This window comes from Schistocerca gregaria, chromosome 2 (assembly GCF_023897955.1).
Source record: "Schistocerca gregaria isolate iqSchGreg1 chromosome 2, iqSchGreg1.2, whole genome shotgun sequence".
Lineage (NCBI taxonomy): Eukaryota > Metazoa > Arthropoda > Insecta > Orthoptera > Acrididae > Schistocerca > Schistocerca gregaria.
This window is the reverse complement of record NC_064921.1, coordinates 481215580-481359758: the sequence shown is the minus strand read 5'-3', so window position 1 is coordinate 481359758 and position 144179 is coordinate 481215580. Positions and strand designations below refer to the sequence as shown.

The 144179-nt window shown below is 41.7% G+C and overlaps 1 protein-coding gene across 1 annotated transcript; it reads left to right on the top strand.

Annotated features, from left to right (window-relative positions):
- Nucleotides 1–25063: 25063 nt before the first annotated feature.
- Nucleotides 25064–97329, top strand: LOC126335850 (odorant receptor 43a-like). Its single transcript, XM_049999321.1, has 7 exons — nucleotides 25064–25271; nucleotides 48170–48465; nucleotides 66597–67198; nucleotides 74878–74977; nucleotides 91023–91124; nucleotides 95382–95537; nucleotides 97270–97329. The coding sequence occupies exons 1-7, from the start codon at nucleotides 25064–25066 to the stop codon at nucleotides 97327–97329; spliced, it is 1524 nt and encodes a 507-aa protein (XP_049855278.1).
- Nucleotides 97330–144179: the final 46850 nt, after the last annotated feature.

Sequence of the window (144179 nt, the reverse complement as noted above, 5' to 3'; positions counted from 1 at the left end):
GCCATACCGGGAATCGAACCTGGGGCGCCTGAGTGAGCATCTGTCGAGTTGACTACACGGCTATGAAGGTGGACAATAATAATAACACATATGAGTGGGTATTCCACTAGTGATATCGTCTTCCCCCTGCTCTTCCTCCTCCTCCATTGTAATATCGCTAACTCTAATGAAAGTGTACAAGCATGAGATATCAGTAATGGAAAGTCCATCCACAAAAAAAAAGGTTGAAATGGCTCTGAGCTCTATGGGACTTAACATCTATGGTCACCAGTCACCTAGAACTTAGAAATTACTTAAACCTAACTAACCTAAGGACATCACACAGGACCCAGTCATCATGAGGCAGAGAAAATCTCTGACCCCGCCGGGAATCGAACTCGGAAACCCGTGCGTGGCAAGGGAGAACGCTACCGCACGACCACGAGCTGCGGACTGTCCATCCACGATTTTAATTATAACAAACTGTGGTCTCTTACAAATATCAATAAAAACTTACTTACGTGGAGTATTTGGAAATTTCTTCTTCTTCACATTGTCATATATGTGTTGCTATCAAGTTCGTAAGGGATAGTAAGGTCGGCAACTGTCAAAAGAACAGAACAATGATGAGATATTGTAAAAAGGAAGATCTTATGTCGATTGTGATGTGGATTATAGCAGCGTACGTTAGTGATATGTGGAGGATAAGCAGTTCAAGAAAAGAAGAGAATACTAAAAATTATCTGGCTAGACTGCACAATAAATAGGAAAAGGAGATTCTTGTGCAAACGTGCTTAATATCAAGGACTCATCAGTTTGTTACTGAAGGTGCAAACTGAGATACGAATGCAGTAAGCAGGTTCAAATGGTGGTAAGTCGAAGTATTTATTCAGCGACTTCACAGAATGGGGTAGTGAGGAAATCTGGACCAAAATGGTCATCGAACTGACAATAAGAACAACAAAAATTATAACACACAGCGAAATTTTTATAAGTAGAATAACGGAAAAACTTGTAAGAAATGTCGATCATCCTCTACCTGTCCTCATTCAACTCGCAGCCGCATCCAACAGAAGCAGCAGCAAACGGACTCCATGCTGATGCATATACGAGTATACTAACATCAGAAAATCACCGCTTGTAAGTAGTAGCAATTTACGTTACATCATTCATTACCGGCACGACAACCGACGACCACATCAGCGAACTTCACCTGGAGAGCATCTGTGTACAGTAAAGAGATATCATGTAGATTTCATTCCATCAACAGCTGTTTAACTGACTGAAAATTGGGTTTCCTCGGGCGGAAATGATGGAAAGAGTGACTAGTGCTTGGGGCATAAGCAAACAATTTCCCATTTTTCCAGAGCAAAGGCTTGCGAAACTCCAACCGAGTTAGTGTGCACGAGCCTTTTGGCATATGCATGAACTAGGATCCAGACAGGTAGATCGGTCTCCAATCAGCTCAATACTAAATTAAAAACCGTTCCGTAACGAATTCAACGACGCCATAGGGATGACCATGATAAATCAGATTTGGTCGTTGGTCATGATAAAAATTGTTAGCCGTACACTGCATGGAAAAAGGATTCACTAACTACTGAATTAGAATTATTGCCCAAGTGAATCGAAGTTTATCATTCTCAGATAGGTAATAGAGTTAACATGGCTCTTAATGAAGAACACGGCAAAAGCAACGCCCAGTAAGCAAAAAGACGATTGTCATTGATTAACTTGGCAGAGAGAATCACAAGCTGTGTACACTGTGCGGCCACTATTACTCGTCAGACAACGTACAGGCTGCCTCTCGGAACATTCCATTTGTAGCACCATCCTGTCTTGGAACTGTGATATCTCCTGACTAAACACCAAACGTGCGTATCGCTTCCGATCTCTACTCAGAGTCCTCCCCTTCGCTTCCCCTCGTGATGCTGCTCTGAGCAAAGTCCACATCACAAAACATAACCCTCCAATGAAAAGGGCTTGCCAGACTCTTGTCAAGGATGTACTGTTCAGTGTTGTCTGTTTTCCCACCAAAGAATCTGAGTAAACTGATCTCCGATTAGATGGTTTTCCACTGACGCCGTTTATACAGCATTCTATGACTCGTTCCTATCTCATCGATTTATTTTTAGACTGTTAACGTGCGATCATCCTACGTGCAAAATTTCAGGAATGTCAGCTCCTAGCCCCCATATTCTAGTATTTTTTAAATCGTCAAATGAGCTATTCTCCCACATTTGGTGGAAGAAGACCCCATCCACCGGGGCTGACCTCTGGTTTGTGCAAATCGCTAGTTTGGAATATGTTCAAACTGCTCACTCCACCTACCTCCTGAGAAGTTACTGGGCTGAGTACAACACTCTCGGCAAAGTGTGGTCTGACCGACCTGGGTGTGGTTCTAAGTCAGCTATTTACTTGCTACCGGCCATTATTCTAGCTTTTTAGCTAGATACATGCTGCGTGCACTGGCCACCTACAGTTCAAGGAAAGAACTTTGCGTAGATGACCGAAAAGGCGCTTCGCTGGTCTGGGTCGGCTGTTTACCTGTGCCACAGCTGACCAAAACTACGGCCACTCCTCATGTCAGCGGTACTTAAGAAATCAGTCTTTATCCCTCAGGGAATTCAAACCGAGCTAAAGAACAGAAGTCTTCCAGCTTCTGTGAGGTTGTGTGTCGTATGGGATACTGAGGGGCAAATCACTCCGAAGCGATATCGGCCCACATCACCCACTGCGGATTACCGCTGGCTCCCGAGGGCACTGCTCAGAATCGGTGTCTACTATTCCACATGAAAAAATTCTCAAACAGAACAGAGAAGGTTAATGGATAGGAGAAGATGGCATGACCTTTACAGTAATTAGAATCAAGCACAAAATTATTTTTAGAAATGTGATTTTAATTTGGTTACTGAAATTTCCTAATACAATGGGGAATGGAAGTTCGGCAACAGTTTGATACCTCTAAATCGTGGTCAGTGACACTCGATAAGAGATGTTTCTGTCCCACTACCCGTTCCTGATACCTGTGCTGTTGTTCCAGAGAGAGAAGAGAGGGAAGACAGGCATCAGCATCACAGTGTCGGAAAAAGCGTTCTGTGATGACCTACCATTTTCATTACGGATTCTTATCTGGCATGAAAAAATACCTTCACAAACACACTTTTATGCTCTTGCAAGGAAGACTGTCGATTCGCAAGGTTACCACCATTACTCCAGGAATACTATTGGGTGGGGCATTGCTAGTTAATTTAGATGGAGAGCATGATTGCCCCCCCCCCCCCCCAGGAGGACAATGTTGGTCAGTATACTGTGTGAGTAACTCTATCCCATGTGGGAAGGGAGAGGGAAAAGATTGTCAGTTTACAGGGTGGCCACATCAACCCTCTCGAGAAGGTAATTATGATCACTTTACAGGATGACAACTGCCGTCAGAGAACCAATGATGGTCACTTTACAGAGTAACCACGATTATCCACTGGAGGGGGCAACGATGGTCAATATTAAACGGGGGAGGGTGGGGGTGGGGAGGAATAACGATCGATTTACAGTGTAACCACCATCACCACCTGGAGGGCAATGACGACCATTTAACAGGACGGGTGGCAATGATAGCCCATGCTGTTGTGTAAAGGGAAGATGCAAAAACGGTGCTGACTGTTGTCATGGTTTGGCAATTCACACACGACATAAATAAATCTGATGCACTGATCACAAATCGACACAAACACGGGTCATACATTGCAATATTGGCAATAAATCATTGCAAATAATAGCAACTGTAAAAATTCCTTAGGAGCAACTGCTTGGAATGACGTAAAGTAATTGTGGTTGTAGTAGGAGAAGCGGAGGCAAATATGCGAGTCCTCAGCTAATGCTTTTAAATCACGAAACAAGTGAATTACATTTATTGCATATATTTATCAGTATTACTACTCGTTCCGAAACGAGATGAGTCAATAAGTATGCACGACTGCATCACGTTTATGACCATCAAATTCCAAAGATAAACAACAAGAAACAGGCGCGTCTAACAGATACTAACTTCCAAAATTTTGAAAGTGTATATCGCATATAACTCTCACATCACAGTTAATCGAAGAACTCAGGGCAACTAGCTATTTAAACTGCAGTAGTTTACAAGGCCTTTTACATGCTGCACATGAACTTTCTACACTCCCAGACACGATTCACATTTTAACAAGGCGTTTTCAGTGGATGTCGCACGATCTTTTGTTTTCAGATTAAAAATGAAGAGGCATTTCCAGTAAAGCTTCTAATTCATTATTTGAAAACTTTGCAGCTTTCCCGAATGTGGAAAACTTTATCGTGTGGAACGCATGGTTTTCGGTACTTCGTTGCATGTAATCTGAATTTTTACACTGAAATATCTGCATATGTCGGAGATATGCACTTTGTATGTTTGTGTATGTGTGTGTGTATGTGTGTGTGTGTGTGTGTGTGTGTGTGTGTTAATCATTTTAACCATGCTATAACGTTTAATGTGTTCATCGAAATCTGCCCGGTTCGATATAATTCAATGTCGGCAGTTTGTTGGCGCAGCAAAGCTAAAAAACTAGACGAAATGCCATCATTTATATGAATATAAAAATAATTAAACGCCCATACCAATTTCGCGTACATAAATTTAATGTTATATTGGATCTAAATTTCGCTTTAAAAATTTATGAATTGCTGGTTGTACCGGGGCTATTGCTTAGAAGAGAATAAAGTAATTGATATGAAAGTATGTTTTCCTCATGGATAGGAATTCATAACGAAAACGGTTTGTTATCACGGAATTTTTCAGTACCATTTTTCAATACAGTCTGATGGTTCTCTCTCTGGAGGACACGTGGCAGAAGCACCAACAACAGCTAGTCAGAGAGACCTTCTTTATAGTGCGTCACTCTCCAATCTGTGTCCATGAAAACGAGCCTAGATTATTTACTTCTGTATAGAGTTATCGAATATTATAGAGACCCCGAGGCTCAGCCTTTCTTCCCGATGTCTCAGCTCCCTTAGACACAGAGACATTGACATAATATCTTTTTTGGAAAACATTTTTTACAATCAAATAAGCAGCTGAAAATGGTATTAAGAGTATATCTGGATGAGATAGTTCTCTTTACTGTACGGATGGGCTCTCTGAGTGGATTTTGTTGCTGTAGTCCTGTGTGGTGGTCAGATAAACTACTACTTGTAGGTGACACCTTCTGCTAATGTATACGCACTGGCACTGAATGTGTTTGCTGCAGCTTCCTATGCAAGTTCATTGAGGAGAAGTAGACGACGATGGAGATTGAATTTTATGTTTCATGTACTGAAACTGACAAAAAGTACGCAGTTAATTATGATTATTTTTGCTCTCTTCAGTCCGAGTTCTTGTTCGATGCAGCTTTCCACGCTATCCTGTGCAAGTCTCTTCATCTGCGAATAATTACTGCAACCTACATCTATTTGGAGAAGCTTAACGCATTCGTCTCTTAGTCTCCCTCTACAACACTAAATCAGCGCTAGTCAAATTGAGCCATAAATTTCTTTTCTGAGTTACTGTACCATTTCTTGGTCTGTTTCAACAATACTAAGCTATTGAATCTTTGGTATCGGACAAGCAAAGCAACAATTTTATTTTCTCATTAGTTACACGATCTACTCATCTAATCTTTAGCGTTGTCTTTGAGTCTTGATTCAACTACCATCCACGTTTACTTTCTGCCCAAGGCTAGACTCCAGATTACTTTCGACTTAAGGTTCGTGTTTTCTATTACACCTCATAATTTCTTCTGTTCTTTTGCCAGTTATTAACGTCACTGGGGATAATTAAATTGATGGTAGCACATCCTATGGGAATAAAGAGAGGTTCCAAACATTCCAGTAAATTTAATTTTTATTGCATTTACAAGAGCTCACTGTTTTTACTAATTACGATCTCCTTCCTTGTGTCTTGGCCCGACATCGGCATGGTTTTTAATGGATTTGGCATGCTTAATTTTAAGGGTTGTCGGATCTCTTCCTGTCGATGTCACATTGTCCCCAACTGGACAGAATATGCGTATTGTTAGTGTTCTAAATGTTTGCGAACAGTGTAACTGAGTCTGGAACTTCGGTAGCTGGCGGTATTAACCTAGTGGGATGCGGAAAACTCATAAAAACGACATATGGGCTAGGCGATACTCCGACCCTCGTCGTTAATATGGAGGACAGTTTCTATTCTGGGCCGGCTCATCTCCCCGACCTCATCTTACAGCGAAGGAGGAGAAAGAGGAGGAATAATACGGTGAAATAACCCGTTATCTACGTTGTTGTTATGAGACTAAAAAGAAGAAGATTGTTAAATTGATCTAATTAAGAACTTGACCGGAAAGTGAAATATGTAAGGATTTCTACTATCTCATACAGTTATTGATCTTATAAAAGAAGATTACTGTGGAGATGATCGTGGTGTAGGTGATGATCATGAATTTATTGATGAAATTATAAGAAGAGGGATCGAACGAAGAAGGAGCATTTATGAGACTTTGCCTCTGTACACATTTACACTCTATACGTGTTGTGGAGTTAACATGCCTTTGCCGTAATTGAAAACCATAACGAACAAAACGCTTCACAATTAGAAATGTAATGGTCTTTTAGAGTAAAATTTATATTTATGGACGCATTTTTACATCGTGGATACGTATAAAATAATATGATCGGTCATCATAGAACGCTGTTTTCCGATACCCTAAAGTTAACGCATGTCTCTGCAGGAGAGCAGCATTGCCTAGCAGAAAAGACGCGTCGCATCATACATTGCTGTTGGCAGGGCATATTATGAAATATCTAATCGTTGACGTGAGGAGGTCACTATTCCACTATCCCCAGATCTCTCTCTCTCTCTCTCTCTCTCTCTCTCTCTCTCTGTCCATCTTTCTCTTTTCTGGCCTCTACATCTACATCTACGTAGATATTCCGCAAGCCATCGTATGGTGCGTGGCGTGGGTTATCCTTTCCTGTTGCACTCGCAAATAGAGATGGGGAAAAGCGACTGTCTGTATGTCTCCGTATGAGCTGTAATTTCTCGAATCTTACCTTCGTAGTCTTTACGAGCAGCTGCAGAATAGTTCTGCAGTTAAGTTCAAATACCGGTTGTCTAAATTTTCTCAAGAGCGTTCCACGAAAAGAACGTCGCTTTCATTCCAGGAATTCCCATCTGAGTTCCCGAAGCATGTCCACGACACGCATCTCCGTAACACTTGCGCGTTAAACAACCTCCTGGTAACAAATCTAGCATTCCGCCTCTGAATTGCTTCTACATCTACATCTACATCCATACTCCGCAAGCCACCTGACGGTGTGTGGCGGAGGGTACCTTGAGTACCTCTATCGGCTCTCCCTTCTATTCCAGTCTCGTATTGTTGGTGGAAAGGACTGTCGGTATGCCTCTGTGTTGGCTCTAATCTCTCTGATCTTATCCTCATGGTCTCTTCGCGAGATATACATAGGAGGGAGCAATATACTGCATGACTCCTCGGTGAAGATATGTTCTGGAAACTTGAACAAAAGCCCGTACCGAGCTACTGAGCGTCTCTCCTGCAGAGTCTTCCACTGGAGTTTATCTATCATCTCCGTAACGCTTTCGTGATTATTAAATGATCCTGTAACGAAGCGCGCTGCTCTCCGTTGGATCTTCTCTATCTCTTCTATCAACCCTATCTGGTACGGATCCCACACTGCTGAGCAGTGTTCAAGCAGTGGGCGAACAAACGTACTGTAACCTACTCCCTTTGTTTTCGGATTGCATTTCCTTACGATTCTTCCAATGAATCTCAGTCTGGCATCTGCTTTACCGACGATCAACTTTATATGATCATTCCATTTTAAATCATTCCTAATGCCTACTCCCAGACAATTTATGGAATTAACTGCTTCCAGTTACTGACCTGCTATATTGTAGCTAAATGATAAGGGATCTATCTTTCTATGTATTCGCAGCACACTACGCTTGTCTACATTGGGATTCAATTGCCATTCCGTGCACCATGCGTCAATTCGCTGCAGATCCTCCTGCACTTCAGTACAATTTTCCATTGTTGCAACCTCTCGATATACCACAGCATCGTCCGCAAAAAGCCTCAGTGAACTTCCGATGTCATCCACAAGGTCACTTATGTGTAATGTGAATAGCAACTGTCCTACGACACTCCCCTGCGGCACACCTGAAATCCCTTTTACTTCGGAAGAAATCTCTCCATTGAGAATGACATGCTGCGTTGTGTTATCTACGAACTCTTCAATCCAATCACACAATTGGTCTAATAGTTCATATCCATGCTGATTCTTACAGAGTAGATTTCTTGTCTCCAGAAAAGTCATTATACTCGAACATAATACGTGTCCCAAAATTCTACAACTGACAGACGTTAGAGATATAGGTCTATAGTTCTTCACATCTTTTCGAAGTCCCTTCAGTGTTTTTCTTCTGTCCGACCTTATAAGGATCTCAGACACTTGGGCGGTACTCAAGAATAGGTGGCACCAGCGTCTTATATGAGATCTCTCTTAAAGGTGAACCACTCTTTCCTAAAATTCTGCCAATAAACCGATGTCAGCCATTCGTCTTTCCCACAACAATCCTAACACGCTCGTTCCATTTCATATGGCTTTGAAACGTTACGCCCAGATACGTAAAGACTTGACTGTGTCGAGCAGGAAGCTAGTAGTACTGTAACCGAACACAGGCTTGTTCTTCCTATTAAACCACATTAACTTACATTTTTCCACATTTAGATCTAGATACCATTCATTAGTCCAACTATTAATATTGTCTAAGTCATTTTGTATCTTACTATCACTCAACTTCGACACCTTACTGTGTACCACAGCATCATCAACAAACAACCGCATATTGCTGCACAACCTGTTCGTTAAACCATTCATGTGTATAGAGAACAACAGCGGTCCTATCACACCTCCCTGTCTCTGATGAACGTTCGCCGTAGAAGCCAACACACTGGGCTCTATTATGTAAGACGTCATCCATTTACTCACTTACCTTTGAACTTATCCCTTATGTTCATGCCTGCAATGGGCCACGTGTCAAATGCTTTCGTAAATCTAGGTGTATGGAATCTTCATGTTGTCACTCATCCATACTTCGCAGTGTATCATGTGAGGAAAGGGCAAGCTGAGTTTCGCACGAGCGATGCTTTCAGAAACCACGCTGATTCGTGGACATAAGCTTCTCAGTCCCAAGAAAATTTATGATATTCGAACTGAGAACACGGTCAAGGATTCTGCAGGAACCGAAGTTAGAGATATTAATCTGTAATTCTGAGGGTCCATCCTTTTACTTCATACATACTAGAATCACTTGCTCTTTTTTCAGTCGCTTGAGAACCTGTTTGACAAATTCACGATAAATGCAAACTAGGTAAGGGGTCAATGCCGTAGTGCCTGTAGCCAATACTGCGATAGGAGCTTAATATATTTTCAAATCTCAGTTTGGAATGATAGTATTTACTTTATTTGTGCCGCAGATATTTGTGAAAATGCTAAAAGTTTCTTAGGAACAGTAAGGTTTTTCCAGATTCGAAAATCTGCGCCAAGGTATAAGATGGGCATACGCAATCGACAAACTCGTGTCAAATACTGTTTGTAATAGTCTATGTGTAGCGTTATTACTCTACACTACTCAACTCTGATCTACTCCACTCTATTCTATTACCCAATTACGTTAATACTCTCGTATAATAATCAATAAGCGATATAAAATTATGAAGAATCATTAGCAAGAATAAGTTACAAGTGGAAAAGGTTCTTAAATGGAATTAGTTTTCAACAAACATAAACTGCCATTTTCGAGGCAGGGAAAATTATGAAACATAAGGAAACTGAATTCACTTGGAAATATTACATGTTTCGTAGTAATACCTTAACTTTCATGGTACGTGATAATGTATGACTAATGAGATGTGGCTTGTCTGTCTACACGTTATGTGATTATTTCCAAAATAAACAGAGATTTACTCGCAATGAAAAATGTAACTGAAAACTTGACAATATCCTCAAAATAGATTTAACATGTTATACAGAACTTAAATATGCAGAACTCGTAACATTTACAAATGCTAATCAAAACGCAACTACATGTCTGACAAGAACAAAAACAGTAGGAATTGGAGGAAACTACTGATGACCGTATTTAAAGTGCATTTTTTTTATGTTGTTCGACAATTAGTCACTAGCCTGAATCACCGACCAAGAAAGAAGATGTGTTGCTAGGTGGAGTATTCTCCAAGTACAGCACTCTAATATCACAAGTTCGTTTTTGAACACGACATCATTTATATGCAACTCAGCTGAGAAGGTTGCGTATCTTTAGACATGACGCTACTACAGTATTGGCAGTATCTTTGAACATGTCACCATTTTACGCAATTCAATTGATGATTACGCAATTTTTAGAAATATTATACTTTTTGCAAATAATCTTTGAACGTGACACTGCGTTATACAATTTAGGTCAAGGTAACGTATTTTTGGACACAGCAATTAGTATTGGCAAAATGTTTTCAACATGTTACCATTTTATGCAGTTAAGGTGAACCTTATGTAATTTTTTGTAAATATTGTAGCAACGGCAAATTTGTTATACGGTGGCATCATTGTCTGCAATTTTCAGAAATAACAGTTCTATAGTACTAGCAATATTTTGTTGCATATGATACCAACCTACATAATTAGCTTACGAATTTTCGATGCTATGTGTGCATACGTACAATACCAAGCTTTGACTGGTTGTTTCATTATAATGACAGGTAAAATACAGGCTGTAGAAGAAGAAGAAGAAGAAGAACGGGAGCGAGAGTGGAGAGAGAAGAAAGTGACACGATAACATCATTGAAAGGGCGTGTGGCATGTCACGTGATGTGATATTGTAGATAAGGGGGTATGGTCTGAGGTTCGGTATGGTTAGAGGGTCACACTTGGCGACGTTTTCGCAACTGTATGTGGTCTGCAGTTCATACAGCAATACTCCTCAGTGTCACTTCGCATAGTGATTGATAATATCACAAGCTTATATCTACGATGCTTTTAATGTGGCCATTGACCTACTCACGGGAATGTCCTCTGCACTGTTTCCAAAATATTCAAAGAGGCAGTTCACCTGTGATAGATGTTTTCGTCGTCTGTAAGTCCTAGGTGTTAGTTCGACATTTGTTTGTGTATTGCTAATTGTCTTTGGTTTCATTGTAAAGTTATTGTGCATTTTATCTACTTAACTTGTTAATTCAAACTCAAAATATTAATAAGTACATCGGAATGTATGAAATGATATCTGTAAAAGTTTTTCTACTATTGTACCTTTGTAGAACGTTTATACATTTAGTTCATGTAATACCGATTTTATGATGTATGTAACCAAATACGAGCACCGTCAGGTGAAGATTAATATCTGCGTTTAGTAATGGAAGCAGGAGGAGGACATTGGGAGACGGAGTGAGAGGTTTGTGGTATTAAAGTTGCTGGAGGAACATTTCATGTAATGGAATGGAAGAAATATTTTGAAGCAATGTTGAGATTCTGTGTGTTGAGAAGAGTGCGGAGGAAAGTATTGTAATGAGGAGACAGCAGGCTATTTTGAGAAAGTAACAATGTAGTGAAGAGGTTTGTAGCGGGCGGTAATGGCGTTGTGTTAGTAAGGGGCGACGAACTGCAAACTGAAACATTGCATATGTAGAAATTATTAAGAGGCTGTGGATCCGGGCCAAGAAGAAGAGAAGGCGATTCGAAGACGGAAGAAGATGTTTAATTCACTTTCTAATAAAAATTCACAAGGGAAAAGACAAGAACATAACAAATCAAAATCTGTTTAACGGTGGACGTTGTCTATGTCAAGTTTTAAGAATTTTAAGTAACAGTTGGAACTCTTTGTAGGAGACGTGTGGGTGGAAGGCATGACTAAAGAGTGTAATAGGTAGAGAAGTTAGGATTTCTTTTATTCGTCAGCCAAGAGAATGATGTAAGTGGAAATGAACAAACTGTTTATTGCATTAGTGACTAGTAAGTTGACTCTCGTAGCCAACAGCTATTTAGTACTATTTAAGAACACGATTAGCGAAAAAGTAAGTAAATACTGTACAAATAATAGTGCGGGTATTAATTATTGCGATTAGCATTTTTATTTTGTACAAAATACCTCACTGAAATCAACTGCCATCGTAAATTACGTGCAGAGTGCACAATTCATCAGTAAAAATAATAGTTATCATCATAACATGGTTCTCTGATCCCGTCAGCTACCAAGCCAAGTGCACAAAAGCCTCAACAGTGTCATATTCATCTGTTTGTTCAAAGCAATGACTACATCGTCACTCATACTTGGCAGACTCTGCTTTTGTTCAAATTAGTACCAGAGAAAACGAAGTAAAAGAGAGTCAAATGCTATTTACCAGCAAAACAATATGCGTTTCAGTACCTCCTTCTTAAGCAACAAGCAGAAATACGTGCGCTATTCCGCAGGTTTCATTTTCAGCTGGCTTCCAGTAAAACTGAAAAAAGAGAAGATTGATAAGAATTTAAATCAACACAGAACGTCTTACACGTATAACACTTCCATTCTGAACAGGAGTTTCTGACTAGTTGAGAACATTTATCTCTAATCTTTTTTCATTCGCATTATTCCATACAACTTATCTCGTATTTCACTAGTCACTTACTTGCTTTTGTTTATAATCAGCACCGGGTAAAGTATATAAATGCTCGTTGCATGCCCAGCTGCTTTAGTTCGCATGGCGTCACGGAATCTAACAAATGAAGAAACCAAAATACATATAACTTGAGGATTTGGATGTCCATCAGTAGTAATATGAAATTTTAATATAGTACACTACTGGCCATTAAAATTGCTACACCACGAAGATGACGTGCTACTGACGCGAAATTTAACCGACAGGAAGGAGATTCTGGAATATGCAAATGATTATCTTTTCAGAGCATTCACACAAGGTTGGCGCCGGTGGCGACACCTACAACTTGCTGACACGAGAAAAGTTTCCAACCGATTTCTCATAAACAAACAGCAGTTGCCAGCCGTTTCCTGGTGAAACGTTGTTGTGATGCCTCGTGTAAGGGGGGATAAATGCGTACCATCACGTTTCTGATTTTGATAAAGGTCGGATTGAAGCCTATCGCGATTGCGGTTTATCGTATCCCGACATTGCTGCTCGCGTTGGTCGAGATCCAATAACTGTTAGCAGAATGTGGAATGGGTGGGTTCAGGAAGGTAGTACGGAACGCCGTGCTGGATCCCAACGACCTCGTATCACTAGCAGTCCAGATGACAGGCATCTTATCCGCATGGCTGTAACGGATCGTGCAGCCACGTTTCGATCCCTGAGTCAACAGATGGGGACGTTGGCAATACAACAACCATCTACACGAACAGTTCGACGACGTTTGCAGCAGCGTGGACTATCAGCTAGGAGACCATGGCTGCGGTTACCCTTGACGCTGCATCAGAGACAGGAGCGCCTGCGATGGTGTACTCAATGACGAACCTGAGCGCCCGAATGGCAAACATTTTTTTGGATGAATTCAGGTTCTGTTTACAGCATCATGATGGTCGCATCCGTGATTGGCAACATCGTGGTGAACGCAAATTGGAAGCGTGTATTCGTCATTGCCATACTGGCGTATCACCTGGCGTGATTGTATGGGGTGCCATTGGTTACACGTCTCGGTCACCTCTTGCTCGCATTGACGGCACTTTGAACAATGTACGTTACATTTCAGATGTGTTACGCCCCGTGGCTCTACCCTTCATTCTATCCCTGCGAAACCCTACATTTCAGCAGGATAATGCACGACCGCATGTTGCAGGTCCTGTACGGGCCTTTCTGGATACAGAAAATGTTCGACTGCTGCCCTGGCCAGCACATTCTCCAGATCTCTCACCAATTGAAAAAGTTTGCTCAATGGCGACCCAGCAACTGGTTCATCACAATACGCCAGTCGCTACTCATGATCTACTGTGGTATCGCGTTGAAGCTGCATGGGCAGCTGTTCCTGTACACACCATCGAAGTTCAGTTTGACTCAATGCCCAGGCGTATCAAGGCCGTTATTACGGCCAGAGATGATTTCTCAGGATCTATGCACCCAAATTGGATGAAAATTTAATCAATGTCAGTTCTAGTATAATATATTTGTCCAATGAATACCCGTTTATCATCTGCATTACTTCTTAATGGCCGATAGTGTGTACGTACACAATTCAAATAGAAGACTGTTGTTGTTGTTGTCTTCAGTCCTGAGACTGGTTTGATGCAGCTCTCCATGCTACTCTATCCTGTGCAAGCTGCTTCATCTCCCAGTACCTACTGCAACCTACATCCTTCTGAATCTGCTTAGTGTACTCATCTCTCGGTCTCCCTCTACGATTTTTACCCTCCACGCTGCCCTCCAATGCTAAATTTGTGATCCCTTGATGCCTCAAAACATGTCCTACCAACCGATCCCTTCTTCTAGTCAAGTTGTGCCACAAACTTCTCTTCTCCCCAATCCTATTCAATACCTCCTCATTAGTTACGTGATCTATCCACCTTATCTTCAGTATTCTTCTGTAGCACCACATTTCGAAAGCTTCTATTCTCTTCTTGTCCAAACTAGTTATCGTCCATGTTTCACTTCCATACATGGCTACACTCCAAACAAATACTTTCAGAAACGACTTCCTGATACATAAATCTATATTCGATGTTAACAAATTTCTCTTCTTCAGAAACGCTTTCCTTGCCATTGCCAGTCTACATTTTATATCCTCTCTACTTCGACCATCATCAGTTATTTTACTTCCTAAATAGCAAAACTCCTTTACTACTTTAAGTGTCTCATTTCCTAATCTAATTCCCTCAGCATCACCCGATTTAATTTGACTACATTCCATTATTCTCGTTTTGCTTTTGTTAATGCTCATCTTATATCCTCCTTTCAAGACACTGTCCATTCCGTTCAACTGCTCTTCCAAGTCCTTTGCCGTCTCTGACAGAATTACAATGTCATCGGCGAACCTCAAAGTTTTTACTTCGTCTCCATGAATTTTAATACCTACTCCAAATTTTTCTTTTGTTTCCTTTACTGCTTGCTCCATATACAGATTGAATAACATCGGGGAGAGGCTACAACCCTGTCTCTCTCCTTTCCCAACCACTGCTTCCCTTTCATGCCCCTCGACTCTTATTACTGCCATCTGGTTTCTGTACAAATTATAAATAGCCTTTCGCTCCCTGTATTTTACCCCTGCCACCTTTAGAATTTGAAAAATAGTATTCCAGTCAACATTGTCAAAAGCTTTCTCTAAGTCTACAAATGCTAGAAACGTAGGTTTGCCTTTTCTTAATCTTTCTTCTAAGATAAGTCGTAAGGTCAGTATTGCTTCACGTGTTCCAACATTTCGACGGAATCCAAACTGATCTTCCCCAAGGTCTGCATCTACCAGTTTTTCCATTCGTCTGTAAAGAAATCGCGTTAGTATTTTGCAGCCGTGGCTTATTAAACTGATAGTTCGGTAATTTTCACATCTGTCAGCACCTGCTTTCTTTGGGATTGGAATTATTATATTCTTCTTGAAGTCTGAGGGTATTTCGCCTGTCTCATACATCTTGCTCACCAGCTGGTAGAGTTTTGTCATGACTGGCTCTCCCAAGGCCGTCAGTAGTTCTAATGGAATGTTGTCTACTCCGGGGGCCTTGTTTCGACTCAGGTCTTTCAGTGCTCTGTCAAACTCTTCACGCAGTATCGTATCTCCCATTTCGTCTTCATCTACATCCTCTTCTATTTCCATAATGTTGTCCTCAAGTACATCGCCCTTGTATAAACCTTCTATATACTCCTTCCACCTTTCTGCCTTCCCTTCTTTGCTTAGAACTGGGCTGCCATCTGAGCTCTTGATATTCATACACGTGGTTCTCTTCTCTCCAAAGGTCTCTTTAATTTTCCTGTAGGCAGTATCTATCTTACCCCTAGTGAGATAAGCTTCTACATCCTTACATTTGTCCTCTAGCCATCCCTGTTTAGCCATTTTGCACTTCCTGTCGATCTCATTTTTGAGACGTTTGTATTCCTTTTTGCCTGCTTCATTTACTGCATTTTCATATTTTCTCCTTTCATCAATTAAATTCAATATTTCTTCTGTTACCCAAGGATTTCTAGCAGCCCTCGTCTTTGTACCTACTTTATCCTCTGCTGCCTTCACTACTACATCCCTCAGAGCTACCCATTCTTCTTCTACTGTATTTCTTTCCCCTATTCCTGTCAATTGTTCCCTTATGCTCTCTCTGAAACTCTGTACAACCTCTGGTTCTTTCAGTTTATCCAGGTCCCATCTCCTTAATTTCCCACATTTTTGCAGTTTCTTCAGTTTTAATCTACAGGTCATAACCAATAGATTGTGGTCAGAGTCCACATCTGCCCCTGGAAATGTCTTACAACTTAAAACCTGGTTCCTAAATCTCTGTCTTACCATTATATAATCTATCTGATACCTTTTAGTATCTCCAGGGTTCTTCCACGTATACAACCTTCTTTCATGATTCTTAAACCAAGTGTTAGCTATGATTAAGTTGTGCTCTGTGCAAAATTCTACTAGGCGGCTTCCTCTTTCATTTCTTAGCCCCAATCCATATTCACCTACTATGTTTCCTTCTCTCCCTTTTCCTACACTCGAATTCCAGTCACCCATTACTATTAAATTTTCGTCTCCCTTCACTATCTGAATAATTTCTTTTATTTCATCGTACATTTCTTCAATTTCTTCATCATCTGCAGAGCTAGTTGGCATATAGACTTGTACTACTGTAGTAGGTGTGGGCTTCGTATCTATCTTGGCCACAATAATGCGTTCACTATGCTGTTTGTAGTAGCTTACCCGCATTCCTATTTTTCTATTCTTGATTAAACCTACTCCTGCATTACCCCTATTTGATTTTGTGTTTATAACCCTGTAGTCACCTGACCAGAAGTCTTGTTCCTCCTGCCACCGAACTTCACTAATTCCCACTATATCTAACTTTAACCTATCCATTTCCCTTTTTAAATTTTCTAACCTACCTGCCCGATTAAGCGATCTGACATTCCATGCTCCGATCCGTAGAACAGCAAAGGAAAATTCTACATACACTGAGGTGATAACAGTCATTGGACAGCAATGTGCACGTATGCTGGTGGCGGTAGTATCACTTACACAAGGTATAAAAGGCAGTGAACTGGCGGAGACCTCATTTGTACTCACGTGATTCATGTGAAAGGTCTCCGACGTCATTATGGCCGCATGACGAGAATAACAGACTTTGGTCGCTAAGTCGTAGTTGGAGCTAGACTCTCGGGACATTTCATTTCGGAAACCATTAGGGAATTCAATATTCCGAGATCCAAAGTGTCAAGAGTATGCCGAGAATACCAGATTTGATGCATTACCTCTTACCACGGACAACGCAGTGTGCGACGGCCTTCACTAAACAGCTGGGAGCATCGGCGTTTGTGTAGAGTTGTCAGTGCTACCAAACATGCAACAATACGTGAGACAACCACAGAAATCAATGTGGGACGTACGACAAACGTGTCCGTGAGGACAGTGGGGCGAAATTTGGTGTTAATGGGCTATGGTAGCAGACGATAGACGTAAGTGCCTTTGGTAACAGCACAACATCGCCGCAGCGACTCTCCTGGGCTCCTGACTCGACGGCTGGAGAATCGTGGCCTTGTTAGATGAGACCTAATGTCAGTATGTAAGAGCGGATGGTAGATTTCGAGTATGGCGCAGAACCCGTGAAGCCATTGACCCACGTTGTGAACAAGGCACTACGCAGGCTGGTGATGGCTCATAATTACGTGGAATGTGTTTACGTGGAATAGACTGGGTCCTTTGATTCAACTGAACCGATCATCGACTGTATATGGTTACGTTCGAGCACGTGGACATGGAGAGCATGTTCCCGAACATCGATGAAATCTTTATAGATGACAATGTGCCATGTCACTGGACAACAGTTGTTGGAGACTAGTTTGAAAAAGATTCTGAACAGTTCGAGCGAATGATTAGGCCTCTCAGATCGCCGGAGACGGATCCCATCCAGTATATATGGTACATAATCGAGACCGTGCACAAAATCCTCAACAGGCAACACTTTTGCAATTACGGACATTTGTAGACTCAGCATGGCTCCATATTTCTGCAGACTACTTCCAACGACTTGTTGAGTCCACGGCACGTCGAGCTGCTGCATTACGTCGGGGAAAAGGAGGTTCGACACGATAAATGGAGATGCCCCATGACAATTGTCACCTTAGTGTGTATGTGTATATGCTTTCTTCCTTGCACTTCTCGTATTTTATTATTGATTTACTTTCTTTTGTTCATAATCAGCATTATCTAAAGTGTGTAGATATTTGTTATCCTCTAGTTGCTCCAGCTCGCAAGGCACTACGGAAATTGGTAAATAAAGAAACAAAAATAAATCTAACTTGAGAACTCGAACATCCATCAACAGTAAAATGACATTTAAAATTTCGCTGAAGCACATCGGCACATCGTTCATATATATTATTAATTAAGAACTACTGATATTTTAAATTCTCTTTTATATTCTCTCTTATATATATATATATATATATATATATATATATATATATATATATATATATATATATATACTAAGAGATATATATATATATATACTAAGAGAGAATTTAAAATATCAGTATGTGGGGCATATGTAGGCAGACGACTCACCTACCTTAAACTACTAGCGCCAACACACAACTGAATATGACCAACGTCAGAATTTATCAATAGTATGATGTGTATGGTACAACGAAACCAGTTACAACAAGATTTTACCTTAACCTGGATTCCACACGGGCTATGTGTGTCTTCATCTGAAAAGCTAGACAATAACGTAAGAAGATTAAAAAACCATTAACATAGAGAAAACCAATAATAGATGGCTTTTATACCGAACAGATTAATGACAGGACAAATCTTAACAATCATTTATTTTACCTAGTTCTTAATTAATGTTCAGAAAATGCATGAGATAAATTAATTATTGAAAAAACATCAAATAATGCAGGGACAAATGAACAGATTTCAGAGCAAAATGCTCTCGTCATATAAAATACTTCATTATGAGATAATACTTAAATCATATACAATTGCACACGTTGCTTGGTAGCCTAATTATCAGTAAAATTATAGTGGCAACAGCTATTATTAATTACGAGCTGGTCATCAAGTAGCATTAAGTCTATCCCTGTGTTCTTTGACCAGGCAGAGAGCAGGGTTACATTCAGGATTTAAGCAAGAACTTCAGTATGCGTGGCGTATGCAGACAGACAACACACCCACCTTAAACTGCTAGCGGCGGCACACAACTGAATGTGACCAACGTCAGAGTTTATCAATGGTATGATGTGTATAATACAGCGAACCAGAGCACTTCATAATTTAATCCCAACTGCTTCCTTAGTAACACTGTCCAAAAGGCTGAAAATGAGCTACAAAATCTCTGTGTTGTTATATATCGTAGGAAGAACGGTGCCAAGACAGTGTTCTGCAACATCCGATTTGCTCGGCTTGTAAGTCGGTGTGCGCACATGCTCTACACACCGGTTCTCCACGGTTCTGATGGACTGAGCAATGTATGGGATGCCACAATGCAAGAGATACGGTAACACCCGTCTTACGTAAACCAAGATCATCATTTAAGGACCCAAAAAAGGCCCTAATCTTAGACGGTGGTATAAAAAGAAAACACTACTTTCACAAGGCAAAACGGCCGTAGCCGTAGGTAATTAAATTTGTACTTACAAATATTGTGGTAGGATATGTTGTTGCGTAATCTCATAACAGGAATCGTTACTCCGAGTTTTAACCTGTTCAGTGCAGGACGAGTGCTGAAATGAACTGTGTCACTGTTGTCGGGCATACGGTACGTTCTAATTAAAAGCATCGATGGACAGAAGGTCGCCTTTCTTGACTCGGAATGCATATCACAAGACGTCCGCTTTTTTTACTGTCGCTGCTCATTACGAGAGATTTACTGAAAGGCGATAAAAAGGACTTAATTATTCCCTCGTGACTCCTGTGTTCAGGTAGTCGGTAGCGCTCATGGAGAGTCTGTAGTTACGCTTCTGGTAACACGAGTTTCCCCCGATTTCCTCCTTTGCATCATTTTTAATTCATCTGCAGTGGACTACAATCTCGTAATTCCAGCAGAGAGTTAAATAACAGGAGAGGGAATTGTTTACCTGTTCTTTGATCAACTCCTAATCAAAAGGTGATAAGACTGGTAGCTAATTATTAAGGTGAAACCGTAAGTAAGCTTCTCGATGACAGGAGCGGCGAATTAGCCCTAGATGACAGCACAGATTTTAAGCAGACGTTTCAGATCGATATTTTATTTAAATTAGCTTTCTGCTAGGGAGGAGTATAACATTTGATTCAGCACTTTGTAACTATGATGCGTCCAATCGGCCTCTGACCTTTTGACAAAGCACTGTTGCACTTTTGGCGATATTCATATCATGTGAAAGCATAGGAGGCATTCACCTGGCGGGTGCGTTTACGAAACAACGTTCCTGCTGCAGCATACATCTACAACTTGGTTTGAAATCGTGCTGCGTAAGTTTTTATGAACGTTAGAGCAAAAAATTCTTTTCATTCCATCAGTATTATGAAATAAAATTTTAGGTGTTTATAAACAAAGAATGTGGAGGAACTAAGCTATATATATATAATCCCGAAGTAAGCACTATTCAAGAAACTACCACATATTTTTGATATATGAACTTTTAAAATATTTTTTACATTTTTTTCAAATATTTTAATTGTCTTGACCTCAAAAATAAAATACTTCGTTTTGTTACTACATTAATACATGCTCTCACTGCATCAAGAATTGAATATGAGGCTCGTTATATCAAGGAAGTTTTTGAGTGCGATACTAAACTATTTTTAATAAGAAGTGTATATGAGTCCGAAGTTCACAAAGCCTCGTTACGAAATGTAACTCTTCAGTACCCAGAAAGTGAAATTTAAAAGTATGCACAAATGGTCGAGCATATTCAACAACACCTAAAGCCATTATAACGCTTACTCTGTAACGTCACTAATACAAACACCTGTGCAATCTGTTTTTGACTAGTTACGAACATGCATCAAGAAAGAATATCAGACGAAGGCGTTCCACACTGCGCTGTACGTAGTCACAATGACTTTACTATGATTGATCTCAAGATGGTTGTTTAGCATATGGAACTAGTAATCGAATGATACGTGTTTTATTGTAATGTATTTTATTTCTGCGATAAAGACAGTTCAAATAACTGAAAGACTTCCTTCAAAAGTTTCAAAAATACATAGGATCGATTTCTCAGTCACTGATAATGTCAGGTCTTTCTCAGGTATATGTTTACAAGCTACGTAGGCTCCCATGCATGAGATTACGAGCACAATCGACTTTTCATAGCCGCACGGGGTTAGCCGAGCGGTCTTGAACGCTGCAGTCATGGACTGTGCGGCTTGTCCCGGTGGAGGTTCGAGTCCTCCCTCGGGCATGGGTGTGGGTGTTTGTCCTTAGGTTAATTTAGGTTATGTAGTGTGTAAGCTTAGGGACTGATGACCTTAGCAGTTAAGACCCATATGATTTCATACACATTTGAACATTTTTTTGACTTTTCATAGATCTAGCTTGAAGCGAACTTTCAGGTGACGGTACTTCAGTGTCTATTCCTTTACAGTTCTGAAGTGAGACTGTCCGGCATTAAAAACGACGAGCACGTGCTCCACCATAGCCAACAGTGAAATACAGCTCAGTCTCGTGTTCATGCATGTGCTGTCCTACCGCCCTGAAGGACACATCAGTCTGTAGCACTACGACCTTGCTGAAATTATTTCAATTTTACAAATTTTGTTCACTGACTTTGACAAACATGAAACACTCGTGGCAAATACGTATAGGCGAAATGTGTAGGTGTCTCATTTTTACGAAATTATCTTTGTGGCCGTAACAGCTTACCGACTTCTGTACTCTGTGGATAAAGCCGCCCTAAGCCTGTAGAAGAACGTCTATAGCTTCACATGCAACTTCCCCCTTCCGTGGCGATTAGGCTCTGATAGCTTGAACAACTGTTCAGTAGTATATCGTAGTCTTTCATTAGATTATATCGACATACAGATCGTACTACAATTAAAATAAACTAAAAACAACTCCTTCCAATAACAACCACCTATTAAGAAACGCACGTCGTCCTAATTTTAGGAGGCTCATTAGATTTATATTCGAAACAAAGACCAATATTTGTAGTTATCTTTCCGGTTATAATTTAGATGAATATGGTATAGCTATTTCGCTCCGACACGACACCCATACTTTTCTGTTTTTATCGTTGAGTATGTGACAGATTTCTTTCTTTGACGCCTAAACAGATGTCCTGTCGTAAGACAGGCGTAAACTGGGCGCTCTCAATTTTCCTCTCTCCTGAACGTCTATCGCAATCTCAAAGAAGCGGCTCAACAATTTAGTGCAAAAGGAATGAAGAAAATAGATAACTTCTACACAAATCGAAACCTCAGCTTTGTTGGCTACTTGCGTGAAGTGAAAAGCGATCTTTGTCCAGAAGGAAGATGTCTTTTCTAATCAGCTACCTTTGTAGAAATTTCCACTGCTATCTCCCATTGTACTAGGCAAATAGTGAGTGGCCCACCTGCGGAAGAAGATGAAACATATGTGCCATGCTACATGTGAACCCATTACGTACTTTTGTCTTCTACAAAGGTACTTTACCATCATAAGTCTTAGTTGTTTACGGATGTAATTATTAGCGGTGTTATAGTAAATTATTGTTTCTGTTTCACGCACTTGATAGAGTACGTAAGAGAGTGGGATACACCACTTTACATGTAACAAGGAAATGGTACTTCATAGAACTTTCAAAATGACACTTACTCAATCCCTGTAAGAAACCTCAAAATGTGTTACGGGAATTTAGGAGTTTCTGTACACACTCAGAGGACTACATATGGCGTTCACATATGTTTACTCTATGATTTTAATAATTCTTATCACGCATCTGCTATGCCGTTAAGTTTCATACCGTGTAAATGCTTTTGTCATGCTTTCACAAGGCAGGCAAATGTGTTACAGACCAAATAACATTCATATCTATTCTCAGATTTTGCAGTCCTAAACTGTTGCAACATTTGACAAAATTTTATAATCTATACTTTATGTATTTGTAATTTCATGTGCCTAAGTTTAGATACATTCGATGTTGTGATACTTCAGTTTCTCAAGGCGTATTTGTTTATCAAAGAGTCCACGGGTATACTTCTAGTTCAAATGGTTCTGAACACTATGGGACTCAACATCTAAGGTCAGCAGTCCCGTAGAACTTAGAACTACGTAAACCTAATCAACCTAACGACATCACACATATCCATGCCCGAGGCAGGATTCGAACCTGCGACCGAAACAGTCGCGCGGTTCCAGACTGAAGCGCCTAGAACCGCTCGGCAACAGCGGACCGCTATACTGCTAGTTCATACTGTCCAACGTGCACAACATTTCCATTTCGGCGACCAAACTTGTAGCCATAGTCAGTTGCGCTGTCGAACTGAGCTCAGTTACTCACTTTGACTTTAGATCTCTCGATCTCGTGAGGGCGCGCGGCCGGCTAATATCCCCTGCCTTGGCGAGCCGCTGCGTCCGCGGTACGACCCGCTCCCCCCCCCCCCCCCCCCACTCGCCCCCCGCCCCCCTACCCACAGCCCACGCGTCGATGTCAGCGATTTCACAGAAGCTGGAGTCGGTTTCTATGATGGTGTCGAGGTAAGTTCTCTGTCCGCCCTTGTCGCCAGATCATTTTCTTTGCGGTAAGTCTTCTTAATTAAACTCAGTGCTGTTTCCCAAGCCTTGTTAAGATTATAGCCGCAATCTCGTTTGATGAGATCGTTCCTGGTACGAATTTCTATGGCTTCTCTAACGACACTATCCCAGTATTTGGAAGTTTGTCCCAAGACACAGTATGTTCGTACTCATTCGAGGGATTCTAGGACTGCTGACGTATTGGGATACATCAGTCGAGTGTGCCTCTGGTGTCCTCGGCAACGATCTTCGACGGTGCTCATTGTCTACCCCATATATGTATTCCCATATTGAAATGGAATCTGTTATACGCCTGCCTTCGACAATCCGAGATCATCTCTGACACTTCCCAATAACGCTCGTGTTTCATTGGACAGACAGAAGACAGTTACTACTCGGTACTTCTTCGATATACGTTCGATTTTTCCCCTAAATGCCCCAGTGTGCGGTATAAAAATAGTGACTGCCTCTTCCTCCGTGGCTTCTTCTGTCTCCACAGGATGTACTGTTGTGGTGGCGCTGAGAGCGCGCCTAATCACACACTTTGGAATACAGTTCTGAGGTTTTCCTGCTACAGGGGTAGCCTCTCTGCACCCGAAATGGTGCGCGGAGTGTCTGCTTCTGATTTCAGCACCCCATTCGTCTGCCAAGGGTGGTGGGAGCATTCTGTATCCTAATATATGTCAGCGTGCGCTTTCTTCCGATACACACCATAGTCCAGAGTGCCATGAGCTCTTTTCCTTACTATGACATTCAGGTACTGTAAACATCATCCATTCGATGATGTTTCTCCCTTATGTAGTAACCCATGTGACTTAAAATATTTTACAGTACGTCTCGAACAATACCTTTTATGATCAGTAGTATGTAAAATATGTCAGTTTTACACTTACTGTAGAGTCCTCGTGACGTATCTGATCAGACCTTCGAGCCTTGCCACGCTTATCGAGCTGTCCAGGTACGACATACGACCTGCCATCACAACCAGTGCCTACTTCTGTCCCATCGCGAAGATGGCCGTATTTTCTACGTCTTACTTGCGACTGATCTCCGTACTTCGGTCTTGAATGGCTTCCAAGGTGCTGTATTTCTCAGACTTCTGCAGTGGCGTAACAAGACGGACGGTTGCATGTACGCCCCATGCTGGGCTCCAAAATTTAGCGGGGCGGGGTTAGAATGACCGCTGCGAAAGTCCTGAAGTTGTCAGGCTGGCAGGGGCTGTCCCACGCCGGACGTTGTTTGTTTGATGGGTTGGCAAGGTTACGGGAGTCCCTCGGGCGTGGAGTTGGCTGCAGCAAGACAGACGGCATGTATGTAAACAGCAGTTACAGGTGCGCGCTCACCTCCCACGAAGCCGCCTCGGCGTCCACGTGCCACGGGCGTGGTTAGTCGTCGAGCGACACACGCTGACTAGAAGTGGCGACACGAGGACAGCGGCAGTTCCTGCACCAGTAATGTTAAGGCCTTGCATTGCCCACGTACCTCCGTAGTGTTGCATCAGATGTGGCGGTTTCACGTTGCTGCTAAGGCGCTGGCGAGGCGGCTGTGACGTTTCCAGTTGAGACGTTGGTAGGAGCCCCGCGGCTGTGTACTAGGAGGGCATCGGTTCGACCCTCGCCCTAGCCGGTTACGGCCTGTAGCAGGAAGAGTGTTGGCGGTCTCACGGCAGAAACCAACACACAGCGGTCGCCGTTTCGAAGCCGAGCTGTGGAAACGTTCCACTTTGGCCGAACGCCCTGGTGTTATACTCGGTCCAGCCACATTAATGTGACCACTGCCTACGTTCGGCGTCAACGAACGATAACCAGTCACAGACGGCAGGTGGCAGCACTAGACGTGGAGACTATATCAAGTGTGTCGGGGCAACGAAGAAAACAGTTCTACGGAAATGGACCGATTTATCTCGCTCCCAGTACGGCATGTTTATTGGCTTTCGGACCAATGGCAGAAGCATAAGCAAAACGGCCAAGTCTGTGAAACTATTCATGTGATCGCAAAGCAAAATGGCGCTTTCACAAGCCGACGCTGACGCAACTGTGATGCACCACAGGTGTGAACAGTGCGTTTGAAAATGTGTACAGGCAAACAGATGTCCAATTCATGAATAACTGACGAACCTGACGAAACAAGGGTCTTTGTTGTGCGACTAGATTCGTGATTTCCTGCCAGGAAGGACGCAGTTCGTAGTAATAGACAGCAAATCATCGAGTAAAACTGAAGTGATATCAGGTGTTCCCCAGGGAAGCGTCCTGGGATCTCTGCTGTTCCTGATCTATATAAATGACCTGGGTGATAATCTGAGCAGTTCTCTTAGGTTGTTCGCAGATGATGCTGTAATTTACCGTCTAGTAAGGTCATCCGAAGACCAGTATCAGTTGCAAAGTGATTTAGAGAAGATTGCTGTATGGTGTGTCAGGTGTCAGTTGACGCTAAATAACGAAAAGTGTGAGGTGATCCACAAGAGTTCCAAAAGAAATCCGTTGGAATTCGATTACTCGATAAATAGCACAATTATTAAGGCTGTCAGTTCAACTAAGTGCCTGGGTGTTGAAATCACGAGCAACTTCAGCTGGAAAGACCACATAGATAATATTGTGGAAAAGGCCAGCCAAAGGTTGCGTTTCATTGGCAGGACACTTAGAAGATGCAACAAGTCCACTAAAGAAACAGCTTACACTACACTCGTTCGTCCTCTGTTAGAATATTGCTGCGCTGTGTGGGATCCTTACCAGGTGGGATTGACGGAGGACATCGAAAGGGTGCAAAAAAAGAGCAGCTCGTTTTGTATTATCACGTAGTAGGGGAGAGAGTGTGGCAGATATGATACACGAGTTGGGATGGAAGTCATTAAAGCATAGACGTTTTTCGTCGCGGCGAGACCTTTTTACGAAATTTCAGTCACCAACTTTCTCTTCCGAATGCGAAAATATTTTGTTGAGCCCAACCTACATAGGTAGGAATGATCATCAAAATAAAATCAGAGAAATGAGAGCTCGAACAGAAAGGTTTAGGTGTTCGTTTTTCTCGCGCGCTGTTCGGGAGTGGAATGGTAGGGAGATTGTATGATTGTGGTTCGATGAACCCTCTGCCAAGCACTTAAATGTGAATTGCAGAGTAATCATGTAGATGGAGATTTACCTACAACGTCTCCCCAACGACCGTTCAGCGAACGACGAAGCCTCCAATTTACTCGCAAGTACCGAACTGGACGTCCACTGAGTGACGAAAGGTAGCTTTTTCAGACGATTCACATTTAATGCTCCACCGGAAAATGAACCATAGAAGTGTGCTGCGTGAAATGTCTGAAAGCAAAGGGTCCAGGCCGGAACGGGGGCCCGTTATAGTGTGGAGAATGTTCTTGTGGCACTCCCCAGGGGATATCGTTATTCTGGATGGCGCAGTGGATCAGCACAAGTATGTATCTATTCCTGGGGACTATACCCGTCTAAATGCGGTTTACTTTTACTTCGCATGATGCAATCTACCAACAGGACAATGCATTGTGTCACACAGCTCGCATTGGACTTCCTTGGTCTGAAGAGCACCAGGGTGGGTTATCGTATTCCCGTGGTCACAAACCTCTCCGTGCTTAAACCTTCGAACGGGCTGTTCGCGCCCTGGCTCTGGAGGCGACACGGCTCCACATCGCTATTTGTACCTTCCAGTGCCTCGTTGACTCCCTTCCCGCACGTCCACTCTGCGAAAGGTGGTCATTCACGCTTTTGACAGGGGGTCTCAATATGACAGAACCATGTATAAGACAAGGCACGCCTTATTGCTGTTGAGGTCACGTCAAGCAACGTCGACATGTCTCTAAACACAGGTTAGTATCCCAACATCTGGGAACTGATTGCGGAGCTTCTGGCATGTTGTAAATGGTGAGAGCCGCGCGGGATTAGCCGAGCGGTCTAGGCGCTGCAGTCACAGGCTGTGCGGCTGGTCCCGGTGGAGGTTCGAGTCCTCCCTAGGGCATGGGTGTGTGTGTTTGTCATTAGGATGATTTAGGTTAAGTAGTGTGTAAGCTTAGGGACTGATGACCTTAGCAGTTAAGTCCCATAAGATTTCACACACATTCGTAAATGGTGAGCCTGTGTCGTTGGAAAAGATTCCGATTTTAGCACACGGTCCCGGCTTGTGCCTGGGAACCTAAACATCAGTTAAGATGTGTATCTTTTCTTCCGGCTGCCGTACAACAACTTTACCTGCTACTGCCTTGTCTCGGCACACAATACAGAATTAGACACAACTGCTGCTACAGCAATGCTCGTGTGGCCCTGTCTGTATTTGGTAGATCGGTATTTCTGTCAGAGATATTTTCAGCTTCTTCATTCGTTTATTGACAAGTTGAGACAGCGTAATGTTATGTGCTCAGTGATTTTGTACTAACTCCTAGAAAAAGGTTCTCTGCCATTCTCGATCATTTTAGTCATTTCTGCTGAGTCGTGGATGCTTTAATTTTGGTGGGCATGCTACTCCACTGATGCCACTAACTACTTCTACAGTCGATATCGATCCTGGTTATAGGGCAGGGCTCGGGTGCCTTAAACATTACGGCACCTGTAGATCATCTGCATGGATTGGAGGCAATAACACCACTGCTTGGAATCCTGGAAATGGTGTCTCCTTCGCACTTGAGTAGAGTTAGGTGTTGATCTTTTATTGGTACTTGTTATCGTAAGCACATGACTGTGTTAATCTTGAATTAGACTCGTCATGTCCTTTATGCCTCCGAGTGATCTTGTGGATGGCCACCGGTCAGTGTAAACAATTTTAATCTGTTTCTTTTTATCAGATTCATTGCAAATCTGTGAATACTCTCTGTTGTAAACTGAATTGATGAAATAGGGACTGCAATATAGTATGTGTCGAAGACAAAGCACTGTTAAAAGAGGGTGTGCCCTGGTATTTGGATTTGCAGGTGGTTGTAGTTCACGCCGTCAGTTTTCATGTAATATTAAGGATGTCAAGCTCGTGACTTGTATGTTTAGCCACTGCTGCAATAAGTTAATATTTCCTACATCTTAGATATTGTCATTTGTAACCTTATTTGGTCAGATTACTGTTTCTTTTTCAGCGCATGTCAGCAAAGTAGTTCTGGCAGCGGAAGTCGCATTCCTGTTTTATTAATATTTCAGGGAGCAATGACATGTACCTTGACTGTGTGAGCACGTCCATGATTCCAATCTAAATTTTCATGTTCATCACTTGTTAACTTTGTTTTCATATTGTTCGTAACGAAGTATGAAAGGATGAATCGAAACAAGTTTTACAGTCACATTAAAGATTCATGAAACTTGCGATGCTAATAGTGCAACCCAATCAGTTACGTCAATTACTGGATTGATCATAAATCTGCAATTACTCTTTTTTATTGCCTAGTTGTGTGTTCCAGGCGCTAGCGAAAACGATGGCGAAGCATGGCTGCATCGACCCTCGAAGGTAAATAGAATATTGCACACAATACTGGCGGACACCAGCGATGCTCCAGGAATCATTGTGCGAGTAAACAAAGAACTCGCCATTCTGTTTATTATAAACAAAGACCTTATTTTCTGCGTGTTACTTCCTACTGATCTCCGTACTTCTATCTAAAAATTTGTTCTTGAGGGTCTCTATTTTTCAGACTTCTGCAATGGTACAAGACGGACGGTCGCATGTACACCCTACGTTGGGCGCCAAAATGTAGTGGGTTAGGATTACAATGAGCGCTGCCGAAGGGCGGAAGTTGTGGCAGGGACTCTCCCACTAAGGATGTCGTTTGATGGGTTGGTAGGGTTGAGGGAGTCCGTCGAGCACGAAGGTCGCTACAGCAAGGCAGACGCCATGCATCTAAACACTAACAAGATAAAGCATTTACAGGTGCGTTCTCACTTCCGATGACTCTGCCTCGGCGTCCATATACCACGGGCGTGGTCAGGCGTCGATCTAGCGGAGGACGGTGGCGATAGGCGGCGTCACGGGGACGGCTGTAGTTGCTGCACTAGTAATGTTAAGGCCCTGCATGGTCGACTTAATGAAGATGAACTTAACAATAACGTGACGACTTCCTATCATTATATCTATCAGTGAATGCTGTGTGGTAACAAGTGAAAAGTTGCAGATTTTTCCATCGACTAGTTGAAACATGTTGTGGTTTAATGTTGCGTACTTTTCATTTGAGAGGTAGGTTACAACTGCGCCATAGAAAGCAGAGAGAAGGAGAACAGAGAAAGAGATAGAAAAAAGAAATAGGTAATCACAGGAACACGCGTATCCTATTCTTTTAAAACAGAATCAAATGGAACTTTAATAATAACGATTGCGATTACTGCACCATTAAAAACCGTGAAGTATATCTCAGATATGCTTTTTCAGCTGCAACGATCCGTACAGAAAAAAATATTATGACAGTATAATTATTTTCGGTGGCATTTAACCACGGGATTAAGTATAATGTAGTTTATAGGACACGGCAATTAAATCTGAAAATACTGCATTGAGATAAAATCATTGTTAAATACTTTACGTAGAATCCATCGTCCGTTACCATGAAAAGTGTGGGTTTTAGAGTTGTTCTCAACATTCAACTAATACCAGATGCTACGAGTAAGAAATCGGAAAGGGACGGATGTGGTCATTGATGGAATAATAGTAAATCACTGTTCTCCTGTAACTCATGATAAAAAAAGATAAAGTTGTACAGTAGTGTTGCGATGCCAGGATTTGTCTGCACGTTGAACACTTCTACTAAATCTCTCCAATGATGCCGGCGAGTTTAACTAATCCTCAGAACAGGTGAGTGACCTTCAACATTTATCACAGGACCTCATACTATTAGGCACTTCGGAGAGGACGGGTACTTTATTTGGTCACCAGGAGCTGCACGAAACCGCCTTTCCTATCGTTGATGGCCAAATTCTGTTGGAGAAAATTTTTCCAATACCGAATTTCAACGGAATTGCTCTGATCAAACACCACCACCTTAGCACATATCCTTTCGGTACACAGCAGATATCAACATGTCTGACATATCACACTACATGGAAAGCATTATGTTAGGCAAATGACCATGGGTGCGTGCGAACATATAGTGCCACCACAAAACAATCTGTGTATGGGAAAGGAAGTCATGGCTTACTATAGCTAAGTAGGACATATAATGGCAGCTTTCACAGGGCGCTCACAATGGCATTGCGTTATGGAACACTTTCGTTGTGAATGGGAGTGAGTAATTTATTACAGGAGATTAGCAGCACTATTTGACATTTTACTGATGACGTTGTAGCCTATAAAGCAAAGTATCGCAGTGGGACGAAATGCAGAAAGAATTGTACACATTTTGCACTTAATATAACGAATGATACCATTCATTAAATGTAAGCAAATGTCAGATAACACCGACAACAAAGTATCGTCGTGGGGCGAAATTCAGAAACAATTGGAGAAATTTTGCACTTAATATAATGAATGATACTTCTGTAAATGTAGATAAATGTGAGATAACACCTAAAACAAAAGAAAAAAATGTCATCAAATTACAAAATTATTGTTTAAAAGCTTAACCACTCGTATCATACTGGTATTTTGAGGTAACACCAAGAAAATACATGCAAAAGAACGACCACGTAAAATCGTTTATTGGGAGGACGAATGGAAGATTAGTTGAAAGTGTCCTAGGGAAGAACAAAGCATCTGTAAAGGGTATAGGATTGAAACCGAAGGTGTGGCCAGTTGTAGAACACTGTTATAGCGTTGGAAGTGTTTATCAGGTAGGAATGACAACAGACATCACGTATTTCAGAGGTGCTCCAATAGGATTGGAACAGAAGAGTATAGGCTGTATAAAGATGTAGTAACGGTGACACGGTCGCTCTTACCACCGATGCGAGTGGGTTCTAGTGGCTACTTCAGTCTTCTGTAACTACTACTCCAGGTTAATTAGTCCAGATACTACAACTCTTTTTTATTGTAAATCACAAATACCTTAGCATCCAACGATGGATACACATTTAATCTATACAGCAGACTGAGATCTGAGTTCCGTATCTGATAGTTTCTTCCAGTAGTAAACCGCTTCCCTGAGACTAAGACAGTAGCCGTGTCGCTGAACGGTGGGCTGTGGCGGTTCCCACGAATCTTGACTGTTTATGGTATTGGTGTATTCTAGTAAGGTAGTTACTACCACCAGACGATCTCTACTGAAATACTTTGTCGAAGGGAGTGCATTACCGTATTTCTGTTTAATTTTGCATTTCTCGGTATGTATTAAACAGTACGTGATTCCGAAACGTTGTACTGTTGTGGTCTTCAGTTCAGAGTCTGGTTTGTTGTAGCTCACCACACTATATAATATAATAAAATGATAATATAATAGGATAGGGAATGAATGATAATAAAATGTTGGAATGTGTGGCTTTTTTAAAATGGATGAATTAAAGAGATTAATTCTTTGGCATGAAGGACAAGCACAATAAGCTAGGCATTGCCTGTAACGGGAAAGGAATCATTTTAGTTTATATTTGTATAAATAAATCGTCTTCATAGTATTTTATGCATACCAATTATTAATATTATGTCCGATCGCCGTCTCCTTGTCTGTGGCCGTGTTGTTATATTCGATCTTCGTAAATTTTCCGAAGTACACAGGTGGGCTTCCGTTCTTTTTATTGCATTACTACTTGAAATAATAATAACTCTCAGAAATATTCTGTTAATAAAACACTACTATATTTCTGTTCGATGCACATAGAAAATACACACAATGGCGATCTGCAATTACTCGCTAAAAATGGCGGTTCTCACTCGTTCACTCACTGAGCGAAACCTTGGTTCCAACAACTCGTACAAGAACAAAAACTGCTCTGTCTTTTAACATCTGAAAGTCAAAAATACCTGACGGTAGGCACAGGCTCTACGCTGGGCTACTACCATCTCATCTTTTCTCTTTGCTTTTAAAGAGGATGAAAACATAAAAGTAAGAAATGCTAAAGGTATATCACAACTACCCTATCCTGTGCAAGCCTCTTCATCTCCGAATGATTATTGCAACCTACATTCTTCTCAATCGGCTTAGTGTAATCATCTATTGGTCTCCCTCTACTTCTTTTACCCATCACGCTTCCCTCCAATACTAAATTGGTGATCCATTGATCCCTCAGAACATGTCCTATCAACCGATACCTTCTTCTAGTCAAGCTGTACCACAAATTCCTCTTCTCCCCAATTCTATTTAGTACCTTCTCATTAGTTACGTGATCTACTCATCTAATCTTCAGCATTCTTCTGTGCCACCACATTTCGAAAGCTTCTATTCTCTTCTCTGTCTACACTGTTTATCGTGCATTATTCACTTCCATACATCGCTACATGCCTTACTAATACTTTCACAAAAGACTTCCTGACATTTAAATCTATACTCGACGTTAACAAATTTCTCTTCTTCCTAAACGCATTCGTTGCCAAAGCCAGCCTACATTTTATATCCTCTCTGCTTCGACCATCATCAGTTATTTTGCTCCCCAAATAGCAAAACTCATGTACTTCTTTAAGTGTCTCATTTCCATTTCTTTGTTGATGCTTTCCTGTTCTGACAGACTAATATGTTTCTACACGGCTCAACACATATCTCTCAGAACTATACTGAATGCGATGTTTTACAGTTTCGTGCAAAACCATATCACATTATTTGTATTAAAAAAAACATGTAAGCACACAGAATCAGAGAAATGAAAATAGCAACTACATTCTTAAGAACTGCCTGACGTAAACAGAAATAAGGTTGTATAAAGGAATAAATACACAAAATTTCTTAATACAACTCTTTCGATGTATCATGAACATAAAACTGCTTCGACTGTCTTCTGTTCCTCTTTTCCCACTGTCCATGTTTCACTACTATACCACGCAGTGCTCCAACTGTACATTCTCAGAAATTTCTTCCTCAAATTGAGGCCTAGGTTTTATATTCGTAGACTTCTCTTGGCCAGGACTTATCTTTTTTCCAGTGCCAGTCTGCTTTTTATGTCATCTTTTTTCCAGTGCCAGTCTGCTTTTTATGTCTTTCTTGCTACTTCCGTCATGGGTTATTTTGCTACCTAGGTAGCAGAACTCCTTACTTTCATCTCGTTCGTGGTCACCCATGGTGGTGTTAAGTCTCTCTCTGTTTTCATTAGACTGTTCATCCCTTCCAGCAGTTTCTGTAATTCTTCCTCGTTTTTACTGAGGATAGCAGTGTCATCAGCGAATCTTATCATTTATAATCCTTTCACATTCAATTTAAATCCCATTCTTGAACCTTTCTTTAATTTCCATCATTACTTCTTTTATACATAGAATGAGCAGTAGAGACGAAACTCCACATTCCTATCATACACAATTTTTAATCAGAGCACTTTGTTTTTGCTCTTCTAGTCTTACTGTTTCCTATTGGTTCTTGTACACATTATCCTTATTTTTCTCAGAATGTCGAAAATTTTGCACCATTTTACAGTGTCTAACGCTTTTCCAGGACAGCAAATCCCATGACCGTGCACTGACTTTTCTTTAGCCTTGCTTCACATTATCAACCAAAGCGTCGAAACTGCCTCTCTGGTTCCTTTACGTTTCATAAATCCAAACTGATCGTCATCCGACAGATCTTCAATTTTTTCCATTCTTCTGTATTCTTGTCAGCAACTTTCATGCGTGACCAGTTAATGTCATTGTGCGATATTTCTCGCACTTGCCTGCTCTTGCTATTTTCGTAATTTTTTGGATTATGTTTTCCGGAATACCAGATGGTATATCGCTCGTCTCATACTTATTACACGTGAATATTCGTTATGTTGTCACTTCCCCATATCGTTTAAGAAATTATGAAAGAATGTTATCTGTCCTTTCTGCCTTATTTGATCATAAGTCTTCCATAGGTCTTTTATATTCTTATTCTAATACTGGATCCAAAATCTGTTCGCTATCGCCGTTGTTTTTAATTTCGCTTAAGGTTGTTTCGACTTTTATACACTCCTGGAAATGGAAAAAAGAACACATTGACACTGGTGTTTCAGACCCACCATACTTGCCCCGGACACTGCGAGAGGGCTCTACAAGCAATGATCACATGCACGGCACAGCGGACACACCAGGAACCGCGGTGTTGGCCGTCGAATGGCGCTAGCTGCGCAGCATTTGTGCACCGCCGCCGTCAGTGTCAGCCAGTTTGCCGTGGCATACGGAGCTCCATCGCAGTCTTTAACACTGGTAGCATGCCGCGACAGCGTGGACGTGAACCGTATGTGCAGCTGACGGACTTTGAGTGAGGGCGTATAGTGGGAATGCGGGAGGCCGGGTGGACGTACCGCCGAATTGCTCAACACGTGGAGCGTGAGGTCTCCACAGTACATCGATGTTGTCGCCAGTGGTCGGCGGAAGGTGCACGTGCCCGTCTACCTGGGACCGAACCGCAGCGACGCACGGATGCACGCCAAGACCGTAGGATCCTACGCAGTGCCCTAGGGGCCCGCACCGCCACTTCCCAGTAAATTAGGGACACTGGGGTATCGGCGAGGACCATTCGCAACCGTCTCCATGAAGCTGGGCTACGGTCCCGCACACCGTTAGGCCGTCTTCCGCTCACGCCCCAACAACGTGCAGCCCGCCTCCAGTGGTGTCGCGACAGGCGTGAATGGAGGGACGAATGGAGACGTGTCGTCTTCAGCGATGAGAGTCGCTTCTGCCTTGGTGCCAATGATGGTCGTATGCGTGTTTGGCGCCGTGCAGATGAGCGCCACAATCAGGACTGCATACGACCGAGGCACACAGGGCCAACACCCGGCATCACGGTGTGGGGAGCGATCTCCTACACTGGCCGTACACCTCTGGTGGTCGTCGAGGGGACACTGAATAGTGCACGGTACATCCAAACCGTCATCGAACCCATCGTTCTACCATTCCTAGACCGGAAAGGGAACTTGCTGTTCCAACAGGACAATGCACGTCCGCATGTATCCTGTGCCACCAAACGTGCTCTAGAAGGTGTAAGTCAACTACCCTGGCCAGCAAGATCTCCGGATCTGTCCCCCATTGAGCATGTTTGGGACTGGATGAAGCGTCGTCTCACGTGGTCTGCACGTCCAGCACGAACGCTGGTCCAACTGAGGCGCCAGGTGGAAATGGCATGGCAAGCCGTTCCACAGGACTACATTCAGCATCTCTACGATTGTCTCCGTGGGAGAATAGCAGCCTGCATTGCTGTGAAAGGTGGATGTACACTGTACTAGTGCCGACATTGTGCATGCTCTGTTGCCTGTGTCTATGTGCCTGTGGTTCTGTCAGTGTGATCATGTGATGTATCTAACCCCAGGAATGTGTCAATAAAGTTTCCCTTCCTGGGACAATGAATTCACGGTGTTCTTATTTCAATTGCCAGGAGTGTATGTACTGAATCAGTCCCTCCCTTCGAACATTTATTTTTCCATATATTCAAATTTTCCATGCAGCCACTTCGCCTTTGCTTTCCTGCAAACATTATTTCTTTCATTTGTGAGTGACTTGTACTTCTGTATCGCTGAACTTCCATGCACACTTTTGTACTTCCTTCATTCGTCAAGCAACAGAAGTCTTTCCCCTGTTACAATGGTTTCCTCCAAGTCATCTTCGTTGTACCTATATTTGTCTTTCCAACTTTTGTGATATTCAGTTTTAGAGATGACCAACCCTCTTCAGCTGAAATGACTACTGAGCTACTCATTATTGCAGTGACTACACCTTCAGTGAGAAACGAACGTTAATATTTCCGTATCCCACTTCTTTGCTCATTGATTCTTCATGACTAGTCCCTTAAACTTCAGTTCATCTTCATTGTTATATTGTGACCACAGTCTATATCTGCTTAACGGTGTGCCTTAATATCCAACAAACTGATTTCCGAAGCTCTGCCTGAGCGTGATTTAACTGATATTTTTACGTGTCTCTAGACCTGTTCCATGTATACCTCCTCCACTTCTGTTTACTGAACGGAGTATCCACTAGTTTTGAAATTTATCACGTAATTGATTTAGTCTTTCTCCTCTCTCACTCCTACTATCAAGACCATATTGTTCCATAATCCTACTCCTTCCACTACAACGGCATTCTAATCTCCAATGACTATTAGATTCTCATTTCCCTTTTCGTATTGAATTACCTTCTCTATATCATATACTTTATCTCTTGACGTTCTGCTTACGACATCGGCATTATAACTAAACTATTGTTGTCGGCATTGGTTTTCTGTCGATTCTGATACGAACAAATTGCTGACCTGTTCAAAACAGCTCACTCTCTGTCCTACAATACTATTCATAACGCATCCTATTCCCTTTATGCCATAGTTTGCTGCTGTTGATATTCCGCTATACTCATCTAATAAAAAATTCTTATCTTTTTTCTATTTAACTTCACTGACCCACATTGTATATAGATTGAGTCTTGGCATTCCTCGTTTGAGATTATATATCTTCCCTACCATGTTCAAACTTGTAGCATAGCACGCTCCGATTCGTACAACGTATTATTTTAGTTATTTATTCAGTCTTTTTGCCACCGTTACCTCCCCGTTGGCAGTTCCCTACGGTGCGCGTCATGTTGAAGGCGGGTCAGTTTTCAGCCAATCTTCGCATTCCTCTCCACTAGCCACTGTAGTCAATAATATTCATTGTCTTTTCTAGCGTCTATCAGCGAATTACAGCTAGACAGCGAGAATCTCGCTCCTCCATGACGCACTGTTGCCATGCTTCGCAAGAACCGAATTTTTCATTCAACTGTAATTTTTTTTTCCTTTTTTTTCTTGTAGCAGTACAGGTGTGAGTGTGTATTTGTAGATGTTTAAGTGCAATTAAAAAAAGATAGCCAGGTGATGGCAATAAATGTGAAGTGCTTCACAAGCAGGCGAGGGGGACTATGTGCCACATTTATAACTTTTTCAAATGTGAACTTGAAAGCTGGTCTCCTACTGTTGACATTTGGAGACACAAAAACTGACTCCAGAACCGTGTGGAGCCACCAAGAGAACTATAAAGAGAGTTGTAAATGAAAGTGTCAGAGCAGTAGGTACCAAAGAAAAAGTCGGTTTCATGTGGCTTGGAAAGATTCGACATCGCAAGGAACCTGTGACATAAATAGATGGTTTTAACAACGACGTTTTAAAGTGCTCTATGAGAATGGTGAATGCCTGACATCACGAAAACGTGTCACAGTTACGCAGCATAAATTTAGATTAAATGGTAAGTGCTTGTTCAATATGAAGAATTTTAAAAGAATTTGGTTCCTGATATGATAAGAAGAGAGTTTTTAGTTCAAAGAAGTGACATAGGTGCCAATCGAACTACGTCTCATATGAAGATTCATGATACAAGAGAAGAAGGTAGTTCAACAGTGTATTACGTTGATGAAACATGGGCCAATTAGAATCATTCGAGGAAGATCTGCTAGAAAATGTTCGACGGCACTGGCGGTTTTAAACTTTTCATAGGAATAGATTCTCGGATAATTATGCTGCATGCTGCCTCTTCTTCTGGTTTTGCTTCTGAGAGTAAATTTGTATTTACGTGTAAGAGAAATGGCAGTGACTACCATTCGGAAATTAACGCTGCCAGTTTCGTGACGTGATTCACAATTCTTATCACGCCTTCCTTCGAAGTGGGTCACTGACAGTTACAATTCAACTGTTACAGAGAAAACACAAAGTATAAACACAAGAAAAGCGGATGTTTTTCCGTGGCTTACAAATGAACATATTAAGCACAATATAAACGATACTCAGGCCGATCTTCTGCAGCTCGTTAATTTATACAAGTCACGTGAATGGGGTTACGCTGTTTTGCATTTACCACGTGTCATTGTCAGTTTAGCCCTATTGAATTAATTTGGGCAAAGGATAAGGCTATATGGTAGGAAAAAATTCAAGATGACATTCACTGAATTGCTTGTGCATGAGGCAACAGACAACATCCCACCTGTAGCACAGTCTGTGTGGCATACTGAAAAGCTTCAGAAAGAATAATTTGACAGGAAAGTGTTGATGGATGTGAGCCTTGAATATATCATCGTAAATTTACAATCAGATTGTTGGGAAACAGACTCAAACAGAAGTGACAGTGGTATTACGATGTAAACTTAGGAACAAATTAATAATATTTCTTAGTTTTAAAGACTCATGGTTGAAAAATGTGTATGTCAGCATATTAGTTACTCCATACTAATGAGAACGTCCTAGCCTTTTTGATTAGGACTTTATATTCTTTGAATTATGCAGACTATAATGTTCAACATATTGCCAAAGGAGAAGTTAAGTTTCTCCCATTATGTTGTATGTCCTAATAACATGCGAGAAAGCAGCTGGATAAATTCGTCAAAAGTCCAGTATTTCCAAATGTAAACCCCTATCATTTTCAAGTCACGAACTGGATAAGCATGACAGCATGTGTTACTGGTCGAGATATCGATGGTTTTCGATGTTATCGGTCATAATCCCCTGGAGTTATTCGCAGGTGATGGTTAATTCACTGTAATGTCGAACGAGTTAGTTTACACTCATAATGCCCGTTCACAGCGAAAGATATGACAACTTACTGACCATTTTTACGACAGTCTTTTCGTTAGTCTTCTCCACCACTACTTCTTTTCTACATGCATTGATTACACTTAATTACAGTTAAACACATCAACACACACACCTTATACACATTTTCAAAATTTATATTGAGTAGCAGCAGTCGTCCAGCAAATATAATGATTACGGTTTGTGCTTGAACTTAGTTTTGCTGTGTATTAAAATTTTACTTATAATACAGTTCAAATGGCAATAAATGTTAATTATTGCAAGAATTTTCGTTTATCTTGTCGTTGGAAAATTGTCATTTTGAGAAATTTTGAATTTCACGTCTTCTCAAAGCTGTGTCAGCTATTCCTGCCTCCTGATGCCAAGCAGAGTAAGTCTGTGGAGCAGTGGACGCAAAAGTCATCAAGACGAGAATTAATATTTCTCTCAAGACGACTGATCGAAATTGATTGTAATATTTATTGTTTCCTCAGAGCTTTGAAGTATAATACGATGTATCATAGGCAAATGAGACTGACTGTTATCTGCAGCAACGCCGTTCGGCAACGTGGACTTTGTTTGCCCACTCTCTGCTGCCGCGCATGCGCAGTTCTCATCCCTCCACTGCTCCGCCTCTATGTGCGGAAGTGCCTTCGTATGTGACGCGAGCTATATTCCACAATCTTTTGGCAATAGAGGACTCATAATAACACTTCAAACTATAGCCACATATTCTGTGCATACACATTATGTGTCTTTAATGCAGTTGTTTCCATTACCTTGTGCATCCTCATGTCGTTGATCATTGCTGATTCTTCTACCTTTAGGGGCAGATTCTCATCCCAAGGGCAAGAGAGCGGCCTGAACCTCTGTCCGCTCCCCAGCCATCTTTGAAAAGGCCGTTGGCAGAATGAAGGCGACTTATTACCCAAGAACACATCGACCACCATTGCTGATGATTTTTGCTATAAATTTAAGCGGTGGTGGGGTTCTAAACTGAAACCGAGGACGTCTCGATTACTAATCTAAGACGCTAGCCCTAGACCACAGATATCAGCCGTAGAAGTCCGAAAAGTGGACTGGTCATTTAATACACCAGGGATATTTCAGCCCTTCTAAACATGCCCAAGTCGACTGTTACTAATGTGTTTCTGAAATGGAAACGCGAAGGAACAACCACAACTTAATCAAGACCAGACATATCGTATATTCTGACGGACACTGACCGTCGAGCATTGCGAATGGCGGTTGAAAAAAATCGGAAGAAATCAACAGAAGGAATCCTTCTGTTTCCCTGAGCGATACCAATTGTGCACCTAGCATAAGTAATGCGAGCAAGCAGTTAAACAAATTGGAAAAAAATGTTTAAGCAGCTCCTCATTAGCCACACTGCTCTGTAGTCAATGGTAAGCGAAGCCTAAGGGGAGTAAAGAGAGACGCCGCTGGACAGTGTGTGGATAGAAATGAGTTATTTGGAGTGAACTGACACCCTGTAACCTGGATCAGTCCGACGGAAGGGTTTGAGTTTGGCGGATTCCTGGAGGACATTATCTGCAATCACAACAAATGCCAGCAATGAAGTAAGGAGGTATTAGGGTTACGGTATGGCTGTGTTTCTCGTGGCGACATGAGTGGTCATATCACTGTGGTTAACAAAACACTAAATTCTAAAGGGTATAAACACATTATACAGCACTTTGTATTACGTTTATTAGAGGAACAGGTAGGAGATGATGGATGTTTTATCAAAATGAGAATGCACTCTCTCATAAAGCAGCATCTGTGAGGCAATGGTTTGTGAACAAAACCAAACCCCAGGAAATGGACTGGCCTGTTGACAGACCGGTCATGAATCTAATGGAACACCTTTTGATTGTGTTAGAAAGTCGACTTCGCTCCAAACCCAACGCTCAACATTCTTCTCTAGTATCGGCTCCTGAGGAAGAACATGTTTCTATTCCTCTGCAGACATTCATAAACCTCACTTAAAATGTCCCTTGCAGAGTTCAGGCCCTCATAAAGAGTTAGGGTACAGCACACAATGTCAATTAATAGGTGATCATACACTATACATTGTAGCAATGCGTGCCTTCAGTTCGGCTTCGTTTGTAATCGTAGCATTGAATAAAAAACCCAGCCAGAAGTCACGCGGATTATCATTTGACGATCTGCACGCCAGGCTGTAGGAAAATAACTGCTGACAATTATAGCATTTCGAAAATGCCTCTAAGCACATACTTCATTGGCTGGGCAATGTGCGGAGAAACCCCGTCTTGCATAAAAACGATCCTACACACACATACATGCTACTGACACGTTGGAACATAATTAGTGGACAGAAGACTCTCATGACGTTTACCCGTGACCGTACAGGTACCAGGACGCATCTCCTCGAAAAAAATATAACCCCTACGATAAACGATGCTGTCAACCTTCACCACACAGTTACGTTTGCAGAGCGAAGCGATACCGGTTGATATGCGAACGGATTTTCAGTTGCTGATATTCTGCAGTCTATATACCGACATGTTCTTGGAGATGGAAATGGGCTTCGTCTGTCCACAGAATGCTCCATGACCATTCACTGCCCACTTCCACGCGAGGAATAAATATTAGAGCTAACGTTTGTCTTACTGGCAGGTCAGCACGAAGCAACTCCTGAAATCATCGGCCATTTTGTACGGACAGCAATGCAGGATATTTCGTAGAATTTTATGGTGTATGCTCACATGCACGTACAAGATTCCGGAAGTTCCCCGTGCACTGGGTGGTACAACACCACCGCTCAGCCCCTCCTGCAACCCTGTGGCCGCAGTTTCTACTGACGTCGGATCACTTGTTTTCCTCCCTTTCCCACAATGCAGTCAAAAAGAACCTGTGTTCTCGTAATCATTTCTCCAGACTTTTCTGAGACATCTGAGCAACGCCTTTTTTCATGCCCTTGAGTGTGTGCAACTTCTGCAGAAACACTGGCGCTCAACCACCATTCATGCAAAAGAGCAGCGTGCTATCCTGCATTGAAACACTCATGCCGAGCCTCTCAGATGCAAACACAGGGAAAGACGTGCACCCGGCGTCTTTTATTTTTCGTCTTCTGCCGTAATGTAATAAAATGTTTTTTTTGTTTGTTTCCGTACGTTCCATACGTTTTCCCCTTCGTCGATAATATTTCGTCGAAATTTTTCGTCATTCTGAACATTGGTTAATTCTGTACAGCAGTTTGAAATTGGAACTTTAATTACAATCAGACTTCATTACTGAAGCCGAATTCTAGCGTGGTTTGTCAGAGACACTTGGGCGTATTTCCTTCCCCATACATTCTATGACAATGAATTGGTGTAACAGGGAAGTTTTGTTCACTGAACATCTCCGTGTTTTCGTAAACTTACGAAACTTAGGCGCTATACTGAACCATAATGCAACATCCGTGGCCTCGGGATAGCTTCATCCTCCGTAAAATAGTGCGATCACTTATTTGTAGATTTTCTCTTTTCAGGAATGTTAAGTAACCACACATGGCCAAGTCTCATTCAGCATGGCTTTTGCAATAACCAGATCGAATCAAAATCAAGATCCAGGGTCTCTGAAAGATTACGAAAGAAGAGAAAGTCTTTTCCCTAGGTTTTGTTCATCTTAACGAAGTTTGTAAGGATCCTAGAAACAAACAAATCAAGAAGATCATAAATGTTCTTCCCACAGCCACTGGTCACGGACATTCAACCCCATAAAAACTCTTCTACTCGTATATTCGTGTAGCAAAAATAATATTTCGCCAGGCATTGCTGTTTGCCCATTACCAAACGGAAGACTTACCGTTAAATATCTATATAATTACTGGAGCGTTTTTCTGTACTATCGGTTTTTTTTACGCACTTCTATTAGATAAGTACCTGTCCACCTTGGGACATGACAAATTTGTGGTATGTGAAGAACTGGCGTCACTATTTTCTGTCTGTTTGGTGTATGCTCTGTCTCAGACCAGAAGAAACAGCATATTTGTAATCATAATCACATTTTAGTGTAGTCCTCGACTAGATCAATTTGTTATGAGGCTTATTCGGAAAGTAAGGTCAGATTAGGCGCGAAATGGAAACCACTGTGAAAATCCGATGGAAGTTTGCACAGATGTGTTGGCCAGTGTCGTTAGTGCGCACGTAGATCTTTTCAGTTGAAATCACAAAGTAATCGCGTAGAAATCCCTAAAACAACTGTATCTCGCGGCAAGTATTTGGATCTCGTGAGAGATCCTACATAACATACTTGTCATGCCTTTCTTTCTTCACGATAATTCTCAGCCGCATCCTGCAAGCGCAGTGAAGAAGCTCCTGCAGCGTTTTCGATGGGAAGTGTTTGATTACGCACAGTATAGCCCTTAATTAGCTCCCTCCGTTGTTCATTTCTGCTCACATGAACCGCTGGCTACGACGACAACATTTTGGCACAAACAACGAAAGGGAGACCAGTATAGAGAATTGGCGGAAAGCACAGGCGGCTGCTTTCTGTGACGAGGGTACTGGTACGTATTTGCAACGCCACGACAAATGGCGGCGACTATTTAGAGAGGTAGCTGCAAGGTGTGGCTAACTGTTGCGAATAAAAAATTTTTGATTTTCACTGTGGTTTTCATTTCGCGACCGATCGGACCTTAATTTACGAACAGCCCTCGTAGCTCTTTCGAGGCCACAGCACACAGTAATTGGTTATGAGAAGAGCTCCGCTAATTACTATAAACGTTCACAGTATTGGTTTAGAAGTAATAAGTGCCGTTGTTGGATGTGACAAGAATGACAAGAATTCAAATGGAGCGTGTAAGGTCCAAGCAAGGACACCGACAGACGTAATATGACTCATCTGCACGACTGATTTGCACTAATCCACTTAATTAATATACTGACAGAAATTAATATTCATTGGTCCTGTAAAAGAGACTCGTTTCCATGTGAAGAGAAGACGTAGGTTGATGTGTTTTGTGTAATTTTTCCTGATGTCTGGTGTGCGTGTAACTAATGTTTACAGATTACTATGAAACTGTATATTGATTACTGTCATATCCGTAGATGAGACTTAATATGCCGAAACCGATAATCTGAATTATTTTAGTAATTATTGGCGCCCTTGATATAATAAGTGATTGTGTCAACATTTAAAAGTCATACACTTCCATTTTAGAGTATGAAAATTCACAAAAGAAGTCAAGACAGAAGAAGTCTTGCAAATATTCAAGATATAAATGACTGAACCTAAAACGGTAGTTTTCACCAATCTCTCAAACAGGCACGATGAAATATAAACTGACAGATATTAGATATATTCAATAGATGAGATGACCTTCTCCATTCTCGAATCTTAAGTATTCAAAAACTGAGAGGCCCCAGCCGTTTGTGAAACACCGCTTGCATACTACTGAGACCTATCACAATGTCATAATGCTTTAAATAACATATTGATAAACTAAACGGTGAAAGTGAAGTCCATTGTAGTAATTATAACTAAGCCTCTTCTACTAAAATATAAAGATGACTCCTAACGTCCCGTTCCTTTTTCTGGACTGGCTACATAAAGAAAATATTATCTTTGTTGTCGGTTCCAGACGTCGCTTAAACTAACTGAAACTATCAGTCATCGACTTATGCGCAAAGACGAGTATTTAGAGCGTTCATTAAATCTGGTCTCCCTAATCAGTTAAAAAATGGATCAAAAGGTTTACTTAGTGATTCACTTTAACTACCAGGATTAGAGGCTGTTGTTTAAAACGCCAAAGACTTTGAGTATAAGCCTTAATGCTTTTACTGGTAACAAACAACTGAACTAGGGTTCGGTGTCTAGTCACTCCGCATTCTCAGTCAAGGTAACACAATAAGCTGTTTGTGGCACGGTTTTTGAGTCAGATAAAATGTGTTGTACTTGCGTTGAAGGAAATACTCAAGAGCATGAAATTACTACAAGGAGTTTTGTTACTGTGTGTACTTTCATACGTGAAATATAATTTCTCTTGAAGAAAAGCAATTACCCACTGTCTTTGTGAAAATTTCAAGTAAACGAAACTTTTCACACAGCTGAAAATGCAGAAGTGGCCGGAACTCCTTTAGACAGGTGGGCTAAGGTCTGCGAAAATTTGAAAAACCTATGAAGAGAGAACCAAATCTTTCAAAACTTGGATTAGGTCTAATATAGAGTACTAGCAACAAGTGAGATGGACTGCAGGGCGATGGCGATGGCGAACGTAAAGGCTTGTGTGACCGGAAAGGTCAGAGCCATGCCAACATCTCACAGTGAAGAATCATGAAGTAGCGCCGGAATCACCTGATACCTCACCCCTTGCGAATGTCTCTCGTATAACGTCAGAAACCTGTTTTGACAGTCCTTCAGCAACCACTGTTCATACTAAGTTGTGACTCATAAACCTGCTGGAGGTAAGTTACTCAGAAACTTGCCCACACCCCCTTTGCTTACGTGCTGCAGCGTTAAGTTTTTCTGGTAGGTTGCAACTCGTAGACTTTATTTTCAAAGTCAAAGAAGTTGCGTCGTAATACAAGGTATTTAAGTGTTCAAGCATGTGCTTCTTCAGTTGCGTTTAGCCACTTTCATCCTTCCACCGATTCTGTTTCTAAAATTGTAGTATTAGTTCTCGTAAAAGATGAAGTGGGATCTGGTCGCTTAGCTGGTTGGAGGTTCCTAGGTCTCAGCACAATCTCGTTTCTCTCTCTCTCTCTCTCTCTCTCTCTCGTAGACAAAACATACTGCTGTGCGATGAATCATTTGGGAGTATAAACAGTTAACACATCATTTATATCACTCTAACCGCTTTGTAATGCATCGCCGATTGGTAACTGCTACGGAACAATCACATTTTCTCCCATAGTTTGGATCTGTAACATGCCGGCAAAATACAAAAGTTACACGTTTGAAATACCCGTACACAATATGAAGGGACTGACTCATAATTAAAAAAGCAGCGAGATCACTTAGAGATTTATCGCGGAAACGAATCTTACACACATAGATGCAGAGTTCCGCCACTGAGAAAAATGTGAGGGGTGATCAAAACGTTTTCCTTTCAGGGTATTGCTGTGGCGTATTTGATAATTAGAGCTACTCCGATGCAGGCAGATAAGAACCGACGTATGACGTATGCGCAAAAGATTGGCGTAGTATTCGCGTCTTTACGGCGCGTGTAGTAAACGCTAAAACGTCAGCTATTGCGATTTTATCACCAAATGCGTCCAAATGGGACCAATGTGGTGTTATTATTTTCTTGGCTATCCAAGGACAAGCATCGGTAGACATACATTTAAGAATAAAGAGTGTCAGTATGTCTGACGAAAACTGCGACAGGGTAGGCTGTTGCCCAATGACAAGTGACCTAGCGATGGCTGCTGGAATATTCTCGGTCCCACTCTGAGTTCTACGATTACCCTTGATGATCCAACAGCAGTGCACCATGCGTCAGTAGTTTTATTTCGATCTCCTCCCTTTTACCTTGGTCGGTTTCAACACCTAGAGGCACTTGGATTTAGAACAGGAATGTTGATACTGGAGACCCTGATCTGGCTTCCATGTTGAAGGTCAGGGCTGGAAAAGCCGTGGGATATGTAGTGTTCAAATGGCTCTCAGCACTATGTGATTTAACATCTGAGGTCTTCTGTCCCCTATAACTTAGAACTACTTGAACCTAACCAACCTAAGGACATCACGCACATCCATGCCCGAGGCAGGATTCGAACCTGCGACCGTAGTGGTCGCGCGATTCCAGACTGTAGCGCCTAGAACCGCTCGGCCACTCCGGCCGGCGACCGCATTTTTCCTCCCTATTCTGCTACACTAATTTAGTAGGCTGGTAACTGTTGTGTCTCGCGTAAGATGTAGAGTTTCTTGCACCATTTCTTACGGGCTAACGGATATGCATTCCCCACTTCTTTTGGTGTTTTTTCGCAGTTGTATTTCTCCTGAATGCGTATTCTCACTCAGTAAATGATACCGTAATACGTTGAGGGACTGATCCACTTGCGACATACTGGCTCACTTCCTGCCTCCTCCTCTCCTTCTGGCAAGACTTGATTTTGCCTGTGGCAGTGGTAACGATCTTTAGTAAAAAAATTCTAATTTACCTCTACTTTCTATTTTCTGCTATAACACTTAGGTTTACAGGTCCACATGTGTTTGAGACGAGGGTAATGGCCGTCATGTTCTTCCGTCGAGAGTGATTAGGTGATGCAGAACCAGTTAATAAGAACACCACACCATTTATTGTGGCTGAGCAATTGCCACTGTTTGTAGAGTGTTGTCACCCCCTTACGTGTCAGTTAATATTCTGAAACTGATAATGTAGCAATTTTAGGAAATCTTGTGATAATAAATTCTCGTTTGGAAGCATGACAGATGTCATAATAAGTCAAGAAATATTCTTCAGGAGACACACACTGATCCTACAACTTTAGTTCTTAAAACATGCATGGATAAATAGAAACTAGTAAATATTAGATATCGTCAATAGCCTTGAAGATTTCCTGTTTTCACGAATGTTATTTGGGAAGGGCCAATGCATTTGGGGAGCATCACTTTTACGCCACTCATATAGCTCTAGGGTTACTGAATAACGTCAGCGCACAATATCTTTCCACGATGCCGGTATTGTCCGGTAACTTGCCGTTATGATATTTGTTAGTGCCAATAAAACCTAAAATAGTAAACGCGGGCTCTCTTAAGACATTTTTAGAAACTGGATGTACTGGTGCCCCACTTTTCAGCTAAACTGGTACACGCTGCAAGGAAGCCTGCAAGAACAAGGTTGGATTTATGTGCTGTCAGGATGAAGAGCGGCAAGCAGCCAGACAACTCGGCCGACGGCAGCCCCTTAACCTGGCGCTACACGCAGCGGTCGCTGCTTAAGACGAACATCCGCCTACTGTGGGCGCTGGGCGTGTGGCCGCTGCCCGGCTCCTGGCGGTTCTCGCTCCTCAAGGTGTGGCTGGCTGCGCTGGCCGTTGGCAACGCCATCGAGAACGTGCTGGGCGTCTGGAAGAACTGGGGAGACCTCACCGAGGTTCTGGCCATTCCCTCTGTATTCATCACACGTATCGATAGTGAATTATGTCTTTATCTGAGGACATAGTCTATGCTGTAGTTAAGGGTAACAGCGAGAGCAGCAGCAGTCCGGCACAGGCAATTGCACTCTCACTAAATTTGTGTTTATAATGACCAAACTAAGAACATATGACAGTTGTAATTACTCTACAGTAAATATTATTGCACTTTAATTAGAGCCAGAGCACGTTTTAAACATAAATCTGACATATGTCATTTATATTGACAAAACAGTTTGACTGAGTAACAAGCAGAAAGATACAGAGAAATCAAACATTCTTTCACCGCTTTGGAAGAAGTGCTCAGTTTTGTAATTGCAGCATTATTTTTATGCTAAACATTCCAGTAAGTTCAATGCCATCTCACAGTAATCTATACTGCTTCCATTTGTCTTCAACATATTTTTATACACAAGACACTAAGCAGTGTATATCCATTCAGTAGTAATGAACCAAACTTTCATAAAGAAAAAAACACCGCCGATACATACATTTACCAATATTTAAAACACTATGTAAATATATGACACTGCTAATTTGGTAGTAATGCAATATTTCAACTGAAGATTCAGTTAAAGTGTACAAAAACAATGGTCACTGTTACCAAAATTACTGAAATATCTACATTTCATCATAAGAAATAAAATGGTAGATTTTCATTTGAACTAATCACCAGATAATATCGTTCTGGTGAAGAAGATTTTATCAAATCTAGTAATTAATATATTGGACCAAATTGCAATCCGCTAGTCCTGTGCTTTCACAAAAATTAAGAAGCCACACCACTATTGGCTGCAATGATGTGCGGACAACCGTCACCGACTTTGACGGTCATTTGTTGCTGTGTGTCGTCTGACGCTGGCAAGAAGTCGTCTTGCCGAAGTATCGCGCCTTTTGCACGACGCTACCAGGCTGAATACCCGAGAAATTTTCAAATCATTTTGTTTCATTTGCACCTCACTCAGATACAGATGCATTTGGCAACAGCGTGGAAATCTATAGGGATATCAACTTCACAACTATTACGCACCTGTGGAGGTTATGTACTGACTCACTTAATATCGACTTCATCATGTCGCCTATGGAACAAAGGGCCCCGCCATAGACGTCTCTCCAGTTCAAGCTACCCTACCTCCCCCTTTCTGGGCATACTGCCTACTTGTCGCATATTGCCAGTTTTCCCTGACGTTCATGCCTCCACTTTCATGTTGACCTGTCTAACGTGAGCAAGGCACCATTTGCAAAAACATCACGTTGACAGTCAGAAGAAGAAAAGGGTCCACAACAGATGTGCAAATATCTTTCAAAAAGACTGACAGATGAATAAACAGAAATGTGGTTTCATCTAGTATGACATCGGAGAGAGGCAAAAGCAACATGACGTCAATTTTAAAAGCCACCATCTTGTCTGCATCTCGTTATTTTCAAGTGGAGGGCGCGCCACACGACCTATAATACAGATAGAGAATTACACTAGAAAAACTATTGTGCCTTTCAGCTGAAATCAAATGAAATATGGCGAGGGCATCATGTCGGGTAGGTCGGTCGCCTGCTGAAAGTTAAGCTTACCTTAATTCACTCTCCAGTTACAGCTGAGTAATCATATTGACAGCTGATTGAAACATGATATCGTAACACAGGTCAAAAGCATTGAAATTGTCCTTGTATCAGAAATGTGGAGTACGCATGTAATTGCAAAAGGTTTCAAACAACATAACCCATACCTACCGCCCATTAACTAAAGTGTGTTGGTGAAACTTGAGAAATCGAAAGTTGGATGATCGAAACGTCTACGAATGAAGCAACATCCACTCCTAATCTGGCATTGTTTAGTGGGAGCCACATCTCTTAGGTACAATCAGTAATGAAAATTTTGACCACACTCACAAAATGCAAATACTACATCTTACTCAGGCTGATCAAAATCTTCAGGTTTAGTTGCAGAATTGGCGAAACACAAGCAGGTCGAAAACAGTGCAAGGCTCCTGTCTTTACTAATTAAAGTGTTCTCTAGTTTATTTTGCAGCAATCGCAACATCGGATTCAAGTGTGGGAGTTTCAGATAGATATCACGGTTTGTTACGGAAATGACCTGACCATGTACCTAATATAAACACGTGTGCCTTACATGTTGCTGACATTGAAGTTATTTAATTAAAGAACAAAAGATGTCACTTTCAATAAATAACGGTACAATTCCAATTACTTTTCATTTACGTTTACTTTTTCACATAATACACTTCCCTAACAACGGGTACGCTCTTTCACCTCTCATTCATCACTAATATTTGTTCCACATTAACAATGAAGTAACTATTGGTGCGTTGCAATGCCACGTTAATTAAACGAGCAATCACTGATCACGGAAGCCCTTTCATTTACTTTGTGCAATTAGCATGTTTCTCCACGAGAACGATTTTTAAACGTAACTCTTTTAATTAATTCCGAGTATATTTCCGCGAAATAGCTGAAATACTTTTCTCCGCCAAACCAGTGTAACACTTTTTAACTATTACTTTCACTTTACACTATATTCTGCACGTTATTCATCATCGGAGTGGCAGGGGGTGACCTTTCCCTACAAAAGCTCAACACAGACTCCCTCCCCACGCCAAAATGCAGTGTTGCCAACACATGATTATTTTTTTCCGTGAAAACAATACCCATAATTCCGTCATAATGAAATATCTCCATATTTCCTTGCAAAACTGAAGAAAAAAATAAAACTGATTTTAAAACATTCCCTTGATTACCTTGTTTACGCATCGAGAAAAGATTAAAACTCCGACAAAATCCGTAAAAATCTGATCTATTCATAAATTCTTGCAAATTAAAGAGACAAAATTAAAATTTATATTAAACATTATGCGCATACCTAGTTCAAGAGACGGACAAACATTTAAAAGTCCTCCGAACTCGGCCAAAATATAAAATATATATTATTATATAACTACATCACATTTTAGTGAGACAGTAACAAGCAAAGTTAAATACGTTCCAATAAATTTCGGGCGTGTAGTCGCACACAGTCAGCGTCTACTTCTAATATTTCGGCTGCATAGCATCCAGTCATCTTCAGAATGAAACGACAGACAGATGAATGGACAGTATGCAGCCAAAATATTAGAAGGAGAAGCCGACATTGTGCTCAGCACGCCCAGAATTTAACGTAGAAGTCATTGCGCCACGAAAACGAGAAGATGCACAAATTTAAAGATATATACTCACCTATGTCGATTGAAATAATAACAGTTCATCCATATCGTCCTCTGCCTCTTCTTCATTTGACGTTCTGGATTGTTGGCCTCCTCGGTACGCTGCTATTGTGCCAATTTGCTTCAAAGCATGCTCTCATACGACGTAATTATGACAACATTTGTTCACACGCTTAATTCCGGTCCACACAGTGAGAATCGCGCTTAGCGTATTGGTTTTAAGTCTATTCCTGAGGGAGGTTTTCACATTGTTGAGCGTGCTAAATGCTCTTTCGACCTCAGTATTTGAGCAAGATAATACGAAAAGCATCACTGTAAAATCCGAGAGCTCCTGAAATGGATTTTGGGAAATAGCCTCTGTATATGATGTAAACTCTTGCCAAAGTTCTACTGTATTGTCGACATTTTTCCATTGAACAGTAGTTAATTTTGAGCACTGAAAGTCAATTTTTGTTATTTCTGTGTCAGGTAATTGAAATTCCTGAGCTAGCGGGATTATACTTTCTTTCACCACCCTCAAACATTGTTCTGGAACAATTAGGCACACTTTTTGCAAAACCTTGACATCATTCGAAAGTCGCCTCTGGAGCTCCTCTGCTAAGCAAAGCAGAAAATTTTCGCACCTACTGCGAAAAACAGTTTCCCTTTCTGCGTTAATTTTGCTTTCTCTTATCATATTTACCAATGAAACCTCTACTTCATGGCCAACATAAATATTAGGGGATTTGTATTTTCTAATGTATACAGTTAGAAAATCCCTTTCATAACCGAGCACAACAATCTGCCTCGTAAATCCCACAATATGATGAAGTAGGTCGGGCAGTAGCTTTGAACGGTCTGCTGTTCTTGACTGGAATGATTTGTTGACCTGTTGACCTTCTTCTAGATTTGATCTAAGAAACAGAAGGTAAAGCGTATTCACGACATCCTAGTACATGCTATATAATAATTCAGCCGTGTAGTACATACTCTGATGTCTGGATATTTCAAAATGTGCCTGTAGTTCAAACCACTGACTTAAAATGCGATTAACAGCAACTTCGATCGATAGCTACCTTATGTGTGATTTATGTATAATTTTAAGGCGTTCGGCTTCATCATTTATTGCTTTAAGCTCCCTATACATAGCCTGTTGAGAAGAATATTTAGAAAGCCAAGAGAAAGTTTCACAAGAACTGAAGGTTCCTTGGCAGCATTTAGGCAGCAGTGGAAACTGCTAATGAAATGAATGGCAAACATAGGGGATCAGTTCAAGACGAGGGACATCTCATTTCAGTTTATGGTAAACCCCATGCTTAATACCACCATTACTGAAGCATTATCCGTACCAACTCCTCTCATTTGTTTAATGTCTAGACCACTATCTGAAAGTAATGACTTTACTGCAATAACAATGCATCCAGCGTTCGCCTGTTCTAGTTCAACAGGTGGAAATATATTTGCTTTGTTGTTTTGAAAAATATACAACGCACACTGTAAACAATTTGGTGAGGAGAGATGGTATTTTAAATTTCCTGGTCGCCAGTTTTTGCGCCAATCTCCTGCATTAAATTCAAAAACTCTCCACAATCTCTCATGAAGAGAAGACATGTGACACTGTTAGTGGTAATGCGTCCGTCGGATGAGATTGTTAAGCTAGGCGGCCGCCCTTGGTGCTTTTAAAGAGAATTACGCTATGTGCCAGCACCGTTTCAAGCTCTCCCTCCTCATCCGTAAAGACACAAACAAGACACCACACAGTACTAGCACTCCACACAATCATCCCCTATGTACAAAAACACTCTCAACACTTCTTAACAGGCCAGAGAGTAGCAATGGCGAACCACGTCCACTCAGACCCTTCCCTGGATGGCGTTTCAGGATATCTGCTTCTGATCCTACACACAGTTCATGAGTATGGGACACTTACTTACTACTGTATCTTTGCTTACAAGAGAAATTAGATCCATTTGCCATTGCATTATGTTTGCTTTGCTGAGTTTGACAGTCATCAGAGATGTTTGATACTGTTAGCTAAAAAACAGCGACGCACTTTTGCTCGATAGGAAGGAAATCTAAGGAGTTAATTCCAGTTCAGTTTTCGGCTACAATACATGTATTTAATTTGAATGAACAAATCAAAATGGCTCTGAGCACTATGGGACTTAACATCTGTGGTCATCAGTCCCCTAGAACTTAGAACTACTTAAACCTAACTAATCTAAGGACACCACAAACATCCATGCGCGAGGCAGAATTCGAACCTGCGACCGCAGCAGTCGCGCGGTTCCGGACTGAGCGCCTAGAATTGAACAAATCAGAAAAACAGCCTGTTTTTACGACACTCTGAGTGAAACGTAGAGTTTTAGTACAATACGTCTATTGTACTGTGTTGTAGGTGCACAAAAATTTGTATTAGTAATTGTTTTATCAAAGAAAATATTGTTTTTCTTTTTTATCATTAAATGAAACCAGAAAAACTCGTCGAAAAAGGCCCAGTTTTAATAATATCCGTAAAAAATCCGTCAACCGTCAAAACTAAATTTTACCCGTCACACAACATGAATGCCCCCTTGCGCTGGAGCGTTGTTGTCATTGTACAGCGACACAATACTTCCTTATATAAAAGGCACGCTAGGCTCCGAAACTTCCAGAAGCTAACAATCAAGTAAGGATTATCTGTATTCCTTAGAACTGTCATTTCCACTGTGACTTACTGTTAACAAATGAAGCTAATTTCTGTGTAAAGGGAAAACTAAACAAACAAAACTGGAGATACTGGTCAGATGTCAACCCTGACTGGATGGATCCATTGCAGGTATCTGCGCAGTGAAGGTTATGCTTGTTGTAAGATATGGGGTTTTCATTCAGCAGAACGTTATTTGCAGTTGGTACACGGAGATTTGCTGCCATTGATGCTGTGTGAAGATGTGACATTTCCAACTTTCCTTCAGGACGGTGGTGCCCTGTCTCACAACGAGGTAACATAGGGGCATACCTGGGTATCCGGTTTCCCCATAGACAGATTTTAACCTACGCGACACAGTACACGTTAAAACCTGTGCTATGGTAAATGAGCGGGATTCACCTTATGAGAAAGGATTTTGACATAGATATCGTCCGTGTGTACCTGAATGGTGGCAAATCAGACTTACATCCACCCTGTAATAACAATGATCCGTCATTTAATTTCGAAATGCAATCACACGTCAGGATGGATCGAAAGCAAACAAGAAGATGCTACCAACGTGACAATAATACGGTCGCCAGCCTAATTAGGCAATAACTGAGGTTTTTCCCTGTACAAGTTGGTATATATTCATGCAAAACAAGTTGTAACACTGTATAATATAGTAGAATTTTAGAACCAGAAAATCTATTGAACTGATAGTTCCACGTTCTGTACTGATTTGGAAAATCATGAATACGTAACACTAAACCATAATGTTTACTACAAGAAACTGTTATGATCGCTGTATTTAAAAAAATGATTCCTGAATTTATTATTAGTTCCAGATTTCCAATATACACTCCTGGAAATTGAAATAAGAACACCGTGAATTCATTGTCCCAGGAAGGGGAAACTTTATTGACACATTCCTGGGGTCAGATACATCACATGATCACACTGACAGAACCACAGGCACATAGACACAGGCAACAGAGCATGCACAATGTCGGCACTAGTACAGTGTTTATCCACCTTTCGCAGCAATGCAGGCTGCTATTCTCCCATGGAGACGATCGTAGAGATGCTGGATGTAGTCCTGTGGAACGGCTTGCCACGCCATTTCCACCTGGCGCCTCAGTTGGACCAGCATTCGTGCTGGACGTGCAGACCGAGTGAGACGACGCTTCATCCAGTCCCAAACATGCTCAATGGGGGACAGATCCGGAGATCTTGCTGGCCAGGGTAGTTGACTTACACCTTCTAGAGCACGTTGGGTGGCACGGGATACATGCGGACGTGCATTGTCCTGTTGGAACAGTAAGTTCCCTTGCCGGTCTAGGAATGGTAGAACGATGGGTTCGATGACGGTTTGGATGTACCGTGCACTATTCAGTGTCCCCTCGACGATCACCAGAGGTGTACGGCCAGTGTAGGAGATCGCTCCCCACACCATGATGCCAGGTGTTGGCCCTGTGGGCCTCGGTCGTATGCAGTTCTGATTGTGGCGCTCACCTGCGCGGCGCCAAACACGCATACGACCATCATTGGCACCAAGGCAGAAGCGACTCTCATCGCTGAAGACGACACGTCTCCATTCGTCCCTCCATTCACGCCTGTCGCGACACCACTGGAGGCGGGCTGCACGATGTTGGGGCGTGAGCGGAAGACGGCCTAACGGTGTGCGTGACCGTAGCCCAGCTTCATGGAGACGGTTGAGAATGGTCCTCGCCGATACCCCAGGAGTAACAGTGTCCCTAATTTGCAGGGAAGTGGCGGTGCGGTCCCCTACGGCACTGCGTAGGATCCTACGGTCTTGGCGTGCATCCGTGCGTCGCTGCGGTCCGGTCCCAGGTCGACGGGCACGTTCACCTTCCGCCTACCACTGGCGACAACATCGATGTACTGTGGAGACCTCACGCCCCACGTGTTGAGCAAATCGGCGGTACGTCCACCCGGCCTCCCGCATTCCCACTATACGCCCTCGCCCAAAGTCCGTCAACTGCACATACGGTTCACGTCCACGCTGTCGCGGCATGCTACCAGTGTTAAAGACTGCGATGGAGCTCCGTATGCGACGGCAAACTGGCTGACACTGACGGCGGCGGTGCACAAATGCTGCGCAGCTAGCGCCATTCGACGGCCAACACCGCGGTACCTGGTGTGTCCGCTGTGCCGTGCGTGGGACCATTGCTTGTACAGCCCTCTCGCAGTGTCCGGAGCAAGTATGGTGGGTCTGACACACCAGTGTCAATGTGTTCTTTTTTCCATTTCCAGGAGTGTATAAGTTACTACTCTTTTCATCTTATTTACTGCTCATTTAAATGCCGTTAGATCTATTCGAAATAATTAACTTAATTAGTATATCAATACTTAAGTTATCTTTCGATTTCTTTAAACCTTCGCTATTCATTTACTGGTTCATTAACAAAACATTTCTTTAAACACCATTCTAATATAGCTAATTCTGAAAATAATTGTTATTAAGACAATTTTTAATTTTCATTTCGGGACACTCGGATTGCACAACGTTTGGAAAGGACCCTGTCTAGGTTAGGTGTGAGGATAATTGAATGATGGAAAAGTTCTGGTAAAATTTATGTTATTATTGCACCAAAAAAACACAGCTCACTCTCTGATCCATACGCATACAGTACTAAAAGTTTCAACCTGCGGCTCGTTGGCGGGTGGCAAGATGGCGAGGCACAGAGCACACATTCAACCACAGCTATGGCTCTTGACGTATCGGCACTGTAATTCCTCTTAGTGTCGCAATACTTTTCCATTTAGTTAGTGCCCATGGAATTTTGCCATGCTGTGTGGACGTTGGAACGGCATACCCGAGGCTCAGTGAAGCTATGTCGTCCAGGAGAGCCTCGTCGCTCCAGAAGGTGTTGCTCAAACCAGTGCTAAACTCCAACCACTACTGTGCACGTTGTGTCGTGCAGTGCCCTCGTCATTTTCCCGCGCTCGCCTGCCATCCTCCTTTTACCGCTCCCTGACAGACCGGGTATTCACCCGAGGTTTTGCATTCTACATATCCTAACACATTGCCTACGTATGGACCAGACGCACAGTTACAATTTTAAACATCTTACAACAGTTTCAACGTTTGTTACATTTCAATTCTATTACAATTGACATTTGACATAAACATTAATATTCACATTGAAACTTATTTACAGTTTTCGTAACATAATGGCATGATACAAAAAGAAAACAAAAAGAAATGAAATCAGAACATCAATTACACAAGTTTATCGTAAAATCAGATGAAAAGAATTACTGATATGTACAATAGTACAGAATCGTTGTTGTTACGAGGTTGAGGTCTGGTGGAGTAACAACTGCGTTCTCCAGATTTAAATCCTTCAGGTTTCCGTTTGTGACCTCATTTCGTTACATACGTTGATTGATGTCAGTGAGGAATCGGGTAAACAACCTCACAAACCGCTGAGTAATGGGTCAAGCACATCCTTTAGCCTTTATGTGTTATCGCCAACATTTTCATTGTTTTCGAGAATGAAACAAGCTATTTTCAAATGAAAGACATCATTATATTTCTCGTGTAATTTTCGATCTACTTCATATGTCACGCAACACTGCTTATATTTAAAACTTACGATGTGATGGGACCTCCCAGGTAACCGCCATGTTAGCAATATAGCTTCACAGGCATTTCTCTCTCCCATCTCATACCTTGGCTTTACGTTTCTGTTTACCTACTTGATTTTGCTAAGAATCGTGATTACATTCCTATGGAACGTTGTGTAAATAGAAGGAGATGTGCTCACATTGACGTGAATTGTGAAAGGAGTGACACCCCGACGGAAGAAGATAAAGTTGGTGGGGAGTTAATAGAAACTGAGCTCAGGAGCGTGGGATTTGTTGCAAGAATAGCTCCCATACGCATAGTTCAGGGAAGCTCATGGTCGTTGTGTGGATCTAGACGGCCCAGGTTGTGAAGCAGCATTTTGTGCCACAGGCTGCTCGGCTTTGTTCTTGCCAACAGTTTGTCGGTGGCCATTCGCGCTAGTAAGCAGCTAGTTGGTTGTCATACTGACATAAAAATCTGTACAGTGTTTGCATCAGAGTTGGTAAATAACATGGCTGTCTTCAGAGATTGTCCAGCCTCTGTTGAGGTAGGTTAAGCCTGTGACTGGACTGGAGTAGGAAGTGCTGGGTGGGTGGATTGGGGAGGTCTTACATCCTAATCCTCTTAATATAGTGGCGTAGGGATGGACTTGGATCTTATGTCGGTTGGGTGGGTGACAGTACACCACACATTCAGATTCAGCATACAGGAAATGGAATTTGACTTCACTGCGGATACATCGGCCGCAGGTTGTCATGCTGTATTGGATGGATTTTCTCGGGTGGAAGGGATGGGAGCTGCAAAAATATAGTTACTGTTGGCGACTAGTGGGTTTAATGTGGAGAGGTGACAAGTCGGTTTGAGGAGACTGAGGAGGACCAAGTGAAGCGGATGGAAGAGAAGGCATTGAAGTTGTGAAGGAATTATAGGTTATCTTGGTCCTTTGTCTTTATCACGCAAATATCATCAACTAACCCGAACCATAAGATTATTGGGAGTTTTGCGAGCCTAAGAGGTTAGGAAGGTGGGACAGAGAGTGAGGTATTGTGGAAAGGTCACTGATAGAATGATACTCATCAGAATCTACAGCAAACCAACACCGACAATAACAGTTCAGTAATACATACCGACGTCGCAAGCAGAAGAGATAGAGAAAGTATTTGAGGATATTGAACGGTTAACTCAGTATGTAAAGGGAGATGAAAATCTAATACTATAGGTTGAAAATACAGCTACAGTTTTGAGGTCTTTTTATTTAAAACATCACTGGTTTCGGTCTCTTCAGGTGTATTTAGTTCGTGCTGTAACCCCGAGCTCCGCTGTGGACTAGTAGAGGACGCCAGCGAGTGCAGAGCACGATAACATGAATGGAATGTGTTTGTGGGGGAAGGATAAGAAGAAAGTTTACTGGACAACATGGGCTTGGTAGTTGTAATGGGAGAGGAGGAAGACTAACTGAAATCTGCAATAACTTTCAGATGGTGGTAGCAATTGCTCCGTTCAAGAAAACACAGGAGGAGGAAGTATACACCGAAAAGGCCCGCAGATACGGAGGTATTTAACTTAGATTCAATGATGGCCAGGCAGAGATTCCGAAATCGGATGTTGGATTATAAACCGTACCGAGGGGCTAATATATACACATATCACAATTTGGTAATAATGAAGAGTAGACTGGAATTTCAGCACCTGTTTAGGAAGGGTCAATGCGGAAAGAAGTGGAATACGGAGGTACTAAGGAAAGAAGAGATACGCTTGAAGCTACCTGACGCTGTAGATAACATGATTAGGAATAGCTCAGTAGGCAGTTCTGTTGAAGAGAAATGGACATCTCTAAACAAGGCAGTTAGAGATGGTGGACAAAGAAACGGTACAAGGAAGTTAACCGGGAAGAAAACTTGGGTAACAGAAGAAATACTTCTGTTGGTTGATGAAAGAAGAAACTAAAAAGTGTTCGGAAAATGTAGGAATACAGAAATACAAGTGATTCAGGAATAAGATAAATCGGAAGTCCAGCGAAGCTAAGACGAAATGGCTACATGAAAAATGTGAAGAAATCGGTAAAGAAATAACTGTCGGAAGGACTGATTTAGCATGTAGAAAAGTCAAAACAAACTCCGGTAAAATTAAAAGCAAGGGTAGTAACATCAAGAGTGTAAGAGGAATTCTACTGTAGAGAGCAAAGCTTAGTGCGGATAGGTGTAAAGAGTACATTGAGGGACTCTGTGAAGGGGAGAAATTAAACTGATAATGTGATAGAACAAGAAACAGACGTCGACAGGGGAGGCAGAGAGAATCCAGTATTGGCGTCAGGACTCATAACAGCTTTGAAAGACTTAAAATCAAATAAGGCAGAAGCAGTATATAACATTCCATCTAAATTTATAAAATTATTGGGGGAAGTGGCAACAAAACGATTATCCATGTTGGTGTGTAGATCATATGAGAGCCGACATTTGCGAGAACTATCGCACAATCAGTTGAACAGCTCACATACAAGTTTCTGATAATAATGTACAGAAACACAGAAAAGAAAATTGAAGATATGTTAGATGACGCTCCGTTTGGCTTTAGGAAAGGTAAACGCACCAGAAAGTCAGTTCTGACGTAGCGTTTGATAAGGGAAGGAACTCTTAAGAAAAATCAGGACATGCTCACAGGATTTGTCGACCTGGAGAAAGCGTTCAGCATTATCAAAGGGTGCACGATGTTGGAAATTTTGAGGAATTATAGCAGTAAGCTGAAGGGAGAGAAGGGCAATATGCAACGTGAACAAGAGACAAGAGGAACGATAAGAGTGAAATACCATGAACGATTTGCTCTCTTTAAAAGGGATGTAAAACAGGGTGTAGTCTTTCACCCTTGATGTTCAATTTATACATCGAAGAAGCAATGAGGTAAATAAAACAAGGTTTCAGGAGTGAGATTAAAATTCAGGGAGAAAGCATATTAGTGATAAAATCTGCTGGTGATATTGCTATCCTAAGTGAAAGTGAAGAAGAATTACACGATTTGCTGAATGAATTGGATGGTCTAATGAGTGCAGAACATGGTTTGAGAGTAGAACGAAGAAAGACGAAAGTTATGCGAAGTAGTGGAAATGAGAACAGAGACCAACTTAACATCAGGTTTGGTGGTCACGAAGCAGCTGAAGTTAGGGATTTCTGCTACCTAGACACAAAATAACCTGTGACGGACGAAGCAAGGAGGACATAAATAACGGACTACCAGCGGCAGGAACGCCATTCCTGACCAAGACAAGTCTGCTAGTATCAAACACGTATCTTAATTTGTGGATGAAATTTCTGAGAATGAAAGTTTGGAGCACAGAATTGTATGGTAGTGGAACATGGACTGTGGGAAAACTGGATCAGAAGAGAATCGCCGCATTTGAGATCTGGCGCTACAGAATAATGTTGAAAGTTAGATGGAGTCATAAGGCAAGAAATGAGGTGGTCCTCTGCAGATTCGGCGAAGAAAGGAATATATTGAAACACTGACAAGCAGAAGGGACATGGTGATAATATTTAACTTCCATGGTATTAGAGGATGGTGTAGAAGGCAATAACTGTAGAGGAAGACAAAGATTGGAATAGATCCAGCAAATAAATGTGGACTTTGGGTGCAAGTGCTACTTTGAGGTAAAAAGGTTGGCACAGGGGAAGGATTCATGGCGAGCATCAAACCAGTCAAAGACTGACGAGAGAAAAAAAATTACTAGATGGTCCACAAACAATTTGGTACTGTAAGGTGCATTGCAGGTGTCTACGGTTGTGCCGTGTATTTCTTTGTAAGCTCTCCTTGCAAAGGAAAAATAGTTGTCTGTCAGGTGTTTTGGTAAGGTGACTAAGTAACGAGGTAGTGGGTTTAGAGTCTGAAGGATGCTAGGAGAGGTATCTTTCGATAGCGGAAATACTATGGACATGAGGGATATTGTGGCATGGAGAGGTTGCGTCAACGATGGTGAGTAGGAATCCAGGAGATAAGGGACTGGCGATGGCAGAGAGTCAGTTAGGTTTCAGCCAATTGGTTGGTGGAGTTACTCTACAGGTGCGGGTATTCTTTCAGTGGGACTGCAATAGCTGACTGAATAGGGCGTCAGGACTGATGGATTTGATACAATACATTAATCCTCACAACATTACAACACCAGAACTAACAAAACGATCAGCTCGACAATGATGGACATACCCTCATACAGCGAGAGATAGGAAGACGTAATGGATCCAGTAATATTGTCGGACGTGACCGTTTTGTTGTTCCATGTGTAACAGTGTGTGTAGACATAATGTTACTTGGACTTACTGACCTACAAATCTTTGAACACGGTACACTCATCGGCCAAAGTTATTGTGATACTGTACTCCATCCCCACATGCTTCTTTTCTGGATTTAACTCGGCCCTGACTTCATTTTGTAAAGCAAAGATTTTTCTGTTTCTTGCCATATGGTGTGCGGTAGGAACGACTTCCGTCCTCTCCAGTTTTCTGACAGACTGGGTGTCGTAATACCTTTTACTTTCCTGTCAGTAAATTTCAGTTACATGCAAATTTACAAACCATCTGATACATCACAAAGGGAGATCCGATTAGCATTCAAAAAGACGTCCCTAAAACCGTGTCAAGCTAATTTTCACCGGCAGTCAGGGGACTGTTGTCACTTCGGAGCGGAACGGTATTCTGGCTACAATATGGCGAACACTCAAAAAGCCTATTCAAGGCGTTATTTTGAATTCCAGACCACGGATTCTTCTTGTCGGAGGGTCACTAGTCTGTCCATCCCCTTTCGGCGAGTTGCCGCCACTCCAGGCAACCGAACTTCAGCACCGTGAGACCAGGCCTTGTAGGCCAGAAGAAAACTTAACCGTCACTCTGGTTAAGTTGGCCGCGGACCCCCCTTTCTCCTGGTGGACCATTCTGCTGCGATACACTCTGTAACAATGACAGGGGAGAAAAAGGAAATTTGTGGTGTGGTTTTATGGGACCAAACTGCTGAGGTCGCCGGTCCCTAAGCTTACGCACTACTTAATCTAACTTAAACTAACTTACACTAAGGACAACACACACACCAATGCCCGAAGGACGACTCGAAACTCCGACGGGGGGAGTTTTGCCGACCTGGATAAGACGCCTCAGACCGTGCGGCTACCCAGCGTAGTGACGTGAGAGGGCCTCCCATCCTCAGCTGCTTCCAGTAGTTAGTTGGAGCAGTTCGTGGAATTTAGTAGCACAGAAACTGCCACCATTTGTATTTGTATGACCTTGTCTGCTGTTCCTATTAAACCATCATAATTTGTACTCCATTCCGTAGATACGAGAAAGCTAGCCACGTTTGCTCTATAGTACTATGTACTAAGTACTGACCCTGATTGGCCTTCATTTTACGCTGTGTCCAGGCTGTTCTAGGCGCTTCAGTCATGAACTGCGCTGTTGCTCCGGTCTCAGGTTCGAATCCTGCCTCGCGTATGGCTGTGTGTGATGTCCTTAGGTTAGTTAGGTTTAAGTAGTTCTACGTCTAGGGGACTGATGACCTCAGATGTTAAGTCCCATAGTGCTTAGAGCCATTTGAACCATTTCGAGCTTCAGTTTATTCTTTTTTTGTGAATAATAATAATCATTACAATTTGTCTTCCAGGGCACACACACTCTCTCTCTGATCAAAGGCTAGGGAGTTAACAGGACGCTTGCTTATGTTGCAAGTTATTCCCTTTGTCTTGCCGTGGAGCAAGACGCTTTCTGTATCAGGTTCGCGCTATTCCTGTATGTGTAGTATGCGATATGTCAGTTGATACTATTTCACATTTCCATGTGGGTGTTTTTGGTAATATCTGCAAGATTTCTAACGTATCTGTCCGACTTCTGTCCGCCTCAATAGCTGAATAGTCAGCATGACGGACTGATGTCCTAAGGTGCCCGGGTTCAATTCCCGGCTGGGTCGGGGATTTTCTCCGCTCAGGACTGTATGTTGTGTTGTCTTCATCATCATTTCATACCCATCCGCTGCGCAGGTCACCCAATGTGGCGTCGAATGTAATAAGACCTGCACAAAGGCCGCCGGACCTGCCCCGTAAGGGGCCTCCCGGCCAATAACGTCAAACGCTCATTTCCATTTTTTGTCCGACTTCTGGTCTGTAGAATTCCCCTGTTGTCTCCCTTCACTTAATATTCATAATAAACCTGCTAGAAGAGGTTAGGTCCAATTCTGGCGGTGGTCAAGACAGCAGAAGGATCGCAGTTAAGGTTAAATGTCAGAGGTGTTTTAAAACACGGGTGGTGGAAGTCTCAACACCTAAAATTTTTATGGACGACGATGCGCGACCGCATCGCGTAGCGCAGGTGGAGGAGCTCCTGCAACGAGACGATATTCGGTGAAGGATCTTGCCTGCCCGTTCCCCCTTGTTAATTTCCACTGATCGTACGTGAGTTGCATTGGGGTGATGACTCTGAGCTTGTCCACACGCACAGACGACCATCTAGCAGTTGTCAACAGCACTGACAGAGGACAGGACCGCCCCACCTCCCTACTTTAACAATTCCTTAAGAACCTTTTGGCTAACATGAGAGCACGTTATAGAGCAAGCATTGCCCTTTCTTGGGATCACACATCCTATTACGAAACATTTCTGCCATTTGTAATGTCCAGGGGACCACTGCACATTTCGGTGATTTCAGTATAACTATTACCTTTCAATAAAAGTGATCTTTAAAGTGAAGTAAGCAGTCTCGACCGTAAGAAAGATTTATTTTTGTGATTACCGGTTTCACTCTGCTGACCAGTTGGTGTTCGTAGAGTTCATAACACCTGCTCCAATCACCACCTTCATTGTATGACATCTGAAGATGGTCAGTAATTCACCGAAACCGGTAACCCCTTGTATAAATGTTTCTTGCGGTCGAGACTACTTACGTGCATTTCAAACTACTAAGAAAAACTGCTGTACTCCACGAGAAATGTTCTCAAAAATTACTCATTTTTGTTCTCCTCATTGCGAATTTCTTTCAGTTATCTTTCACGGCCTTGGGAGAGCCAGTCATGGCAAAACTCTACCATCTGATGAGCAAGATGTATGAGACAGGCGACATACCATCAGACTTCAAGAAGAATATAATAATTACAATCCGAAGGAAAGCAGGTGCTCACACATGTGAAAATTACCGAACTATCGGTTTAATAAGTCACAGCTGCAAAATACTAACGCGAATTGTTTACAGACGAATGGAAAAACCGGTAGAAGCCGATCTCGGGGAAGATCAGTTTGGATTCCATAGAAATGTTGGAACAGGTGGGGCAATACAGACCTTACGACTTATCTTAGAAGGAAGATTAAGGAAAGGCAAACCTGCGTTTCTACGATTTGCAGACTTAGAGAAAGCTTTTGACAATGTTAACTGGAATACTGTCATTCAAATTCTGAAGGTGGCAGGGGTAAAATACAAAGAGCGAAAGGCTATTTACAATTTGTACAGAAACCAGAAGGCAGTTATAAGAGTCGAGGGACATGAAAGGGAAGCAGTGGTTGGGAAGGGAGTCAGACAGGGTTGTAGCCTTTCCCCGATGTTATTCAATCTGTATATTGAGCAAGCAGTAAAGGAAACAAAAGAAAAAGTCGGAGTAGGTATCAAAATCGACAGAGAAGAAATTAAAACTTTGTGGTTCGCCGACGTCATTGTAATCTTGTCAGAGACAGCAAAGGACTTGGAAGAGCAGTTGCACGGAATAGACAGTCTCTTGAAAGAAGGATATAAGATGAACATCAACAAAAGCAAAACGAGGATAATGGAATGTAGTCGAATTAAGTCAGATGATGCTGAGGAAATTAGATTAGGAAATGAGACACTTAAAGTAGTACATGAGTTTTGCTGTTTGGGGAGTAAAATAACTGATGATGGTCGAAGTAGAGAGGATATAAAATGTAGACTGGCAGTGGCAGGGAAAGCGTTTCTGAAGAAGAGAAATTTGTTAACATCGAGTATAGGTTTAAGTGTCAGGAAGTCGTTTCTAAAAGTATTTGTATGGAGTGTAGCCATGTATGGAAGTGAAACATGGACGATAGATAGTTTGGACGAGAAGAGAATAGAAGCTTTCGAAATGTGGAGCTACAGAAGAATGCTGAAGATTAGATGGGTAGATCACAAAACTAATGAGGAGGTACTGAATAGAATTGGGGAGAAGAGGGGTTTGTGGCACAACTTGACAAAAAGAAGGGATCGGTTGGTAGGACATGTTCTGAGGCACCAAGGGCTCACCAATTTAGTACTGGAGGGCAGCGTGGTGGGTAAAAATCGTAGAGGGAGACCAAGAGATGAATACACTAAGCAGATTCGGAAGGATGTAGGTTTCAGTAAGTACTGGGAAATGAAGAAGCTTGCACAGGATAGAGTAGCATGGAGAGCTGCATCAAACCAGTCTCAGGACTGAAGACCACAACAACAACAACATCTTTTGTATTGTATTTGTGACTGTTCTTTGTGTGCATATTCCTAGTTTCATTGAGCTATATTATTGGCAGTGATGAATCATGCTCAAGTTACTTTCGTCCATAAATAGACGAATCATGACAATGGTATTATTACTGGCGAGCAAAAAGATGAAACATTTTGAATGTAACAACTACATAACGTTTTGTGTTACAAGGTCACCTACTCGCTGCTGAACGCGTTCACCATAGGCGCCGGCGTGGCTAAGGCGTGCCACCTGATGCTGCACGAGGAGCGCTACTGCCTGCTGGTGCGACGCGTCGACCGGTTGGCGCGCTCGCAGGGCGTCTACTGCGACGCCGACGCCGGCATGCTGGCGGTGGCGGTCGGCTGCCGCGGCACGGCGCGCCGAGTCACGCGGGCCGCCTTCGCCTACCTCACGGTGCTGTGCCTCATCTGGATGTTCATGCCGCTGGTGGCGCACCCCGGCGAGCGCCAGCTGCCGTTCAACCACATCCCCTGGGAGCCGCAGAGCATGCCGCTCTTCTACGAGCTCTCGTACGCCGTCCAGAGCGCGTCGTCCGTCATATACGTCTTCATCAGTTTCGCCTTCGACTGTTTCTTTGCTGTCGTAATGATACTCGTCACCGAGCAGCTTATGGTCTTGAACTTGCGCATCAAGCAGCTGTACGCTCCTACAGCTGGAGATGGACCACTCCAGAAAGAAAAGCAGTTTCCAGACAAAACAGTAACGGACAGGCATGAAGTAATGTACAAGGAACTTTGTCTTTGTATTGATACTCATGAAGATATTATCCGGTATGTATGAGCGTAGCTTCTACGTAGTACAAATAAATTTCTTTGTGTATGAGCTTGGCACGGTAAACAGTTTTCCCACTGTGTAGCCAGCCCCTTCTGCGCTGAAAGGCCGTGGTCGATATATGCTCTGTGTCCACTCTTCGTCTTTATGATGACATGAACTCTGCTGGGTACATGTCAATGACATTCCAATGACCGTAGATAAATGGCAGCCCTTTCTTCCAGAGAGCCAGAAGGAGAGGATTATACACTACGGGCCATTAAAATTGCTACACCAAGAAGAAATGCAGATGATAAATGGGTATTCATTGGACAAATATATTATACTAGTACTGACATGTGACTACATTTTCACGCAATTTGGGTGCGTAGATCCTGAGTAATCAGTACCCACAATAACCACCTCTCGCCGTAATAACGGCCTTGATACGTATGGGCATTGAGTCAAACAGAGCTTGGATGGCGTGTACAGGTACAGCTGACCATACAGCTTCAACACAATGCCACAGTTCATCAAGAGTAGTGATTGGCGTATTGTGACGAGCCAGTTGTTCGGCCACCATTGCCTAGACGTTTTCAATTGGTGAGAGATCTGGAGAATGTGCTGGCCAGGACAGCAGTCGAACATTTTCTGTATCCAGAAAGGCTCGTACAGGACCTGCAACGTGCGGTCGTGTATTATCCTGCTGAAATGTAAGGTTTCGCAGGGATAGAATGAAGGGTAGAGCCACGGGTCGTAACACATCTGAAATGTAACGTCCACAGTTCAAAGGAGACCGAGACCGAGACGTGTAACCAATGGCACTCCATACCATCACGCCGGGTGATACGCCAGTATGGCGATGACGAATACAATGTGCGTTCATCACGATGTCGCCAAACACGGATGCGACCATCAGGATGCTGTAAACAGAACCTGTATTTATCCGAAAAAATGACGTTTAGCTATTCGTGCACCCAGGTTCGTCGTTGAGTACACCATCGCAGGCGATCCTGTCTTTGATGCAGCTGCAAGAGTAACCGAAGCCGTGGTCTCCGAGGTGATAGTCCATGCTGCTGCAAACGTCGTCGAACTGTTGGTCAGATGGTTTTTGTATTGCAAACTTCCCCATCTGTTGACTCAGGGATCGAGACAAGGCTGCATGATCCGTTAGAGCCATGCGGATACGAGGCCGTTGCGATCCAGCACGGCGTTCCGTATTACCCTCCTGAACGCACCGATTCCTTGTTCTGCTAAGAGTCATTGGATCTCGACCAACGTGAGCAGTAGTGTCGCGATACGATAAACCGCAATCGTGATAGCTTTCAATCCGACCTTTATCAAAGTCGGAAACGTGATGGTACGCATTTCTCCTCCTTACACGAAGCATCACAAAAACGTTTCACCAGGTAACGCCAGTCAACTGCTGTTTGTGTATGAGAAATCGGTTGGAATCTTTCCTCATGTCAGCAAGTTGTAGGTGTCGCAACCGGCGCCAACCTTGTGAGAATGCTCTGAAAACCTAATCATGTGCATATCACAGCATCTTCTTCCTTTCGGTTGACTGTCGCGTCTGTAGCACGTCATCTTCGTGGTATCGCAATTTTAACGGCCAGTAATGTATGAACTCTGCTGGGGACATTTCAATGACATTCTGATTCCCGTAGAGAAGTGGCAGCCGATTCTTGCAGAAAGTCAGAATCAGAGAATATTAGAGGACGCTGGGGTGTAAGACAAAGCCGATTTCTAAGTCGTCTCAAACGGGTTCCATTGGGTTTAGGTGTCAGCTATGAGCAAGTCAGGCAATTTCAGGAATGCTATTGCACATACCAGCGCCTAACAAACGCTGCTTTTTGACGCAGTGCTTTGATACGCAAACGATCATCGTCTTCGAACTTTTTCTCTCCCGTACGCAGTACACACTCCTGCAAAAAGTATTCATATTTTTCCGCGTTTATCGTTGATTGCGGCGAAAAATGTGATCTCAGACGAACTACGAAAAACATTCATTCACTGAACACTACCTCACCTGTACTTCACTGTTGGTATTACAAATGATGACAAGGAACTTTCTTCAGGTAATCTGCCGAACCCAAAACTTTCACTGCAACAAATCACTCGTTTCCAGTTATCCACTGTCCAGTGCCGTCAGGTTTTAGGCCATCTGACTACAGAAATGTGTAGCTTATGAGGAGTCCCTCGATCATTTTGCCCAGTGATGGCTCGTCAGTATTCATTTGAGTATACATTCAGGACGTTCACAAATTTTTAAATTCAGGTAAATCTGAAAGTGTGAAGTTAATAGCATCTGATGTATAAAAATTAGGCTTATCAACAAATTTATACAACTACAGCCACTGCCAATAATAATAACAAAATTAATAATAATAATAATAAAGTAAAACTTATCTGACAACAGAAGAATTGTTTTTGTGGAATTTTGGTGAAAATGGCTCTGAGCACTATGGGACTCAACTGCTGTGGTCATTAGTCTCCTAGAACTTAGAACTACTTAAACCTAACTAACCTAAGGACATCACACACATCCATGCCCGAGGCAGGATTCGAACCTGCGACCGTAGCAGTCGCACGGTTCCGGACTGCGCCCCTAGAACCGCGAGACCACCGCGGCCGGCGGTGGAATTTTGTTCTTTTGTATATAATTAAGTACAGTTTATGGCAATAACGAAAAAATGTGTGAGTTTTCGCAACTCACCATTTCGCATTTTTTTGTAAGTGGGAATTTTCGTCCTTTTCCATTTCTTCGGACAAGCGTACAAGATCCCTAAGAGATGTATTAGTTCACGAATATGCTTCTAGGCTGAAAATAAGATATTCTTACGCTGTATCCAGACAACAGCTTGTGCTAACTGTACACTTCCTTGTTAAATGTTCGCTTGTAGGAACGCTTATTTGATTTCGTCACTCCCTCAATCAAAGGATCTGCTCTCGGATTCCCTAGTCCCTTTGCGGCTGATTTCTCCGGTGATTTACTTTTCTGTACCTGGCATGAGATTTTCTCTCTGCAACGTAATGTGCTTTGATATGGAACTTCTTGGCAGATTAAACCTGTGTTCCGAGACTCGAACTCAGGACCTTTGCCTTTCGCGACTGAGCAACGCTAGCGCTACTCGCGACCCGTCCTCACAGCTTCACTTTCCTGTTAGCATCTAAAATAGATACGGCGTAGTTCATGTTTACATCGCACATGAAAACCAGTTCCCGCCCAGTAAATAACCAACTCCAAATACAAAGCGCCGTTTGTGGAGATGATTAAACGCAAGTAGTAATATCTACCAAGATGGTCACTTGATTAGAGTGCAGATCAGGCTCTAAGTTCCATACGGATGTAAAGCACACCGCCATCGATACTACATTTAAGTCAATGGTGTGAGAAAACAGTGATACAGCTTTTCGTGTATTTTGACTTACGCAGTGTGGACCTACAGCACAGATAAATCTGACTCACCATAAGATCAAGAGATTTAGGAAGTATGAATAAATCCTACAATCTCACAATCGACGGTGGTGACCTCTAGGTCCTTATGATTCTCACAAGGTAAACTCCCCATCGCACTCCTATCAGAGTTGGTGGTAAGATGGCCCATTGGATAGCCCATCCAAAAGTGAACACAGATGAAGCACAAAAACAGGAAGAATGTGTTCCGGCGTATCGACAAGCGCCGGCACGAGGATTAACAACGGAAGAGCAGAGAGGCCCGTGGGACGACGTCAGCCAGCAGTACGCTGACTAGGACGACACCACGGCACGAGCGGCGTCCAGGCCGACAGAACACAAGCTACGCTACACCTGGCCGACGCGAGTGATAGACCAGCCGTCGTACAAACGCCACAGCAGTGACATGTGAACTGTATAGATCTGCTTGCATTGAAATTGTATATACCGAAGGGCACTGATTCCTTGCTGTCGCCATTTGCTTGCGATACACGTATGTGGATACGCAATGTTAAGTCTTGTCAATTTAACCTACTGTAATAAACTCCATTAATATGATTTGCTTGAATTGGTGTCTATCGATCCTAGAAAATAGCTTCCTAGGCACCCTATGTTAGACGAGTCGGGAGGATACTACATCTACTTCTACATGACTACTCTGCAATTCACATTTAAGTGCTTGGCAGAGGGTTCATCGAACCACAATCATACTATCTCTCTGCCATTCCACTCCTGAACAGCGCGTGGGAAAAACGAACACCTAAACCTTTCTGTTCTCTGATTTTATTTTCATGATCATTCCTACCTATGTAGGTTGGGCTCAACAAAATATTTTCGCATTCGGAAGAGAAAGTTGGTGACTGAAATTTCGTAAATAGATCTCGCCGCGACGAAAAACGTCTTTGCTTTAATGACTTCCATCCCAACTCGCGTATCATATCTGCCACTCTCTCTCCTCTATTATGTGATAATACAAAACGAGCTGCCCTTTTCTGCACCCTTTAGATGTCCTCCCTCAGTCCCACCTCGTAAGGATCCCACACCGCGCAGCAATATTCTAACAGAGGACGAACGAGTGTAGTGTACGCTGTCTCTTTAGTTGACTTCATGCATCTTCTAAGTGTCCTGCCAATGAAACGCTACCTTTCGCTCGCCTTCCCCACAATATTATCTACGTGGTCTTTCCCACTGAACTTGTTCGTAATTTTAACACCCAGGTACTTAGTTGAATTGACAGCCTTGAGAATTGTACTATTTATCGAGTAATCGAATTCCAACGGATTTCTTTTGGAACTCATGTGGATCACCTCACACTTCTCGTTATTTAGCGTCAACTGCCACCTGCCACACCATAAAGCAATCTTTTCTAAATCGCTTTGCAACTGATACTGGTCTTCGGATGATCTTACTAGACGGTAAATTACGGCATCTTCTGCGAACAACCTAAGAGAACTGCTCAGACTGTCACGCAGGTCATTTATATAGATCAGGAACAGAAGAGGTCCCAGGACGCTTCCCTGGGGAACACCTGATATCACTTCAGTTTTACTCCATGATTTGCCGTCTATTACTACGAACTGCGACCTTCCTGACAGTAAATCACGAATCCAGTCGCACAACTCAGACGATACCCCGTAGGCCCATAGCTTGATTAGAAGTCGCTTGTGAGGAACGGTGTCAAAAGGTTTCCGGAAATCCAGACATACTGAATCAACCTGTGATCCCCTGTCGATAGCGGCAATTACTTCGTGCGAATAAAGAGGTAGCTGCGTTGCACAAGGACGATGTTTTCTGAAACCATGCTGATTACGTATCAATAGATCGTTCTCTTCGAAGTGATTCATAATGTTTGAATACACTATATGCTCCAAACCCCTACTGCAAACCGACGTTAATGATATAGGTCTGTAGTTCGATGGATTACTCCTACTACCCTTCTTAAACACTGGTGCGACCTGCGCAATTTTCCAGTCTATAGGTACAGATCTATCAGTGGGCGAGCGGTTGTATATGATTGCTAAGTATGGAACTATTGTATCAGCGTAATCTGAAAGGAACCTAATTGGTATACAATATGGACCTGAAGACTTGCACGTATCAAGCGATTTGAGTTGCTTCGCAACCCCTAAGGTATCTACTTCTAAGAAACTCATGCTAGCAGCTGTTCGTGTTCGTCTTGGTATAGCTGGGATTGTGATATCACAAACGTTCATCCTGGTGAGCTTCAGAAGGGTTCAATTGTCGCTGGTCGATTTATTCCTCACATGACATTTGGTGACTAGTCCACGTTCGAAGTCACCCACCACCCGTTCTGCTGTTACTGCTTTTCTCTGGCAGTACCCTCCATCTCATTTTATATTGGCTGGTCAGCCTCTCGTGACACCTTGTGGTCAATTCCGTATTACATGTGCGAATCGGAATACTATTGATCAGATGTGGTATAAAACTATTCATTGACGTATCGTTCCCTACATGTCGGAGTCATCAGCAACTGAGGATTTCTTGTCTCCTGCAGACTAAGACGAAAGAAAACATCAGTGAATAGTTTTGTGTGTCGATCACGGTCACTCAGTGTGGAATTATTAACTGAAGTATGTCACTGAAATGTGAGCCGGCCGGTGTGCCCAAGCGGTTCTAGGCGCTACAGTCAGAAACTGCGTGACCGCTGCGGTTCCAGGTTCGAATCCTGCCTTGGGCATGGATATGTGTGATGTTCTTAGTTAGGTTTAAGCAGTTCTAAGTTCTAGGGGACTGATGACCTCAGAAGTTAAGTCCCACAGTACTCAGAGCCTTTTCAGCCATTTTGAACTGAAATGTGCTTGATGGATTTGTTTCTCAGGTGAAATCCAGTGACTACTTTCGCATTTACTGCGCTTCCCTGAAATACGCATATTGTTGACTGACCCCTAATAAGGTTCATTTTCATGAAGGAAACTGTATAGTACTTGTCCGGTGCCTGTACACATCATCTCTCTTTGCCTTATTACCAAGGAACAATCGCGAGATTAAATTTGGCTTGTGAGTAGAGTTCAGAATGGAAGAAACTTGAGAACAGAAAGTTTCAATTAAATTCCTGTAGGTTGCGAGTATCAACGTTTCAGTTGCAATTGCAGGCTACTTTCAAAAGGCACTCTAATAGAGTCTGTCAGAAATTACAGCTGAAATGTTGGATATTGTATCACATATTCTGCAGTCACAGACTCAGAAAGATTTTATTAAAATGGACCTATGCTGGGTAATCTTTTGCTCTTATTTTACCGCAAGTACATTAACTCGTGTATTCTCGACAAAGCGTATGAGAGAGCGGTGGTCAGAAAAATAGAGAAGGTATGAAAGAATTGGAAATGTGGAGCTATGGAAGTGGGCAGGTGAATCAGGATATGGAAAAGTGTTTAAAAGAATAAACGAGAACAGAAATGTATAGTAAAACTTAAGAAAAACAAAAACAAGTCGGAAATTTGGTGCAGCATCCATGAAAAGCTAACTGATCATTGATAGGCTTTGTAAAAAATGAAATGTGAAAAATAAAATATTTTCAATAGATTATGACGGATGTTAGGTGTAGAATCTACACTGGAAGAAGTAGGGGGGAAACACCAGTGGAAAGTGAGAGATGTTGATATTCTTCTCAACCTCGTCATTCATTCAGCAGATGCGTTTTACATCGCTGTTGTTATATGCCGCAATGGCAACACCGGCTCAGATAATCTAGGTTTAGGGCTGTCGGTTTGGGCTAACACTTGAACGAGTGACTGTCCGGTCCGCGGAACGCTGTTGGCAAGCAGGGTGGAATTAGGTGTTGTGAGGGAAATTGAGGGGCTACTTGCTGAGATGCAGTGGATCCGGTCATGGAAACAGACACCGGCTGGGAGAGTGGTATGTTGTCCACACGCTCTTCCATATCCATATCCAGTGACTTTTGACGGCTAAGGATGACACGGCGTTCGGTCAGTACATTTAGGGTCTTCCTAGACATGTTTCGAAAGAGTTTAGTTCAGTATTATTGTATTATGGTCACGGCGAGATAATTAACATACACATAGCAGTGGGTTATTAATCAAGATTAGTATCCAAATTGTGGCTACTTGTGTTAGGGGCAGTAATGTTCGAATATTTTGTAGAATAGCGTGATTTTACACCCAAAAACCTTCTATATAAATTATCTAAAGTGTGCCGAAAGGTCCAGTCTTGAATTACAAAGCGATACGACTGTGCATTGAACGTCTTGTTCTTCTGTTGCAGGCTGGTGTCGTTCCTGGACAGCGTGATGCACCCAATCGCCTTAACTCAGTTCATGCTGAGCGTCATGGCTGCATGCGTCACCCTCTTCCTGGAATCATACGTAAGAGTAATACACGAAACACACTCATTTCGTACTATCAACATCTTTTCCTTCCGTGTTTCTTGTCGTCTGCCTGTTGAAAGAACTTACTAGCAGACTCTTAAAGAAAGATCTAAACTATCCCGATAGAATCTATTAACACAGTATCAGTAACCGGTTTCGAAAAATTACTCTAGAAATTTGCTACAACCCCCTACATATTACTCCCATAGGGATTGTGAGGACAAGATCAGACAAATTACAGCTCACTCAGAGACATTTAAACAAATATTCTCCCCGTGGTCCGTAAGTGAATGGAACGGAAAAAAGCCTAATACTCGTAACTGGTACAATGGGGCGTCCACTCTGCCATGGCCTTCACGGTGGTTTGCAGAGTTCATATGGTTCAAATGGCTCTGAGCACTATGGGACTTAACTACTCTGGTCATCAGTCCCCTAGAACGTAGAACTACTTGAACCTAACTAACCTAAGGACATCACACACATCCATGCCCGAGGCGGGATTCGAACCTGCGACCGTATCAGTCGCGCGGTTCCCGACTGCGCGCATAGAACCGCTAGACCACCGCGGCCGGCGTTTGCAGAGTATCAGCATAGATGTAGATGTATGCAACTTCCTCCTCTCGTCTCCATGTGAGTGTTTCTGTACTCTGCACACAAAATTCTCAAGTCTCACTTTGTAAACAATATGGACATACATTCCAAGAAAGTATAAAATCTTGTACTGACGTCTGATAATGTTGTTAAGACACGAACAGGGCGTCAGATGATTACTTAGTAGGTTGATACCTCACTGCATCGGCATTACTCTCGTCAGCTACTGGAACTTCAGGACACTTATAGCAGAGATTCTATGGTCTGTTACAGCCCAATACGTCACGTAAAGTGCCTCTATGGTCCATCACTGAGATAGGAAACGCACATCTATAAAGCGACAGCCAAATCGGTAGACTGTTTCCATCATATTGACGTAGTCCTATGACTCGTAGCAGTCACACTGTATACAGAAAATGTACCGGGATTATCTTATACTGAACAACTGTACACCAGAGATACAGCAGCTGTACCAAAAACGAATGCGACTGAAACTGACTCGTTTCTATCGTCAGGGCAGGAAACTATATATGTGGTCAAGTAGCACAGAACCGTACATCTACCGGAAATAAATATTAAAATGTTAGTCACCACATGGAAGAGGACACTGATCGCATTGGAGCGTTTTGCATGAAGGAGAATAGACACCAGGTGGTCAAGTGACGTAAGTCATGGTTTTGTAATTGTGTGTATGGGCGTGTCGGTTGCAGTAGCATACGTCGATGAGGAGACGTGACAGACTCTAGGGAAAGAGCTGTCCTGTTTAGACGCGACTCTGACCAAACCGTGATTGAAGGCACTCGATTTGTTGATGTACTAGTGAGGAACGCCCATGTAACACGACGATGCTCGACATTGTGATCAGACATCGCAAACATATGTAATTTTAGTGGTTCAAATACGTTAGAGAGTTTACCATAGTGATAAATTCACTGATCACCCAGAACTTTAAGACCACCTACCCAAAAGCCGTTATAATCACCTCTAGTACTGACCACAGACGCGACGCGTCTTGGCGCGGAAGCAATGAGGCCTTGGTAACCCGTTCGAAGGAGTTGTCACCACACCTGAACACACACAAATCACCTAAGTCCCGTAAATTCCCGGGAGGGGACAGAGAGCGAGAGGGGGGGGGGGGGATGAGCTATGACGCCACTCTCAATCACATCCCAGATGTGTTCCGATCGTGTTCAAATCTGATGAGTTGGGGGCAGCACATCAACTGGAAATCGCCACTGTTCTCCTCGAACCACTCCATCACACTTCTGGCCTTGTGGAATTGCACATTATATTGTTGAAAAATGCCACTGCCGTAGGGAAAGATTATCGTCATGAAGGGACGTACGTGCTGCCAAAAACGTAATGGAGTCGCCGCCAGATTGTCTGCGCCCTGCAGTACAGATGTGATTTAAGAAATAACTCAGTGGACAATTCCTCACAGATTTCCGTACAAAAGACTGTCATGTGAACGTGTTGTATATAATTATTTTTCAAGTGAGTTTATTTTCTGTTGTTAAGTTAAACCTTTAAAGGCTAAATAAATATCTAAAACACAAAAGACGACGTAATTGCGCCCTCCGACTGGCAGGACGAAGAAGGTGCCGGGGTACATCGGAGCATGTATCGCTCTGCCACTGCGCCGACGTCCAGTACCGATGGTCACCTGACCATTTCCGTCCTAGTTGCCGATGTCACGATGTTACCATTTGCATAGACACGGGTCGTCGGCTGCGGAGATCCATCGTTAGAAGTGTTTGGGGCACTGTGTGTTCAGACGCACTTGTACTCTGCCCAGCATCAGTGTATGATTTCAGTTCCGTCACAATTCACCGCCTGTCCCGCTTCACCGGTCTGCCATGCCCAAGACATCCAACATCTCTAATGAGGAGTGATCGCCAAACCGCACGACGTCTAGACTTGGAATCAACTTGGTTTCGCCACATGTTGAAGACACTCACCGCAACACTCCTCGAACACCCGACCCGTCGTCTAGTTTTCGAAATGATCGTGCTCAGCCTCCGACCCATCACAATCTTCCCTCGGTCAGATAGATCGCGCGCCTTCCCCGTTCTACGCATAGACAACACACTCACTGCTACTAAACGCACAGTGTGTGTGTGTGTGTGACTAGCAGTCATTCTTCGTCAGGTGACGCTGCTACCGCCTGGACGGGTTCATATTGATAGTAGGTCGGTGGTCACAATATCCGGGATGATCCCTCATTTAATGCAAATGAACAAATTCGTAAAACCGTTTTCTAAAATTAAAAACTCTGAACATTATTAAAATAGTAATTGTAGTGATACCCATGCCCACATTAATTTCACTGCTATATTAGAAGCTGCAAACAATGGGGTGAGGAGGAGGGGGGGGGGGGGGGAGAAATTCCCTTGCGGACAGCTTCTTCAGAAGACATGAATTAACACTCCTCTCTACCAGCCGTCAGTGACTGACTGATAACAGTGTTAGAATTACTCTTGCTTTTTATCCAATGTCATCCTTCATATACAACTTTCGCATGACCCAACTTACGGAGTTAGCACATTCAGATGCAGTAATGTGCTGTGACAGCAACATTCCTTCTTTTTATAAACCACGAAATGCAGCGCGTTTGGAATATAAAGTGCTTCAAGATTTTACAAATTCTCAAAAATTAGATATAAGACATAGGAAAAGGCGAGTAATATTTGCAAGAACCAAGAGGGAACAACACGAGTAGAACAGAAGTAAATGGATGGAAAAAGGCGTAAGGCAAGGACACAGATTTTCACCCCTATTTTTCAACCTGTACTTCGAAAAAGATATGATAGAAATAAAATAAAAGTTCAGGAAAGGGATAAGAATTCAGGGTAAAACAATCTCAAGGATAAGATAAGCTAAATACACAGGTACCTTCAGTGAATCTGGGAAAGAATGAAATGACTTGGTGAAAGGAATTAATAGATTAACAGATTACGAACTAAGAGAAAACCACCTGAAAAAAGATTTGAGGAGCAGCAGAAACGAGGTTCTCATGGAAACTAGAAAACACGTAGTAGACGAAGTGAAATGTTTCTTTTTCCTATAAAGCAAAATAACCAGTATGGATGAATCAAGGAAGACACAAGAAGTAGTCTTATTCAGGCAAAGAAGACATACCTCATATGAAACAAATATGGTAATTATAAGAAGAAATTTCTTTGTGCAAGTGAAGCACAGAAATGTCTCAAAATGAATAATTGACTGTGGCAAAACCAGATGAGAAGTGAAAGGAAAAGTGTTTGATACGTTGTGTTAAAGAACGTTCCTGCATATTACATGAAACGAACAGATAATAAATGAGGAGGTTCGCAGCCGAATAGTGAAGGAGAGAAATGTGTCGAAAACTCATAAGTAGGTATAGGATGGTAGGGCATGTGTTGAGACGTCTGGGGACTGGTGATCCACTCCAACCTCACCCTCTCCATAGCCCCTGTGGGGACGCAGAAATAGCACCTTGGACACCAAGCAATATTTACCATCCACAAGCACATCCCTAGGGTCTTACTTTTCACTATTAACACGCTAAAAAAGAAAGAAAAAGAAACATGCACACACACAGGTGCATCCACACATAGACACACACATGTTACATTCTAACATGAATTCAACAGATTTTGCTGCGAATCTGCGTAATGATTACAAAGATTATTCTAGGATGGCTGCCTAGGGTCCATATGAAATCCAACTTTAAATGATCGTCCAGATGACGGCTAATTAATTGCGAAAACGACTATCCACTCCGTTATCTCTCTATTATTCATATTTGGCAAGCGAGCTAGAATCTGACTATAGGGGACAATGTTTTATTGGTACCACTTCAAAACCTCTCTCTCACTGTCCCTGTCTTACGCCACCAAAGTACACCAACAGTTGTTCACCTGTCGTTACAGTAATATTTTTCTTCCCTCTCCCCGACCGTCCCCCCTCCTTTGATTTTGTTATCACATACAACTACAATGACAATATGTCCAAGCGTCTACGTATACGATATCCCAGTTGCACATTAGTAGCGTAAGATTTATATACGAGCATTCCACTTTCTGTTAATGATTGTATCTTGGAAGTTACCAAATATTCTCCATACTCGATAGCATATCTTCGAAGTATATTGTCCGGAAATGAGAGATCCAGATAAACTTTGAATTACGGTACCAACACAATTGCAGTGTTGGAATAATGATACGCTTGAGCTACCGTCAGGCGAATGCCAAGCACAGGTTCACTGTTTATATTGCACCTCCTTAGAATGTGTAACTTTTAATATAGTTAATTCATACAGCTAAGCGAGCACAAAACACATTTCTTTTCAGACGAAAGAATGTAGTTAGGTCATTCTTATTCTTTTTCTTTCCCCTAGTCTAGTCTTCTTCTATGTTTTAAGAATGTGGATGCAGTGTCGCCTAACTTCCACTAACTTCAAAACGTATCTACTTATCCAGATACAGCAACGTCTCTAATTAGTTTTCAGTTCAATTATCATCTTGCGTATTCCTAATTTTTTTATTATAATTCAGTGTGTCTGACGAATTTTCGCTTCACCGTGTAGTGTTTGTATCTCGTATCTGTCTCTTCATATTTACTATCATACATTTTCTCAAACTGATAAATTATGACGAGGCATCTAATTTTTATTTCATGTCTTACCGTAAGTAACACTCTTGCTATCTCCTTTTTTAAAATAGTTTCTAATTCTACATGTATTGATTTAAACAATGTTCATTCATTCATTAAAGGACATTCTGGTCATTGCACCCTTCAACTAGGCGTAGCGTCTTTATATAAGTCCTCAGTCCCGGGTTCGAAAACCGCCATCACTTAAATTTTGGTTAATAATCAGCATTGCCGGCTGAAGACTTCCTCCACAAGAAGTCATCCTTATTCTGCCAATGGCCTTGTCACGGAAGGCAGAGGAGCGAACATAGGTTCAGGGCACTCTCTTGTCCTAGGAGTGGGAAACTGCCGCTAAAAGAAGGAAGAATCAGCAACGATCAGCGGCGTGAGGACGCAGAAGGGAACAGATACCTCTGCATTACAGACACATAACCTGTATCCAGAGGACGTGTGGCGTGTGATTCAAAGGGTGTCATGATGATCTCTCCATTGGAAAAGAGATATCGGAATAGTCCTCATTCGGATATATGGGACTGCCAAGGGCGACGTGACCATGGTAAAAAGACTGAATATCCAACAAAACAATAACGTCCTACAAGGCAGTGTGTGGAATGTCAGAAGCTTGGTTGTGGTACGGAAGCTAGAAAATATGAAAAGGAAAATGCAGAGGCTCTATCTAGGTATAATAGTGTAGGAGAGCAGCCTACTCACGCCGTATAAAATTCACAGCAGTCTTTCCATTGTGTGCCACCAGTCCGCTGTAGCTAGCTCTGACGTCATAAATGTTGCGCAATATTTTAAAAATCAAGTAAATAACCTGAAACGTTTCTAGCAAGTCAGGAGTAATACTAAATCAGTATGTATTGAATATCAGTTCAATAGCTTTAGCCATTTTCGAGATTTGGACGTTTTTCTGTAAAAATCATTGGCGCAACAGAAAAGAGCTAGAAACTTAAAAAATTATATTTAGATTCCTTTTGCATAATATTCTGGGTCTCACAAATTAAAATTTTAGTTGAAATTCATAATTTTCTGGTTTTTGTCTTAAAAATTAAGGAAGCAAGATAGATTAAGTAGGTGAATAAATAAAGCTAGGATGTTTAAATTTACGTAGAAGGGAGATCCACTGCAATCATAAAGATGTGAAAAGTTTCAACTGAATAACTATAAAACTATAGCGATAGCGTATCTCCAAAGGGCAAGTTCAGAGCTCATCTACTGCGTGTAGTGTAATTAAATTAATTCTCTCGCCAAAAATATTGGACTTAGCCACGTCAGACTTTTATTATGATTACTTACCTGTGTGCTGATTGCACATTTAAATTGAGAGCTTCATTGGCCATCAGCAAAGGAAGCAATGATTTATTTAATAACTTAAAGTGGTGGATTACTAGCCCAGCGGCTAGTCGGGAGAGCCGATTTAATCAGGCGTTCCCTTAGCCATCCGCACCGCGGCTTTATATATAAGAACGCTGCGCGAGAAAGAAAGGCCCCAGTTCTCTCCAGACGCTGATCAGCGCACCATCTGTGCCGGGAGTCGCGTCGCGTCGGTATCATAGCTATAAACAGCCTCGGATGCCGTAATAAGTTACTCGGGATACGCATAACCATGAAATCGTTTTCGAGTGAAGTGTTAATTCTGGGATGACTTTAATGATCTGTCTTCAGTTCGCCTATGTCGTATTTTAACGTGCCGCCGCCGGATACACATTCTACCATTATTTAGTGTGGCGTTTGATGAACATTATCATCAAATTATTGCGAGAATTCACTTAAACATTTAATTGGAACAGTTATAGTTGCAACAGCGCATTAGACTCTGAACTGCTCTGGTAGTTGGATTGTGTGGATTCTTTTTGGTCTGTGACTTTCAGAATATAGTGAACATTTTTGAAAGAATCGTTTTTGATTAAGAATCCCAAACAATCTCCTGATTCCTCAGAGCTATAAACTGTAGCTATAAGTGTATTTCTCAGTTGAAGTGAGCACTAGGAATTCTAATTACAGGCTCCACGTTTTGCTAATCACTTTCTGGTTGCCAATATTATAGTTAGAGAGCCAGTGTTGAGAACGGCAAACAACAGCATTAAATAAATCATTGCAACATTTTAATAACAAACATTTCCACACACCACCCTACATATGGTGCATCGTTGGGAAAGATATTTCACAATAATAACCAATATTCAATACGCCGCCCCACAATAGGTATCAGTGAAATGAAATGGAAAGAAGACAAGGATTTCTAGTCAGATGAGTACAGGATAATTTTAACAGCACCAGAAAATCTATGAAGGCGATAGGATTCATCATGAATAGGAATAAAGGCAGAGAATGTGTTACTGTAAACAGTTCAGTGATAGAGTTATTTTTATCAGAATCGACAGCAAATATACACTGGAAACGATAATTCAGGTTTACATACCAACGTCGCAAGCTGAATATAAAGAGGAAGAGAATGTATATGAGAATATTGAAAGGCTAACACAGTATGTAAAGGATGATGAGAGTCTAAGCAATGGGGAACTCGAATGTATTTGCAGCGGAAGGAGTAGAAGAAAAGGTTGCAGGACAATATGGGCTTCGAACAAAGAATGAGAGAGGAGAGAAACTAATTGAGTTCACCAATAAAGTTCACACAGTAATAGCGAATTCTCTGTCCAAAAATCATAAGAGGAGGAGGTACAGTTAGAAAAGGCCAAGTGATACAAGAAGATTTCAGGAATACAGAAATACAAGTTGCTCAAAATGTGAAGAAATCGAGAAAGAAATTACTGCCGGAAGTACTGACTCAGCATATAGGAAAGTCAAACTGACCTTCAGTGAAAATAAAAACAAGGATGGTAACATTAAGAATTGCATTGTTAAATGCAGAGGAGAGAGCAGGTAGGTGGAAAGAGTACATTGAAGGCCTCTATGAGGTGAGGAGAAGATTTATCTGATGTGATAGAAGGAGAAACATAAGTCGATTTAGAAGAGATAAGGGATCCTGTATTAGAATCAGAATTCAAGAAAGCTTTGGAAGACTTAAGATCATATAAGGCAGAAGGGATAGATAACATTACATCAGAATTTCTAAAGTTATTGAGAGACGTGGCAACAAAACAACTGTTCACGTTGCTGTTTAGAATGTATGATTCGGGCGAAACACCATATGACTTTGGAGAAATATCATCCATACACTCCCGAAGATTGCAAGAGCAGACAAGTGCGAGAATTCTCTGTATGACCATCTTTTTAGATATGTTTTTGGTACACTGTTGTTCGATACAGGATGTCAATTAAACACATTTCAGCGATCTAGTTTCCAAACTTATTTTATTTGGCTACCAGTTTCAATGTTTTACTACGCCATCTTCAGGCCCTGACCGACGTGTAGGAAGGTTTAAAGGTGGTTAATTTGACATCCAGTGCTAGAATTATCGCACAGTCACCCTAACAGCTCTTGCATCCAAGTTACTGACAAGAATAATATACAGAAGAATGGAAAAGAAAACTGAGGATGTGTTAGATGACGATCGGTTTGGCTTCAGGAACGGTAAAGGCACCGGAGAGGTGATTGTGGCGTTGCAGTACACAAAGGAAGCAAAACTAAAGATGAATCATGACACGTTCATAGGATTTGTCGACCCGGAGAAAGTGTGCAACAAAATCACATGGGCACCATGTTCGACATTCTCAGAAAAGTAGAGGTAAGCTATAAGGAGAGACGGGTAATATACAATATGTACAAGAGCCAAGAGAGAATAAGATGAGTGGACGACCAAGAACGAAGTTCCCGGATTAAAGTCGGAATAAGACAGGGATGTAGTATTTCGCCCCTTCTCTTTAATCTGTACATTGATGAAATAATGATGTAAATAAAAGCAAGGTTCAGGAACGGAATTAAAATACAAGGTAAAAGGTTATCTATTGTAGGATTCGTTGATGACACTCCTATCCTGAGTGAAAGTGAAGAAGAATTACATGATGTGCTGAATGGAATTAACTGTCTAATGAGTACAAAATATGGCTTGAGAGTAAATCGAAGAAAGAAAGAAAGTAGTGAGAAGTACCAGAAGAGAGAAAAGCTAGAAAGTTAATATTAGGACTTATGGTCAGGAAGGGGATGAAGCTAAGAAATTCTGCTACCTAGGCAGAAAATAACCCTTGATGGGCGGAGCAAGGAGGACCTAAAAGCAGACGAGCAATGGAGAAAAGGACATTCCTGGCCAATAAAAGTCTGCTAGTATAAAACATAGGCCTTAATTTGAGGAAGAAATTTCTGAGAACGTACGTCTGGAGTACAACATTGTATGGTAGTGAAACATGGACTGTGTTAAAACCTGAACAGGAGAGAATCGAAGCATCTGAGATATGGTGTTACAGAAAAATGACGAAAATTTGTTGGAGTAATCAGATAAGGAATCGATCAGGAAAGGAATATATTGAAAACACTGACAAGTCGAAGGGACTTAATGATGTTGTTGTTGTTGTTGTCTTCAGTCCTGAGACTGGTTTGATGCAGCTCTCCATGCTACTCTATCCTGTGCAAGCTGCTTCATCTCCCAGTACCTACTGCAACCTACATCCTTCTGAATCTGCTTAGTGTGCTCATCTCTCGGTCTCCCTTTACGATTTTTACCCTCCACGCTGCCCTCCAATGCTAAATTTGTGATCCCTTGATGCCTCAGAACATGTCCTACCAATCGATCCCTTCTTCTAGTCAAGTTGTGCCACAAACTTCTCTTCTCCAAAATCCTATTCAATACCTCCTCATTAGTTACGTGATCTATCCACCTTATCTTCAGTATTCTTCTGTAGCACCACATTTCGAAAGCTTCTATTCTCTTCTTGTCCAAACTAGTTATCGTCCATGTTTCACTTCCATACATGGCTACACTCCAAACAAATACTTTCAGAAACGACATCCTGATACATAAATCTATATTCGATGTTAACAAATTTCTCTTCTTCAGAAACGCTTTCCTTGCCATTGACAGTCTACATTTTATATCCTCTCTACTTCGACCATCATCAGTTATTTTACTTCCTAAATAGCAAAACTCCTTTACTACTTAAATGTCTCATTTCCTAATCTAATTCCCTCAGCATCACCCGATTTAATTTGACTACATTCCATTATCCTCGTTTTGCTTTTGTTAATGTTCATCTTATATCCTCCTTGCAAGACACTGTCCATTCCGTTCAACTGCTCTTCCAAATCCTTTGCCGTCTCTGACAGAATTACAATGTCATCGGCGAACCTCAAAGTTTTTACTTCGTCTCCATGAATTTTAATACCTACTCCAAATTTTTCTTTTGTTTCCTTTACTGCTTGCTCAATATACAGATTGAATAACATCGGGGAGAGGCTACAACCCTGTCTCACTCCTTTCCCAACCACTGCTTCCCTTTCATGCCCCTCGACTCTTATTACTGCCATCTGGTTTCTGTACAAATTATAAATAGCCTTTCGCTCCCTGTATTTTACCCCTGCCACCTTTAGAATTTGAAAAAGAGTATTCCAGTCAACATTGTCAAAAGCTTTCTCTAAGTCTACAAATGCTAGAAACGTAGGTTTGCCTTTTCTTAATCTTTCTTCTAAGATAAGTCGTATGATTAGTATTGCCTCACGTGTTCCAACATTTCGACGGAATCCAAACTGATCCTCCCCGAGGTCTACATCTACCAGTTTTTCCATTCGTCTGTAAAGAATTCGCGTTAGTATTTTGCAGCCGTGGCTTATTAAACTGATAGTTCGGTAATTTTCACATCTGTCAGCACCTGCTTTCTTTGGGATTGGAATTATTATATTCTTCTTGAAGTCTGAGGGTATTTCGCCTGTCTCATACATCTTGCTCACCAGCTGATAGAGTTTTGTCATGACTGGCTCTCCCAAGGCCGTCAGTAGTTCTAATGGAATGTTGTCTACTCCGGGGGCCTTGTTTCGACTCAGGTCTTTCAGTGCTCTGTCAAACTCTTCACGCAGTATCGTATCTCCCATTTCGTCTTCATCTACATCCTCTTCCATTTCCATAATATTGTCCTCAAGTACATCACCCTTGTATAAACCTTCTATATACTCCTTCCACCTTTCTGCCTTCCCTTCTTTGCTTAGAACTGGGCTGCCATCTGAGCTCTTCATATTCATACACGTGGTTCTCTTCTCTCCAAAGGTCTCTTTAATTTTCCTGTAGGCAGTATCTATCTTACCCCTAGTGAGATAAGCTTCTACATCCTTACATTTGTCCTCTAGCCATCCCTGTTTAGCCATTTTGCACTTCTTGTCGATCTCATTTTTGAGACGTTTGTATTCCTTTTTGCCTGCTTCATTTACTGCATTTTTATATTTTCTCCTTTCATCAATTAAATTCAATATTTCTTCTGTTACCCAAGGATTTCTAGCAGCCCTCGTCTTTGTACCTACTTTATCCTCTGCTGCCTTCACTACTACATCCCTCAGAGCTACCCATTCTTCTTCTACTGCATTTCTTTCCCCTATTCCTGTCAATTGTTCCCTTATGCTCTCTCTGAAACTCTGTACAACCTCTGGTTCTTTCAGTTTATCCAGGTCCCATCTGCTTAATTTCCCACATTTTTGCTGTTTCTTCAGTTTTAATCTACAGTTCATAACCAATAGATTGTGGTCAGAGTCCACATCTGCCCCTGGAAATGTCTTACAACTTAAAACCTGGTTCTTAAATCTCTGTCTTACCATTATATAATCTATCTGATACCTTTTAGTATCTCCAGGGTTCTTCCACGTATACAACCTTCTTTCATGATTCTTAAACCAAGTGTTAGCTATGATTAATTTGTGCTCTGTGCAAAATTCTACTAGGCGGCTTCCTCCTTCATTTCTTAGCCCCAATCCATATTCACCTACTATGTTTCCTTCTCTCCCTTTTCCTACACTCGAATTCCAGTCACCCATTACTATTAAATTTTCGTCTCCCTTCACTATCTGAATAATTTCTTTTATTTCATCGTACATTTCTTCAATTTCTTCATCATCTGCAGAGCTAGTTGGCATATAAACTTGTACTACTGTAGTAGGTGTGGGCTTCGTATCTATCTTGGCCACAATAATGCGTTTACTATGCTGTTTGTAGTAGCTTACCCGCATTCTTATTTTCCTATTCATTATTAAACCTACTCCTGCATTACCCCTATTTTATTTTGTGTTTATAACCCTGTAGTCACCTGACCAGAAGTCTTGTTCCTCCTGCCACCGAACTTCACTAATTCCCACTATATCTAACTTTAACCTATCCATTTCCCTTTTTAAATTTTCTAACTCACCTGCCCGATTAAGGGATCTGACATTCCACGCTCCGATCCGTAGAACGCCAGTTTTCTTTCTCCTGATGACGACATCCTCCTGAGTAGTCCCCGCCCGGAGATCCGAATGGGGGACTATTTTACCTCCGGAATATTTTACCCAAGAGGATGCCATCATCATTTAATCATACAGTAAAGCTGCAGGTCCTCGGGAAGAATTACGGCTGTAGTTTCCCCTTGCTTTCAGCCGTTCGCAGTACCAGCACAGCAAGGCCGTTTTGGTTAATGTTGCAAGGCCAGATCACTCAATCATCCAGACTGTTGCCCCTGCAACTACTGAAAAGGCTGCTGCCCCTCTTCAGGAACCACACGTTTGTCTGGCCTCTCAACAGATACCCCTCCGTTGTGGTTGCACCTACGGTACGGCCATCTGTATCGCTGACGCACGCAAGCCTCCCCACCAACGGCAAGGTCCATGGTTCATGGGGGGAGGGACTTAATGATAGGACATAAGATATCGAGGAACAACTTCCGTGGTACTAGGGGGAGCAGTGGAGAGCAGTAACTATAGAAGAAGACCAAGAATGGAATGAATCCAGCAAATAACTGAAGACTTAAGTTACAAGTGATACTCTGAGATAAAAGTAGTGGCACAGGAGAAGAATTTGTGACGGGCAGCATCAAACCACTCAGAAGTCTGATGAATCAAAAGAAAAGATATAGTCATTGCGTGTATCTGTTTCCTTTCTTTCACGCAAATGTGTATTTGATAAACATTAATATTCAGATTACAGTTTCCAGTTTAACGAATTACTTCATGGAGACGAAGTTTTAGAATAATCTCTGGTTTGATTCATAGGTCAACACCAATATCGATCCTTCTCTAAGCACAGTTCGCTTATTTCTTATGCAGTGGCTATTACTTGATGACAGTGTCGTTCTCTCCCTTAACATTTGTTACCTAATTCATTTCTTCTCCTATAGGTATATCTCTGTTGTCTGAGCTACTCAATCATCAACAAAATATGACCATAATATGTACTTGAAATCGAATTCGAAAGGCAGTGCGTTTTCTTTGACCTGTGGCACACCACTGCTGTTTTAAATACACTCCTGGAAATTGAAATAACAACACCCTGAATTCATTGTCCCAGGAAGGGGAAACTTTATTGACACATTCCTGGGGTCAGATACATCACGTGATCACATTGACAGAACCACAGGCACATAGACACAGGCAACAGAGCATGCACAATGTCGGCACCAGTATAGTGTACATCCACCTTTCGGAGCAATTCAGGCTGCTGTTCTTCCATGGAGACGATCGTAGAGATACTGGATGTAGTCCTGTGGAATGGCTTGCCATGCCATTTCCACCTGGCGCCTCAGACGGACCAGCGTTTGTGCTGGACGTGCAGACCGCGCGAGACGACGCTTCATCCAGTCCCAAACATGCTCAATGGGGGACAGATCCGGAGATCTTGCTGGCCAGGGTAGTTGACTTACACCTTCTAGAGCACGTTGGGTGGCACGGGATACATGCGGACGTGCATTGTCCTGTTGGAACAGTAAGTTCCCTTGCCGGTCTAGGAATGGTAGAACGATGGGTTCGATGACGGTTTGGATGTACCGTGCACTATTCAGTGTCCCCTCGACGATCACCAGAGGTGTACGGCCAGTGTAGGAGATCGCTCCCCACACCATGATGCCGGGTGTTGGTCCTGTGTGCCTCGGTCGTATGCAGTCCTGATTGTGGCGCTCACCTGCACGGAGCCAAACATGCATACGACCATCATTGGCACCAAGGCAGAAGCGACTCTCATCGCTGAAGACGACACGTCTCCATTCGTCCCTCCATTCACACCTGTCGCGACACCACTGGAGGCGGGCTGCACGATGTTGGGGCGTGAGCGGAAGACGGCCTAACGGTGTGCGGGACCGTAGCCCAGCTTCATGGAGACGGTTGCGAATGGTCCTCGCCGATACCCCAGGAGCAACAGTGTCCCTAATTTGCTGGGAAGTGGCGGTGCGGTCCCCTACGGCACTGCGTAGGATCCTACGGTCTTGGCGTGCATCCGTGCGACGCTGCGGTCCGGTCCCAGGTCGACGGGCACGTGCACCTTCCGCCGACCACTGGCGACAACATCGATGTACTGTGGAGACCTCACGCCCCACGTGTTGAGCAATTCGGCGGTACGTCCACCCGGCCTCCCGCATGCCCACTATACGCCCTCGCTCAAAGTCCGTGAGCTGCACATACGGTTCTCGTCCACGCTGTCGCGGCATGCTACCAGTGTTAAAGACTGCGATGGAGCTCCGTATGCGACGGCAAACTGGCTGACACTGACGGCGGCGGTGCACAAATGCTGCGCAGCTAGCGCCATTCGACGGCCAACACCGCGGTTCCTGGTGTGTCCGCTGTGCCGTGCGTGTGATCATTGCTTGTACAGCCCTCTCGCAGTGTCCGGAGCAAGTATGGTGGGTCTGATAAACCGGTGATAATGTGTTCTTTTTTCCATTTACAGGAGTGTATATATATCCCCTTGACGGATTTTTATAATTGTGGTGTTGTCGCAAATTTTTGGGAAATGAAAGATTCCAGCGTCTTGTAAGCTTTGTTAAGTCGGTCTGTATTCTATTACTTTGCTTATCACGTGAACCACGACAACATTGTAACACATTACGTGAGTGACTTACATATTTCGATCTGATTGCTAGTCATCCAATGCATAAATAATTTTACCTTTGTTCACCTGTCTTGAAGTTTTGCAAGTATAAACTTCTACATGGCATGGTTAGAAAATAGTGAAACGACATTTCAGTGGGCTAAGAACTATTGCTTATCATCGGAAATGATTCATCAGAAACGAAACACTGTCCGAACAGGCCTTGAAGGCCCAACAATGCCGACCGACCGCCGTGTCCTCATTAGCACTTAGATGCCACCAGATGCGGTTACGGAGGGGCATGTGGTGAGAACAACGCTCCCCCCCCCCCCCCCCCCCCCCAGCTGTTATCAGTTTTCGTGACCGGAGACGCTACATCTCAGTCAGGTAGCTCCTCTATTGTCCTCACAAGAACTGAGTGCACCCCGCTTGCTGGCAGCACTCGGCAGACCCGAACGGTGGCCCATCCAAGTGTTTGTCAGATGCGACAGGGCTTAACTTTGATAACCTGACGGGAAACGGTGTTAGGACTGCGGCAAGGCCGTTGGCAAAATCAGTCACTGCAAAAGGAAAACTATCCATGCATGATTCGTTTCCTCTCCTTCTAAGTTATAAAGAGCAGTAGAACAAGTTTCATCTGCATATTGTTTTATGTTTTCTTCTTCATACAGTATTTTCTGTATATTTATTTATCTCTTAGGTGAAGTTTCTATTGTGTTCACGGAAGATATGAGGTGTGTTATCCCTCTGAAATCAAGGCATAATACGAAGATGAGGTGCTTAATTAATGTTATCACCTAAAATATTACTCCTGCTCACACACTGCTATAAATATGTGCTAGGTATACGATAAATTTGATGATGAACGCACGCGTGCGCTGTTTCCACAGAGCCCCGACAGCAGCTCCGTCCTGAACAGCGTGTCCTATCTACCCACACCCGGCATCCAGGTCTATTTGTACTGCTGGAGTGCACACAACGTCCTCGAAGAGGTAAGGGAAGTTCTGCAACATGGAACACGTGAAACGTAAGTTTCCATGACTCATAAAATGTTCAAACAAATTGGACTACCGCCGATATTTTGACGGGTCCACACATAGTCGTTTTCAAGGCATAAAAGAGGGCTGTGTAGAGAAATTTAAAACTTCAGTAAGTGGGGGACGGGGATATCATAGCAGTACATAGTCTGAAGTTTTATATATCGTCAATATTGATTACTGCCGGATGACCTGATGACTAGGTGGTATCAACTGACTAGGTAATATCAACCGTTTCTGTCTGTTGCTTGACGATGTCAGTATTCACAATCGCTAACTTCTAACTTTCGTCATCTATGGTATTGTGTTAGTGCTAGTTTCATATTACGTGTTTGTCTTTCTGGGTGTGCCGTATCACCGTTCTTGGACAGCGTACCTCCGCATATCGAGGTGCTGGCCGTGGTGGCCGAGCGGTTCTAGGCGCTTCAGACCGGAACCGCGCGACTACTACGGTCGCAGGATCGAATCCTGACTCGGGCATGGATGTGTGTAATGTCCTTAAGTTAGTTAGGTTTAAGTAGTTGTAAGTTCTGGGGGACTGATGACCTCAAATGTGAAGTCCCATAATGCTCAGAGCCATTTGAACCATCTGAGCATACCAAGGTCTTAAATTTTCTTACAAAGCGCTCTCTTTTCGTGTATGTGACTTGAAACCGAGGAGTTACGATCCTACCGAAAAATAGGTGGTTGTCGAACTGGCTTTGGTAGCGGGTACAGGGACCGTGAAAATGATTGGTTGTTAGCGTGAAGCAACCAGTACTAACAAGGGAATGGTCAGACTTGTCATGCCGAAACATGTACTGCTTTTTTTAGCACTGTTATTTAACTGTGCAAAAGGTCCGTATGCAAAACTGTAGCTGCTAGCATGAACTGGAAGTCACCTAAAAAAATCACGAACATGGCTGTGTTTCCTGCTTGGCGCTTGCAGTGACGGCTGGCCACCCCTGGAAATGGCGAATCGCGAGCGTTGTGCGCGTGGTCGGGAGGTGCGGCCATCTTATCGCGGCGTTCACTAAAGAGGAATGTCGCTGCACGGTTTTGGTGGAAAGGGGAAACGAATATTCGTTTCTGCGGCATGCACGTCCTTTTAATTTCTGGTACTGAAACACGTCAGAGACGTGAAAGATGTTCTGTACATGTCCATCTATACTCCGCAAGCCACTTTACGGTGAACATTCAATCTCCCCTCCCCTGTAAATGTTTTGCTGCTTGCCATGGAGATATACCACAGACGTCAAATGAAGCAATCAACAGAAAACACGCGTTAAGACTATGTGTTGTGCGACATGGTTGTTAAACTTGTAGACGAGCATGTAAATGGCGCAGACATGTGGCTAGAAGCAACTGAAATACTCGATATTGCAGACTTTGAATCTACAGACGGCGAAGACACCGACGAAAGTTGCACTCATGAAGACTCTTCGAGTGATAGCGCCACGTACCATCATCTATTATCTCCGAAAGTAACACCAGCAACTACAATTACCTTATCAGACAAAGAAAAAGCGGTGACGTATTGGTTGAACGGAAGTGGTAAGAAACGCCTACGTGTCAGTACTGTTCAAAATAAGTATCGCTTTGTCCATTCTGAACGTGAATTGTATAGATGGAGAAAGGAAGTCGCTGGACGACGTAAGAGTCAACTGGAAATTGCGACGGAGATAAATGCGCGACGTTTTTAAGCTGTTTACCGATGCCAAACAACAGTCATTTAGTGTCAGCGATACAACTTTGCGTGATTGGGCGTTAGAGAGTGCCAACGCGATAGGCGCTAAAGAATTGTCAATGTTGGATTAGTCGCTTCAAAAATCACATAAAACTGTGGCAAGAAAAATAACAAAATTTGTATCGAGAAACAGGTCGGAAAATGAAGTGACCCAAATCGAAATGATAGAAGCTTTTCTTACGAATGCAAAAAATAAGATCGCTAGTTTTAGTGAATCGTACGTGTACAATGCAGATCAGTCAGGTTTTCAAAAAGAAATGGGTGCGAAAAGAACACTGTCATTCAAATGCGAAAAACATATTGAGGCGATTGCGCAGTCCACGACTGCACTCACCCATTCATACACTATAATGCCCATAATTAGTCTGTATGGTTCATTGCTCCCTAAACTATATGTGTTTCTTCAAGAACCAACTGGAAGTTTTGGACCACGTGTCAAAAGAACAATGTTCTACGCAAACAATCTTGTGGTAGACGTATCGAAGTCTGGAAGAATGGAAAATGGAAAAGTTACACTTTTCATGTCTCATGATTTTCTTCCGTGCTGGGGGAACAAATCTCTTCGCCCTCTAGATTCGTGGTCAGATCATAAAAGGTCTGATTCATTAAATGCTGTACTTCGAGCCCAACCTGACAAAGAAGTAGAGATACTTCAGATTCCACCCGGAACGACGAACGTAATTCAACCTTTAGACAGAGAATTTTTCCGTCAGTGGAAGGCATTTTACAGAAAGCTAACAGAGAAAATTATTGTGTGCAGATCACTGCAATTTCCTGTCTATTACCGTGACAATATTCTCAAGCTGCAAACAGTAGTACATTATCAATTGTCCTCCCCACGGTTTCAGAATTTGATTAAATATGCGAGGCACTCCTCGAAATATACTGATGCTAGGCCTGATCCGTTGCTAACACCAGCCCAGTTTTCTCTATGGACATCTAACAACGTCTGTGATTCGCAGGGATGTCATATGTCGTCTTTGCTTGTACGTTCTTGGTGCACAAATAAAACTATGTTTTGTACATTGTATCAATATTTCTCATTTTTGCGGTAATTACAATAAATAAAATTTGGACGTGTTCTAAACCGTGCATTTATTTGTGTCTATTTGATAGCTATTTGGAAAGAACGTTATAGATAACATACCAGCCATATTTGTCAACGAATGTTTAATTATCATACGATCGCTTTCACTGGGGCAATCAGCTCCCACTGCTGTGACAAGAGAGCGGCGCGTAGCTAACGCCAGCTTGTTACTAGATGGCATTGGTATAACGTAGCGAGAGAGGTCAGGGTTGTACTAGGGGCAGTTATAAGTGCGGAAACCATGCGACAATAATGTCTTACTTCATAAGATTGTTTACAGACTTCCAGGTCATGTCAGCAGCTAAAATTCTGCAAACAGACTTCTTTTAATGTTAACTCACAGTAGTAAATAAAACCAACACAGGTTTCACATGACAAGTCTTACCATTCCCTTGTAAGAACAATTGATACCATGTCATTTTGGTCTGTTTTGTCAGTTGACGGTTATGTACGAGAGCGTGCTGAAAAGTAATGGCTCCGAATTTTTATGTGAAACTGTTAAAGCATTTCAATAAAACAAACGATATTAACATTCTACCTCTTTGTTCTTCATGTATACATATTTGCAGACCTCTGCCTCTAGAAGGCACCATATTGTAGTGTGTAAAATGGCGGTATGTATCGTAGCTACGTCGGCGTGTGACGAATAGCGTGGTGCAATCGAGTTTCGAATTCGAAAGGTGCCTCTCTTTCAGCCTTTCAGCGTGACAATGCCAGATCACAAAATAGCGCCACGACATCTGCAACAGTTGGACGCCTCGGGTTTCACTGTCAGTAATCATCCTCCATTTAATCCCGACCTGGCCCCATCAGATTTTCCTCTGTTTCCATACCTTAAACAACACCTTCTAGGATTCCACTTTGATAGCGATGAAGCAGAGCAAGTAGAGGTGAGGTTGTGGCCCCCGTCAACAAACTGAAATATTTTACAGTGACGTTATTCTGCCGTTGGGAGAAACGCGTTCGTTGCCGAGGATGTCACTTTCATAATGATGAAACTGTGCAAGCAGTCTCAAGTTTTATCGTGGTCAATATGTTTCATTTTTTAGTGTGACAAATACACCATCCCCATTTACAAAGAGCCATATGATGAAACTGTGCAAGCAGTCTCAAGTTTTATCGTGGTCAATATGTTTCATTTTTTAGTGTGACAAATACACCATCCCCATTTACAAAGAGCCATCTATATACTTTTTGGTCATCAGTCTTATGAGTGCTTTCCCCTCCTGAGCCAACTCATTTCAGAGTAGATTTGGTTAATTCTGTGGCTTCCCTTAGAGTTCTTGCCCTCTTCGGGTCCGTCTAGTACCATAACTTACGGCATGTCCCTTTATTTCGTTATCATCCCTAAGGAAAGCAGGCTGTGGAGCTGAGCAGGTGCCACCATCGTGTGTTGCAGGGGGCTGCGGTGTCGGAGGCGGCGTACGGCTGCTCGTGGTACAACGGCAGCCCGCGTTTCAAGCGAGCTCTCCGCATCGTCATGTGTCGCGCGCAGAAGCCGCTGGTGGTCACCGCGGGCAAGCTCTACCCCATCAGCAGGGCCACCTTTGTCTCGGTCAGTCCTACAAGTCTCTGCTGCGAAGCATCGAAAGTTGTTTATTTTGTGGCACAGTCTGACAGCAAAACGTAATGTAACAAGGTGCATCTTTGCTACGGAATCTGTTTCATTCTTGAGGCTCTTGACACAGTAGCCTGAAAGTAATCTCATTCCTGACTTCGTGTCCTTCAGCCTTATGGTACCCAAGGTAGCGGTTCAATTGTGATCACTGCATGTATCATCATAGTAGCGTTTTGGAGAGTGGTGGGTGATCATCAAGTGAAGTCCGATTTCTTTTTTCTTTTCGCTTATCTCCTGCAGTGTTTTTGTGGCACACTTGACCAACTCTGGTCATACAATAATAATCTCTAATCAAAAAGACATCAAATCTGCTAAGTTTGTTAAAATGTTCCCGCGTGTCTGACTCCACTAACAAGGGCACCGCGTCTACCCGTCATCACCGACGTCGGCCAAATTTATGGTGTATGTAAGGCTTGCGCATAAATGAAGTTACAGAAGTCAGAGCTCCAGATCGCAAAGTGTTTGGATAAAACAGTGTCTCTGGCGCGCATCGCGCGAGGCATAAGCCATTTATCTGAGTTTCCAGGCAGTGGTTGGCGTAGCGGAGAAAGCACAGAACAGTAATCGAAGGGAAGTGTGTTCGACTCTTTATGCGGAAAATTTTTCCTTTTTATTTTTATTTTTAACTTTACTTACACTGTAGATACGCCGAAATAATTCTTAATAATTGTATTTATTAGCATTTTTATAAAAGAAGTAACAGGAAATCTGAACGAAACCGGTGATACATATAGCCGCTGTTGTCTTGTAAGTTCCAGGTGCCGACTAATTATATTTCAGCGTGCAATTCAACATGATGTAAAACATTTGCCCACATCCAGGTACTTTCATTAAGATACTAGATAACCTACGAATTTTTACAAAATGTAAACAATCTGAAATAGAATTTCTGAGAAATCATGATTTGTAGAATGTAGTTCATGGTATTCTCTCCTACCTCTGTGAAAAAATTTCCGACTACGGAACTATTCCCGATATTCGATCTTTTTTTGTCTGTATTGACTGGGCTATTACGCCACCAGCATAGTCGGCTATTTAATTAACATTATTGATTTACGCATTCCCCTGAGTGTAATGGAAGGAAAACGGCTTCTGTGAGTGCTACGCTTAGAAATACAACTCGATTCAAACTTTACCTTTACAAAAACAGTAGTTTTGCCAGCAGGAGGGCTGGCGGATACAACTATATAACTGTTTTGTTATACTGTTAAAATTAACTAAATTTTCAGTTAAAACTTATACAAACATCAATTTTTTCAACTTGTGAGTGTTCCACTAAGCAGGTTGTGTAATAAGGCCAGTCAGTGAAGACCAAAAAGGTCAAATGTGGAAATACGCCCTACAGTCCCAAAATTTTGTACACTGGTGGGGCAGCGTGCCATGAACAGCGAACTAGAAATCCTGACTGGTGGGGGCTGAGTGTGGGAGTGGGAGTGCATTTTAAGAGCTTTTCTGTAAATTTTTCTTCAATAACTCGAAAACTACCGTCTCCGTGGAAAACATATACACACATATGAGAGAGACTCCCAATAACTGTTCAATTGCTGCTTCTTGTGACTATTGTATTCACAATCTATGCTGTGTATGCAACTTTTAAGTATTTGTCTACGTATAAAACAAACCAATTTTTAAATAGTGCTACTTTTTGATGTAAATTGATGTTTTTCAGCTGGTGAATGCCTCGTATACGTATTACGCTTTGCTGAGCCGGGTGCACAACCGAGGCTGAGTACGACAATAAGCTGTACTTTGAAGCAAATCTTTTGTTTATTGATTCACAATATTGTCAGTGGTAAATATGACGACAACACACATGACTCTCTCCAGTACAGGGATTAGTAAACCACGTGGGAAGGAAGACACAGTATAGATAAACAGTCGCTCCTCATGCACGAATGCAGAAATATCGTAAATGTACACATATACATGCGCTTATGTTTTATTTGAATAAAGTTAAAGCAAGTATCATAATATTGCTGTACGGCATCGTTATATTTACTCTACTATAAAATGGGTCTGTTTAGTCTCAGCTTAGAAAAAATCTGTCTTGCAATGATGCAACACTTTCTCTGACGGAGATAATTGTCACAGTTGGTGCCACTTTTCTAAATCATGATTTCTGAAATGTCCAGAGTTACTAATTATGGATGAATTGCTGTGACTACTCGAATTGTCTTAAGGATTGCACATATGATACACGAGAAAACAGAAAATGAAAGTACTCAATCCGAGACACACAAGTGCTCCAAGGACTCTACGCTGTACAAAGAGAATGAGGATGGAATATTTTAACACAAACTAAAACTGTCATAAAAGGGTTGTCGTAGTTCCTAATAAGCAATAATACCATTAAAGTATTGGAGCACTGTATTATAGTCATCCTTCGTTAAATTTACATGTTGAAGTGTAGTTAAAATGTTTACTAATTTTACGCAGGTCTCTGAAACAAATTTTTGCTGTGTTTCTATTTACCGAACAGTCAATGTTTTAAGATGATTTTTGCACTACACGAAATGTGTATCTCGTCACTTAACACGTATTCACTCAGGAAATGCTACGTTTCATTTTGAAACCCCGGTTTTTTCGTCGTGTAGTGTCTCAAGTCCTTCATAACTCTGCCACTGAATGTCTTGGAGATACCGTCCATACAAGTGCTTCACCGACTGAAATTCAACAGATCCTCAGCTGCTCTGATTATATCCAGCGAAGTACCCAGTTTACAATGGAAAACTCGCTAATTGGCTTTGTATCTGGAAGCAGTTAACAACAAATAACAAGTAGTTCCGAAGTGACACTAAATAGTAACAGAGTTATTGTTAAGCTTTGGTAGCCAAGATTACAACTAGAAGTGATGCTTTCCTTCAAAGCATTTTAACATTCTGGTGTCAGGCGAATCTACAAGCTGGGAGAGCTCCGTGAACGCCTGAGGAATGATCAAGCCTTGAAGGTATGTAGATGGTTCGCAATAACTTTGACGTAGCTTATACCTTGGGAGAACACCTTTGGTAATAGCCTCAGGCCCCAACGAAGAACGAAAGGTAATATTGCCACTACTTCTCAGTGCAGATGAGCTGTGCGTGCCTAGAACAAGGATTCTATCGCAAAATACAATACTGTGAGCAGTACGTCGTATCGCGCAAGAAGTTCCAGTTTCTGGTCTCCGATCCACAGCACTCGTAACTACAGGTATCATTAGAATAACGAGACTCCAACTATCCTGCCTCTGGTTCAACACTCCAAGAGCAATACTCGGCAAAATCTTGAGATTTTTTCCGCCTTATGCTCTTCGAACACATTTGTCACTGACTGCTGGAAACCCTACTCTAAAGAGCTGGTAAGTCTTCGAACGTTTCATTCGTGCATTTATATCTATACTCCGCTAGCTACTTTGTGTTATGTCACGTAGAGTAGTTTTTGTACAATTGTCATTTTTCCATTTCCTGTTCAAGTCAACAAATAACGAGCAGGAAAACTTGTTATTGATAAGCCTTCATGATTTTCTCATGACATACAAGTATTTATACGCTGTAGGAATGTATTCGTTGACTGTCCTAAGAACGTAGAGTCTCAGAATTTTAACGGTAAGCCAAAGCGACATGCGAAACGCCTCTCTTGTGGTGTTTGCCACTAGAATTAGACGGGAATCTCTGTGATAATTTCGCCCCTAATAGACGAAGCGGAAAGGACACGTGCGACTCCGGATTTTCTCCATTTCCTCTATCAGTCAAATCTTGTAGCAGTTCCAAAGTGATGGACAATACTCGAGATCAGGCGGGTGAGAGGTTCCTAAGCTAACTTTCTTCGTTGTGCACTAATCTTTCTAAAGATTCTTCTAATGAAGAGCATCAGCGTTACCAACAATTAGTTTTATGTGATTGTTCCACTTTTAATCGCATACTCCCAGACATTTAATGGATGCGATTGCTCCTGCTGCCTAGTCCTGCAAGCTGACGTCACTTGTGGACTCAGCAGGACGTTTGAAGTCCCCGGCATTAGTACTGGGCGATCTGGATGGTCAAACCATTCAAATTGTTCAGAATGTTCTTTAAACCAATGGCAAACAGCTGTGGCCCGCTGACATGGTGCAGTGTTATCCGTAAAAATTCAATCGTTGTTTGGGGGGGGGGGGGGGGGCATGCGAAGTCCATGAATGGCTGTGAATGGTCTCCAAACAGCCGAACATAACTATTTCGTCAATGATCGATTCCACTGGATCAGAGGAGCCAGTCCATTTCATGCGAACACTGCCCATATCTTTATGGAGCCACCACCAGCATATACAGTGCCTTGTTGACAGCTTGATCAATGGTTTCGCGGAGTCGGCGCCACACTCAAACCCTACCATCAGTTCTTACCGACTGAAAGCTGGGTTAATCTGGCCAGGCCACTGTTTCCAGTCGTGTAGGGTCCAACCGATACGGAAACAAGCCCACGAGTGGAGCTGGAGCGACGTCGTGCTGTTAGCAACGGCACTCGCATCAGCTCTGCTGCCATAGATCCGTTAATGACAAGTTACGTCGCAATGTTACAGCAGATACTTTCATCGTACGGCTCAGATGGATTTCTGCGGCTTGTCTGTTGGCTCTGACAACTCTACACAAACACCGCTGCTCTCTGTCCTTAAGTGAAGGATTTTCGGCCACTGTATCTCAGTGATAAGAAGTAATGGCTAAAAATTGGTGTTCTCAGCACAGTCTTGATACTGTGCATCTCAGGATACCGAATTCTCTAACGATTTGCAAAATGTAATGTCCCATGGGTCTAGCTTCTACTATCATTCCCAAGTCTGCTAATTGCCATTGTGCGGCCATAATCATATCGTAAACCTTTACATATGAATCACCTAAGTGTAAATGACAGCTCCACCAATGCACTACACTTTTGCAACTTGCTTATACGATACTGCGCCAACTGCACATGTGCATATCGCTATCCCTCTACTTGTACCAGAGTGAATACAGGATGCTTCAAAGACTTTGCATCATACGTCATGGAAACAATTTTTGTGAGAGACAACACTTTTCGTCAACACTAAGTGTCCTTTTGTACTGGTTATGGCCTTGAGCCGCAGCTGCAAAATACTAACGCGAAACTAGTAGAAGCCGACTTCGGGGAAGATCAGTTTGGGTTCCGCAGAAATATTGGAACACGTGAGACAATACTGACCCTATGACTTATCTTAGAAGCTAGAGAAATCAACCGTAGCTGAACGCTTGGCAGCCAAAATTTGTTTACAGCTCATTGAAAAAAGTAATCGTTATTATCACTCTGGAGGAAACAACCATTGACGACCAACAGTTACCAGCAAAACAAGACGTAGGTTCACTCAGCTGATGACCAACAAACCAGAAAAATATGGTCTCAGATTCTGGTTGGCTGTCGATGTAATGAAAAAGTGTATATGTAATGCTTTCCCATACCTTGGCAAAGAGGACATACCAAGAGAGAAGCAACCAATTGGGGAGTACGTCGTTTTGCCTCTCATGGAGCCATTTTTAAATTAAGGAAGTAATGTGGCGGCGAACAAGTTTAAGTCTCTCCAACTAGCTAAGAAATTCAAAGAAAAGACAGCTTCAGTAGTACGCACAATCAACAAGATACGTCATGAAATCGTCGATGAAATATGGAAGCCCAGTACAGAAATATGCTTCATTCTGAATCATCATGGCAACACGGACTGCAACATGACTGTACGCCAAGAAAAGAAGAATAAAAATGTTATTTTTCTGAATACACTGCATGCTGAAGTGGTAACAATCAAGGAAAGAAAAAGGAAATGTGAAACCATTATAGTCCACAGTGCAATAAAGTGTGGGGTGGATGTGGTTGAGCAGACGACCCGTAAATATACTACAAATGTTGCATGACCAATGCATGTCTTCTACAACATCTTGGACATGAGGACAATAAATGCATGGGTCACCTACAGTATAATAACGGGCAAAAAAATAGAAACGAACAAGTTCATAAGTTCATAATTTGGCTGACAAATGAACTCAAGGGAACGATAGAGCAAGAACATCAGACAAATGAAGAGAATATAGGACTGAAATCACCTAGAAAATGGTGTAAGTGCCAACTCAGCCTCTGAAAAGGCAACAAGACCAGAGAAAACTGTGTAATCTGTCACAAAGCAATGTGTGGAAAATGTGCGTGAAAAGCAGAAGTCACGTGTGCTAAGTGCGTCTGTCACTTTCCAACGACTTCGGTGAAAAATAATACAAAGCCGTTAGTAAAACGCAGTCGAGGGTAATGTGAACCAAATATACTGTCGAGGAGGTTGTAAACATATTTAATAAATGAAAATCTACAGTTTAGGAAACTTATCATCAGAAACAAGAAACGTGTAAGACATTTTGTTGTTCAAGTGAATAGGTAATTATTAATTATAGTGTTAAATAATTATTGTTATTACTAGAAAAAAGGTATGGATTGACAAACACTAAAACAAAGTACTTGTTTAAGTCAAATATGAAAATATTTTAGGGGGGGAGGAGGTAAAAATGATTCTTTTCCACCGTTTTAGGAACGTCAGAAACTCCACGGTTCTAGACATCTTCTGGGAATTCCATCATCAACTAGGAAGAGACTCCAATACCCTTTCTCTAGTAGATGGATCTAGTGGGACGCCCCTGCCCATAATGCTCCAATCGCATTCAACAAAGGTGAGATTCGGTGACCTTGCTGGCCGAGGTAGGGTTTGGCAAGCACAAAGACATACAATAGAAACTCTTGCCGTGTGCGGGTGGGCATTATCTTGCTGAAATGTAAGCCTAGGATGGTGTGCCATGAAGGAAAACAAAACAGGACGTAAAATATCGTCAACGTAGCACTGTGTTGTAAGGGCGCAGCGCACGATAACCAAAGGCGTCCTACAATGAAATGAAATGGCACTCTAGATAATCACACCTGGCTGTCGCGCCGTATGGCAGGCGACAATGTGGTAGGTATCCCACCACTATCCGGGACATTTCCAGACACGTCTTCGCTGGTCATAGGGTCAGCAGGACTCGTCACTGAAGACAACTCCAATCAATGAGGCTCCAAACCGAAGACGGTCTGGAGATGCTCAAGACAACGGTGGGATACCTACCTGTAACCCGCCATGCGTCCCGAAAGCAATCTGGTCCGGGGTGTCATTTCATTTCTTAGTAGGCACCTCGGATTATCATCAGCGGCACCTTTACAGCACAACGGTACGTCGAAGATATTTTACGCCCCGATTCAGCAAGATAATGGCTGACCACACACAGTGAGAGTTTCTGCTGCTTTTCTACGTGATTTTTAAACAATGAACTGGCCAGGAAGGTTACCGAATCTCTCCCAAATTGAGAACGTTTGGAACATTAAGAGCAGGGCCTTTCCACCAGCTCGGGATCTGACGAACTAACGTGCCAGTTGGACAGAATTTGGCGCAATATTTCTCGCGAGGACATCCAAATACTCTATCAATCAATGGCAAGCCGAATAACTGCTTGTATAAGAGCCAGGGACGGATCTTGCTCAATTTGAGAAGCTCTTTCTCCTGAATAAATCATCTAACCTTTCTGAAACTGTTATGATATGCATCTCTATAAATGTACATCATATTTTCCGATTTACACTCGATTCGGATCGCTTTTTTTTAGATTGTAATTCACAGTATCAAACCTACTGTTCTGATATTCCTAACGCCACAAGAGGTAATAAATTCTTGTTACAAAGCTACCGAAGCAGCGCAGTTGGTGGTGGTTTTCCTTTTGATGTGAATGTCCTAAGCGGGAGGGATCATGAAAAATAACTTCTTTGGTGAGGTAGTTCGTGTGTATTTTGCGACTCACAGCTAAATATATTGCGCTGATCTGAGAGTTACACTACTGAACACTGCACGAATAGAGACATTTTGCTAGTCCATTAGTTGATCCGGAATCGAAATGCATTCTGTTAAAGTAACAAAATAAAACTGGCAATTAATCCGAAATTCGGCAAAGTTAAAAAATCTCAGCTTCACTCTTGCATTCACATTTTATGTGTCTACATAGTTATTCATTTAACAACATATTACAGCAGAGTATCTCAAAAAGGAATTACTTCGTTCAAGTAAAAATAAAGTACAATTTGTTGTTTAAATAAAGACATGTTGTTATATTAGAATACAGAGAATCTAACCATCTGACATTTTGTCCTCTCATGCTTGCCCATGTCTCTTGTCAATTAGGTTTCACGTGGGATTATACATCCCTGATTTACCGAGAAATTAAATAAAAGCGTCCCGGTTTCCCTTCTATAATGTTTCAATTATGTCAGAGATACCAATACTGAAATCGTTCCTTTTGCGCTTACTCTGAGAACTGACTAACAACAATCTGGTTGACAGCTGATCTCTAGTATTTCACGTGCTTCTATTTACTTCTTTATCTATGTGTAGGAGCTACATCCTAATTCATTTATATTTTAATATATGCACTTCAGGCCTCGTCTTCTTCTAGTTATTTCTGTTGATATTGTCTTAGGCCTCTATTATATTCCAATAGATGGCCAATAAACTGCACTCTATTTTAAACTAGTGGTCTACAAACTCATCTCTCAATCTGTTGCGAACTTCGTCACTTGTAACCATAAGGTTTCTTTCTGACTTTCGGGGGGGCGCCTGTAAAATTCTGCCTTTTCCTTTCTTCACTTCCTAAGGTTCTCTTCTCATAACCACACATTACTTCTAGATGTTTTCAGAAACATTTCCTGGTTTTTGGGTTGATGTTTCTTCATGTTAACGTCTTCTGTTTACAGGTGGCACTTGTTGCTTAGGAAATTCTGCGTCTTAGTCCTGCTTTGCTTCCCCTATCTCCCGTCATCTTACTTCGTGACAAGTAGGTGAGCCAGCTTACAGTACGTAAGGTATACGGGCTTTTTCTTGCCTTCTTTTGTCTTTCTCCTTCGTTTCACGCTATTTTATTTCCGTGCTATATTCGTTTCCCAAAACTTTATAGATTTTATGCAGCAAGGGGTTCATGACCTTCTATTTCAGACAGAATGGCTATGACCTCGGCTTCTGTCAAGTTTTATGACATCTACCTCCGTTCTTAACCTGTTCGCGTGTCCTCTAAAATAGTTGGTAATTGTGTACATTCTTGGACGGATTTATTTTTAAATCGAGGCTTATTGTGTTGGGGCTCATCAATAACAGCTGTCTCCTTTTTGTAGAGGTTTTATACAAAGTGTAGGTCCCTTAGTCTACCTCTACTTTTCCATGTACCTCAAGTATTTTCCCTTTCATACTTTATTGAGGGATTTATGTGCATCCACAAATACGAGGGTCAGTCAAAAAGTAATGCCTCCTATTTTTTTTTCTACGTTTAATTGTCAGGAAATTTAAATGCAATTACATAGGTTGAAAACCACAACATTGAGGATCATTTTGTCATTTTTCAATGTAATCTCCGCCCATCTCTACAGTTTTGGTCCATCTTTGAACAAGGGCATGTATCCCAGCACGGTAAAAATCACAGCTCTGCTTCCTAAGCCATTGACGCACGGATGTTTTGACGACCTCCTCATCTTCAAAATGAATCCCACGATGAGCTTCTTTTAGTGGCCTGAACAGATGGAAGTCTGATGGTGCCAGGTCAGGGCTGTATGGGGGATGAGGCAAAACTTCCCATCCAATTTTGACAATCTCGTCAGAGGTGTGACGACTGGTGTGTGGTCTTGCATTGTCATGCAAAAGAAGAACATCTGCCATTGATTTTGTTGGGCGAACTCGCTGAAGACGTGCTTTAAGTTTTTTGAGGGTTGTGACGTATTGAACAGAATTTATTGTGCATTCCTGCTCCAAAAAATCAACCAGAATCACACCCTCTGTATCCCAGAAAACTGTTGCCATAACTTTCCCTGCTGATCGCACAGTTTTCAATTTTTTCTTCCTCGGCGAGCTTGTGTGACGCCACTCCATTGACTGCCTCTTTGATTCGGGTTCAAAAAAATGCACCCATGTTTCGTCCCCGGTCACAATTTTTTTCAGAAACTCATCTCCCTCCAAACGGAAGCGCTGCAAGTGTTGGGAGGCTATTGTTTTCCTTGCCTCTTTATTCTGATCGGTTAACATTCTTGGAACCCACCGTGCACAAACTTTTGAGTACCCCAATTGTTTAATAATCGTGATCACACTGCCTTTACTAAGAGAAATAATGCGACACACTTCATCTGCAGTCACCCGACGGTCACCACGAATGATGTCATCAACTTGCTGAATGTTGTGTGGAGTCACTGCACTCACCGGCCTGCCGCTGGGCTTTTCGTCAGTCAACGGTGTTTGCCCTTCAGCTTCCTTACAACGACGAACCCATCGTCTAACAGTGCTGACATCCACTGTCACAACACCATACACCTTCTTCAGTCTTTCATGAATGCGTATGGGCGTTTCACCTTCTGCATTCAAGAATTCAATCACACAACGCTGTCTCAAACAAACATCGATGTCGGCCATCTTACAAACTTCTGCTGTGCTGCCACCTGTTGACACAGAAAGTTACTACTGCAGTGGATTGCAGAAGAAGGTTTGAGGAATGGCGCCAAATTCAAATTTTTCACTTAACTTAATTTTTTTAAGTAGATAAAAAATGGGAGGCATTACTTTTTGACCGACCCTCGTATATATGTGTGTTGTTAAACACGTTACTGTCGGTTTCTCTACAACCAGTAGCCTAGGAAAAAGGCTGCTACGTACGCGTCGAGAAATCATGCAGCTGTATACGACGCAATGCTCAGTGAATTAAAAAATTGCTTTCATCTTCACGTCCCTCACCTTAGATAAAGATTTTCTGCAGTCGATTTTTCATGAGTAATTATGTTTCTTTCTCTGAGAGTAAATCGTATGCATTTCTCAGTTTTTGCGTTACAGTCTGCTGCTTAAAAATGAGTTTATTAGTTTCCTTTCTTAATATTTGGTTGAAACACCCCTATTGCACCTACCTGATATTGATTAATTACATTTAAACACAAATGCAGAGAACACTGGACGTGAATGAATAGCTTCTATTAATAAATGGTAATTTGCCAGTGTTGACAAGTTTAACTTCAAGCTTGATCTTGCACTAAAGCTAAAAAAATCTGGAAAAGCAATGTTTACTTCTAGGTACACAAATCTGTCTATATTTAAAGACACACCACGATAATTTTACTTACAGTTGACTTAACTCGTATACGAATATTCAAACGTTGTACATAAATTAAGAACCACTAGATACTAATTGAAAGTGAGACTTTAGTAATGTAGGCAGTCCGGTGGTCCTGGTCGCCTACAGTGGACTGGATGGCCGGGCGGTGACCTCTCCAGTTGTCAGCATGCTAGGAAATGACTGTGGACGCGTCAGAAACGCCAAAGAATCATTATTAATTCATAACACTTTTATTCCTGCCGAGTACAAAGTGGCTTGGTGATATCAACGACCTTCCCCAGTCATCGCTGACTCGTAGCGATGACACCAGTTCCGGGCCGTGCAGTCTTGCTAGCGCAGCGCCGCGTGCTGTGACGTAGCAGAGGAATGCCCTTACTTCGTAATTCGGCCACGTGTGGCTGGTGGCGCTCGGCTGGCCGGCCGACTCGGCTGCGGATGGCAAGTATGAGGCTCCGGGTTGGAGTCCCGGCGCTGTCGGCACGAGAGGCGTTCTCGTAGTGCGGAGTGTACTCTATTCCACCCCGTCTTCTTCCCTGCTCCTCCTGGTGGCTCGTCCGCTGTGGTTGGGTGGAACGGGCTGCAGTTCCCCAGCGTCGTCGGCTCACCCGGTTGTGACGGCGGATGCACAGCGCCTAGGCCCCGTACGATCTTGACGACGGCTCACTGATGTCGTCAGCATTGGCGGCGAGCGAGTCTGCTGGAATGTCTGCTAATCCTGGGTTGATGATTGGCATCGGCAGCAGAGAGGGCCAGAGCTGGGACTGTCCCCTCACGTGTGCTGCTGGATGGGCCGCCCTTACTGCAACATCTTCTTAATAAAGATTAACATATCGACCACTCAGCTGGGCGCTACGCAGCGATCCAGTACACATCTAACTGCAAGTCTAACTGTGAGTGCCTTGTTCCTATCAAAGCTGGTGTATTTAAAGGAAGCACGAGCGACGTCCTGACGTCATGCTAGTTTATAAGGAACGCATTCGTTCCACTTATACTGCTGATTCATCTGTCGTACTCGCCCCTTAGTTGTTCTTGCGACAGAGTTACGTTTTGTTACGGCAGACTTACGCGAAGTTGTTAAAAGCAGTACAGCTGATGCTATACCTCTCTTTTGCACTCTACGAAAGTCCCCGTCTAACACAAACCTGCGTGCTAAGCAATTCTCTCTCTCGCCTGTTGTTTGTAACCAGGCCATTGCCCCTGCGTGACGACACATTTCAATATATGTGCAATCCTCCTACCTCTTGGCTAACGTACTGCCTCTGGCTCTCGGCATAGGCAATGAAACTTTGACAATATTCCACGTTTCTAACTCTTTACTATTCCGCGACACTACAGTAATTACTGTCTTACAGAAATAGAGCAATATGAGCATCAGATTTTTAAATGAAGTAAATTAGTCTACAAACAGTGACAATTAAGCAGGAATTAGTGTCGCGAGATTGCCTTGAAAGGTAAGCAGAAACTCAGTTTGTGAAACGATATTTTGGGGTAAAACAAAGGAAATATTAGAGGTAAATGAAACAATAACATGAAGCCAAAATTATATACACCGATGGAAAGTAAAAAATCCTCAAACAACACGAAATTTCTACATTCATTAATACAAGGCCAATCTGCTGTGCAAGTTTTTCTTATGTACACGTTTCAAAATATCGAGGTAAGAGGAAGTTTCTATGTCGTTTTCATTTTACAAGGGCACATGAATGACAGGTGAAGAAGGTATGCAATGAGGCGCTAAATTATTATACATTGCAAAGCCACTACATAATGATTCTGGTTGATTATTGCGCAATAAACACGTCAGTTACCTTTAAGAGGCCACACTATGTAGTTACCGACCTTAGTACATACCAAATGTAATTACCGTAGATGCAACATAAAATGGTACAATCAAGACCTCCAGTCTCCAGTAATGATGTGAAGCAGGTACGATGCGCTTGGACAGTTTATTTGCAAAGGATCATCAGTGAAATGAGACCCATATCATCACAAAACTTCATTCCTCAAGATGCAGAACATAAAAGTGAAGTACACCAGTTACATTTTTTCTATTCGTGTATCACAATTTCCTTTACATATTTATTTCAGTTTTCTAGTGCTTAAAAACTACAACTTGTGGAATATGACGATTACGTGAGTGGTTTTCTTCATTTAAGTGCAGTCGCGCTTCACATTAACACTGCTATCGAAAAATTTGAAGTACTGTAATATCACGGATTTTAATATCCTCATATCCAAATTTAATTAAATTCTCTACGAATAAATCACCACACAATCCGAAATTCTTGACACCACTTACCTCGGACTGCTTCTAATGTCAAAGAGTTAATGTGTAACACAATTTACTCAGACGTTTTACTTAAAAAGTTCGTGTTTCTACTATCTAAATACTTCCTATGCAGGAGCAGTTAAAAATTACCAGAAGAACATTGAATGTATTAATGATTTCACAAGCTTCCTTGTTTAGTGTTCCGTTACATAGAATACGTATCTTGCAACGACTGTTATCACATACAGGAAATATTATCAATTGCAGGTGTCAAATTCAGTAGGACATTACTCAATAATAGAAATGTATTCACAATACTAATCAGGTTGCTATTACTGCCTGAGATTAAACTGAATGCTTAAACGCGTAATACGACTGTTGTTTTTCTTGGATTTTTTACTATAGTTGCGGCCACTGTCTGAGGCCGTTCACTTTTTATTTTCATACACCAAATTCAGTTTCCAGAGATACTGCAAAGAGATTTAAGCCCAGAGCGAAAGACTTGGGTCTATGAACGATACAAAATGATCGTTAATAATTACTTAAATACTCAACGGATAAAGCTTATGTTGATCTCCATGAATTGTTACAAGCATGAAAGCGTTGGTGAAGTGGCGTTATAAACGTTCGAGATTCTCTGTGTCTCATTAATACAGATAATCAGCTCTTTCTATCATTAATACTGCACTTCCATCATAACAAATAGTGCTTTGAAGTTTTTTTCAGGGAGGACATGATGGGAAGGAAGTGATTCAGGTAATTGGCATCTAAACTGGCTTTACTTAATTTGAATTGTTTGTATCACTCCTATTAAAAACCAAATGCGACATACTTTCTCTCACTATTTCACTACATTGTTTAATACATAGGAAATATTATCTAACACACACAATTTTTTTTGTTATGGTTCTACTCTGGCAAGAGACAGACTCATGACCACGTGATTGACGAAGGCCATCGTAGCAAACATACGTGACTGACTGAAGGACATCGTAGAAAAAACACTATTCATAAAGAAAACTACTTAAAAATACAAAATTCTACACGCAAACTGTGTACCATTACGCTCATCGTAACACATGCAATCATTTTATTATGGTTCTACCGTAGCAAATGGCGGTGGAAGGACCATGTTCTTGGCTGAAAGCCGCAATAGCAAAGATGTGGTTCATAAGAATGATATGTTAAGTTACGAAATTTCACACGCAAATACGGACGAAATATATAATATTTTACTAAGTCGCAGAAAAATAAACATGCCCCCTAACAAGATTTACAATTTGGAGCTTGAATTTCGAGAAAACTATAAAAGCCCATTGACCTTTATCCGACAATCAAGGGAGCGTTTGCAAGAAACCTCCACACCTTAGCTGACTAGCCATCAGAAGTCGAATATCCACGCGGCTCTCCCTGTCATAACAGTCAGACCCTGGGTGAGGCAGGGAGGGGGAGGGGGGGACAAGTGCCAACTGCCCTCCACAATTCTTACAAAGTCAGAGGTTGACTACGCCATCTAGTTACCTTATTTGGTCCCAGAGTAACCTACCAGGGGTTTCAGTTGCCATCACTGTAGTACTTCGAACGACATCACTCTACCAAACACTGTGACTGTAGCGAAGAGAGTTTTGAAATGCTCGTTTTCTCATTCATGGAAGAAAATGAGGCTGTGCATGGAGAGAGCACAAATAAGTAAATAGAGACAGGAGCTCATTCCTCCTTAAGAGCCTCAGTGTCTGACTGGCAGAGAACAGCAGCAACTAATACTCAAAGCAAGTCTGCTAAAAGGAAAGTCACACTTAACATTAATGAAACAGTTTCCACGCAATTCTAACAGTGTCATGGATAAAAATTTCAAAAGCGTAATTATTTTGTTCTATATATTCACAAGTCATCAGCATGTCTTTTTTGGAGTCATCAGTCGTCTTACCGATTTGATGAGGCCTGTCACGAATTTCTGACCTGTATCAACCTTCGCATCTCAGACTAGCAACTGGAACCTATGTCCTTAATTATATGCTGGTTGAATTACAGTCCCCATCTTCTTGTACGAGTTTTTCCCTCTACTCATCCCTCTAGTACCACAGAAATTATTCCCTGATGTCTTAAGCAGATGTCGTATCACGCTGCTCCTTCTTCTTTCCCACATAAATCGCCGATACTCCGGAGAACCTCCTTACTCCTTATCTTATCATTCCACCTACATTTCGTTTTCTTCTATAGTGCCACATGTCGAACGCTTCGATTCTTTTCTGTTTCAGTTTTCCAACAGTCCATGTCTCACTACAATGCAATGATGTGCTCTTGGAAAGGATTACCCTGTTCGCCAGTGCTAGTCTCCTTTTTACGTCCTCCTTACTCCGTCCGATATGGGTTATTTTGCTGCCAAAGTAGCAGTATTCCTTAACTTCATCTACTTCGTGACCATCAATCGAGATATTCAGTTCCTCGGTGTTGTCTTTTATGCTACTTATCATTATTTTCGTTTTTCTTCGATTTACTCTCGATCCATATTCTGTGCTCATTATACTGTTGATTCGATACAACACATCCTGCAACTTTCCTTCACATTCACTGAGGGCAGCAATATCATCAGTGAATTTTACCATTGACATCCTCTCATATTGAATTTTAATCCACCTCGTGAAACTTTCTTTTATTTCCTTTAATGCTTCTTAGGTGTATAGACTGAACAGTAGATGCGAAAGGCTACACTGTTACCTTAGACCATTTCTAATTCCAGACTTCGTTCCTGATCATCCAGTCTTATTGTTCCCTCTTCGGAATTGTGTGCATGATGTTTTTCCGAAAGTGTGGTGGTTGTTGCCCGGCTCATAAATTCTACACACCAGTGGGAATATCCATTTCGTTGCCACTTCCCCCACCCCAGCGACTTTAGAAATTTTTTTGAAATGTTACCTGTGACATTCGAACTTAAGTCTTCCAAATCTACTTTCAATTATGATTCTAATATTTATAGCCCCTATCTCTTCCCTGCTGACTACAGTTTCCTCAGTCATGGACTGTGCGGCTGGTCCCGGCGGAGGTTCGAGTCCTCCCTCGGCATGGATGTGTGCATTTGTCCTTAGGATAATTTAGATTAAGTGGTGTGTAAGCTTAGGGCCTGATGACCTCAGCAGATCAGTTCCATAAGATTTCACGCACAATTGAACATTTGAAGAGTTTCCTCTAGTGTCATGTAATCAGACAAGTTTTCTCCCTCGTAGAGGCGTTCAGTGTACTGTTTTCACCTCTTCCCTGTCTCCTCTCCATTTAACAGAGGAATTCTCATTCCACTCTTAATGTTACAGCCCTTACTTTTAATTTCGTTGAAGACTTTTGATTTCTGTATGCTCAGTCAGACCTTCCGATAATTATTACTTTTCAGATATCTTCACGTTTTTTATGCGGCCATTTTGCCATAAGTTCCCTGCACTTCCTATTTACATCGCACCTAAGTGACTTCTCTTTCTGTAGTACGGAATACCCTTGAACATTTTTATATTTCCTTCTTTCGTCGATCAGCTGAAATACTTCTTCTGTTATCCGTGGTTTCTTCACATTTTCCTCCCTTGTACCGACGATTTTCTTTCCAATTTCTGTGACTGCTCTTTTTGAGGATGTCCAATCCCCTTCAACTGAACTGCCTACTGAGCAGCTCATCATCTCAGTATCTTTAGCCTCAGAGAAGGCCAAGCGTGCCGGCCGGAGTGGTCGTGTGGTTCTAGGCGCTACATCAGGGGCCGAGCGACCGCTATGGTCACAAGTTCGAATCCTGCCTCGGGCATGGATGTGTGTGATGTCCTTAGGTTAGTTAGGTTTAATTAGTTCTAATTTCTAGGCGACTGATGACCTCATAAATTATGTCGCATAGTGCTCAGAGCCATTGGAAGCGTTTCGAACCAATGCCAAGCGTGTCTCTTCATTCATTAGTACTTCCGTATCCCGTTTCCTTGAGCATTGATTCGTCCTGCGTAGTCATTTAAACCTCAGCATAGGCTTAATCACTACTAAATTGTGATCTTAGTCTGTATCTGCACCTGGGTCAGACCTACAATCCATTATCTGATTTCGTTGTCTCTGCCTGACGATGATGTATTCTAAATAAAATGTTCCTGTATCTCCAGGTTTTTTCCAAGCTCCTAGTCTTGTGATTTTTTAACAAAGAATTCGTCATTACTAACTCATATTAACTGCAGAACTCAATTAGTCTTTCTCATTCCTACTACCAAGTCCATATTTTCCCCTACCCCTTTTCTCCCACTCCGTCACCTACAACCGCGTTCCACTCTCACATGACTATCACATTTCCATCTCCCTTCATCTACTGAATTACCCGCTCAATATCCTCTGCATTTCTCTTTTCAGATTTTCTAGCTTCCGTACCACGTTCAGACTTCCGAAGCTCCATGCCCCCGAATCTTGGAACATTTCACTTTCGTTCGTTATTCAATCCTTTTTTTCCGTAGCTCGCCTCTCCCTTGGCAGTCCCCTCCCGGATATCCGATTGGGGCTAGTCCGTAATATTTTGCCAATCATTATGTTACTGTTTTCAATTATAGGTCACATGTCCCATGGATACACATTATGTGTCTTTATTGCATTTGTTTCCATTGCCTCTACATCCTCATGCCGTTGATCATTACTGATTCTACGGCTTTTTAGGGGCAGTTCCCGATCAAAAAGGCAAGAGAGTGCCTCGAACCTCTATTCGCTCCTCCGCCCTCTGTGTCAAGGCCGTTGGCACAGCGACGGAGACTTCTCATGCGGGAAGTCCGAAGCCACCATTGTTGGTGACTTTCGTTTAAAACATAACCACTAACGAAGTATGGACCCAAGTCGGATGTTTTGAGTACTAGTCAAAGATGATACCACGAGACCATTTTTTTAAACCTCTTCCACTTAAGGCGTTGGCTCTTATCACCCATACTATCCCAAAAACATATCTAGCCTAAAAACAAAAACAAAGCTAGTGCCACAGCCACTTGCACACTATACCACCATTATTTATTTATTTATTTTTGTATTCGAGCTGGGATATCTTGTTTACTGGACAGGTGCAGTTTTGTTATTATTTTCCTTGTTTAACAGAAAGTAAATAAATCTCCTTGTCGTAACAAACTGTCCAATATCCATTAACCAGAATTAAAAAAATCAAACACATCTGAAAAAAATATTTATTTTTATTTTTTATATGTATATTTCTTTATCTATTTTTCCCATGTTATGGCTAGTGCCATAATTACTTGTCTTGATGCACCTTGACTTGGCTCACTAACAAAAACTGTGTTTGTGCCAACTTAATTAAAATGATGCAAACTTTGTAGCCTGTCATTTTAGTGTTATGCATTAAAAAAAAGGAAAAAATACCTTTTCATTATGGCAAAGTGTGATGTAAGAAATTCTGAAACAAAGCTTTGTACTTCTGACTGTTAAAGATTATGGTGGTCTTCCATTATGTACTGTATATACTCCTCTATACATTCATGTTTAGTAGTAGTTGCAAAACGTGCGAAATAGTCGATAATCCAAATGTCGCTACTGTTCTTTGTTTCAGGAAAGGAACGCTAGTCTGGTTGAAGTACTTCTTTAAGTGTTATAGCAGATTCTGTAGTCCTAGTAATTGTTGCGAATTTTTTTCTAGTCCAGTTCCATATTTGGAGCTGGTCTCGGCAGATTAGGATGTGTGCCAAGGTATCTACAGTATGGCAATGATCATAGAACGGACTCTGCTTCAATTTGATTATGTGCAGTATTTCACCTGTGAGAACCTTCTCATTTATTATGCCATACCATGCGGACACTATTTTCGAGTGGAGGATGGGATTGTTAATACTTTTCCAGACGTTTCTCCAGTTGACTGCTGGATATTTCGCTTCCGCGGGGTTTGGCCTATGGCGTCTCATGAGCTGATAATACGTCCTTCTGGCGTTAAGCTGCTGTGGAGTATCTTGAATACAGCTCATTTCCAGGTAGTAAGTCTGGACGTAGTCGAGCGCTGATGCGACCAACATCGACTGGAGAATTTTTGCTCTTTGGGGGCTAACCTAAGGTTTTTTCAATTGTGGGATGGGATGTCTGCAGTATTTTGCGGATACAATCCATTTGGCAGCATTATCCCGCCTAAAAGAGCTAAAAATTCTAGTGGGGAGGGTTGATACTGTGGTTGGCATCGTCACTTCAAAGATAGTTCCGCTCCAGATGAACCAATACACTGCAGCTAAAATCTTGTGCACTATATCCTTGAGCACTGGCAACTCCGCTGCTGTGTGATATATTTTGCTTAGGGTATAGCTGTTAATCAATAGAGCGGTCTGTGTCCAATTTAGTGTTCTAGTTTTTTGTTCACGGAAGTAGTAGTATAGTGGGGTTTGTAACGCAATTTTGATATCAAATTGATGTGAAACTTAATTAAATTGATCAATCAATCATCCCTGACCCCACCCACCACCGCTCATCCCTACCCACCCCACGCCCGACCACGCCCACCCATGCCCCCGGATGACGTCACAAGCTTCCTCAGCTGCACATATGCCCCAGCCCCCTCGTCCTCCTCCCCCTAACCCTCAAGCCCCCTTCCCCCAATCTACCCTATTGGCAGGAATTTCGAATTTTGGCGGGAATTTCTTTGTCCCAGGGTTGTGCTGACAGTCCACCCCACTCCCCAACCTGGCAACTGACGGAAAGTTAAATTTGCAGTGCCATTTCCAGGCATCGAACCCTGGTCCCCTGGGCAGATAGCCGAAGTGTAGCCCCCTAAAACAACTAACCACCTGAGGCGCTTGGAATTGATTGGAAATTAAAAATGGCTGCGCCCTTTCAGGGACTCCAAACCTGATTCTACTGGATGGAATGCTCAAGTGCACCCCCAAACACATGGAAAATATCAAGATGCAGGAGAGGAAGGTTAGGTTAGTGTACCTTAATCATTTTTGGTCGGGAAACTGACGCAAAGATCGATCCTAATTACGTAATTAATCATAAAGTTCGGTCCTCATATATGCATAGCGCTACACAAGGATGGCATAAAAGCGTAATACACCACAAAAACTAACGATATCATGCAACTGGTGTTATCCTGCTAGGAAAAAATTTCGCAATACCACTCGAAACTAGCGGCCGACACACTCAAACTTTACCCTGCTCCTACTAGCTGATGGGGAAAAAGGCAGGGGTGTAAGGTACTATCTTTATTGTTTTTGGTGAGAAAGAGGCTATTTTCATCGTTGTAACATCACTGTGTCAGTGACGGCGGGGTATAAGTAGTCCTTCAGAGATTGTAACATTACGTTAGAAACTATTCAGTTGACATTGAGCGTGGCAATTTTATACGCCTCCGTCATTCGGTAGTACTACTAACCGCATTCAGTGTCATCAGATCACGCAGACCCCTGATCAGGTCCACGGTGGTCAACCGTTTTCATTGGTTCTTCAGTTGTAGGAGCCATGTTTACATGTGCGTCCTCCTTCGTGTTTGCAACGTCTGTTTTTCCGACATCTTCCACGTCATGCTTTCCGCTTCGATCTGCTTTGAGAATTTTTTTGGTATGTGAGAGGTTTTGCTCCAATTCTTGGATGTCTTCAGGGATCTGTTTTCGTGTTTGCCGTTTAGGTTTCACCGGCTACTGTCTGATGTTGTCTTTCTCAGTATTCTTCAAATCTTCTGAGAGGGTGGTGTTTCGAGCCTAATTGTCGCCCGTGCTCTTTGTGGATGATGGTGTCAATCCAGAAATCGGTTCACTTTGAGGTTGCTTATTCAGGGTTGGTTCTTGAGTAAAGTGATTCTGAACAGCGGAGGAATCAAAGAATTTGCGGTGGTTCCCAATATCTGTCGGGGTCTGCTGCGTTGAAACCGTTACAGGTGTCACGATTTCCTTAGGTTGTATGGTTTTCCTCGTTCATATTAGGGCTTTGGGTCCTGACTTGGCCTCGGGCAGCCGTAGCCTAAGTCGTTGGCAGTGCAGTCAAGCCGGCGGTCTCGGCGCCTCGCCAGCCGGTAGCTGCGCCACTCGCTGCTGTCAACACTCAGCGCGGACGTGGCCGGGAGCGTTGCACGCCGCGCATGTCCTAGGCTGGCCATCGTATATATCGATGTCTCGGTAACCACAGAAGCTGATGTGCGATGGTTCAAGCTTGTGCAAGTCGACCTTTAATTGTCTCACTCCGTGGAGAACTAGCAATCTGCGTTCATTCGACCACCGTTCGGCAACATTATTGAGAACTTTCCCATATGGTACTATCATTGCATTTATCTGTTCAGCTTGTACTTCGAATGGTAGTTCGAATATCCTGATCGTCCGCATTCCAAGTCCTGTATGTGTTATGATTACTTCTCCTAGGTTTCAGACACAATGTTTAAACTTCATAGTTCCTCCGCAAGACTCGACTACTTTGTCGCATAAATTAGCAGTCATCAATTTGACAAAAAGAACGCTACTCACTATCGAAAGATGCATTCCAATGACATCCTCTGAATCAAGTATCACTTAGTATTCTAACCAATCTTCGAGTTCGTGTAGCTTGGGTCGGGCGTATTTACGGTCAAACGACAATTTCAAAATATCTTTTATGTTCAAGTGGGTCATCACGGTATCAAATTTCAAATTACAATAAGCGTAGATTTTCTGCAACGCTGCAAGAAGCACTGCGACTTACCACGCCGAAGCACAGCAGACCGCGGCGCACGAAACCCAGCACACGTCCGCACAGCACGGCTGACGCGGCGACACTGACCATGGGTGGATTGTGAGTAGAATGCGGCATACGGAGGGCACTAATGAATCCAATCCGAACTGCACACAGCGTAGTAGTCCAGTGCACAAACACGTGAAACGTCGCGCGAATGTCGACTTACGATAGTTCAGTGAACAACAGCTGGTCCCAATAGAATATCTGCCTCATCTCCTGTATCAGGGAGGTCAAATAAAGTGGACATTATCAATTTCGATCATTACTGTTATATCCAACGGATAACATGCGATGGGGATCAGAATCACGTGGCAAGCTTCTGTAATTCGAGGTAGGCAGTGATTCACATTACGGTCCGTGCGTATTAATGGACATCGCCAAACAATACGGAATACTAGTATAATACTTTTGAGTAGTTGTCTAGTTGTCTTAAATTGCTCTTCCGTAATTTCTCTTTCCACTTGTGATACCCACACATCGAATGAAGAAGTAGGACATACACTAGGATCATGACGAGCGTTAGGATGTTAGTAAGTAATTTTCTATCTGTCTCACAATTAATTTTAGAAATCTGAATACTGACACTAGTTATTACGTCTTGGATAAAGTCAACGAAAATTACAAGATCAGTAGGCTATGCTTCTGTCAATCACCACAAAATAAGAACAAAGGTTCAAAGAAAAGAGTGTGGTGTTTTAATACGGGGCTATTTACGCAGTTCTCCCAGAAAACTATACATTTTTACTTATCTGTACGATATTTCTGTGATGAGATGGATCTTTGTGGCAGTAGTAGAAAAAGGATATGTCTGGTGAATTAAGTCACGAATTTCTTTTAATGGTGCAATAATGCATCAGGATCCTCTAAAAAAGGACCGTATAGCAGCTATTTACGTACAATTTTCAGTTATGAAACTTTGGCGTTAGATGAATGCCAAATCGAAAATTGATAACCACTCTAGACATGCAAGTAAGTGGTCGGCTAATCGTATATTAGCGGACAAATTCAGAGACACTGAAAACGCTAAACTGGACTTTTGTAATCCACAAAATGGCAACATTTAATACAGGTAATGATACAAAGACAAGCAGAAAATTTCTTAGCCTGCCAGAGAGATGAATTGATATAAATTTATATGTCACAACGCTGTGCAACGAAGAATGAACTCTATATGTAGACTGTGTTTCATTAATCTGGCTTTATAGACAGTAGATCAATGTACAAAATAAACTCAATTGTGTTGTGAAACGGTACACTGTAAGATGGACTAGATGATGGTGGTTTAATTTATTCTATCACTCTCAAATGTGTAGTCCGCCACCTCCTGAATCATTTCTGATACACCTCGAGACATTACTGCCCATTACTAGTATCGGTTTCCTTACAGTCTACATTAAAGTATTCAGTTTTCATTCGCTGTAAAACTTCTGGAAATTTACGTGTTTCGTGGTTGTCGAAGTACCAGACCTCTTGTCTCAGTGATGTTACTATTATTATTGTAATTATTTATAATTGTTATTATTATTATTTCTTTCTTATCTCAGACGTTATGTCTGTCCAAAAGTAGAAAGTGACGCGGACGTTGATCGAGCGTGACTTCCTTTTAACTGTACGGTATATGTTATATTGCATTTAGGAACTTTCAGGTAATTGAAAATGTATCAATAATTGCGGATTTCTGTAGTTGTATATATAAGTTTGGATGTAGCTGTATTGCATTGATGTACTGGTGGATATTGTGTGGTATGACTCCTGTAGTTGATAGTATAATTGGTATAATGTCAACTTTATCCTGATGCCACATATCCTTGACTTCCTCAGCCAGTTGGATGTATTTTTCAATTTTTTCTCCTGTTTTCTTTTGTATATTTGTTGTATTGGGTATGGATATTTCGATTAGTTGTGTTAATTTCTTCTTTTTATTGGTGAGTATGATGTCAGGTTTGTTAAGTGGTGTTGTTTTATCTGTTATAATGGTTCTGTTCCAGTATAATTTGTATTCATCATTCTCTAGTACATTTTGTGGTGCACACTTGTATGTGGGAACGTGTTGTTTTATAAGTTTTGTTGTAAGGCAAGCTGTTTATGTATTATTTTTGCTACATTGTCGTGTATTTTTGCTACAATGTCATGTCTTCTGGGGTATTCTGTATTTGCTAGTATTGTACATCCACTTGTGATGTGATCTGCTGTTTCTATTTGTTGTTTGCTAAGTCTGCATTTATCTGTTGTGGTATTGGGATCTTTAATAATATGCTTGCTGTAATATCTGGTGTTTATTGTTTGATCCTATATTGCAGTCATGAATCCTTTCATCTCACTGTATATATTGCCTTTTCTTAGCCATGTGTTGGATGCGTCTTGATCGATGTGTGGCTGTGTTAGATGATACAGGTGCTTGCCATGTAGTGTTTTCTTTTTCCAGTTTACTTTCTTCGTATCTGTTGATGTTATGTGATCTAAAGGGTTGTAGAAGTGCAGTGGTGTAGCCGATGTATTTATATGAGTGATTGATTTGTGTATTTTGCTAGTTTCTGCTCGTTCTAGAAAGAATGTTCTTAAATTGTCTACCTGTCCATAAATTAGGTTTTTTATGTCGATAAATCCCCTTACTCCTTCCTTTCTGCTGAATGTGAATCTTTCTGATGCTGAATGTATATGATATATTCTATATTTGTGGCATTGTGATCGTGTAAGTGTATTGAGTGCTTCTAGGTCTTTGTTACTCCATTTCACTACTCCAAATAAGTAGGTCAATATTGGTATAGCATAAGTATTTATAACTTTTGTTTTGTTTCTTGCTGTCAATTCTGTTTTCAGTATTTTTGTTAGTCTTTGTCTATATTTTTCTTTTAGTTTATTCTTTAATATTTGTATTGTCTATTCCTATTTTTTGTCTGTATCCTAGATCTTTATAGGCATCTGTTTTTTCCATCGCTTCTACGCAGTCGCTGTGGTTATCCAATATGTAGTCTTCTTGTTTAGTGTGTTTTCCCTTGACTATGCTATTTTTCTTACATTTCTCTGTTCCAAAAGCCATATTTATATCACTGCTGAATACTTCTGTTATCTTTAGTAATTGGTGGAGTTGTTGATTTGTTGCTGCCAGTAGTTTTAGATCATCCATGTATAGCAAATGTGTGATTTTGTGTGGGTATGTTCCAGTAATATTGTATCCATAATTTGTATTATTTAGCATGTTGGATAGTGGGTTCAGAGAAAGGAAGAACCAGAAAGGACTTAATGAGTCTCCTTGGTATATTCCACACTTAATCTGTATTGGCTGTGATGTGATATTTGAATTTGTTTGGATATTAAGTGTGGTTTTCCAATTTTTCATTACTATGTTTAGGAACTGTATCAATTTAGTATCTTTTTTGTATATTTCCAATATTTGTAGTAACCATGAGTGTGGCACACTATCAAAAGCTTTTTGGTAATCAATGTATGCGTAGTGTAACGACCTTTGTTTAGTTTTAGCTTGATATGTTACCTCTGCATCTATTATCAGTTGCTTATTACATCCTAGTGCTCCTTTGCAACAGCCTTTTTGTTCTTCATTTATAATTTTGTTCTGTGTTGCATGTGTCATTAATTTCTGTGTAATGACTGAAGTTAATATTTTGTATATTGTTGGTAGGCATGTTATGGGGCGGTATTTAGGTGGGTTTGCTGTGTCTGCTTTATCTTTAGGTTTCAGATAAGTTATTCCATGTGTAAGTGTATCAGGGAATGTGTATGGGTCTGCAATGTAACTGTTAAATAATTTAGTTAGATGTGAATGTGTTGAGGTGAACTTCTTTAGCCAGAAATTTGCTATTTTCTCTTTTGCAGGGGCTTTCCAATTGTGAGTAGAATTAATTGCTTTGATGACTTCATGTTGCAAAAATATCACTTCAGGCATCATCTTGTATGTGTCTGTTTTTGCTTCTATCTACTGTGCATGCCTGTTATGTTGTACAGGGTTTGACCATATGTTGCTCCAGAAGTGTTCCACGTCTGTTATGTTTGGTGGATTGTATATTTTAATGTGTATGTTATCTATTGTCTGGTAAAATTTATTTTCGTTTGTGTTGAATGTTTGGTTTTGTTTCCTTCTATTTTCAATTTCTTTGTATCTTCTAAGTCGTTTGGCCAATGCTTGTAATTTCTGCTTCTTTTCATATAATTGCTCTATCGCTTCTTGTTGTGAGATTTTACCTAGCCCTTTTCGTTTTTTTCTGACATTGGATGTCTTATAAATTGTGTTGGCTGTCCAATGTCTTTTCTCAGTTTCTCTATTCTGATCTGTAACCTGTGTTGCCATGCTGGTTTTGTGCGTTTCTTCTGTGTGTTGGTTTTTTTCTGATCTCTGCCTAGTGTGTATATTTTGTGTAGTGAGTGCTCCTATATAAACCAGTAGTTGGAATTCTTCCATAGTTGTGTTTTCATTTATTTTGTTGTGTATGATTGTGTTGATAGTTTTTATTGTTGTTTAGACTTGTGGGTTATTTGGCGGTCTATGCAAGAATGGTCTAATGTCTGTATTTGTGTCTTTGTATTGTATACATGTCAGCTGAAGTTTTTCTTCTATATGTAAAATGCGTGTCACTTCGTGTTCTATTTGTACTTGTTCTGGTGGCAGTTTTAAGATTTCGTTTTCCTCTGATTGTTTAATTGATGCGTGTTGTTCTTTGTTTGTTTGCTCTGAGATGTGTGAGTCCATTACTGTATTTTCTTCTTCTTCTGATTGCACATTATTTTGTTCCAGTATTTGTTGTACTTGTTGTTTGATGTTTTCTAATTCTGACTGGGGTATCCTGTTATTTTTGATTAATACACGGATCTGATCAGCTAGTCGATGTTCTGTTAAAAATTTTCATTCTGGGTATCTGGTAATAAATGTTGTGTATACTTGTGATCTGTATCCAGTTGTGTTGGTTCCTAGGTTTGTTGCTTGGTAATAACAGAACATGAGGTGTCGATTAACTTCATCTGACCATCTCATCCCCTGTCGTAGTTTTCCTTCTAGGGTGGTTGCAGGAAGCATATCCTGCAAAACACCTCTATTTGGATTTAAATCATTTTCCAGTTGGCTAGCAGTGTCGTTACCATTGTTATTATTATTATTATTATTATTATTATTATTATTATTATTATTCAATGAGTAACATTAATTTCATTACATTCCAGGCTAGCCCTTATTTGAGAAACGATAAGAGTAGGAAGAAATTTATTCGTAAGAAGAAGTAGACGTAAATTATAAACACTCTCTTCGCTCGCTACTAACACAACAAGGATAATGTTCATGCTCCGTGCGAACGTTTTTGTTGGACTCACAGACACGAACTACTGAATTTATTTTTCGATACATTCTACAATACTATTTTTTTACGCAACATGAGAAGTTCGTTTTCTTTGTTCAAGTAGCTAAACTTGTATATTAATATGTCTCCCTACAAAATATCAGGTGGATAATTTGTTGAATAATATGTGTTTGATCTAAAAACATTCACAGTCACATCTTTATTAACACACAAATCTCTCTTTTATCATATATGTCACGTCGACGCTAGATCATATGACGAAGGATAATATTTACTTTACTTTCCAAATGTAGTAAACAATCTTCATATACAGACGAAACATGATATCCCTTCATACATAAGAACGCTAAACTGTTTTATACTATCACTTATCTTCAAAGGGGGATTTATTCATTTCTCATTACATAAGGCGCTTAGGAATGTGCTGTCACCTGCTCGGAACTTTGACCTAAGTAGACCTGTGTATCCTAAAGTTTTGCTTGGACTCACAGAAACGAACTGCTGAATTTATTTTTCGTCACATTCTACAATATTATTTTTAACCCACCAAGAGACTCCGCAATACGTCGGGCATGCTTCTGCCTTAGACGGCCGCCACCTAAACTCGGTTCTGCTACGTACCACGTGTCATCTTGCACCACACAAAGTAGCCACCAGTTGGCACTCTCCAGATCCCCGCGGCAGTGTGATCTGTGATACTGTTCCAATTAAGTACGTAAATGTATTTGCTACAAAGAAACACATTTCCCTCCGAAAACGGAAATTTTTTTTTGCAGCCATTCACATACCAGTGCACTGTATCCAATCATAGCAAAATTCTATCCTCTTACTAATGTATATCTGTCAGTAAAGTGAATTAGGCACATTTTCAGAACATAACTCTATTTCCGAAATTAAATGAGCGCGTCACACCAATAATATCAGACAGTTCACATCAACTCTAACAGCAGAATTTATTCCCCTTTTGCTCAGGCCGTCTTCCAAACATACTCTCACCTCATGTCTCCCCAGACAGAGGAAGACGATTAATCTTTTCCAACTTTCGTGATTCCTGAAGGAAATTACGAGGAAGTGCTGAAAAATAATTCCACCGAATTTTTTATGTTGTCCTCAATACTGGTTGAGGCATTGCGTGTCATGCTTCGCTGATGATAGAGGGCTCCGAAATGTAGAATGTAGCTTTGTGGAATGTGATGCAACTATGTCGATGCTTGAGAAACACTTCAGAAACTGAAAGCTCGAATTTGAAGAGTTCGTCCACATGTGGAACACCCCGTCCTTCAGCATTAAAATGCCAGACCACACATGATCGCTGTGATCTCTGCGAAATTCCGACACTTTGAGATCATTGTAATGTAGCATCCACTTATAATTTTCAAAGGTGATGTAAGTGGTTCAAGAAAGTAAAATATTCTTCAGTGACGTTATCAATAAACAGGTCTCTCGTTGGGACAAATTTTGTTCGTCGACAGGGAGACTGTGAGAAATAAATATCTAGACATTAAGAATAATGCTGTAGATTGTTAATGAAATCTGTTATATTTAAAAAGCTTCAAGAGTTTTCTCATAAAAAGTTCGGGGACAATACTTTTCAGCACGCCTTCGTATGTTGAACTACAGGTGTTGAGATTTGACCCAAGACCATCTTCTTCACGACCAGCTCCACATTACCCACGCCGTAAAAAATCCTCAACAGCACAGCACGCAATTGATATGAAATGAAACATTATCCGAAAAAATACTGACAGTCTAATAATCATTATTAGAGAACAAAAAAAGTCCAATGGAACATTTGACATTGTTGCTGTTGAAGCTATCATAGAACAGTCGCTACCACTCACGAGTAACAGACAAGACATCCAATAAATTATATTAAATCATTAAAGGAATGTATAATACCAACATGACACTCAAGAGGGAAAGGCAAGAGAATGAGTTACTAGTATATCACCGAGATAAAACGGAAGTTTAATTGTCTGAGAGGTACTTTAAGCCTGCCAAGGATACTCGCTATCGGGATGCGGCAGAACAATGTAAAAGACAGCGTATATACAGTGCTTTGATCTGTCACGTATAGTAGTTGATCTTAAATTACCCTGTACAGATCCCAAAGCAAATGAAGTTAAAATTTAGATGAATCCCTTCGTAGGCTCTATTTTATCCCATTGCAACCCAGCAATAATCAGAATAGATGGAGGACCAGAACTAAAACAAAAAGTTCCGGAACATCAAGAAAGCACAGTTGGACGTGTCTGTGCTAGAATATGTAATGAAGAACAGGCTGGGATTGTGGATAGATTTGCAGAGACGGCTACAAAAATTGTTATACGGTTATTGAAAGGGCAAAGATAGGTTGGACAATCCATCCAGTTTATCAACGGGAAGACTGCTTGCACACAGGAGTAAACAATAGCATACCGGTGTGGCCGAGCGGTTCTAGGCGCTTCAGTCTGCAACCACGCCACCGCTACGTTCGCAGGTTTGAATCCTGCCTCGGACATGGATGTGTGTGATGTCCTTAGGTTAGCTAGGTTTAAGTAGTTCTAAGTTCTAGGGGACTGACGAGCACAGATGTTAATTTCCATAGTGCTCTGAGCCATTTGAACCATTTTTGAGTAAACAATATTTGTTCAAATTGCCAGAAAGAAACCAAAGCACTTCTTCCGCTATGCCGACGACACTTTTGTCGTGTTGGGACATACTAATTAAGAGGAAGGTAGATGATTCAGTAGGCCAAGCGGTAAATAGGAAGAAGACACACAGAGACCTATACCTTCATGCAACAAGCTGCCACCATCCAGCACAAAGACAAACATTACTGACCATCCTGCTACGTAGGGCTCGCGCCATTTGCGACAAAGACAGCCTACCATCCGATTTACACACTACTTAAACTAACTCACGCTAAGAACAACACACACACACCCATGCCCGAGGGAGGACTCGAACCTGCGACAGGAGGGGCCGCCCAAAACACAGATCAACAAGGCGCTTAAAAGGAAGAAGGAAGCAGTGACAACTCCAGAAGAAGAAGAAGACAAACGACTTGTGTTCCTTCTGCCCGTGGGTCCACTCTCGCCCAAAAATGCATGACTTCTGGGCAAATACAATATCAGAACTGTTCTCCGCCCACCACCGAAGACGAGGGAGCTCCTAGGTTCTGCCAAAGACTCGCGGAAGCTTAACACACCAGGAATATACAGCATACCATGCGAATGTGGTGAACAATGCATTGGACATACAGAGCGCTGTATATCTAAACGCTGCGAAGAACAGAAGTGTGCGAATAGGTCACACATAAAAATCAGCCATAGCAGAACACACCATAAATGACCAACACACCTTCAGTTTCGAAAACACGAAGGTGCTGTGCCGAACATCTGGATTCTGGGAAAGTATTATCATTGAATCATTAGAAATAAGGATACACGATAACCTAGTCCACAGGGATGGGTGATGCCAACTCAGCACAGTATGCAACCCTGCGATAGCGGTAATCGGTAGGGAGAGCGCCGGTCAATGTGCTGGATCGCGGACGAAGACAGAATGCTTACACCGAGAACCGAACGCATACTCCGAGTGCGACCACTACCGCCACCACCGCCCGCACGCTGCCGGTCCACCGCAGCCTCCCGAGGATTAGTGGAGGGGGGAGACCGCGCATATAAATATCCCGCTTTCCACGAATCTCGACACTTCGGCAGAGGATGGGTAGTATGAGTCTTACCGAAACGTCGCGCCGTATTAAAGCTACCACCCGGCTGGAGACCCAAGAAACCTTCATCGACGTGGTAGTAGCTGAAGTTAATGAACTTGGGTAGCATGTCATTTTAATTATACAGAAAAATACTAAATGACGTTCAAAAATAAATTAATTAGTCCGAGAACGCTGCCGTGAGGCTCTCTTCTATTTAGTGTTTAGTTGGTAATTAGAAAACATTTCTATCCCAACTAATAAGTTTTTGAAGTACGTGACGAAATTAAGTGTAGTCTTTGAAGAGGACTAATGACATCATCGACTGCACGCTTACGCACACGACTGCAACCAAACGATACTAATGGCTTCCCAAACAACATAATCAAACAGTATACACCTGACGCCCCACACAAGTATAATAAATCACATACTAAGGACTTTCCACTCAATCATAATAAAACAGACGCTAATATCTTATTACTAGTTAACAGTCGGTTAATTTAGTGACTTAGTCATCAAGGTAGCAGGAACATTAGTAAACTTAGAGAATACGGAATGAGATTTTCACTCCACAGCGAAGTGTGCGCTGATATGAGACTTCCTGGCAGATTAAAACTGTGTGCCCGACCGAGACTCGAACTAAAGGCAAAGGTCCCGAGTTCGAGTCTCGGTCGGGCACACAGTTTTAATCTGTCAGGAAGTTTCATATCAGCGCACACTCCGCTGCAGAGTGAAAATCTCATTCTGGAAACATCCCCCAGGCTGTGGCTAAGCCATGTCTTCGCAATATCCTTTCTTTCAGGAGTGCTAGTTCTGCAACGTTCGCAGGAGAGCTTCTGTAAAGTTTGGAAGGTAGGAGATGAGATACTGGCAGAAGTAAAGCCGTGAGTACCGGGCATGAGTCGTGCTTCGGTAGCTCAGATGGTGTAGCACTTGCCCGCGAAAGGCAAAGGTCCCGAGTTCGAGTCTCGGTCGGGCACACAGTTTTAATCTGCCAGGAAGTTTCTTCGAGAATACGCCCCTTTCAGCCGTGAAATTTTTTGACTGAACTGTCTGTTGGAGCCGGCCGCTGTGGCCGAGAGGCTCTAGGCGCTTCAGTCCGGTACCGCGCTGCTGCTGCGGTCGCAGGTTCGAATCCTGCCTCGGGCATGGATGTGTGTAATGTCCTTCGGTTAGTTAGGTTTAATTGGTTCTAAGTCTAGGGGACTGATGACCTCAGATGTTAAGTCCCATAGTGCTTAGAGCCATTTGACCCATTTGCATATTGCAGTATGAAAGGTGGCTACACTGAGTCACAGCGCAAGAGATCACGCCAAAGATTATTATTCCTCCTCCTCCACTGGGACAGTTGTAGTTCAGAGGATGTCGAGAGCAGTCGTTGTTCTGTTGGGCGAGAGAGTAGACGATCTGAGTGTTGACTGAAACGTTGTGCTGTTCGGTTGGTGTAATGTATAGATGGAAGAAGATGCAATTGTCAGAATATATTTGAGAAAGGAGAGGGGCTTTTGATTTATGATGCCGTTGTAATGGAATATTTTAGTCAATATATAATGAGGTAAAAAGGTATTACAATTTTCTTTAATAACAACCCCTCTTACTCACAAGAACAGTGAACAAAGCATCTGGCTCGTGTTCATTTATTAGATTTTTAATTCTGGTTTCTATGTGCAATTGTAGTATTTATGGTTTTACAATTAGTTCATTGTAAATGGTGTTTAAAATATTTTGTCGTATTGAGAAAGAACCGAGCCAGATACATGTACGTTGAGTCACACTACCACACACAGAACAGTTACACTTGTGCTTTGTTGTTCCGTAGCTTTTATAGTTGCAGGGTATTTAATTAGTCAATTGTGTTAATGGAAAATCCTTGCCATTCTTTATTTTTATTTTATGGAGTCAGATTGCGTGCTAATAACAGTCAGGGCCCACCGGTTACGAGACTTCGTAACCGATCACACAGCTAGTAAAATTATGGCATTTATTCATTAATATTAGTCTTTTCTTTTTAATTAAGCCTCCTTGCAAGTATTCCCAGGGAACAAAAGACCTGATCTTACGCATGTAGTGACACAAATCTTTACCTGTCTTTCTAATACAACTGAACACGGTTCTTATTCTTCAAAACGGGCCATTCTAGATAAATCTCAGTCAACTAAATGCCAGTCAATGTTACTTATCAAAGATACGATCGGTCCCGTACTAACTAGCAGTAATGCGCTGCAAGAGCTCCACGAAAACGTCAGCCAACCCATGCAGCGGCGACAACAGAATTGGAAATCCAGCGTACACGCTTTCGGCCCCAATTAGTAAACAAAATATCATTAATGCTTGACGGTAACCGCCACTGTCACTGACACGGACCAAGTAAATGCTTTGCTGTTGTGGTGCGGCGAGCAGCATGTAGAACGAGGGGACTGCTTGGTATTTCCGGACGGAAAGATGAGTGCCGTAGGACACTCCACCGATGTGCGCTTTAAGACGAGGCGCAAGTAGGTGGAGCCACAGCCGCGCCACTGCTGGAGGCAGCAGGACTGCTGATATTTTGACATACCGGGAATCCGATGTATCGATATTTAAACATAGTAACATTATCGATCTCTATATTTAGAAAAAGTTACCGTTGTATCGATATCGATGGAAAAATTATTGACGTAGCGGTCAAAAACATTTCGGCTGCACATTGTAAATATACGGCCAGTTTTGGAGCTGTACATTTAAGTATTGATTCATTATTAGCTATTCTGTGCATCAACAAGCTACCAGGATGCTTTCTCCCCTTAGAGCAAGAACTGAAAGGAAGACGATGCACCTTCACACTCGACGATAACCAATTTTCTAACAATGGCGGCTGCAGTAGCACAATAAAAGGTGTCCAATGGGGCTGTCGTTCGGATTTGTGTGTGCAAGGCTTCGTGTCGACTTCTCTTTTTTTCATTTTTGCAAGCGCCATGACCTAGCAGTTGTGGTGTCAAAACTGTGTGGTGAAATTAAACGTTGCAGTTTCTCTTGGTAGCACCGATCGTCGATTACGTCAGCATTTCCCCTCACACGTCTCTGCTCACAGCAAAGACTAATCTCTTCATTTAGATTTTTGTTCATCAGTTTCAGCAACTGTTTTTGAAGAATACCAAAGTGAAGAAATAGAACACTAGTTGCGTTAAAAATTGCCTAATAGAATCAAAGTGAAAGACTGTACGTGCTGAAAGATCAGAAAGTAGTAAAACTTATTCACACAGTGAAAGTATTATTATTTTCAATTTTACAAAAGAACAACTTCAAATATTTGTCGAAAATAGCCAAAAAATATAATATAAAAACATGGTCGATATTGCCATTTCGATAGCAGTATATAGATATATCAGTGAAAAATATCACCGAAACGTGTATATGCCCTTAAGAAAAATGACCGACATATCGATATAACATCAACAGCCCTAGTCGGGATGCAACGCATTGACCTATTGGTTGCATATAGATTTCTTAACCGTTTTGATTCGACAAACATAGTTTTCCCACCAAAAGATGTATCTAGGAGACCAAGTATTTCTATTCAGAAAGAAGGTAAAATTTCTGTGGCATGATTTATTGTATGCGCTATATCTGCATTAGCAACTTGAGGAATTACAAACAAAATTCGAAACGCAGTTGAACATTCTAGTCCAATAGTTGATCCTGATGAAGAGATCATCCAGTTATTAAGTGTTCCATTCTGGCTGCACTCCTTTTGATCGTGGTGCAAGAATATTACTTTTAAAACTGTAAATATGTCAATCCAGTGACCCCCATTATGCCCCTGAACGATGAGTTCCATCCTTCAAACGCCTCGTGAACACAAGCAGTGGAAAAGTCTTTATGACGTTATCAAAACGGAAAAAAGTTCTTAGCTAAGAAATTTCTTGTCATAAAACTACAGGAACAAGACTACAAGTTGTTCGAAATATTTTAATAGCTATATTTCTTATGCGCAAATACTAGTAGAAGTATGCAGTCACATCTGGCACATACATAGCTTTTAATGTAATCCCAGAAGAATCCATAAACACACTGCAGAATAAATTGTGGAAACTACGATAAGAGTCCATTTATGAAACACAGAAGTACTTTATTTCAGTATCAGTTTCCAAGATTTATATAATTTAATTTATCAATTAATGGATTGGATGAGACATACAATAGGACGCTTCCTCAAACTTTACAAGCTTGGATATAAAACTAAATACCAAGGTTTCGTCGTTTCACAATTATTTACCCGAAATTAAACTATATCATTAAGTTAACTTCTCAGTAGCACTGCCACATTTACAGTAGCGGCTTTGACTAAAAAAGAAGCAGTACTTTTAGGAGCCGTACGGGTTATCTCAATTTATTAATCATAGCTGATGATAAAGAATATTAGACTCAGTGGAAAAATAAAAGTGAAATATTGAGATGAAACGTTTAGTAGCGGGTACCGTGCGACAGACAGAGGAAAATAATAGTGCCTCAAAAATATTAGTTTTGCCTTTAGCATAATCAGAATAACAAAAAGGAAAAGAAAGTATTGGTATTATGTTATTTCATTAACATGAATAAACTATAACACAGTATTTTTGCTTTAGTTGGTTCATGGAAAATTTTTGGGAAGTTGGTGGAAGAATACAACGAGTTTCCTGCTTCATTCACAACAGTTTAGACAGAGATGGCTGATATCAAATACAGTTGTGCCTCTCTTAAAGATGATCCATGTTATGCGTGTTTTAATCATCAACCACAGACGAAAGCATTGATAAAATTCACAATATAGTACTGTATGATCAGCATTTGCCGTAGAATTTACTGACGACATAGAGAGAAGCTGTGAGTGAATGGCCCAGCCTGAAGAGGAAAAATGGATTTAATGTATCAGCACCCCCAGTGTTTGCCCAAATAAAAAAAATTTAAACTCTTGGTATTTTTGGTGGTGGAGTTGCAAGCTTGCTACTCTCTTTTAGAGTCGGGACTTCAATAAAAATGGCATGGTACTGTTAATCAGAACACAGGGATAAGTAGTGATCTAAATGACAATAGATTTATTCATTCTTAACATCACAAGACATAAAAATGACTAAAGAACCTTCACACAAACATTTTCACTTGACAAATGCTTTCACTGACATGGGGGTCTATGGTGGACAAAGTGATCATCTGGGGATCGACACACGACACTAACTAGAACAGTAATCTCTTTACCTGGCATCATACATGTCAGTCATGGTTATGGTACAAAACCTACCCCAAAATCAAGCATCTATACTCTACCATTCCAAAAAGAAAATATGGTTCAGAAGAAGAGGGTGCTGAGAAACAAATATTGGAGCCCTACGCCATAGAAGCGAAGACTTTACCGATCTGCTGTCGGGGCATCGTACCATAATGCGTTTGGCGACTGAAGTCAAGGACGGCCACAATCTGTTATTAATGACCCGCGCCCGAAAAATGGAAGTACGCGGTCTCACATTCAGTTGATTCCGAACGCAGGTACTTCTCTATGAGCCTCTGAAACCCCGGTAGATTCCAGCGTGCAGTTGCACCTGTTTGGTGACGTGCCAAACCAATTTGACTCCGAGTCAGAACTACGCGTTACAGAATATGTCAAATGTTTAGACGGCCGATCAAGACAAATAAGTACACCTACGCATCACTCCTTGTGTGCGTGATGCTAGAAGTAGTACCTCTAGAAGCAGTACCTCTTACGGTTCAGAAGGTGACTGGCACCGGCTCTAAGTCGCACACTATAAAAGAACACCAGTCTCACCGTTTAGGTAGAGACCTGTAGTTCTTTACTAGCGCAGCGCCAGTATAAGAGAGATCTTCTCTTTCTGTCTGCTTTCCTCCTCAGCTCGGTAGACAAAGCTCGTTTACATCATAGACTTCCCTCACTTTAGCACAAGCCAAACACAAGCTGGAACATGGCATTCCAAGCTCGGAGAGCGTCCCTCGCTCTGCATACACTGATTTGACCAATCAGAGACTTTAAAGTTAACTGGAAGAAAAGGAAAAAAAATCAGCTTCACGGCCTCTTTCCCGTGTGTTTACGCCATTTCTGTTGCTAACAACATGACCAGAATGGAACCACACCCCTCCATAAAACACTTGTTATCTCCCCTGATGGGTCCATTTCAAAGAACAACCATGTTGTTGTTGATGTGGTCTTCAGTGCTGAGACTGGTTTGATGCAGCTCTCCATGCTAATCTATCCTGTGGAAGCTCCTTCATCTCCCAGTATCTACTGCAACCTATATCCTTCTGAATCTGCTTAGTGTATTCATCGCTTGGTCTCCCTCTTCGATTTTTACCCTTCACGCTGCCCTCCAATGCTAAATTTGTGATCCATTGATGCCTCAGGACATGTCCTACCAACCGATCCCTTCTCCTCGTCAAGTTGTGCCACAAACTTCTCTTCTCCCCAATCCTATTCAATACCTCTTCATTAGTTACGTGATCTACCCACCTGATCTTCAAAATTCTTCTGCAGCACCACATTTTGAAAGTTTCTATTCTCTTCTTCTCCAAATTATTTATCGTCCATGTTTCACTTCCATACATGGTTACACTCCATACAAATACTTTCAGAAACGACTTCCGGACACTTAAATCTACACTGGATGTTAACAAATTTCTCTTCTTCAGAAACACTTTCTTTGCCATTGCCAGTCTACATTTTATATCTCTCCGACCTCCGTCAGTTATTTTGCTCCCCAAATAGCAAAATTCCTTTAATATTTTAAGTGTCTCATTTCCTAATCTAATTCCCTCAGCATCACCCGACTTAATTCGACTACATTTCATTATCATTGTTTTGCTTTTGTTGATGTTCATCTTATATCCTCCTTTCAAGACACTGTCCATTCCATTCAACTGATCTTCCAAGTCCTTTGCTGTCTCTGACAGAATTACAATGTCATCGGCAAACCTCAAAGTTTTTATTTCTTCTCCATGGATTTTAATACCTACCCCGAATTTTTCTTTTGTTTCCTTTACTGCTTGCTTTCGCCCCCTGTATTTTACCCCTGCCACCTTTAGAATTAGAAAGAGAGTATTCCAGTCAACATTGTCAAAAGCTTTCTCTAAGTCTACAAATGCTAGAAACGTAGGTTTGCCTTTCCTTAATCTTTCTTCTAAGATAAGTCGTAAGATCAGTATTGCCTCACGTGTTCCAACATTACTACGGAATCCAAACTTATAACACTACCGCCTGCTACTGCTGTACCATAACCATAATATTGGAAGCAGGTCGTGAAATATAATTATCTAGTTAAAACAATTATGGAATAAAGCAACAGAGCAGTGTTACCCTCTGAGAGGAATTTTGTTGTGTTGACTGTGTTGTACCTAACGGAGGTGGCTTATCGGAAGTGAAGGTCAGAATTACGGAAATATTTGAACAGTAACAAACAAAATTTTGCCTATCTGCACCGTTTAACGGGTAAAGAAAACGGTCGCCAGCCTAACTAGGCAAGAGAAGGATTAACTTTTTCGTTCAAGAAAATAGTTATTAGTAACTTTAATGGATAAAGACAACCTATACTTTGTCACACGCGAGTGCGGTGAACTCTGACACACACATGTTTACGGTAAGATTGAAACTAACAGTTAGAGTAGCAGAAACAAGTTTCAAAATTATAACGGATACCGAAACACACTATTACTTTCAGCGATTACACGAACTGAATGGTCTTTATAACGTTATTATTGCTATTCACTACAGAATAATTAATTGCATATAGGTTAAGTCTCTCTCAGTTAAATACTTTACTATTTAAAATTAAAGTTAATTGGAATCCACTAACAGGTTGCTTCTCACTATCATTTGAATAAAGAAATAATGTTTTTCATAATTAGTGGTCTTCCCATTACTTGTTACCGAGTATTAAAACAATAGACAAACTGGGGATCCTGGTATACTATTCATATGCACTTCTAATACACAAGAGAGACAAACACTTAGCAAACATGTGTATATAACGTTTCATACTGCAGTTTTCCACTCTTACTACCTTGAAAGACAAAATTAACATATATATAAGATACAGACTCACCTTCTGCGATTTACAACAGGCAGTAATGTGATCATTTACTAAGCAAAACTTTATAAGCCTCAGTCTTAAGAACTCTTAGTTTGAAGTTGGCAACAACACATTAATAAGCAGTTTTACTAGGAAAATTATTTTTAGCAAGCATAATTAATTTTGACTTTCTTTTTACTATGTTCAAGAGGCATTAATTAGCAAAAACACTGGTCTTTATTGTTATTTCAGTAGGGACACGCGGTAATCATTTTAGTTCTAACGGAGAGGAACCTGAGAGGTGCTATGATAAGGAGAAAATCAAGGTAGGTATATAAATTCAGTTGTAAATTACCTTATCTTTGACCACACTAACACATCCATTTAGCTGATCCTTCACTGTACATTACTATAGTGCTCCATTACAGTGATTGCGCAAAGTGGTGGCGATTGCATGACGATAGGTGGAATTGCAGGTAGAGTTGCTGGACTCTGTCATTTCTTGGTGGCGATGATAGATACAAATTTCCAGAACAGTTCCAGCTGTTTATTCATCCATCCGAGGCATTGGAAAGTAGCAGAAAAAGCCTCTCTCGGAACGAGCACAGTATGCAACATTTACATGGCAGTGCACAATTTTGTAGCTCGTCTCCGACTCGTAGCTCGTCCCCGACTGACTCTTGTTCCACCTTTTCTACCTAGGCCAACCACAATTTGCGCGCGCTACACAGTTCCGTTCCCGAGGGGAACCACAACAATCTGTACATTCAGAATAACTAAGAACCCTAAGTGAGGATCAGCAGTTTACACAACAGTAACCAAATACATAAAATAAAACAGAATATTTGCACATATTGACATTGATACGAAAAATTATTCACACAAAATTACAATTATATACCGTAAGTTTTGTTCCCTCCAAATGGGACAAAGAATTTAAATGACAGATACACTACTTTGCATAGAACCAAACCACGACATCAAAGTTTGTACGAAAAAGGAGTATACAGTTCTGTATTATCTATTAACTCAAACACATTTACAAAAGCTTAACGATGTAATATTAAATGAAACAAAAACAAAATAAATCAGTACAGTATTAGAGCCATGGTGTTACAAACTGATCTTCCCCGAGGTCGGCTTCTACCAGTTTTTCCATTCGTCTGTAAATAATTCGTGTTAGTATTTTGCAACTGTGGCTTATTAAACTGATACTCCGGTAATTTTCACATCTGTCAACACCTGCTTTCTTTGGGATTGGAATTACTATATTCTTCTTGAATTCTGAGGGTATTTCGCCTGTCTCGTACATCTTGCTCACCAGATGGTAGAGTTTTGTCAGGACTGGCTCTCCCAAGGCCGTCAGTAGTTCTAATGGAATGTTGTCTACTCCCTGGGCCTTATTTCGACTCAGGTCTTTCAGTGCTCTGTCAAACTTTTCACGTAGTATCATACCTCCCATTTCATCTTCATCTACATCCTCTTCCATTTCCATAACATTGTCCTCAAGTACAACACCCTTGTATAGACCATCTATATACTCCTTCCACCTTCCTGCTTTCTTCTCTTTGCTTAGAACTGGGTTTCCATCTGAGCTCTTGGTATTCATACAGGTGGCTCTCTTTTCTCAAAAGGTCTCTTTAATTTTCCTGTAGGCAGTATAGTGAGATAAGCCTCCACATCATTTGTCCTCTAGCCATGCCTGTATAGCCATTTTGCACTTCCTGTCGATCTCATTTTTGAGACGTTTGTATTCCTTTTTGCCTGTTTCATTTACTGCGTTCTTATTTTTTTTCCTTTCACAAATTATATTTTATATTTCTTTTGTTACCCAAGGATTTCTACTAGCTCTTGTCTTTTTACCTACTTTATCCTCTGCTGCCTTTACCATCATTCCTCAAAGCTAGCCATTCTTCTTCTACTGTAATTCTTTCCCCCACTCCTGTCAATTGTTCCCTTATGTTCTCCCTGAAACTCTGTACAACCTCTGGTTCTTTCAGTTTATCCATGTCCCATCTCCTTAAATTCCCACCTCTGTTCAGTTTCCTCAGCTTTAATCTACAGGGCATAACGAATAGATTGTGGTCAGAGTCCACATCTGCCCCTGCAAATGTCTTACAATTTAAAACCTGGTTCCTAAATCTCTGTCTTACCATTATATAATCTATCTGATACCTTTTAGTATCTCCAGGGTTCTTCCATGTATACAACCTTCTTTCATGATTCTTCAACCAAGTGTTAGCTATGATTAAGTTATGCTCTGTGCAAAATTCTACCAGGCGGCTTCCTCTTTCATTTCTTAGCCCCAATCCATATTCACCTACTACGTTTCCTTCTCTCCCTTTTCCTACACTCGAATTACAGTCATCTACGACTATTAAATTTTCGTCCCCCTTCACTATCTGAATAATTTCTTTTATTTCATCATACATTTCTTCACTTTCTTCGTCATCCGCAGAGCTAGTTGGCATATAAACTTGTACTACTGTGGTAGGCATGGGCTTCGTGTCTATCTTGGCCACTAACAACCATAAACTCGCTAAAAGCCTCATGCTTTCACAATATAACAGAGTCTGGACGTTTGAGCACCAGTGATCTCTCACACGGAAATTCGCAGAGCACTCACAATTGTTTTGTCGGCTTCCTGCCTAACAAGGGCCCATCCTCTGCTTTATTGCCGTTCTACAATGAGCTGACCATTGCAGAGGCGACTTCTCAGCACTAGTCAGTCTATCTGGATGCGGCTGCTTCCCAACTGCCACCATCCAATGGGTCTTCACAATGAGACCGAAGAACTCAGCCGTCAAGAAATGTCTCCTCCAGGTTCCACAGAAAAACACGCTTCCCTCTGCCTACCGTCGCCCTGCTCTTTTACTGCAGTCGTGTAAATCGACACCCTATTCCTTGGATCGCAGGTAGAGCTCACTGTTATTCCTTCCCTAGAGCACACAAGCAAGAGCATTAACTACTGGCCACCATTTCATCATGGTGTATGAGGTCGAATCGCCATAAATGTCATATTCCCTAAGAACATGAAGCAGCATAACACTGAATCAGAAGTGGGAGTGCCCTGCAATATCTCAGAGATAAAGAGGATCCATTGTGATTACAGAAGCACGTTATTATGTCCAGTCCAATAAAGCTCAAATTTCAGTATTTTCAGTTTATTTACAAATCTTGATATTCACGATCTTGCCCACATTTATAACCTAACCTTTGTCTGGTGGAATGTTACTATTCTGTTGTAAATAGGTGATGATCGAGTTCTCTTTCACTGAACTCATAATAAGAATTCATACACTCCTTACTCTTCATACGATTGTGCATTAATTATGATTTTCACTCCACAAACAATTTTTTTCTTTCTTTTAACAAATTTATGAGTATCTTATCGTAACAAGGGTCAATTTATGAGTATCTAATCGTAACAAGGATCCAAAGCGTTTACAGAAGAAGTTTATTATGTCTAGGTCAATAAATCTCACATTTCAGTATGTCTACCAAGCGATGGTGCACTTTAAATACTTCTAATTTCCGATTTCCTTGTAATTTTTGAGAGAGTTCTAATTTCTTAGATCTTCAAAAACGTTCCTATGTTTTATCTAATTAGGAGGAAGGTATATAAAAACTTACTTAAAAGCTGCTGGTTCGACCTAAGTTATGTGCAGATTTGTCACCAAACTGCTCATTTTAGGTCACTGTGTTGTGTATGACTGTTCCAACGCCTGGTACACAACTTGCCTGTGATATAAATGGACACCATTTACTCTTGTTTGCCATTTCTAGGTGTATTACGAATAGGAAGGTAGCATAGAAAGAGAGTTACTGTAAACCTTTCAGTGATTGATCAAAATCGATGACAAACCAACAATGACAACAACAGTTCACGTATGCATGTCTGCGTCGCAAGCAGGAAATGAAGAGATGACGAAATTATATGAGGATATTGAATGGTAATTTAGTACACAAAGGGAAAATAAAATCTAATATTCATGGGGGATCGGAATGTGGTTGTTGGGGAGGACCAGAAGGAATAGTTATGGAAGAATAGAGGCTTCGTTGCAGGAACGAACGAGGAGGCAGACTAATTGAATTCTGGAATGAATTTCAGTTAGCAATAGCGAATAGTCTGTTCTAGAGTAGGGGTTGTTATACTTGAAAAAGGTCGGGAGATACGTGATTTCAGTTAGATTAGATCATGCTCGGCAGAAATTCTGAAATCAGGTACTGGACTGCAAGGTGCGTACAGAAGACGACTTTGGATCACATCACAATTTAATAATGATGAAGAGTAGACTGAAGTTGCAGAGATTACTCAGGAATAATCAATACCCAAAGAAGTGGGGTTAGCAATGAAGAGACATGCTTGAAGTTCTCGCACGCTATAGATGTTCCTATAATGAGTAGCTCAGTAGGCAGTTCATCTGAAGGGAAATGGACATCTCTGAACACGGAAGTCAGACAAGTTGGGAAGAAAAACGTAAGTGTTGCGATGGGAACTGCTAGGAAATCATGGGTAACAGAAGAAATACTTCAGTGGATCGACGAATGAAGGAAGTACAAAAATCTTCAGTGAAAGTCAGGAAAACAGAAATACAGTTCACTTATGAATGAAATAAATAGGTTCGTAGGGGAGCTAAGGCAAGACTGACACATCAGTAATGTGAAAGACAGATAGAGAAAAGATTGTCGGAAGGACTGACTCGGGCACAGAAAAGTCAAAACAATCTTCGATGAGGTTAAAAACTAGGAAGATAACATTAATAGATGTGTTATGCCACTTCTTTCTGTATACAGGTTGGCGTGCCGTGATGTTACGCTAACTTGTCCAAATGAGACAGCTCTGCATTTAAGATTAGCCACACATCATCCCCAGTGCTAACGAATATAAAATTTTAATCCTGGATAGTTAATTACGTCTGTGTTCTAGTGGTTGCGCGTAAATAACGCTTCTGCTATTTATCTCAGAACAACTCTTGCATATGACACTAGTAAATGCATATAATATCCACTACTCTAAATCCAATTTACGGTGCTCGTCAGTAATATTTGCTACATGTGGGAAGTGGTGAAAAATTATTACTCGTCAGCGCTTGTATCAACCGTAATGGCAAATATAAACTGACTAAACTTTGTGCGCACGGCTCTATAAAATATTTAAACACAATTTCTGATTCTGTCGTCCAGTGCGTTGCTAAGGAAATCAATACTCCAATAACTCTTATGGGAATTATATAGACATAATGTCAATCCAACTGAGTTATCATCAGTTACAATATTTACTATTTCCATCTCTTTAAGACATTTAATAACTTCAGGATGCTAGATAACTGTGGCTACAACTGGTTATTTATCTCAAAATAGTGCTCTCAATCGTAAGACGCTCTACAACACAGCGCGTCAAATTACAACTAAAAACGGACTGCACATCAACACAAACAAACATCGAACAGACCTCTAAAGTCGAACGGTACCGACTGGCAGCCGTGTCATCCTGAGCCCAGAGGCACCTTTGGATGTAGATACGGAGGGGCATGCGGTCAGCATACGGCTCTCCCCGCCGTTGCCAGTTTTCGTAACCAGAGCCGCTATTTCTCAGTGAAGCAGCTTCTCAATTGGCCTCACAAAGGGTGAATGCACCGCACTTCCCAACAACACTCGGCAAACTCGGACGGTGATCCATCCAGGTCCTAGACAAGCTCGACAGCGCTTAACTTCGGTGATCTGTCGGGAATCGTTGTTACTACTGCGGCAAGGCCGTTGGCATTGCATATTGACTCTTGTATTAAACATTTTCCGTAGCTACTAGTACTCCTATTTAGGGTTAGTACGGATTTAATAAAATCTTTCAGACATTAAATGCCAACTCCTCTCTTTTTGCGAGAATTCCGACCGTTACATCCAAAGTTATAATTTTACTATAAACAAGGGATACAGCGATAGCTTCCTCAGCGATAATATTAATTTCGATGATCTCTGATCCCTCCTTCTTATTATACCTTTTATTATCTTTTCATATCTTTAAAATCTTGAAATATCGTTGTAGTTATCGACGTTATTATTTTCTTTCATTATCTCAAACGAAATTCTGATTGAAACATTCTCTAATATTTACTGAACTTTAATCGTTATTGAATTATAAGGAGGACATACAACATTCTTGGTTTCTTTATCATTGGCACTCCTGAAATTGGCTAATCTTTGCGATAGTTGGTTTTCAACGCTTTGAAGCACAAAATATCTTTGCCTTGTTTATGTTACTTGTGGAAACATGCTTCAGTGAGGATTCTGCCCTCTCCACTAAATGTAACACGTAACGCACGTTTAATTTTTACACTTTGTCATATAATTAAATTAACCCCTTTCAATTCAACATTTCAGCTTCAGTGTGAACGAATGACACAAAAGCTAAAACCTAAAAAAATCGGAAAACAGGAAAGACAAAAAAACTATTAAAGCAAAAAGCGTACATGACCCACCACTTTTGTGTTTAAAATTATGTGAAGCTTTCCCTCTTCAGCTATCAAGCAATGGAATATCGTCGTTTACACTAATTGGTTCCGTTAGAGTACAGATGTATCTTCACTGTCTTAGGTCATTAATTTACGGGCAACGATAGCTGTGTTCTCTCAATGTAAACCGTGCAGATTCTGATTCTAAGCTCTTATTAAACACCGACTGAGGCTTTAAATCAGTGGTACATAAAACACATAGGATGCGCCACTATCCCAGTAGTGCGTACTAAAACTGAACAAACACAACCGCTCAACGTTCAGTTACCTCGCAGTGAGTGAGCGTCATACATCAACCACAAAATCATCTCAAACGCTCAATTATCTTAGAGCGGGCTTTCCTCCAAACACCGCGAAATGCAGCCACAACGATTTTTGAAAGTCTCGTGCACACCAGGAAAACCAGCAATCGCACTAGTAGTCCAGTTCCGTGGCTGACTATCACTCCTATGAACACAAAGCTTCTCCAGATGTGAAATACAGTTTCGTAAAATAAAGCGTAACTTCCCTCCGCACGCTAGCCCACCACCTTGCATCTACGTCACCACGAATAAATTGTATCTACGCGCTACCAGCGACAACAAACACATTCACCAAGTACGATGTCGTAAGTAAACCTTTCCAAAGCTTACGACCAGAACAATTTCAAATTATTTGACCTCAGCGTACCTTATATTTCTCTCACGAAACATCATAAACTAAAAGCAGACACACTGCAATGCTAGAAAAAACGATCAAACTAACTTAGTGATCCAGATCCGATCAATATCTAAATCGATATCTCCGTTCAAACTTATAGACGATATTTGTCATCCAGACAGGATCCACGATGGATTTTCTTTCCCTAAGTGATTCTTATACGTGTTATCTATAGCTTTCACAGTGTAATTCTCGCGCAGGTATCTCATATAGGATTGCAGATGTAACACCCAGTAATCACAGAGGAACTAATTCTTGACAATTATTTCAGTATTCCATTGATGTAACAATTAACTATTTATTCTTCTGAGGCCTTCGTTATACCGAATAGTGGCCAGCTGGATGCGATGGTATGTGTGGCGGGGATAATTGTTGGCTTCTGCTGCCGATATATCGAGACCCTGAAGCAACTAGCTCCAACTCTCAAGCGTGGACGTTTGCTGTATTTTCTAAAACAATTTGACACACAAAGACTTTAGTTACAGAACATTATTACATGTACAACAATTCAAAACTTTCCAAGCAATAAATTAATTGACTTAAGAATCCGTGACGACACTCGAAAACCTTTGTCCCGTCATAGCGTGCAATGGGAATTCCACAGTTTAACGTAGAGGAGAGAGAGGACAGGTGGAAAGAGTACAGTGAAGGTCTCTATGAGGGAAACGGTGTCTTCAATGACGTGTCAGAAGAAAGAAAAACTAAGGGAGCTTTGTAAGACTTAGGAATGAGTAAGCCAGAAGGAATAGATAATATTCCACCTCAAATTCTGAAATAATTGGGGGAAGTGGCAACCAAACGACTATTCACGTTGGTGAGTAGAAATTGTGGTAATATACCATTAGACTTTCGGAAAATCATCGTCCAACAATTCGGAAGATTTTTATTGAGCATATCTGGGATGCCTTGGAACGTGCTGTCCACACGAGGTTTCCATGAGCTCGTACTCTTACGGATTTATGGACAGTCCTGCAGGATTCATGGTGTCACTTCCTTTCAGCATTACTTCAGACATTAGTCGAGTCCCCGCCACGCCGTGTTGTGGCACTTCTGCTAGCTCGAGGGGACCCTACTTGATATTAGGCAGGTGTACCAGGTTCTTTGGCTCTTCAGTGTGTAAGACGTGTGTATTTCTATTGGCTATTGTAAAACCATAATTTATGAGAGATGTTTATATTTTATTAGTAGGATTAAGTGGGAATAATTAATATTTGTCATGTTGGAAATAATTGTGGTAGCAGGTAATGTTTGTGCCAAGGTATTGTTGGGAAGAGAAACCGCTCATTGATATAATTTTCAAAAGGGCGGAAGAGACAGCGTATGGATACATTTTAAGAAAAGAGCGGGAAAGACCGCGCATTGATACATTTTGTAATGGTAGGAGGGATTGTCTGCACCAGAAAGCATTGTTGGCAGGAGAGACCGCACTTCAGCGTTCGTAGAAAGTCAGTAGTAAGTGAGATGTAAAGCGAGTCGGTAGCAGGTCTGAAGCGAGAGGTTGAGAGGAGCGGTGTGCCTGCCAGCCACTAGCTAAGATTTACAATAGGTTATAAACGAATGTACAGAGACAACAGCTAACCATTATCATAAGAGGAACTAATATTATTGAATTAATTTTTTGAGAAAGTCAAGACTACTGATGGTATGTTGGCTCATTCTTATGGTAAGATTATTGTAAAAAGTAAGTGCCATTTGAACGTTTGTAATATCATTTCATTCAGAATATAATTAATTTTTGCCAGCAATATTGTATTACTGATTATAATCCATCTCATAAAACATCAACGTAAAACTTTGCAAAATTTTATTGTTGTCAAGAAAAAGTTTAACTATGAATTACAGAACTTCAGTCAAATTAATTAAAGAATAACGTCAGCTTTGTTATTAAAGAATAACGCCAACTTTGGTAATAAATACAGCCACTTATTATGACAGCCCACCAGCAGCTAATACAGTAAAAGATAGTAAGTATATTCATGTCGCAGTTCGATATAGCAGTCAGATGGCGATCCAGTAACAGTAAAAAAGGTAAGGAACGGTTTTGGGTTATTGCAGGTAACGAACTGAGGGCCACGACGACGACACATTCTATGTTTCGTCGAAATAATCGGAAAATAACTTTTAATAAGCAGCATTTAAATTTGTATGGGAAGATTGAGAAAGAGAATTAATTTCAAAGGGAAGATTTCACTTGTTATTATTAAGCAAGACATAGAAATCCTAAGTGAAGG

Bases quoted from the DNA above. Each gene is read 5' to 3' on its own strand.
- LOC126335850 (XM_049999321.1), top strand. From the start codon at position 25,064: ATGACCGCTGCGAAAGTCCTGAAGTTGTCAGGCTGGCAGGGGCTGTCC. The intron at 67,199-74,877 runs GTATGTATGAGC...CTTCTGTTGCAG, and splicing joins ACTCATGAAGATATTATCCG to GCTGGTGTCGTTCCTGGACA. The intron at 91,125-95,381 runs GTAAGGGAAGTT...CGTGTGTTGCAG, and splicing joins CACACAACGTCCTCGAAGAG to GGGGCTGCGGTGTCGGAGGC.